The sequence below is a fragment of the Myzus persicae genome, unplaced genomic scaffold (assembly GCF_001856785.1).
Source record: "Myzus persicae strain clone G006 unplaced genomic scaffold, MPER_G0061.0, whole genome shotgun sequence".
NCBI classification, from domain to species: Eukaryota; Metazoa; Arthropoda; class Insecta; order Hemiptera; family Aphididae; genus Myzus; species Myzus persicae.
Genome location: NW_019103938.1, coordinates 76832 through 207213, shown reverse-complemented (window position 1 = coordinate 207213; position 130382 = coordinate 76832). Strand labels below are relative to the sequence as shown.

At 30.1% G+C, this 130382-nt stretch overlaps 6 protein-coding genes across 8 annotated transcripts; 2 read left to right on the top strand and 4 right to left on the bottom strand.

Annotated features, from left to right (window-relative positions):
- The first annotated feature begins 17705 nt into the window (after positions 1–17705).
- LOC111036666 (nuclear pore complex protein Nup107) lies at positions 17706–22545 on the top strand. The gene is made up of 16 exons (XM_022318784.1): positions 17706–17927; positions 18019–18162; positions 18246–18385; positions 18459–18611; positions 18698–18823; positions 19460–19558; positions 19894–20093; positions 20171–20410; positions 20482–20755; positions 20845–21041; positions 21216–21414; positions 21471–21608; positions 21689–21865; positions 21926–22048; positions 22146–22247; positions 22317–22545. The coding sequence occupies exons 1-16, from the start codon at positions 17882–17884 to the stop codon at positions 22425–22427; spliced, it is 2469 nt and encodes an 822-aa protein (XP_022174476.1). The 5' UTR covers positions 17706–17881; the 3' UTR covers positions 22428–22545.
- Positions 22546–22919: 374 nt separating this feature from the next.
- Positions 22920–26184, bottom strand: LOC111036668 (TAR DNA-binding protein 43-like). 2 transcript variants are annotated; one of them, XR_002604787.1, is made up of 7 exons: positions 25695–26184; positions 25429–25586; positions 25223–25360; positions 24700–24957; positions 24486–24639; positions 24001–24075; positions 22920–23113 (listed from the first exon to the last, which is right to left on the bottom strand). XR_002604787.1 is itself a non-coding variant. In XM_022318786.1 (6 exons), exons 1-6 carry the CDS (start codon positions 25939–25941, stop codon positions 23067–23069), a joined length of 1002 nt encoding a protein of 333 aa, XP_022174478.1. In that variant the 5' UTR covers positions 25942–26184; the 3' UTR covers positions 22923–23066. The 2 variants fall into 2 exon arrangements, 1 of the variants encoding a protein (XP_022174478.1); XM_022318786.1 differs by lacking the exon at positions 24001–24075 and having other exon boundaries at positions 22923–23113.
- Positions 26185–26350: 166 nt separating this feature from the next.
- Positions 26351–28568, top strand: LOC111036669 (proteasome subunit alpha type-1). The gene is made up of 5 exons (XM_022318787.1): positions 26351–26493; positions 27209–27459; positions 27566–27725; positions 27993–28202; positions 28264–28568. The coding sequence occupies exons 1-5, from the start codon at positions 26491–26493 to the stop codon at positions 28474–28476; spliced, it is 837 nt and encodes a 278-aa protein (XP_022174479.1). The 5' UTR covers positions 26351–26490; the 3' UTR covers positions 28477–28568.
- Positions 28569–28727: 159 nt separating this feature from the next.
- Positions 28728–59757, bottom strand: LOC111036667 (ATP-dependent RNA helicase dbp4). Its single transcript, XM_022318785.1, has 2 exons — positions 59367–59757; positions 28728–31598 (listed from the first exon to the last, which is right to left on the bottom strand). Exon 2 carries the CDS (start codon positions 31593–31595, stop codon positions 30426–30428), a length of 1170 nt encoding a protein of 389 aa, XP_022174477.1. The 5' UTR covers positions 31596–31598; positions 59367–59757; the 3' UTR covers positions 28728–30425.
- A 13390-nt stretch (positions 59758–73147) lies between these two features.
- On the bottom strand, positions 73148–74086 carry LOC111036665. Its single transcript, XM_022318783.1, has 2 exons — positions 73434–74086; positions 73148–73340 (listed from the first exon to the last, which is right to left on the bottom strand). The coding sequence occupies exons 1-2, from the start codon at positions 73641–73643 to the stop codon at positions 73239–73241; spliced, it is 312 nt and encodes a 103-aa protein (XP_022174475.1). The 5' UTR covers positions 73644–74086; the 3' UTR covers positions 73148–73238.
- Positions 74087–76040: 1954 nt separating this feature from the next.
- Positions 76041–114685, bottom strand: LOC111036673 (prothoracicostatic peptide). Of its 2 annotated transcripts, none has more exons than XM_022318790.1 (6): positions 114202–114685; positions 82462–82600; positions 81487–81744; positions 81116–81257; positions 78070–78162; positions 76041–76269 (listed from the first exon to the last, which is right to left on the bottom strand). In XM_022318790.1, the coding sequence occupies exons 2-6, from the start codon at positions 82579–82581 to the stop codon at positions 76223–76225; spliced, it is 660 nt and encodes a 219-aa protein (XP_022174482.1). In that variant the 5' UTR covers positions 82582–82600; positions 114202–114685; the 3' UTR covers positions 76041–76222. The 2 variants fall into 2 exon arrangements, 1 of the variants encoding a protein (XP_022174482.1); XR_002604788.1 differs by having other exon boundaries at positions 76117–76269; positions 81108–81257.
- Between the last annotated feature and the right edge of the window lie 15697 nt (positions 114686–130382).

Below are 130382 nucleotides of genomic sequence, written 5' to 3'. Positions count from 1 at the left end.
TATATAGATTTTTGATAAAAATATAAAATGTAATTAAACTATTTTATGTAAATGTAAATTGTGCTAGATTTTTATTTTTTAATCGTAAATATAAATCTTTATACAAATTTAAACTCTGGTTATATTTGAATTGTATTCGGATTAATATTCTCCCTCGACTATACTACATATATATACATATTATGTTCCTTCGCCGTTTATTAAAGTGTGTACAAATGCAATTATATCTGATGTATAGTAACGAGGGGATGCAGAACACTGTATGCTGTATAGTGTATATTATATTATATGCATTTATAAAATACGTTTAACCCTGACGAACTCGCCATCTGAGCTGACTGTCAAAAGATATAATCATTTTAAAACTCTAAAATAATCGTTTTACTATATTTACATTTTGTCTGGTATGTGATTACAGAACATACAAATAATGTACTAATCAATGCAGCTAGCATTTAAAATTACTATTGGTATATATAGCTTCTATTATTTATTAATACTTTTTCGCTTTAAATTTGAAACAATAAATACGATTTTGCTTTTGTTGACTGCAGCCTATGCTATTTAAACTTATACATAACTATCAATATCACGTACATCGTTTATACGGTATATTTAATATATATATATATATATTATGTATATTTTTAAAAAATAGTTATTCATGACGGATTTGAAGTGATGTTGATCGCTATAATAGGTACCTACATGAAACATTACTTCTAATATTTGGACAAAACGTGCAATTTCAACTTAAAATTATAAATACATTTTTGGTTTATATTATTATATAAATTATAAGTGAAGTATTATATTATGCAGCCCCGGCCAGTTACCGAGTTCAACTAGATGGGTAGCGTAGAATTTGGGCTGGCTTAGAAATATACAATATGGCCGAAAATATTTGAATACCCTGAACTCTGAACGATGAAATATGAATAACAATAATAAAAAGTATATTATGTCTAATTGAAAAATGGACTGTTAACTTTTTTAGGACTAGTTAAAATCTTAAAACTCGGTAGACCTCGCCTATTCGGCTTCTAATTGTATGTACGCCTAATTGTAATATTTATTTAATTTTTTTCCAAGCCAATTCTTTAAAAATATTTTTATGCAGTAAAACGTATTGGTAATTGGTATTCCTACTCACTAGTGTCGGATTAAAAGATTTGTGCACCTATATAAAAAATAGAGCCCTTATTTTTGATGACTTGATGTTTTGTATATATGAACAAAACGAAGGGGTTTTGACCCCTCAGCATAACCAGAACACTCCTTCAAGGCCTTGTGTTCACGAATTTCGGTGATTACTAATTTCAATCGCACTAAAAAAATGTAAATTATTGTTTTGTATTAAGAGCATCTTATATGCGTCTTGCAATTTATACAAACGTACAACATAACACTATTCACGATGTAACTATGCATGAGTACCATATAAATATTTATTTTTATTTTTATTTATTCTTCGAGAAGATAATGGGCCCCACTGAAAATAAAAATAATAATAACTATAGAATTGGGGTTGTTTTGTGTAAATATATTTTTGAGCATAAATTTTTCTTAAAACAGTTAATTCGCTGCAGCAGCATAATACGTATTGAGATCAAAATATATATAATATGTATAAATACGTCTTAGCCATGTCGTCATTATATATATATATATATGTGATACGATTTGTATGATTGTATTATAATATATAGTAGGCCAGAGATTTAAGACTGTATATCATATAATGTACACTACTTAGGAACTCGACATAAAATACGACTGACATACGACAGAAACGTATATGTATCATATGCGCGTGTGTGTATTATTATACACCGTTGTAGTAGTATATATATAGGTACCTATATATTTTAATATGTAATTCTCCGGGAAACCATGTGCGTTTCGCCAAGCGAGAAAATAAACTCCCGAAGTCTCTGCAGCGACTCGAGGAGCCCGATGTCGCGCGCGCGTGTGTATATAATATATCTATATATATATACATTATACATAAGGCAATCTCGACTAATTCTTAGGGCACTGCATGCGTGAGTTTCTGCATTGTGTGTGTGGGCGGTGTACTACGAGGCTGTACATACGATGCGTGTTTTCTTAAAGCCGATTCGTTTGCATACGAAAGAGCGCACCTCGGTGCGATAATTATTTCGACACATGGAATACTATATACACAATATAATAATATAATACATGTACACCGGTATATACTTATGTGAGATGTATATTATACATATACGTTATGTGTGTGTATATATATACTAAAGCGTATATCACATATATGTGTATATGTCTCTATTATAATATACATATATACACATACACACGACGCATATACGAACGAAAACGGCGAAACAAAACGCGCGAGCACACACGCACACACTTGTCGTCTATTTTTTACGCGCGCGCGTGTGTGTGTGTGTGTGTGTATGTTATAAGTTTAGAGTGACGGAAAGAGCACATATTATTGGCTTAATGTTTTCCGATCGGCCGAGCGGAAGCGCGAGGGAGTCTTAACGTTTTGACGTTGTACCCACGGCGGCGCGGCGGTGTGGCGGCAGTATAGTTCCTCATCTCTTGACACACAATTATACTACGTATTCTGCACCCTTAACATATATACATACGCTCACGCGTATTATTTACACACACACATGTCCAATAAATAATATGTGTGTGTGTGTGTGTGTGTGTGTGTGTGTGTGTGTGTGTGTGTGTGTGTGTGTGTGTGTGTCAGATGCACACACACGCGCCCACGTCGCACTTGTTATTCGAATTTGGCAAATGTGATTAAAACTCTACGCTATATGTCTGTATACATTGTGTGTGTGTGTGTGTGTGTGTGTGTGTGTGTGTATTTATGTATGTGTTTACTATATACGTACATAATATGCAAACTGTCGTGATTTCGGTGTACACGCTTTTATGATTAGCCAATTATTGTTGATACACTTATTATGAATTATTATCAAATATACACGTGCTAGTCGCGTCAATACCCGCCGTGCGTACATTTGCAGTGTTATAATTTCACACAATTAATCTCAGAGACGAGAATTTTCTATTCTCGTGAAAAAAGTACAACGACACTCGTATCTAACTGTGTATAATATATTACATTATGTTTATAAATATAATATTTGAATTGTAAATAATTATAAAACGTGATTGCTGAAAATTCGTTGGTATATGCACGGATAGCTTTTAGTTAGATGCTTACGTAAAGCCTTTATTATGTAATACTATAAGCCTTTTATAGTTTTATATATATGTGATACAGAAAACCATCTATTTAACCGATTCATTAACAATTGTTAAAGACTTAAAGTATAAATGAAACGAAGTTTTTTACAGTTTTCATGTATAAATAATACATCTAATATTGGGGAAATTTCAATGGATGGGGGGGGGGGGTTAACATCCAAAACCCCCTGGCTAAGCGGTAAGATACTGGCCCTAAATAATATATGTATAAGTATAAAAAACTATAGGTAACTTATCGAAGTATTTAATAATTTATTAGATGTTTTTAACTTCTATGTACAACCATTGTCCATTGATTATAAATACTAATGGTGGGTATAATGTATACAGGCATTCTCTATCAGATCTCCCTAAATTTTTAGTCGAGTTGCAACTTGCGATAAGTGTTCAGTGTACGGATAAAAATCGGGCGCTCTTAAAATTCGTAATTAAATCCTGTTGGAGAGAGTATATTATTATTGTTGTAATGCAATACATATACAAAACATAATACACTATACAACGCACTATACACTAATACCTTACTCTACCGTAAAGCTTAAATCGAGCATCAGCGTTTTATGAAAATTCTGTATTATTTAATTATTTGTCGATGGGCGCGTATTCACTAAAATAGTTACACTTTGTTTAAATATATAATTTTGTCTAAATTTAAACTCAAAATGTCTAAAAAAAACTATGCTTATATGTCTTTATGATTTATTAGTAACAGTATGAGCTACTAATGGGGAACCACCTAGTATTGAATTTTCAAGTACAAACATTTTTTATCCATATTCATACCCATGGGAATAACACATTTAAAATATCAAATGTCTCTAAAAATGTTAAAAATATTTTAAATATTTTGATAATTTTATCATATTGTATAGAAAATTGTGTAATACAAATCTAGTGAAAATATTCAATAAGTATCTACGATTATGCGGTTTTTGGTTACACAAAAAACAATATTGATTTGGTATGACTACGTTTTTTTTTCTTTCGGTTTTCCCGACTATTTTTAAAATACTGGGAATTTTTACTTTTAACCCATTAAAGTATTAACTAGATCCAATTTTGTACCTGTAACCATTCTCAAAGTTGAAAATCTAAGCATATTCATCTTTATAAGACGCAAAAAAAGTAAAAACCATCACTGTGAAATCAATACATAATATCATAATCTCAAGCCACTAATCAGAATCCAAGATAAAAAATGAAAAATATTTCAGCTAAGAAATGTAAGAATATATAATTATTAGATATGTACGTACCTACCTAAAATATTATATTATTTGATGTTCTAAAATAGTATCAATTTTCAATTACATGTTAGTCTTTAGGTATTATATATTTATATGTACTATTTTAAAACTGTAGGACGGTCAAAAGTACAGATAACAGTTTACAAATATAACAGAATTAAATATACAAAACAAGAGTGCTTCTAGAGTTAATATAACAGAGGATATGTATATAAAACAAAGTACTGAATTATAAAAGTTGGATCCTCGTTGGCAATACACTCCATCTTACAAATTGGACGATTACCGACGTTTGTCGTACAAAAGTTGTACAGAGAAGGGATAATCAGATCGTGACTGAAAGCAAGGAGTTTTGGAATCAACCTGGTAAAGTAACTCCGGATATCTCGGACAACCAGACATATTATATTATAAAGTGAATGAGACTAATTGATAATTTAGGTATCTAATATAATAATAATATTTAGTTTATTTATAATATCTCAGGATTAACTTTATTGTCTATACCCTGCAGACATCACATTTCATGGCAGTATATACGCGTGGTATGATGATATTAAAATAGACAGTGTATCCAAATCTGAAAGTTTACACTAAATATACTTGCGGAGTGACCATCAATAATTTATTGAATTTGCTATGATTCGGGAATCGGGATTGATGTGCAAACTGCAAAATCATAAAATAATTTGTACATAATCGTATATGGCACTATTCTCTATGTACACATTTTCTCACGTCAAAAAATTATTTGTTAAAATAAAAGTAATTTTCAATAACGTTTACAATTTTGAAATCTGATAAACATATGGATTACGCTCATCAAAGTTGAAAATTATTTCTCGCAGTGGGGACAATTTAAAGTTACCATATATTATTATATTATGTATAACACTCGATAATAATTAATAATATATAGTCTGTATGTAATTGTCAAGCTATCATAGTTTTACTAGTGGCTTTTATAATAATAAAAAAAAAAAATATGTATAGTCTGCTCGAGGTTTGTAAAAATAAAATATATATTTTTTATATATTATTATATGCATCCATTATCCAATCACTCAAAACTTGAGTAATTGGTATTTAAGAAGTAATTTAAAAATGTTCGTTGATATGTAAATGTTTTGGTATTTTTTTAGTGCATATACGCCTAAGCAAAAATGCTACAAATTCTAAAAAATTCTCGAAAACGTGTACCAGTCCAATTGCAATTTTATCAATATTCTCTATTATACTTCCAATCCTGAACACATGCACTGCTCTAGTATTCCGTATATAATACATAAATATAAGAAGATAATTTAGATTCCGAATATATTATAAGTGAACATCTATATTATAATTGTACACTCGTTTATCATATACACAATGTTTTGTTCATACTTATATACATTTTTTTCGCGTTTTAGACCTATATTTAATTTATTTCCGAGCGTAAATAGGTATATAATATGAATATGGGATCTTTACGTGGCAACAGTAGGTACAAGCGACGTTTTTCGGATGACTACTCCGTGTGATTTGTGAGCAGGTGTTATCGTCGCGGTTGCGGTGAGTAAATACATATGTATATATAAATATAATATATAAATATTAAATATATATATGACCATATGCACATAGGTATATAGTATGTAAATATATATAAATATATGTACACGAGCCGCTGTGAAATACAAATATGATTTCCATATACGATGTATATTTCCGTTTCCTCGCTCCGTCGCCGAGGAATATAGCCTTATTTGATTTGGCTGCGATATTTACCGTTCGTTAGAGTCTACGGCACAATGAATAATATTATATTTTAATGCCGAAACAGATTTCATTTGTACCTACCTCATCGAGCGCCGCCGGAACCGGTAAACAGACCTTTTTTTCTTTTCTTTTCTTTTCTTTTTCTTTTTACTTCCCCTTATAGCTTATATTCATCTCGCGCTACAGAATTATACATCTATAATATAATAATGATATACATGCAACTGCCCCCCCCCCACCCTATCTCACCCGATGCCCTTCTGGAACACGCACCGTATAACGACGCTGCAGCAGTGTACACCGTCGAGGAATATTATTATATAGGCACCTTAGGATATAATAATATAATATAACATTATGTGTGTGTATTATAATATTTCGTATGGCCGAACGACGGTGGGTGGACGGACGAGTGGTAGGGGTGTATGGGGGTGGTAGGTGGCAGCAGGAAGGAAAGCGCCGTGTCTGTTTTTACGGCGGATTACACACGGAAATAATGGTCCAGTGAGCACACACGTCGCGGGCGGCGAGCGAAAGGGGGACTTTATAATTTCGTATTAGCTCTGAATTTTTTTTTTATCGTATTATTATTATTATTATTATCAGCAAAGAAAGGGCCGAACAATTGAGCAAATACAATTTTTTTTTTCATTCCCCATCTTCCGGTCGGGTTTTTGTTCGGAAGCGACGAAAAAAATAAAATAAATAATCGACGAAGATTTTCCAAAAAATACTTTTCTCTGTTCATACTTTTTAACGTTGTAAAAACATTACAATGTATAATTTAAAAATTGGGATTCAACCATTTTATTTTAAATTCAACGTCTCTCTCTCTCTCTCTCTATATGTGTATAATAGGTATATTGTGTGTTTTCAGTCAAGTGTTTTATTACGTTTGTCAAAAAAATAATGCAAAATCGAAGAGAAGAAAATACTATATATATACTTATATACAATATATAGGTATAATATAACAAGTTCTTTTGGACTATGCGCATAACAGTGCAGTTTCCAACTTTCCTCCGTAGTCGACCACTGTCCACTGAACCTACCACCTATCAGGGGCGGATCCAGAAATTTATCAAGAGGAAGGGGGGATGGTTAAAATGTATCCAACATATACTATTCATGCTTAATAACATACTTTACGTAACGCTAAATATAACTAGTATTTCTCACAAGTCACAATGTAATAAATGGGGGGGGGGTATTTACCCTATTCCCCCTCCCTTGGATCCGGCACTGCTACCCACTGCTATACAAAAGTGATCAGCACTTTGCATAATACTCGTATTATATAAATAGATTTGAAAGAAAACCCAAACTGCAGTTTTACTGTATAATGGGGTATCTATAGTGGGTGGGACGAGTGTATATGTCGATAAAAAAATATTATACGCTTATTATACTTACATACAAGTATGTGTAAATATAATAGCTGTATTCAAAACGTGCAGAGTGTGGAATGTGCTGGAGTATAGGTGAAAACATTTTTAAAAAATGTACATGGTGGACAAAATACAAAGGCACACCTGCATAGTGCATACTGCACATTATATGCACCGTTATATGTTGTATTCTGAAAAAAGTGACTGTATAATAATAATATATTATGTTACAGCGATAACTGCAGCTTCAGCAACAGAAGTGACGCAGACGTCGTTTAACACATAATTATTGTAGTATACACACTGTGCGTGTAGACGTGAGGGCGACGAATGAAGACATTATATTATTATGATGTAAAAAACGAATAACGACAATATATCTGCAAATACGCGTATAATGTATAAATGTACATATATATATTTTAAGACTCGTGTCATATTGACATATATACTACCTGCCTGCCTATTATAGGTTAGGTTAGGTTAGGGGTGGCCGCCATTCAGTCCTAGGGTTTTTACATTTTCACTAATAACTTTATTATAATTCCTCTCCTAAATATTTAAATACTATAAAACCTTACACTATACGACGAGTTCAGAGAAGATCCAAAAATACAAGATAAACATATATGATAATATATATGATAAATATCATATCATAGATCGTCGGACGTTGGTCGCGATGCAATTGAACCCGCTGATGATGGACAAGTAGTTCTGTAGCACTCATCGGTGTGGAACAATTGCATCGAGACCAACGCCTGACGATCCGTGACATGATATTTTTCTGCGATCTCGTATTTTTTTATCTTCTCTGAACTCATCGTATAGTGTAAGGTTTTAAAGTATTCAAATATTTATAAGAGGAATTATAATAATGTTAATAGTGAAAATGTAAAAATTCTAGGACTGAATGACGGCCACAAACACGAGATGCCATCGCGGGGACTAGACATCCTACCTCCTCGGCGTGCGGACGGACGTCTTAGTTTTCGTCGTACGTGCGGACGTCTTAGTTTTCGTCGTACGGACGGACGTCTGCGTTTGCGTATCCGTTTGCATCTCGGGTTTGCGGCCGTCGTGCAACATGTCGAACACTCGGTGCGGACCTATGTCTTCGTCGATCATCAGCGTGTCGTCCAGCAGCATCGCGACCAACGTCCGGCGGTCGACCGCCGACGAGACGGCCAGCAAGCCCTCAAGGTACCGCTGCAAGTCGTCGGGTAGCCGTCCGTCGACCGCCGCCATGGGCGCGTCCTTCTGCACCGGCAGCCGGGCCGGGATTCCCAGACCCTGCGGTTGGGCGACAGCCAACACGGACCGCACGAACACTTCGATCTCTTCCAGTTCCTCCGACGACATTCCCGTGGAACAGCGGGCTGTGCGCCAACAAGTGCAGGCCAACGTCGCGACGATCAACAGAAACGACAACGTGTTAAGTGAGTCCATAATATCGAAAACAATAATGGTGAATGAGCCGTATATTTCGAATAGGTGTCGAACGCACCCAACACGTCTTCGGCCGAAGTGTGCTCGTTTGTTGAACAATGATGGTCAATATGGTTATAGGCACACGAAAGATTGTCACGAAATATATATATATTTACTAAAAACTTTTTTTTTTAGAATATTTATAAATTAAGTCAGCCAAAAAACGAACTTGGAGACGCGTATTGTTTATTATAAGTATGTTTCGAGAGGCGAAAAAATAAATTACTAACACTAAAAAAGCGCAAGACACATAATATACCTAATAATAGTATGTGAATGTCACATAGCAACATTATTCCCGATAAAACGTTCGAATAATACAAATCAGCTGATTACAGTTGGAAAAAAATCTTCTATTCTACCGTTGAGGCCAAACGGCTTTTCCGGCGGTAAAATTAAAACGATCAAGACCATGATTTATTATTAGGACTAGGATTCCAATGCGCTTTGCATATTGCTTATAAAAGCTATGTAGTCAGACGATGCGCGTACACGTTTATTGTGTTTTTAAATTAAAGTTAGACAATTTTAATTTTTAAATAGCGATTTAAAAATGAGAAAATGCCTATACACCGAGCATATATATACGAGCGAACGAGCAGCAATAATACGTTTTAACTTTGAGTTTTCGATCCTCGTGCGGATAAGAATATATATTATAATATGTTGTATACAATAACAATACGGCGATGACTACAGAAGCGCATATACGTATAAGTACATAACGTATATATAATGTTATATTATACACGGTCCTCGTCGTGGAACTGCTGTAGCTAGCACGCGCCCTCGGCGATCAACAGTTTCTCGCGATGATGTGCACTTTTTTTTTTTAATAACAATAATATCGTAACCGTGAAATCGTGACGGGAACCGAAAAAAAAAATTACGATATTATAACGCCGGCGAGGGTTAAAATACAACTATATGTATACGAGTGTTGGACACACGCTCGCGTGCTATATACGTATATTATATATATTTAAGTACGCGGTGGTCACGTGTCGTCCGTGTCTTCTAAACCGATGCAGCAATAATACATATAACTGCTGCGGAACCGTCGGACCCCCGGACGCAATATTAAAAGGGGTGAGGAGTGGGTGAGCCATCCGCCGCTCTACATTATTATCATTATTATTATTATTATTATTATTATTATTATATAGATCTTATCTGTCGTTTCTGCATGACGTGTTAATATATTGGCACGGCGGCGCACGCGCGCGATATGTATTGTGATGAAAATGTTGTGTTTGGGAAATCGCGTCGGCGGCGTGGCGAACGAGACACCGTTTTATGTCGCGAGGTCGCCACCGCCACTCGAAATCGGCACACGCCGCTCGCTGGTCGATTTGTATATACTTACATCGCATGTACATCGAAATGAATCTACTTCGGTTCAAAGGCATCCATTATCCCATGTACATCATACGAGTATAATATAATGTATACATAAAACACGCTCCATGTCTTATACTCTTATATATATATATTATGCATGTACCTACCTATATACTTCAAACAAACGTGTAGGGCCACGTGTTCTTTATAATACGGCGTTTAGTTAAAGCTCAGTTGACATTGGAAATGCGTCCTTTGTGTGCACCGCTGCAGAGTGCCGAGTATATTATTATATGTATGTGTTAGTGTGTTACAGCCTATATAGATGAGTTGTGTTTTTATCGTTCGGATACGATTTCTGTCGTCGTGTTTTTTCCTTCGTCCGCATGAATTACCATAGCTGAATGACTCGGCTTCGCCCTTGTCCTTTTTATTTTTCGTGTTGTTATTTTTTTATTTATCAGTTTTCATTATTGTCTTCTTATTTTTTTATTTTTTTATTATTACCTGTAGATCATTGCCATCATTAATATTATAATTATTAAGCATTATTCATTATTTATTAGATATTTAGATCGTCTTGATTCATTAAAAAACATTGTTTCTGGGTACTGTTCTAAAAATATAAGGTACGACATCAAATTTTACCTTGTCTTCCGAGTATAACCAATGGAAACCATTTACATACAAAAAAAAAAATACTTACTAATTTCTTCTATTACTATTATAATCTGAAACCAATGACAACCATTAAGTTTCATAATCCTTGTTTGTGGACCTCGTTAAAATGTGATGTTTGGGAAATCCTTTTTTAGTGGGTTATAGCTTATAAAATGACTATAAGATTATATATTACTGACCAAATTCTATACATTTGTTTTTAAATTCTATAAAAAAACTTCTACCTTACTAATTTATAATTGATGTCAAATTTAATTTATCAAATATTTATATACGATTAAACTATTTTATATTTGTCTATATTTTATAGCTAAGTATAAATTTTACGGAATTCACGTAAGTTAAAAATTACATTCTTATACAAATTACATTATGCCCAACACATCTATATCTACAACTGTATATTTAAATAAATGGATCATCATTTAATGTAGTCTGTAGATACTCTGTATCTTTCTTATGTTTTTAAAATTTTTTCTTTGATATTTTTTAGTATCTTTCCTGATTTCTTATTTGATTTCTTTTATTGCAAATTATGTAATAAAAATCCAGTTTTTTTGTTTTACAAAATATGTTAATATTGGCTTGTTTTATTTTCATCGCCTATACCCTAAAAGTCCAATATGTGCTTACAATATGTGCCCGTTTAATAGTTTAATGATATTATGTAGACATATTTTGTTTTTATCAAGTATCAATGATCTATACAATATAATAAATAATAATATATTCAGCGTTGCGGTACACTAGTATTAATGATTTAACTCTAATATTTTAATGTTTAATTTATTTCTATTACGCGTAAGCCTTAGCGCATAAGTAAAAACGTTACATAAACTTTTAAACAACTCAATTTTACAAAGACATATTTTCACCATCACAATGTCTCACGAATTAAGTCATTTTTAAAACTTTCGTTATTGGAAGTCAATTTAAATGTTGTTCTTATTTCGAATTAGATTTTTCGAAGTTGTCTTTTTTTGTTCAACACCAGAAATGCTTACAGGGATTTGTACATTTTTTTCCACATGTTATTATTTTATCAAAATGATTCCTTTTTCGGAGCAAAGGCGGGCATGCGGCAAACGATTGCACACATACGCGAAATCCGTGATAATATTTATTATTATTATTATATATACGACGGTGGAGAAAAATCTCTAAACTATTCGCACAGAATCCACGCGAGCATGCCGTATACCCTCGGGGTAGGTGTGTGTGTTCTGTGTATATGTGCACACTACGAGCAAAGAGCTACAACACTGCTTGTGTGTACTATATAGTATATATATATATTGACGGGCCCAGTAATTGAACTGGAACCCTCTGACAACCGAACTGTCAATGTTGTGGACGTTGTGGTATATTTTATCGGGAGAAAAAATCCTTTTCCCTCTCTCGCTACACACACACACACACCGTGTGGTCTCTGTGTGTATATAATATGACACTTCTCCGCCAACACTCTATCCTAAATCTCTATAATAAATCTAATGTACGATATCATATAATATAATGATGAGCGTGGAGGGTAACTTTGTGTAATTACTATATTATACACATTTATATATATTTTTTTTTTTGAGTACGTGGCACTGCTCTACGTGCAATTTATTATGTATACACATAATAACAATAATAATATATATGTGTGTAGCACTACTAGCAGCACTGTATATCCTTTATCATAAGCACGAGATCTGTAGAGGAGTATGCATAGTACATATATCCATGATGGACAGACGAAGCGCAAAAAAGATTATTATTATATTATAACTATGCAATATGCATACATTATAAAAATATAAAGTGGGGTTAGGTCAATTTTACAACCTTGAGCCACCAGTCACCACCACCAAATTTACGGTAATGCAGGTTCCGTGATTAAATTATTATTTAAAAACAACACGAGCTTGGATTTTATGGTCTCGATAAATCTAAAATAACCGCAGGTACTCGAAATAAAAGCACATACATACTAGATAAGTCTATATTATACTCTATTTAATGTCAGCCCACTCAGCCATCAAGTAGGTATTTATAGCAGTATTGTGCAGTGTACCTAAAGACTACTGACTAGTGCGCGAGAGGGATAATCATGTAAGGTAACTATATAATCTTATACGTATTATATAAATTTGTATACCATAATATATACCCAAGTCAGAGGGGAGATTTCAATGGTAAATAATTAATTTATTCACAATATATATATATTATGTAGTACATTCGGTTTATCATTGCAATTAAGATTCTTTAATTGATACAAATAAACAACCATTAACACATTTTTACTACGAGTTTTCCCCGATATATAGCTAATCATAGCGTCTTATTTCAAATGAAAACTCTATTATATTAGAAAAACAATGAAATGCAATTTTATATTACCTCTGTAAGATAAATGATGGTAGGTACTTACCATGGCCATGATACTAAAATATCGTGATAATACCTATCGGGTGACATTATTTATCTGGTGATTAATGATTATTGTCCCCGTTTTTGTACAACGATTTCTAAAATTAATGTTGAATATGTAAGCATATAAAAGCACAGAATATAACTATGATATAAGTAGGCATTTATCTACCTAATAATTTGTTTTATGCAATAAAGTGTTTTAGTGTTTCCTAATACGTATTATTGACTAATTTCAAGCTTTGCCCCCACACCCCCTGTTAAAATATATTTAAAATACATACATAACTTTATATATAATAAATTATAGTATATTTATCATTTTTTTTTCTCATGCACTTATACACATTATTTGATGTCTACATTTAATATTATTATAATACATATATCTATCATCATCATAATCTACCGATTACTAAAATGAAAAATATTTTTATTAAAACAAATTTCCTAAAAAATCTTTAACAAGATTCCAGATCGGACACACTCAATTACTCAAATCACTCACGGCTACTTAATGAATAAAATTAATACCCCGGGTCCCGGCCTCCATTCACATCTAAGCTCATCATGCGGCAACATCCTCTCGATCAAACTTTTAAATTATAATGACAGAATGTCATGCATAGGTTACCGAACTCGGAACAAATACAAAACTTCCCGAACATCTATCGGAATCTCTTGACCACAACATAATTATTATCCTCATTCACAGGCCACCGCCACCGTCGATTTCATCAAAACAGCGAATCTACAAAACAAACTGTAAATTATAAACATGTACACACATTTGTAACATAATGTACCTACTTATCGTTCCAATAATTGTAAACTAGCCAATATTTATACTTCTCAATCATTACAATTAAGTCTACAATGGAATATAACTTGTTCCCCAATGGCCTATGCAGCAAGTATTTTTATAATATTATGATATCTTAAATTTGTATTATTTCTCAGTCAAAATTTGTTTTTTTTTTTTTATTAGGGACAGCTAAATATTATTTGAGTGATGCTAAAAAGCAGAAATATAAAATTTAAGTGGAACAACAACGATTAAAAATATCTACCTGTAAAGAGTATTTTTTTTCTTCAAAAAAATCAATCAATTAATAGGTACTCCCAAAAAGTGTAACATACAAAAATATTGAAGAACTGATGTTGAAGAGTCAAAATTAAATTTATACTGAAATATCAAAATTAGAACTAGCCAAAATCAAGGGTATGTATCTACTACCATTGATTCTATTATAATGACATTTTAGAAACTATTAAATCTACTTTTTATCCCAACAGATATTCGTTATTTTAATAATATTAAATTTAATTAAAATATAAAAAAATTTGTAGTAGACATGGTTATTGTCAACTGAAAAGTAACTTTAACAAAGTTCAGTTGGGTGGTCTTTTTCAAATGCTTATCACACAAGTATTTCGAAATCGGGATGGACAACTGAAAGAGAGTATGGTTATTACTTTATGCTACTTTCCGACCTTAAAAATTGAACACTGCACTGTACCTTGTTGGCTGTTTACTGATCGAACTTCATTATTAAATCAACCGTTGGGTGGATTAAAAGGTTTTAAATTTTGATTTAAATTTATATGAATGTTAAGACCCGTAGAAATAAGTGTGTCAAAATTTGTAGTCTTATGATGGGTACTAATGTACTATATTATATTATGGGATTCACGTTGCATTGTTGCAAACTCTGGAATTCATTGTGCTAACTTAGCAGAATGACATTTTATGGAAATTTATAGCAAATATGCAACTTATTATGCAAGTTAAAGATTAATTTATAAATATAAAATAGTTGTACATGATGCCGATTATTTTTTGATTCAAATACGCCTCCTTAACGGCAGCGCTATCTACCTTTGTTGTTTGTAATATTCTCCAAATGATTGCGAAGAACAAAAGAATAGGTATGCAATACGATTATTGTTAACGAAATTAAATTATTTCAAATTACTTGCACCAACTTTTTTTTACTTCACTTCCTCTATGCGCGGCTCTATTATTACCGCAGATAAACCACTAACCTCAAAGAATGACGTTAGAAACAGCTATTGGCATAATATTATAATAATATATAAAACAATCTTTAAATCTATCCATGCCCCACGGGAACAGCTCATAAAGCCATTCAGTTGGTTCACATCTATACGACTATTATAGTCGGACTATACGTCGTCTGGTTTTCCATATTAAATCATACATAAATTATTACCTTGATCAGTCAAATCGCTTTATTCAACTTACGTGGGTCTCTAACCACATTGGCTTACATGGCAGCGATGTTGTGGGGGGGGGGGGCTAAGTTATAATTTTTAGAAAACTTTCGATATTATAACATGTTTTTTTTAATTTTGTTTTAAACAGTACACAATTTTTTAGAAATATGGGTTTGGGAGGGGGAGAGGGGCCCCTTCATAGGGGGGTGAAGCCATATCAGCTAAAAGTTCAATATCGCAACCACTCAAGAATTCATTTCACCTATTTCGTTTTTCAGACATTGAATCAAACTGTTTAAGCTTTAGCTGTGTGCTTAATTTGATCATTTGCAAATTTAAAGATTAAAAAATATTTTATAGATATTGGGTACAATAATTTGAAATGTGAAGAGTTTGAAAATGCAATTATTAGACCACTGAATGGAGTAAAAACATAATATTTAGGGTATTATAGGGATTGGTTGCCTTGTTGTGTAAGCCAGGAACACCACCATTTCAGACATAAATGAATAGTTTTTATATCTAGATTATGAAATGAAGGCATAGTATTGTATAACTAAATCATATTGTACAACTAAATACTATTTACAATATTGTTCAATGTACTTCAATTTTTTAGATTTAGTGAAAATATAAAATGCATACATTCATTACACTCCAAAAATATTTTAGATTCTGAGTGGAACGATGAATGTATTGATTTTATAATGATGTGTGTTTTTTTTAAAATTTTTTTTTGTGTCTGTCATCACCTTTTAGGACAGTAAAACTTCTTGGATTTTCTTCAACAGCAACTTTTCTGATTGGAAAGTGAATCTAGTTGGTACTTTGGGGGGTCAAAAGTAAACATTTCCCAGTAGTTTTCAAAAGCGACGTGAAAAATAAAAGAAAAATTAAGGAAAAACGGGAATTTTTACTCAAAATCGATTTTGGTTTTTGGTGTAACTCTAAAACAAATGGTCGTAGATATATGAAATTTTCACAGGTTGTTTATATTTGCATTTTCTATACACGGTAAAATATTGAAAATAATTTGACTCTTTTTGAACTGTTTACGGACATTGTCAGTTTTCAATTTTTTTATTTTTTTTTTCTTTAAATATCAATACAATTTTATTTGTTGGTTAAAAAAGCTTGATAATTTAATACAAGGCTCCTGATATATTTTTACAATAGCAATTGTAAAATATTTAAAATACATAGGCACAATTTTCTTTATAAGCATTTAAAATTCGAATTTTGACTCAGATATATTGGTATTAATATGTCTTAAACCAATACTGACATACCGTCTCCACTCAGAATCGTTTTTCTTATACAATGATATTGTATCATTGAATTCAAATTTAATTCCATCCATTATACAGTGACCCACTTGTAACCTACTGTACAGCAGAGCGACATCCACTTAACCGCTTTTTTTAATTTTACCTTTAGTTATAAAATCAGACGATAATGTGACTACGATACCAATTTCTTCCCTCGATTTGAGTAGATTATTTTATACATCTAACATTATCCGCAGTTCCGTAGTTCCGTACCTCTGCAATTTTATAACAAATAGATAGAAAATATAAACATACAATAATAATTTATAGTGTGTACTATTAACACCTTCAATCCTGCAGGGCATGGACAAAGAAATACGAATACGAAATATAATCATAGACCTAATTTACTATTCTATTATTGTCTTTAATCTTTATAATCGTTTACTTTAGGACTGAAAAGTACATACAATAATATTGTACCATAGTATTGTACCTGTACAATTATTTAGATAAGTGCATGTAGCTACACTGATTTTATCATGACCAATCAGAGACTCTTATTTCTTTTATCCCGATTCCCGGCTTCTTACCGTGTGGTGTGTGAGTTATCTATTCTGTTAAAAGTTAAAACGTTGGATGTGTAAACTGTTAAACTGTTTTCAATTTTTATATTTCATAGAGTTTTTGATTCTGTTCATCAACTTTCAACTCACGTTGTTTATAGAAAATAGTTAAATGACGTTCGTTTAATCAACCAAACTAAAATATGGACAATTCTATAATTGAGGCTATTTATGCTGATTTTGAGTCAATTAAATACTTTTATATATTGTACTCAAATGTTTAATATTTTTATTAGAACCATTCATTATCACCTTCATAATATATCTTGTATTATTACAGGTCAGAATGAATCTCAATTAGATTTTACTGATGATTTGACTAAATCGAAATTTAGAAAATCTCAATTCAATTTGTCTGTTTCATTAACACCTGGGGAACTTAGTGCTATATTTGATACAACTGTAGCTCAACCAAAACTAAATTGTAAGATTTAAAATTATTATTATTTGCTCTGAAAACTTATGCAAAACATAAATATTAATACTATGTATTATATATTTCATTAGCTGAAAATGGATTGTACAATCAGTTTCTAGATGTTCTTCAAGCGTTTCGCATTAATTCACCTCTACAACTTTTGGAAATTCTTCAATACTTTATTGACAACTGCCTAGACACCATATCCATTTTAAAAGATCAAAATCAAGTAAACAAAATTACATAATTTTATAAAACTACTTTATTTTAATTATTTACTATGTTACCTTGTATATTTGTAGCGTGTAGATTGGTTAGAACAAGAATTGAATACATGGCGTTTACTGTTAACACTATTTCAAGTACAGCATTTAGAACCTGAAAAAGTTGATAATATAGTTAGTGAACGAGATTTAGCAGATGCATTGTTCAAAGAAGATCAGAAATTAAAAGGGGTAATTTTAATTTGTATTATAAATAATAATAAAATGTTTATCAAAAGTTTATAGTTTTAATATGTTTAAAATTGATTCATATTCAGATACAAAGAATTGTCGATTGGTTAGAACATTGTGCTGCTGAAAGTATGGAAAATGAATTCATGAAAGATGCAAAACATTTCTCTGATGAAGAAGTTGCCTGGCCAAATACTTTGGGTCAACTATTGGTATATATCTGAGTACCGGGTGATGAATTCACCATAGGACACTTATTATTCAAAAAGTATTATATTAATGTTTTAGAAAATATTTATTTGATATAGTTTTTAGCCATTACAGAACAAGGTTTTTATTGAACAATTTTATTTTAAAAAGTTTTTAATTTTTTTTTTTAATTTATTAAATTTTTCTGTTTCAACATAATCTTCGTTTTTACAATTTTTTTCTTTTTATATAATATAGAGTAAAAGAGTGTTATAATAGTGTATAAGATATAAGGGGCAATTGAGTACAATTTCAATTTTCTCATCTAAATGTTAAATACTTAAAACTCTTAAACAACTCGTCCTAAATTCAATTTTTATGTAGACAAATATTCTTCTTTGGAAAATGAAATAAAAATTGTGTTGTAAGAATAAGTTTAAAAATTATTAAAGTTTAATCTTAATTTTGATTTTTAATAACACCAAACCCTTTAAAATATTTTTTTGTTCCAAAACATTTCTACTTTGAAATAATTAGTGTTCAATGATAAAGAATCACTCGGCAGAATATAATATTATCTGGTTCTATTTTAATAATTTGGATAGAACCCCTTATATTTTAAAGATTTTCTTACAAAGTTATGTATTTTATGATTTTAGAAAAAAGAATTAATATATCAAAGTTCTGGGGCTATGGTCACTCAATTAGATCCAGATGCACCTACCAGGCAATCGAGATCTATTCATGATCTAGATCAGGTATGTGCTTATTTATTATTACATAGCTTTTGTATAATGTTAAAAATATAACCAAAAATCATTCGCCAGTCGTATTTGCTAATTATCCTGTCGTATTCAATATCAGTGATGTTGCCAAACAATTGTTTAAATGTAAACTGAGCTGTCAAGTGTCTGGCCTATTTTTATTCTACTGATGTGTATGCAAAGACTGTGGTGTTTTTTTTTATAAGACATCCATGAAATTAATACAATTAGACTTATTAGACCTTAATAAAACTTCATAATTTGAAAATTAGCTTTAAAACAACCTAATACATTTTAGTTAATAGTTTCTAACATATGTAATTAAATAGGTTGACGATGATAGACTTCTAACCCAAGTGTTCACCGAGATTCGTTGTGGCCGATTAGAAAAGGCTGAACTGTTGTGTTGTCAGTATGGTCAGTTTTGGAGGTCTGCAATATTGGAAGGATGGCGTTTGTATCATGATCCATTTTATAAGCCTAAAGAAGAGCAGAAGCCTACAGACGAAGTACTTGGGAATCCAAATAGGTACTTAGCTTTTTTTGTCTATTAGTTTATTACAAAACTGTTTTCTCACATAATAATATTGTCATCATAAATTGTAGAGATGTTTGGAAAGTCTGCGCTTGGAAAATATCATCAGACCATAAAACTTCGCCTTATTGGAGAGCTACAATCGGCATATTATGTGGAAATATTGAAGCCGTCTTACCTGTATGTAACCGGTGGGAGGATATTTTATGGGCGCATCTTCATACTATAGTAAATGTAGCTGTTGAAAGCCACATACAAACCCACAAGTCCAACAACTTTATAAGTTTACCAGAAAAATATTGGGAGTACAAGTAATGGATATTTTTTTTTTTTCAATATTTTTCTGTAAACCAAACTTCATATTCTTGCTTTTATGTTATAGAATGACATTAGATGATATTGTAGCTGAATTAAAATCCAACCCTAAATTGGCAGTACGGCAAGAAGCACATAAACCTAAACGTCAAATTCAGCAGTATTTTATGACCAATCAATTTCGCGAATTGGTGAATATCATGGCGGATTGGGCTGAAAATAGTTTGGAAGCAGATCCTCAATTTTTGCGTTTTCTTGCACATTTAATCTTGGTCATACGTTGGGCTGGAATTGAACACGATGAGCTGGCTGCCAATTTAATAATACAGAAATATATTGAGGTATATTTGAATTTAAAAACATGAACAGATTTATGCCTAATAATATATTTATTATCCTGAAAATTTAATGTAATTATAATTGTTTGTAGGTCTTAATTCCCATGAATGATCCAATTTTAGTAGCTTATTATACGTCTCAATTGGAAGTAACTAGTCAAGTTACTATATACTCCAAGTTCCTGGAAAAAATGGTTTTGTCTGAACAACGAACTAGTGGACTGATGGCTGCTGAAAAGTTTTCACTTCCAGTTGAAGAAATAACTAAACGTATTGTTGAGACATATAGGTATATATTGTTATTTTTTTTATCAATAAAATTAAAGTTATATTCTTAAAAATCATAAAACTGATATAATAACTTGTGTGTTTCATTATAATCAACTATTTTGATGTTAAATAATAATAATTATTATTATTATGTAAAATAATGAAAATATATAATAATTTAAAAAAATTATAGAAACCGCTTTACCAATATGACCAATGGCCAAGATCTATTTTCGGAAATTACCAGCGATGACTATGAACTAATTTCTGCATTAGATTGGATAATTTATTATCCTCACCAAGTAGAAGAAGCATTTATACAAATCAATGCAGTTGTTCGTAATTTTGTCGCACAAGGGAAAATCCAAGCAGCCCGCTTAGCGTTTAATAAGGTATATTACTTTATTTGAGTAAAGTAGAACTTTAATACCATTAAGTAAAACTTTAGGTTCAGAAAGATTCAATCAATAGAATATTGAATAATGCTGATATTGATCTTGAAAAACTATTAGAGATGGATATGATATCAGTTTCTAAAAAAATACAATCACTCATCTTGGAATATTTAGCATATAAATGTTATTTGGTAAGTAATTTTCCATTATTTTGAATGCCAAAGACAATTGGGAATTCTCAAATAAAATAATTCATGCATTTTTAATTTAGGATGCAGAAGAAGGGTTCGCTGAATGGTTTCATGAATATCATCAAACCAAACCAATTGAACCTATCAAACTGCACGGAAATGCAGATTATGCTAAAAAACTAATTTACGACCATAACATGGAACAATATCAAACTGCATTAACCAATTGGAAAAAAATTGTATCAAGTTCATCCCAAGTATGTGTAGCTATTTTGTCGTATTTAAAATGATGGTAAAGTGTTGATTTAAATTTTCAGATTGTTGTTGAACAACTCTTTAATTTGCTTTTTTTCCCCAATGGCTGGCTTGTTGACCACGAAAATGAGGATAAAAATCGTCATGAACACTTTGAACTTCTGCGAACTATATGTATTCCAAAGGTGAATATAATGGTGGTATTACCACGGAATTTTTTTTACAAGCCTAATAATTTTAAATTATTTATAACTAATTTGCACAATCTTATTTTTATTTCAGATTTTTATGCTGTTACATACTATATTGCATAGTGCTGAAAGATACACTGAATGTTTGAAGTTAGCTAGTTACATAACAGACAAGACCCATAAGTTCTACCAAGTAATTGCAATTAAAACAAATTTAAAAATATGTAAATAATTATTAATTATACGTGATTATTATTTTCAGTTATTCTCTCAAGCTGATCTAAAGAAGTTATTAGCAAAGATCGCAGAATCATCAGTCTGCATTATGGAATCACATAATCAACAGTTAGATCCTTGGGGATTTGAAAAATAAATGATGATTTTTTATACCTATTTTTATTTTATTCTATTTTTAAGAAAACTTGATGTTATATTTATTGTATCTGTCTTAAATATACATGGTATAGTAAATTTACTTTTTGCAAAATCAATAGTTTTATTATTTTTATATAATAGAATTAATTGATTCATTATGCTATTTAAGGTAAAGAGTTATATCATACTATTATTAGTTTAATGAAATTGATTAAAATTTATCAAATCTATATGTAAATAATATTAAAATACATTTAAAAGTTATAGGACAAAGCATATTTAGGTTTTTTTTTTTAATTTAAAGATATAATGTATAACATCATCAAAAGTAAAATAAAAAAATGATTTAATTGAAATTATTTTATGTCAAGAAAAACTTCAATAAATTGTGGAATTTGAATTCTTACAAGAATTTTTAAAAATAAAATATTTCAAATTCAATAAGTTAAAAATATAATTTTTTTAAGTTAGCCCTTATTCTTCAAAACAATTATGACAATATACATTTTGTTTTTATTAAATGTCAACATAAAACTATAGATTACAGAAAATGCAGTGGTACAACAGTTGTATAATCAATATAATATTTATTTTGATTTTATAAAATAGGATATATTTTTTTAGTAACTAATGTAACCTAAATATATAGAGAAATTGCATTCGAGGTTTCAGAATTTGTATGATCTGTAAAACAAAACAAAATAAATATTAAAAATGTAATTAAGTACACTAAAAATAGTGCGACCAAGTCAAGAAGATCACCAGTTAACATGGGGCAAAACCACCAGTTTAAGATTGCTAATCGATCATTTTCATAACTTGGTTGTACTATAAATAATGAAAAATTTAATTAACATAAAGTTAAAAAAATTATTTTCAAAGTACCTAATATGTGTAGAGTATAAGACGTATCAATAACTTTAAAAAAAAACAGACAACGATTTTATATTTTCACTAACTACTGTATATATATTTATATATTGTATTGAGTATTAAATACATTAATGATATAATATTTCATGAATATTCATTATATTTTCAAATGAATATTAGTGGAAAGAAGCAAGACTAGATTTAAGTGCTTTAATGAAATCCAGGTATAAGAGTATTATATTTTAGAATTACCAGTGGTAAACTTAATAAATATTGGCATGAATAAATGAGGTACTTCGCTTTAGATTCGGTACGTCTATTGTAGGTGTAAGTAAGACAACCACTGTTCTAATTTTCAACTAATAATTTACCTTCAAGAACCCAATTTTACCTTAACATATCTTAAAAACATTAAATGTTTGAAAGTATTGTTCGCCCCAATAAATTTTAAAAAAAGTATTAAAATCAACAAAATTGAATTTAACTAACTAATCTGTTCTAACCTTTTCTATATGTATTTTTATTATTTTAAATAAATTAATGAAAATATTCTAAATTGATTCACTAACGTCTGTTCTTTTTTAAATATTTTTATAAAGACAGTAATGATATAAATTATTACCAAATTCTAAATAAGTAATAAGTTAAACATTATTTGGATGTAAGGAAAACATTTAAAAGGACCATGGAAATCTCACCTTTAATACTGATGACTAGGCTGATACATCCATCATTCATATTAATACCACACGCTCTCGCTCACATGTCGTAAACTGCTAGAAAATTCTCACATTACATCAAGTAGTATCGAATATTTTGGTAGAAAACTATTACTAATGCAATTATTTATATATTATAAATTATAACAACACTCAATGGAAAGATGAAAAAAAAAACCAAAACACACAATATTTATAATAACACTCACAAAATATAACAGTCATAAATTACAATTTATTTGTTTAAACACATAATACTATAAATGAATTGTAATGTGATTAAGTAATTAAATAGTTGAAAAGTATTTTATTTTATATTTAATTGGTTTGAATTATGAGAACTAGTTAATTATTATGACTAGGATAAATGAAAGGAAGGGAAGATGAGGACACACCTTTAGTCAATCATTAACCATCACAATTCACATTAATTTAGTCTAAAAATAGCAGATTACATTAATTACCCCGGCGTTTCCAGTCTTGTACTTTTCCATATGTTCGATGGGTTTGGTAAGGAATTGGTTGTGTTTGATATGCAACTTGGTTAAGTGCTGCAGCAAGCATTCCATTTGTTAGAACACTACTCATATATTGTTGTTGGTTACTAACTTGTTTATCCTATACAATATCAGCACCAGTATATAACAATTGAAAAAGATGAAAAGTTATTCAACTTACCCTGCTTTGGTCAGACTTAGGGTTTGCTTCAGATATATGAAGAGATACTCCTTTAACAATATGATCTTCATCACAAAGGCTTTGTGCTACAGAGGCATCGTTAAAGGTAATAAAACCAAATGCTCTAAATGGTTTAGGTATGAATACATCTGTGATTTCGCCATACTGAGAGAAATATTTACTTAAATCAGGTTCACTGATATCTTCAGTAAGGCGACCGACAAATATCTTATGCGGTACTTTAGAATAATATCCTTCCTAATAAAATATAACAATAAAAGTTTTGTTTTCAAATCTTTATATATAACCTGAAATTTCTTTATAGAAGAATAGGTATAGTGTTATTAAGTACAATATTCTAATCTACATTCTAACTGTTAAACAATAAATTTCAATTTATTTATTCGAAAATCAAAAAAATATGTGGAATCTAAGTATCCTGGTAGTGCTTATAGGTATAGTAAGTGTACACACAATTATTGTTAATGTATTCAAGCTAATATCTATATTTAAAAAATATTACTTTTGAGGCAGGTATTTTGACTTCAACCCATCGATTATTTACATAATGCCGCTGTCCGAGGGCTTTTGCTTGAGAACTATAATCTTCATATCGAATAAAACCAAATCCTTTAGAATTTCCAGATGCATCTCGCTTAATCTGAATATCAATCAAGTTGTAATATATTTTCAATTACTTAAATACTTAATGCAAACACTGTTTAATACCTGAACCATGACTAGTTTTCCGAATTGTACAAAATATTCTCGCATTTGAGTTTCTGACAGTTGATAAGGTAAACCCAAAACAATCAGATCTGTACAACTCATACTGTGGTTACCCTTAGACGGTTTGTAGTCAGTCTCTTCGAGTTTTCTTTTATCGCCTTTTAAGGAAAAATAATTGTAATAATTATTGAAAAACCCATCCCTATAACAGGCCCACTCAATTTGGACCATAATTGTATTAATAAGTAGCTATATTAGTTACACACCCTTGGGATGGACACAATAGAACTTGTGACCGGCCCAACTGCCTTCAGGAGCGTGGAATTTACCGTCGTACAGTCTAAGTGCTCTATACGGTGAATATGAATCGAGACGGAACTTGAGACCTGTGACTCCAGGAAAGTATGCACTCAGTGTAGCTGTTGAAAGAGTACCATCGCTCTCCAACGGTATCTCCATAAAATCTTCGCCTTCGCATTCACACACCGGAATATACTTTTCTATGTTTTCCATTGTTATTATATTTACAAAATATTACTACACACCAAAAGCGTCAAAATTAAGCTACCAGAACTACCGAATAATAGATATTAGAATACGATTTAATACAACAATATATTTATTGTGATATTTCGTGAGTATTGTGAATTCATGGAAGCGGTATAATAGTTAATAATAATAGTAAGTAATAAATAATATTGTAGTGTAAAAAAAATAAATTTAGATATTGCAAACTATGTAAAATAAAAACATAGAAACAATACAAATTACAAACTGTACGATGTAGTGATGTACCTACATCAGTGATTATGAAGTTCGGACATCAGTGTTTATGTCGGGAGTGCTCAGGTTGCCACCACTGTATCGTGTTAACCTCAAACAATTGTCCCGGTTCAATTCAGTTCGAGCAAAGCAAAATAACAAGTCACTTAAAAATAATATATTCTTCAAAAGATTACAATATCCGCGTATCATTGTTAGAGTTGTTCGACGATTTTTTGTTTTTTATTAACTTTTAAGTTACTTTGCGTGTTAAGTATATAAAAAGAAACCAATTCAAACATGGTAAGTTCAATAATTCATTATTGTTATTATTCGGTATTATTATTTCTTTTCTGAACTCTAATAACCAAAGAATCAGTGTAAAGATATTGCAATTGTATTGAATGTAATATAGGTAATCTTTATTATTTAGTATATTTATAAGTAAAAGAGAGTATACCCCTTTATGTTTATTTTATAGAAAGTTATTAAGAAAGTTATTTAGGAATTGGTTATATTTCATTTGGATATTGAGTTAAAATACTCAATGGTAACAATTATAATTTTCAGTGAAATGAATTCCAATTTAACATAATATTATGATAATGATTTATGTTGTATATTAGTTTCATATTTGATTGTTATATTGCTTTTCATCGTAGTTTAATCACTTAAATCGTTCACAGGATTGACTATTTACATGATTTTAGTGTCTAAAATTAGTATACTTATTTACCTTAGATAGTCCAAAACTTTAACCTAGTTTTTGTTTAAAAAAAGTTTATATTGTTAATTTTGGATTCAATAGTATATTCTTTTAAAGGTAGATTATCTTAAGTAAATATATTTATGTTATTATTTATTTATCTATATAATTATGAAATTAATAGATTACCTACATGAAAGATGGCATTATTGAAATATAATCAAATTATTCTGCTACTGTTTGTTCGTTTAGGGTTTTGGTATTTAGTTATCATCTGCCTCAATTGAGTTTTTATTTTATTTTTTATTTCAGTTTCGTAATCAGTATGATAGTGATGTAACAGTATGGAGCCCCCAGGGCCGCTTGCATCAAGTGGAATATGCCATGGAAGCTGTAAAATTAGGTTCAGCAGTAGTTGCATTAAAGAATAAAACACATGCTGCTATTGTTGCGCTCAAGCGTGCACCAAATGAGCTATCAGCTTATCAAAAAAAAATTATACTTGTAGATGATCATCTTGGATTTTCATTTTCTGGTTTGTTGGCTGATGCTCGCATTCTAAGGTAAGATTTAAATAATATTTATGTTTCCGAGGATAGGTATTTTATGAATTTATTGTAGTAATTTCTAAAATTTAATAAATAAAATATTATAATTTTTTGGTTGTAGCAAGTATATGCGATCGGAATGTTCTTCACATAAGTTTGCCCATGGAGATGATCTTCCAGTTAATAGATTGATGACCAAAGTTAGTAACAGAATGCAATTGTGCACACATCGGTATGATAAACGCCCATATGGGGTTGGTCTACTTGTAGCTGGTTATGATGTGAGTATTTACTTCATAAATATTATATATTAAATTTAGTTCTGTGACTTAGTGTAAAAGTGATCAATGTCAACTTAAATTATTACCCAATGTGTGCTAAATTTAAAGCTTTAACATTTCTTATTATAATATTAGTCTTGGTGAACTAAAATCCAAATTTTTTGTATATAATGTGATTGAAATTGTGTAATAACAATGGTCTTTCTCACTCCAAGCCACTGCGATTCATAAAATTAATAGTTTTAACATTGATACATGTTGTTATAGGATAATGGTCCTCATATTTACCAAACATGCCCTTCTGCAAACTACACAAGTTGTAAAGCTATGGCTATTGGCTCACGATCACAAAGTGCTCGTACATACTTGGAAAGAAATTTAGACGCATTTAAGGAAGCAAGTTTGGAGGAATTACTGAAACATGGTATGAGAGCTTTGAGGGACACTCTGCCCAATGATGTCAATCTAACTTCAAAGGTAATTACTTTTTATTTAAAGTTATCAGAACTATTATTAATTTGTATCGTTTATTTTATAGAATGTTTCAATTGCTGTTGTGGGCAAAAATCAGCTATTTGAGATTTATGATGAGGAAAAAACTCAGGCAAAATTATCATTAATTGAAGGCGAGGAAAGGAGAGCTCCAGCTCCAACAACCGATTCATCAAGTGGTGGATCTCAGCCACCACAAGACGGACCTGGTGCCCCTCCTAGTGATGCTATACCAGCAGTTGCAATGGAGACAGAATAAACATAATGGAACTTAAGTTAAGAATTAAGAATATTATACATTTTTTTTTACTAATATGCCTCAACTGATTAAATAAAACATTGGATATTGAATTTTTATTCTATTTATTTTAAAAACAAAATTATAAATTACTTAACAGTAATATTATGCTTTGGTAATTTGGTATACATTTGTTTATAATTATTTACAGTTTTTTTCACAATATATTAAAGAGTAAACCTTCATTGTTAAAGATTTACGCCCAACACTCCATTTCATTAACTTGGCAGTAATATGAATCTTATTCCAGTAGAACCTCGATTATTCATTTCCTGATTATTTGTTTTTCTTGGTTAAACATCAGAGAGCCTAATTTTGTTTGAGCCAGTATAACCTGGATCTTCTGGTAATATCTGCTAGATAAGCAATAATACAATTTATTGATGAAATAAAAACAGTCTTGTCTTTGTACAGTAATCCTTTGTTATCCACGGAGGTTGTGCGGATAACGAAACCACGGATAATGAAACCATAAATCAATATAAAGAAGGAGGTTAGGTTTTATTTTCTTAATTTTTATAAACCACTATAATAAGATGTATACATATTTTTACCATTTTTTAATTAATCTAATTTTCCAATTTATTAATTATTTATAAACAAACTGTACAAACATGTATTAGGAAGAATGGAAAAACTCTGTAGGTACCTTATGTGGTATTTATCTATAATAAATACAAAAGTACCTACATAGTTGTATTATCTTCAGTTGTTAAAAATAAAAATTATCGATAGTGTTCGAATAATAATGATAAAACGTTATCGTATTTAACATTTCATCGTGGACTCAACCGCAGACAATCGAAACCGCGGATAATGAGGGATTACTGTATTGATAGTCAGTTAGTTACTACTTGTTTAACATCTAAAAGTAATAGTTCGCATATAAATATGTCATAATTATTAAACAAATAAGTAAATACTGTGTATTATATAGGTATGTAATATGTTTAAAAAATATGTCATTTCTTGCTTAGCTTTCTTTTTCATTCTCCGTCAAGACTAGTCCTGAGACTGACTGTCTGTAAATCGACGTTCTACTGTAATAATATTCTCAACACTGGGGTGCAATGTGCAAACTCTTAAAATATAATATAATATTTATTTACATACATAAAGAATAATGTTATGGGAATGAAAAATAAGTATAGCTACCACAAGTCCACAAAATAAAAATGATCTTGATTATTGAAAATATACATAAGTACCTATGTTAACAGTTCCATTGAATTAAATATTTTTTTGACATGTTCACTTTTAATTGACGCGAATTGAGAGATGGTTTTGCGGTTATCTAACACATTTATAGTAACAAGTAAGTACTATAATTTTCCAGAAGAAGAAAAAATACATTACATGATTTAATTAACTAATACATTTATCTATAAGCTTAGGTGTTTATTTTATTATTTACGTTTCTGTATAAAATATAATGTTCTGCGTGTTTTATGTGCCCTGTGCAAAACGCTAAAATTCTGAAACTAGTCCTGTATAGTGTAGACTGTAGTCTGTAATAATATGTAAATATCAAAATATGTTTGGTGCGATTGTTAATTATTAGGAAATCACAGTACCAAAACAATTTTTTTTATAAATGTATAAATGTGTAATCATAGGTACATTAATCATAATATAAATTCCGTTAGTAGTAAAATTTTCTTTTTAAAAATTCCCCTTTTCGTATATAAACAATTGGTCAACCGCAATGCATCGGTCATTATAATAATATTTTAATAACGACAATAATATTTATTGAAATGTACATACAAAGTAATAATAACGTATAGTCGAATAACACACACTGTTTGCAATGTACAAGGTAAACAAAACAAACAAAAAAAGACATTTCAACATTTGGGGATTTTCACACCCTATTGTGGAAGTATACAGCGCTACAGCACTGAACCGTCCTAGACCAATGTGTCCAACACCCGACAAGCGGCCGCATGATGTTGGGGTTGGTAGTTTTCGACCTGGTTCTGTGGATTGTGGTGTCGACCTTGCAGGTGTTCGATGGACCCCATCAGGTACTCGTTCTCGCTGTCCACGATGGCCGCCTCGTACTGCAACTGTTCGATGTAACCCAGCCTGGCTCGCAGTTCGGTGTCGGTGTCGCGTATCAGCAGGGTGTTTTCGCGATATAACCGTTCGGTGTCGGCCATCTCGGTCTCGGCCCGTTTCAGCTCGTCCAGCAGTTGCTCCTGGTCCCGGCACCGTTCCACGTTCACGTACAACCGGATCAGACGTTCCTCGAATTCGTACAACTTCTTGTTGATCTTGACGATCCTCTCCAGGTAGGCGATGGCCTCTTGCGTCGACGACGGCGGCGGAGTCCCGGAGTCTGCGATTTCGCCGACAACTCCTCTACCCCCAACACCACAACCTCCGCGGTCGTCGTCGTCGTCTTCGTTTTCGTCGTCGTGGTCGTCGTTCTCCACACTGGCGCCTTCGGTGATGCCGCTGTCTTTTTCCTCCTTGTCGTCACCGCATCCGCCGCCGCCCCCTAGGTACGCGTCCAACAGGTAATTCGATCCCAACGCGTCCGCCCGGGTCCTGTGCGTCTCCGTCTCGATCTTCTCGATCTTCTTGTCGCGGTCCTGCAACTTTTTCAGCTGCGCTCGGATCGTGTCGCTCTGCTCGAGTATGAGTTTCAGCAGCTCCTCGGCCGCCTGCGTGTTGCTCAGCCGCTTCGGGTGCACCGTCCGCGAAGCGTACTTGACCACAACCTCCCGGCGGCGCTTCCTGTGAGCACCGCGGTAACCGCTCATCTCGGACGCTGCGTCGTCGTCGTCGCAGCCACCGCCGCTGTCAATGTTGTTGGCGCGGTGGTGGTAGCCGTTGCCGCCAACTTTTCGCAAGCAAAGCTTTTGGTCCGGCCGCAGGCTCTGCCAGATCTTCAGCACCCTGACTCCGGGATCTGCCACCATGGTGGCCGTGTGCGCGCCGTCGACGGCCACCGCGTAGTCACTGCCGTGGCCCGTCAACGTGGTCGCCACGTCGGCGCACGTGGTACGCCTGTCCGCGTCGTTGATCCAAAGTTTCTTGTCGTAAAGCCATATGGGAATTCTGTCGGTCGTCATCTCCTGCGACAAAAACATCTCATTAAGAATTAAGACAAAAACGTTTACAATTGCATGTTACGTAATACTATATAGGTATATGAACACAGGAAAGGGGCACCCCACAAACGAAATCAGAACAGCTTAATCCACTGGGCGACTGGGGGCATTGACCAAATCGCAGGTATTTTTGTAAAAAACGAATTGTTTGACTTCCTACTCTGGCACTGAAATTAAGTGTATAGGCATTTAAATACCCAGAACAAAAACAAAATATGACGAGCTATCTCATCTTGCGGACACATTTTTATGTAGTTTTGTAGTGCCATTTTGGTTTTTTTTTTATTCGTTTATTATTTAGACATAATTTTCGTGTGGGATTTTAAGCTGTCCCGACACTATGCGCATAATGATTATTTCCGGCGCTTTTGAACAACTACGGGAGTAAACCTATAGATAGCTTATTAATAGTTAATAAATTATATGTGTATATTTATTTTCAATTCACTTTAATGCCATTTGCCGAGGGAAACCTACAATAAACGCTAAACTTTAAGTATAGTTATACTGTAGTGAATACACAGTAAGTTCCCGAAAGATATGATACGACATATTCAAATACAATTCCAGTGTCAATTTATTCTTCCGCAGACGGGCATCACGTATAGTAAAATGTACATTTTTTTTTTTATGTTACATTTTAATCCGGTTTAAAACCGAGATTCGAGCGGTTCAATAAATTCTAGGAGATCGCTCTCGCAAAAAGCATGCGTGTATATTAATTACTTGAATATTGTAGTATAACTTTATCTGTCTTATTAGTTTCGTAGACGAATTGTAATAATGTATATTATATATGTGCACATAATATTATACATTATAAATACAAATATACGATAAGCATCAACTCAGCGTTTGATGCTGGCCGTGTAATGATAATAATTAGTTATAATTATTTAAATTGTTTTTTTTTAGAAATCAGATTTTTAAGTTGTTAAAAGTTTGAAATAAATATGCTGTTCATATGATATTTGTAATACATATAATTTATGCTTTGTTTATTTAGTCACTTTATAATTTATATTATATTTAAAAAAATGTATAAAATCAGTATACTATAATATGTACAATAATTCATTAAGATTTGTTAAATTTTTCTTAAACACAGTTAAATGTAAAATATTCCAACGGTCTATCGAGGATTATAAATATATAAAACCCTATATACACTATAATAGTATATTGTATATAATCATAATTCATAAATATGTTGCATTTCCCGATGTCCGACTCGCGTGGCACTGACTGTCGAAAATTATTGCATATTATAATAATTATTAAAGTCTCTACGCGGGTTCGAATCGAAAATACCAATTAATAAATTAACTACGACAGCCCGTAATACGTTTTCGGCAAACACTGTGCCACAAGTGAATTACCGACAAGTGATCTGATCACTGTGATCATACTCACCAATTTGACCCTGTCAACACAAATTTACCGATAAAAAGTGATGAACAAAAAAAATTCACCTTGTAGGCTCTTTGCAGTTATTTGTCAAAATTCGTATACACCATACTCTGCATGTATATGTACCTGGGTATAATGATACATTTTTACCCGCAAATGCGAATTTACAAACCTGTTCTCTCGGTGAACGGTTTCCTGCAATCCGTTGACTGCCTAATTTGGTATCAAGAAGGACGTCTCACCCGCATTCGTCGTCCCCGTCTTACGAGTGCTTAACATAATATTATGATATCAAAAAATGTACACGCTCACGCAGCAGTCGACTTTTAGCTTCGTTGGTTTTAAATATTTTAGAGCGAATGGAATTGGCCAAAATGGCTGTCATTGAACAAACCTAAAGCTAGGTGGTAACGCAACATTGTTTGTGGTTCTTTGGAAGCATTTTTTTTTTGATATTTTAAATTTTGAGGGGAGTAGAAAATGCAGAATGTACCTGCTATTTTAAGAACAATATTAAAATTTGAAAGTGCTCTGAACTCGCTAAAAATTAAAAAAATATCGAGGAAAAAATGTGTCGACCGTTTAAGTCTTGAATTTTATTCGGTGGGGGGAGTGGGGGTGTTGTTACCGTGGCCCAGATTAGAGTATCGAACAATATATGGCAAACTTTGAGGCCTATGTGGCTATGTCCCCTAGATTACTCACCCCTTTTTTATTTCTAGTTATGATAAGTTGACTCGGAGAACGAAGAAATCAAAACCACTATAGTAAAATATTACACGACTGGGATTTTCACCAAATGTAGGGCGCATGCCATTCAAATCAGTAGTTGGGCTACAGGTGTCTCAGTCTCGCGTGTACATATCTATCTATTTAAAACTACGATTCTATAGTAATAACAAAAATAATTGATATCGAGGATTAAAGTTAAATGTGTATATATTATACAGACTTTTAGACGTATTATACCTATGTTACAATAACGACAGTTTCTTATTCTCAACAAAACTGCCTTTATATTAAAATATATATGTATAGTACCTATAGGTACTAGTGTGTTGTGGAAAAACACAAAACACATTTTAACACCAATATTTGTGTTGTAGAAATAATAATATGGTACACTACACTGAAAACGTGAAATACGTATATTTTAGAAACGTGACTTAATACCTACCTACCGCTGCAGCGCCTTCAATTTCATACGTCTTATTGGTAATTATTTTTATTATTTCAAAGATATTTTGATTGCACGGTGGAAAGTCTGATCGATTTCACGATTTTGAATTATGGCGATTCTTTAAGGCTTTAATTTTTATACCTCCATCACAGAATATATTAATGTTTTTTTTCCTTTGTCATCATCATTTATACTGTCGGCACAACAGAGCTGCAGTGGCAGAGCCAACAGTGAAAGCCAAACGTTTTTTTACGGGCCGACGCGGCGTGGACAATAATAATAACAATTATTATTATATATTATTAGCTGGACGACCACGGACCACTGCGGGGTAAAAACGTGTCGGGATGTGAACACCTACCACAATATACCTATCTACGGGTTTTTTTTTTAAGATTTAAAAAGATAATTTTCGGTTTCGAATGAGATTCCTCTGTACTCGTACCTAGATTTTTTTTTTTTTAATAATAATTCAAACGTCGCACTCAGAGGCAATGAGGCGCGTCATGTAATATTTACAAAATATTTCGTTAAAAAGTTTTTTTTGTTTTTTTCACAGGAAACCACGTACCTCTCTATTCATTTGCGTTATTACATCTACTAAATGATTTACGCGAACCTGTGATGTGTGTGTGTGTGTGTATGGTTTTCCGGCGGATTTGGCGTGAACAAAAAACTTTTGTTATAATATAGATTTCTCCTGCAGCAGCATTGCACCCGGTTACAAGTTATATATATTTTATATACTTTATTTTTTTTTGTCGGTTTGTATTCGCACAACATATACCTATACATATATATAGTTGGGTACTATGTTTATAATTTATATAATATTATATACCTATAGGTGTACTACACGCTCACTAATGGACTTTCTACGAATAATAATAGGAATAAAAATGAATCGGACGATTGTACCGCGGACGACTTCGTATTAGCGATAATAATTAGCTGTGTGATACCGTGTTGAGAAGTAATTTATTTTGATTTTGATTTTCTGTTATTTACTGCCGAAAGATGTTTTCTCTTGGGCGTGAAACAATAGTTTCCGAAACTAAACCGGATATAATCATGTATCCATTATATATCATTATCGTGTATATGTATACTGCATAAGGTATATGTAAACAGTAAACGAACTACCGGTATGGGTATACGATATAGTAGGTGCATAGACTTGGTTTTCAAAACTCACAGTCTTCGGGCTCTGGACAAATAACTGCAGTCTTTCATTATATATATTAGATATTGAAGATACTAGTGGGCCGATGCACTCGCGCTGTGTACCATTATATGTTATGAAATCAATCGTCGTAACCGTGAAATGGACTCGAGACGACAAAAAATAATAAAAACACATTTATAATATATTTTACGTATACCGCAGCTATAAAGGACCAGCCATCGGCTTCCGGTCCGGAGCGCAAACGTTTTCAAGTCAAAAAATCACATTCCGCGCAATATCAATGCGTATATTTGTACATTTGGTGCACGTTTGCGGCGCTAGGCGAATATTATTAAATTAATAAACAATAATTATATCGTCGGTTCACAATATTATTTTCCATATAGACTATATTATAATAACATGGAAGGTACCTCCTATTACTGTGTCGCGGTGGGGTAATAGATTATGATTATCATGCGATTGTGCATGGATTGTGCACCCGAATGCAGTTATATTGTTTTCCGCGGCGTCTCGAATTATATATTATTATATTCTCATAAAATTTATGTGTGATGTGTACAGCGTGCATGCCACCCGTATAATATAATAATATTATAATAACACCACATTGTAGTATTGTGTGGACCGTGGTGCCCATATTATAATATAATATTATTATGTTTTATACGCGCCACGATTTATAGAAGTCATAATAATAATAATATAATAGAACGAAACGTCGTGCGTATTTCTCATAGTGTAGTGTAGGTAGGTACATGTTATTATTATTATTATTATATTGGTCCATTATAATATATACATATATATATATGTATGTATGTAATATAATAATCTATCCCTGGCTGTCCATTGTTGTTTTCGTGGGTACGATAATTATTATACTTATATGTGTGTGTGTGTGTGTGTGTGTGTGTGTGTGTTATGCGTATTATTATAGCATAATAATACATATTATATTATTTATGATTTTATTCACGAATACGACGCGATAATATTGTTATACACTGCATCTGTGAGTATATTATATGATGTAGTGTTTCACCGCGCTGTGCTTGTCCCCCGTCGATTACTTTTTTCTATTTAATATGCATTTAAAATCTATTATTTCGGAAAATCGACTACCCTGCCTTTTAGTTGTAAAATATTACCGTAGAAACATTATTAAGACTTGTAATATTTTGTCAGGATGGAAAAAACTTTATAATCGTTTTTTCAAGTTTCTTAATACATCAGTGGTATGCAATTGGTTATCGATTTACAATAAATAATACATATTATATACCTGTTCCGGGCCGATTGCATGAAAAAATAATTGATTTAAAGGATCAATAAAATTTAATGGACCACTGATTCGTGTTTATAAGAGATCATTAGCTCACTATCGGTATTCAATAAATGTTTAGTGATTGTTCATGTGGCCCGGCATTACAGAGATAATGTGTGTATAAAATAGTGCATAATGCATACTCGTTTTAATGGTCGAACTACTAACTACTATTATTACTACCAACTCTAACTATACTACTAACATCAAGTGTTCAAATATAATTTCTTTTATTGACCTTAAGCCTGGCAACTAAACGCTTGTAGGGGGGTACGGTTGTTTCGGAACACTGGTACTTACGTGCGTCGATAATTCGCTCTAAAAGGTCACCCATCCGGAAACTATAGCGACACCGGCCGACGTTTGCACGCAGAACACGTTTTGTGACTGATGTCTGAGGACAACCCCAGCGCCACACCAGGCCACGAATATATAGGTTTATATATTATTTGTTTAATGTTTAAAGTTTAAACAGGAATACATACGGTGAAATCTTTCCAACGGACACTGTCAATTATAGCTATAATAATAATAATGGCTCGTGTTTTTGAGAACAAACTACTGTAACGAGCTTTCCGCAAACCGAAGCCTATCCGTCAATGGCGGACAACTCCGAAAATTTCGGGCTTAATTATTTCAGCGGCCGAGAGTGTCCGGTATTTAGAGGTTACACTGCGCAATACATTCCCGGGTGAGTTGGGGTGTGCTGCGTATGTCAAACACGACGTGACTGCACTTTGTATGTATTATCGCTTATACGCCTATATACTTATGCGTCCTATAATATGCATATACATGAGTATATATATATATTGTAGCCATGTAATTATAGCTATACATATACATATAATAATGACGTTTAAGTGCATAACTGTAAGACCAATACACGGTATATTGGGAGTATCTATGCGGTTTTTTTTTTTTTACGAAAAATCATTCTATTTTTTTTTTCTTTAACTAGATTCCTAGTATTTTGAAAATCAGTTGCCGTGTATAATATGTATATTATTATATTATAACTTCGCGTGCAATCGAAATCGCAGTAATTTTTAAACGGTATTCTCGTGCGCGTCCAACGCTTCAGTGTTTTATAGCGCTAAATTATGTGTGTACGTATACCTACTCGCAGCTACTTATATATATTATATTATTATTATTATAATATATTTATGTACGTATACGATGCGATATTATATTATCATTATCATCATCATCACCACTTTTCTACCATTTTATTATTTTATACTTACTGCTCTATCCAACTGGTCTTCAGAGGTAATTTCTTCCCTATATAAACCTACCTATACATAATAATAATATATTGATATTATACAATATAGCGCCTTTCGCAGTGAAATTTTGAATTCAAAGTGGTCGTTTTAAATGTAATTTTTAGTTTGTTTTCTATAAAAAAAACAATCATAACAATACGTTCGTTATACCATTGTATACGCGGCTCGTGTATACCTAATATATAACAATATACTTTAACCTATATATATATATAGCGTTGTTTCAGATGAACCTAATACACGAAGGAGGTGACTTCGTTTTGTTGCCATTTCGTTGTGTACCTACTAAATATACCACGGAGAGTCGGAGACGAATACCGGATATGCTATATATTTAACATTTAATGCTGGAGGATAAATGTCGTGTTATACGTTTATAACCAGTGCTTCAGTTGGTGGCAAGGAGAGGATACGGAAGATCGGAGTACCCCCTTTTTTAAAAAAAATATTTACATTCCCCTTCTATAATTTTTCCAATTCAATCACTGGTTACAACTTATACAATTTGGTGAATACTGCATACAATTTTAATGCTTATAGGTACCTATAATCCCCATCAGTCTTACAATGCAAAATCTGAATAACCTGCAGGTTTATATACTTAGTCCTACTATTAACATACAAACTTATACTTAGTATTATAGTCCATTTTCCATGTACTATTTTAACAACTTGAATATTATTGTAAGACATACAAACATGTTTTTATTTACATTATACGAGAGTATACCTACATATAATATTATACAATATTATAGTATAACATAATGATTACTGATTAGTAAATGTGACTCACCGTGTTTCAATATATATTTATATATCTACCTATCAACTATATGTACCCAACCATCGACTACATAATATAATATTGAATTTAACCTAGGTACCTTAGGTGCTTTAGTGCTTTACTACCTCGAAACCATAATATGGTTTATGATGCCTATACCACGAAACTTCCTTATAACTTATAACTTATTAGTTATTACTATATTTGAATAATTAATTAATGCTAATACTTAATAATTCATCTTTTAAAACATTGACGTAAATAGTTATAGTCATACCCTATACATTTTCCATCTCTAATACTTTCCATAATCTTAAGTCCAAACGCAAAATATACATGTAAACAAAAATAAAATTTTATTTTGAAAATTATTTCGAGTTTTGTCGAAATCGCATAAACTACTTTAAACACTTCAATAAACGTGATTTTATAGCTAGGTAATACAGTTGAGTTAAATGTTTCAAAAATATAATTTTCAAGCAACTAATGGACGAGAATAAAGGATAAACTTACAATGTGGTATGATTCCTCAACACTGTGCAATACACTATACGTCAGTCCTTTATATAAGATGATAAATAACAGGGGTGGCCAACTAGCAGCCAGAGAGCCTTTTTTTACCTGGCCCGAGCTACATTTTCAAATTACATAATACAATTTTAAAGTTTATCGTCTATACTCTATAATATCTATTGAACAACAATTAAAATGTATATACTTTTTTTTGCTTTCTATGCTCAGGCCATAAAAATAATAATTCTATAATACTATATCGAGTAGAATAAAATATCATTTCAAAACGTATACGATTTAGTGATTTACACTTATCTTAAGGCGAGAAATGAATGATTACGAGTTCTTGGAACCGGGCGATCACAATAGCGTACACTCGTGTATAATTTTTATGACTAGATTTTAATTTTCTAAAAATTGGTCCTCTAGTAACTTTGAATTGCCCATCTCTGATATATTATATTATATACGGATCGTTCATTGATAATCCCTTTAAGTTAAGACGAGCAATCGAATCACATTACAGCAGTAGCCATATATTGTATGTAATTTAAATTGTAATGCACTATGGATTTATTATACTATCTATGATAATTGACGTTTATAATTTTCACAATTTTCATTGATAAAAATATCACAATTGATAGAAAAGTGTTTGACAGAAGAGTGCGTCTATACTAATGTCGTTTACTCAGATAGTTAGATTTCTAATGGTAGTATCACCTACTGTGCCCATTAATAATGTGCATCGTGCAATGTATTTTCGTTATCAAACTTTGTGCGATTATCTACTGCGAATTATTTAACGAATATATTCTGTAATCTAGTCAAGAAGTATAGTCATTCCGTCATTCGCTGTATACTCGGTTTTCGAAAAATACGTATACCTAATATCAACATAAGTGTATACTTGTAATATTAATATTACATATTAAGTTTAAAAATGTCCGTCTGTATTTATTTTGTATGATTCTCAGGTAGTCTATAATCTTTTCATTATTTACAACAACAAATGGGGTAAAATAATATTTTTCCCATTTTGATATTACGGCGCTGCATTTAGGCGTCACAATAATAAGGTGCCAAGAAAGTTTGTTTTATACCTATCCAGACTAGATAGGATAGATCGCACTGACGAACCTGCCTAAATTTAGGTAGGTTTTATATGATCACCACTATACCAAACGGTTTATGAAAATTGTAGAAAACCGACGTAAATGGTATCGACCGCAGTCTGTTCTTAATGTATATTATATCGTTAAAAATACTATGGTGTTCTCGACGAGGCCAACGGAAGTGCATTTAAATTACCATAAGAAAGTTAGAGTAAAATCCAAATAAAAATATAGACGAACTGTTGTAGTACGCATTTACGGTTGAATGATTTTAACGGTTGTTCATATTATTGTGTTGTTTGCACAGGTTCTTGTTATTAATATATTGTCACTAATACCATAGCGTATCTGAGCATGTATTGTGTACTATTCATTACCTCTATCTTTCTATATATATATATATATTCAATGCTAACAGGTGTGTATTGCACCAATTGGAGGTTCTTGATAAGAAATTAAAAAACGTTTCTATTATTCTTTAGACTTAATATATATTTTGTCTCGGCCGGTGGCCAGTTATTAATTAATTAATTAACGGTATGAACATGCACGGCGACCGCACTGCAGGCATCTACCTATTTAATTGCACTGTAAAAAAACCTTGAACTTCGAAATAATAACCTGCACAGTAATATAGTTCCAGTACAGCAAACCTTAATGTGCATAATATATATTATATATAGATACCGATCGCAGGTGTTACGCGAACCGTGGTAATTATTTTCTAGCAATGCACCGTTCCTTATGGTTAAAAAAGATAGACATCTTAGAGATCTTAACTTTATTACAATGAAATATTCAAAAAATAATATGGTTTATCCAAATGCATGGAAAAATTGCGTCGCTGTATTTAAAAAAAAATTAAATAAAAATTTGTTTACGCGTACAGAGAGGGTTAAAAACTTGAAATGTTCTAGAAATGTATTTTAGTACTCTTTTTCCTATTTCTTATTGAAATACTCTATTTCAATCTAAGGTCATCCAACTGAAATATTTTGTGGTGTACCTTCTTCTTACACACTGCTGTATATATACTATGTACTGGGGACAGAGTGATTTGCCACAGCATGCTTCCCCATTTTTTAATTTAATGATGCATTTATTCAAATTCTGATTTTGGAATTCTTAAATATACTTAAGCTAATATAAATAATCGACAAAACTAACCTAACCTACTTAAAGAATATACTTATCATGGAGACATGGACCTATTGTTCTTAGTAAGTATAGTAAAAAAACTGAAAAACTATCGGTATCAATTTTAATTCTGATACATCAACATTTTTCAGAAAAATTATTGACTAAATAATTTACACTAGAAAAGAGGAGTTCTCATTTGAAAAATAAAAGTCACCACAAAACACTCTTTGAACAGTGTGAAAAATCTCAAAAATGTAAAATATATACTAAACAAGTGGTATATTTGAAAGTTTAGAATTTTAATAAATTCGTTTTCAAAGAAAAATGGTGATGAGCGTGATAGTAGGTAAAACATTCTGCAGTATAGACTGTTTATCGAATCAAACTTTTAGTATGTCAACGGTCAGCGAAAAAAGGAATTATAATAAACATGCCAATCTAATAATAATGTATAATAGCTTGTAATGTCAGATTATTGAAGGTTACCTAGGTTGTTTTAGGTATACGTATACGACCTAGCGGTATATAATTTTGAATTAATATCGGTTAATTTTTTATTAGATTTGCACTGACGTGATGAAAACGTGCACCGAGCGCAATATACCTACTGCACGGGTATAGTAATTATATTCGTAGGTATTGACATTTAATTTTTTTCTGTAATTGTTTCGCAAAAGAAATAAACAGACACGGGTAATCTACAGAAGAATAAAAAACGTACTCTTATTATTGAGTCATCGCGTTACACGCAATATCATAATAACATTAATATCGTACACTCTACATAACACTATATGGTTGTACCTCGTGTGCACAGTATATACCCACTCGTTTGCCGAGACACAGGCGAATCGTATGATGATAATATAATATTCGTAATAAGTAATGGTTGGTCCGATTGAGACGCCGCCGCCGCCGTATTCACGAGAGATGAATGTGCAGCAGACGGATTCGTTATTACACGGACAAATGAGCCATACTATAAGATCTATTGTCGTTTTCAATGTCATTTCTCGTATGCACAGTGTCTCTTACGTGTAATAACATAATATACAATTGGTGTGTGTGTGTGTGTGTGTGAGTGTATAGAAAGCCACCACGGCCCGGTTATTATTATTATTGTTGTTGTAGGTAGGTATATTATTATATGGGTATACATTACGCGGGTACACTGCAAAGCGAGACTCGAACGCGTTTTTACTTTTTTTTTTTTGTGGCGCGTCGACAGGCCGTTTGAAAGGAGCCAATTTCCACGGCTCGTTATATCGGACAATCGACGATGGTCGTGGTGCCCAAACTGCACCCTATTCAACGATTGGAAGTGTACAGAAAAAAAAAAAAAAAAACGAAAACAATTTAATAAAAATAGGATGTATATACATACGGTATAATATGCCTGCATGTCATACATTATATTATAATATACGTACACACTGATCGCGAGAAGAAACATCGAGATGTAACCCTTTAGTTATGGGGATCGTTCGGGTTTCGAAGTGTATTATTATATTAGATTTATACGTACTCGGACGCTCTGCTGCAGCATGTGCCTATAATCGTTTAGGTACGGACCACATGGCTTCCAACCCGTTTTAACCGCAACCAGAATACCGTCGTTGTTGAGAGATCGCACACAGGAATGATGCCGGAGTCAACGATTTTTAAATAATATTATAGTTTCCGGACCAATCGACGCACCGACGTCTCGTTACTGCCGAGAGTTGGATTTCGAATACCGGTAGTATAGTCAGGTACCGGGAGCTATACCACATTGGTACCTGCGGTAAGGCCAAATCACCTATAGATATTCAGATGCTCTAGCCAAAGTTATGTGCCTCGGGCGAACAATGATGATAACAACTTTTTTTTGTAAAATCGTATTTTTTTTTTTTTTTAATAATCTATAATAATTAATGTCCATGTATTTACTGCGAACAACAGCTGTATGGCACGTTGATTGTTTTAAATAAATACATTTATTACGATAATAATATTCCAGAACCCAAAAGCGAGTATATATATAAGCACTGCGGAGCGATGTGGTTTGACACCAGCTGGTGTTTCCCCTGTATCCCACGCCACCGGAGATACGCGTGTAACAGTTTTCCGGCTCTTATATACTATCGTCTTCCGAATTTCCGATTGTTATTTTCACACGAAATAATATATTATTAAATCGTTATCGATGATACGCGCACCGTTAATTGGACACCGACGATCAAGTGCACGCGCGTCGCGTCAAGTGCAATTTTATTTTATTTTTATTATCGTTATAAAATCGTTATAAATATCGTCGTTATAATCGTTTTGAATATTTTAATTTTTTGTTTCAAGTTTTAGTTACGTCTTATTGAATACAATATTGTACCTATGGGTAATACCTAGGTATTAAATATTAATGTTGGTATATGTATTATATAATAGGTATTATTACAGTGATTATATACCTACTCTTCTTGTGTACCTATAGTGTGTGGTGTATTTTCAATTTGAAACCAAAAATATTATACGATTGATTCTTTACAGACTTTAACCATTTAAAAAATACATCGTTTTAAGTTGGACAGTACTTGCAGCAGCGTAAAAAGATTTAATGAGAATTATTGACAGAGGTATAAAATATACGATTTTTATTATTTAATTACATGAATTCTTGTACATGCGTCTTGTCCTCGGTATAAAACATGATGTGCAATACGGTTAATTAAACATTTTCCTAATAATTTAGTTTCTACCTTATTTTATAAATATAATATAGTTTACAAATAATTTTATATAATTATAACACAAAAATGTTTCCTTGACCCAAATTGTACTAAAAAAAATACGTTAATGCTTCTTCTTTGATCCTGAGATTCTTTGTTGTTACTTTTTTTTTTCTATACAATATAACGACTGTAACCAACGATGACCTATCGCGAGATTTACATTCTCACTAAAAAAAAATGTGTTAATAAAATAACTATATCATCAATATATCTATGTAGGTATATATGTTATTTTAAACGACGAAATAAGATAAAACGATTTTTTATATTTTGACTTAAGATAATTGTATTTACAATTGTATGACTTGAAATGATAAAGTTTATAATTTGAGAACATTTTGTTCAATTTATGATGTGGGAGAGGACAATTTTCAGAATGTAATACACCATTCTACATTCTATTTGTCAGAAAACCCACACTAGTTAATATTTTATTCCATAATGCAATCATTGCAAATATAATATTTGAGATTTATTTAGTTTTGTTTTTAGTAGCTATTAGGTACCTACCTCAGGTTTATTTTAAATGTGTTCATGATTATTTAATTATTTGTAATGTTTAAAACTTAATCAAAGTATTAAACATTGTTATTTGTTATAAAGTTATGATGACTCCTTATACACATAAACACATTGAACATGAGAGAAGTTCATAGCATTAAAAAAATGTGGATTTTCTGTGAAAACAATTTGTGTAGTCGTAGTATTATTTAATTTAAATTATTTTACTTATTGAATAGTTTCTAAATTGTTTATGGTATAATTTTCTATCACTTTATTTTATTGTGTTGAAAATTACTTGGACTTTTAAAATACCACACATGGTAAATAATATTTAATATAATAATACGAATTATTGAACCATTTTTTTTTTAACAATCATTAATTTTCATACTGTATTCAGTACAATTTGGTTATTTAACTACCATACGTCCGTTATATTACGTATATTTGGTACACGTAATCAATATTGTCATCTTAATTATATTATAATGTCATTATCGATTTCTGTGCAGCAATGATGTTTTATATGAGTCACGTGATCGTGGGACATAATTACATACGCGTCTATAACGCTAACACTATAATAATTCCATCTATAATACAACACACTTCAAACCACATTTTAGATTACTTTATGTATGTTTTGGATCATATGTCAGTTTTGTCGTGCGTTCTAAAATATATGCAAGTCATTATTTATAAATTATTGCCAGTATTGATTGACTTCAAATCGTGTGATCTATACACGAAAGCCTGTGACAGATAATAGTATAATATCAGGTTCGAGTTCGCGATAAAGTACAAACATTGCCACATTGGTACACGAAGAATCATTATAATATTATTTTTCTTGCCCTAAATAATAAATTATATATTTTTTCCATTATTATATAATATTATCGATAGAGCACGAAGCATATTTTGTGCTTATAGTCAGAGTATATATAGGCAAGAGTTCAGAGTTTGTTTCATCTCTTCGAGATCGCTTTTTAATAACAAAAATATAAATGTATAGTACGGAGTGAGTTGGAAAAACATAGTTTTGTGTAATATATCAATATATAGATAATATATACTGTATGACAGTATAGTATTATAAGTTATACCTAACTATTATTTATGTGCTGTCCGCTGAACCGATGTTACCAATATTGTGACACATTGATGTATCATCACATTTTTTTCTCACATAACATACACCTAGCCATGATCGGTTTTAAATAAATCTATTCTATAATTTCGATTTTAACAACAATACCAGTACCTTGTTAAGGGGAAGTAGAATTCAGTGATGCAAATCGGCAAAATTCTAGGGCAGGATGTTTTAGTGCAGTGCAGTTGCTATAGGTTGGCGACATGTGTGATTGCTGAGGGTGAAGATATATTTTGGGAGCAAAACTCACCCTCAATATATACTTGTATTTTTCTTTTATAGAACAAATTGAAGAGAACATATTTTTTGAAACATGAATTGGTAAACAATATTGAAAAACGTAATTTCACGGGGAGCTGGTATTGTATATAATATATATCATAATCGATGTGTTAAAATTAGTTTAACTGAAAACAATGTCCAAGAGTCAAGAACTCAAGACAACATTTTTATATAGAAGTGTATATACGAATGTGACCTACGAATATGTGCAAAATATAAGACAATAATTTTATCTTTCAATTATTAGTTCATTAAAATTCTGATTTTTTTAATTTTTAAGTTAATTTATAGTCTAAAAGTTATAGATCATATTTTAAATCACTTAGATTTCTTATGTGGTGATTTAAACATTTTTATTCAAATGAGGACTACCCTTTTTGACTTTAAAATGATAAGCAAATGGTTATTTTAAAAATGTTAATGTTAATTATTTTTTTTAATATTTGAAATAAATAACCAAATTTACGGTCTGTACAATAATAAAATGGCAATAAATAAATTGTATAAATTATAATAGATGAATTGTGCGAACAACATGGTGAGGAACTCACATATTCGTGACACCGATTTGATCTTCCTATCTGACTAAAAATCTCTAACCATCAATTTTTGAAAATATTCGATTTATGATGATTTAAAAATTAATCAGGTATAATTTATAAAAACTTGAGTCCTTATATTATAGATATACTAGACAAAATATTACATATATTTTATGCCTTACGTAAAACTATACCAAAGATATTTCTCGGTAATGCATACACATTGACTAGTTCAAAATTACTGTCGATTTAGATACATCAACATTTTCGAAAAAAATCAACAGTTTGGCAATAATTCAGGTAGGTTCAGTAAAAAATTGCAGGGCTCATATGAAATAGAGATTTTTAGATAGCCACAGCAAGCTTATCAAATGGCAGAAAAAAATGTTCCAAGTATTTTTAAATACGTTTCTGGAGGATATATATAAAACAATTATTTATATACCTACCTTCTTGGTAAAAATTCCAAAAATCAGAATTCGAATAAATGTAGAGGGTATTAAAGTGAATGAGCAATGAGCATACCCGAGGAGTGCTGCTGCTTGTAGATATACGTAAACTTAAATTGTACGAATTTAGATTTGTGTTTGACAGTTGTAATCGTCGTATATGATAATAATCTTTTCCACGCCGCAATCGCCAACATGCTAAGAGGAGTCGTGTGCGATATTTTCACACGGGACATAAGAAAAATGGCACATGCTCGGCGTGCGAAAGCTCCGAATAATAGGTGGCGATTTTCTCCTTGGAAAGTTTTCGAGATTTTCTGATCAGATATATAGGTACCGTGTACGGTATATAATGTATGGGTGGTTATAACGTTTCACGCGACCACCGAAATGGTAATGGTAACGACGACGAGAGAATTTTTAAATGTTATTGTTGAAAACGTTGTAGACATCTTCTATTAGTTGCTGACATTATTTGATTTTCAGTAAGGTTTGCTAGATTAACTGGTGGATCTGGGTAGACTATTGTTTTCAAATCTCTCCATAAAAAAAATCAAGTACAGTAATATCTGGAGATCTTGGTGGCCATTCAATGGGTCCGTAAGTGCCAAACCATTTTCCCGAATAATTTTATGATATTATGAAAATCTTGTTTATTGCACGTAAAAAAATGATTTATTCCAATATAACCCGGCCGAGAAATTCACTGTTTCTTAAATTGGCGAACACACTGGTGTACAGTTGAGTAGTTGACACTAATAATTTATCTTTATAAAAACTGCTGCATGCAAGTACCTCCGTTTTAGGGTTGTCTAGATAAGGATACAGCTGATTACACGAATAAACTATAAAGTAAGGACGTGTGCGGGTAGGGATTTGTTTGAGTACAGACTTGGTTAGAAATTGCTTCTTACTTAAATTTATGCTGCAGAGGACCGAACATTATATCTCACAATCAGTCCACCGTAAACGGCAGAGACCATACTCGAACATAACACGATATCTTATTAGCATAAAAAATTCAAATAATATTATTCGTAGTCATTGTTCAATTTTTTTTTGTTCGTCATAAAGTTTTTCTCGTACACATTATTGCATCCGACAAATTTCCAAATGCATATCCTCACTTAATTTATTAATAAATATAAATTTCACGTCTGCACCACATTAATATTATGGTGCGTATTCTACTCGAGAGACAATTACTTATACGAACGGCTATATAATATATGGTGCCATAAAATTGAATTTTATTCACATGATCGTTATTTACTGCACAGGCATATATAATAATATATTAATGGTGGCGCCTAGTCGACCGACAAATTTTAGTGTCTCTGTATATTATGTATATAAAATTACAGTAGATATCTGCATTCGGCGCTTATAGACATTCGTCTAATAGGTACTCTAACCGTTACACTCGCACTTAAATGTCGTGTCGATATGATATATGCTGTTTTTAGATAAAGCGTAGCTGCTTTACAAGGGCGACCGTTCGGTTTTTTTTCAATACCGACAGTACCGTGATAGTATAGTATTATAATATAGGTATTAATAGGTATTATTTAGAACCCGTCAAAGGAATGATTATAATCAGGGCTCGGGACTTAATGCATTTGCATATTTGTTTGGGAAGTGAATAGAATAAATCTGATCCGGTACAAATTTGTGTTGTGGTGTTTTGGAGGTAAAGTTTAAAAGTTTACTGTGCATATGTTTGCATATTTTGGAATTTTTTCCTTTTTCTTTAAGACTTATTGATTTTTATTGCATATTTTTAAATAATTTTTGATTATTTACTCTTATATCAATTTTTTAGTAAATTAATTGTATCTAAATGATATAAGGCGCCAATCAAAAACGTTACGGGGAACCCATTTTATTTTTAGCTCTGAGGACAATATTATTTTTATTTAATCTGTCTTTTATAGTATTATTTTGTTCGCCAGTACATAGTGATCGACGGACTACGACCGTTATCGTTTGCATGTATCGTCAGTCGTTGTCGTGTTCGTATTTGTATTCGTTATTTTTTGTATTTATTAGCGCTCGTATCTGTGGTATGCCAAAAGAAAAAAACACAAATTAGTCGGTTGAGAAGTTTCATTTTGGAATTTGGGGATGATGTATTTTCCGCAGATGGAAGAATTTTATATTGCAAAATATGTGAAATTAAAGTAGAATATGAACGGCGATCTTGTGTGCCTAATACAACATATTATACAAACAGACATATGAAAATGATTAAACGGAGGGAAATGTTCAATACAAGAACCCAGCAAATGATTAAACAAACTAATATAATTATAAAATGATTATTTTTTATTACATAAAAATTTTAATTGCTAGGTAAAGAAGATGCTGAGTGTTACAAAATCCAAATTTTTTTATAATTTATAATAATAGTGTTTTATAGGTAGGTATGTCGATTGTTGGTCACGTAATTTGGCGATTTAGAGATTTGTGCTACGGTCACCTCTGCAACAGGAGATTTCTTGTGCCACAGTACCTGACGTATTGGTTCGCTGCTAACTGTATAGGATATTTTTTTGCTACGAGCACACGTTAAAAAAAAGATCCTATGCTCTTGAAAATCGGTCTCATGCCCAATATAGATATTCGAATTGAAAACGTGTAAAAAGAAAACCACGGTTAAAGACCCAGTTAAATATATCATTCTGTATAAGGTATTCAATTATTTGGACCGTAATGTAAATGTCGAAATTATATTTTAACAACATTATCTTTATTTATGTGTACAATTTCGAAACGATAAAACAAATGTTCACGTCTCTTTATTGACGAATGACGGACGATGTGCGATGGTTGTAGTTCGTAGGTGATGGACGGATTACTATATGCTACAACCGTAAGTCTCTTTAAAATTGACCACCAGATGAGATGGTGCCCCTGGCCTCAAACAATAACGATGGAATATTTAAATAATTTAAATAAAATCATAATTTCATCAAATTGTTGCCCTCGGCAATCTTTAGTCTTCGTGGTATTATTTATTTTTTTAACAGGCTTATTGGAGCCCAATAGAACAATACAATTTATATTAATAAATAAATATGAACCATAAAACACATCATTAATGTAAATAAACAATGTAATGGATCAATTGTTAAATGGTAATTATAATTTAGAAGAAAAAAATGGAAAATAATAAAAACAGCAGTACTATCATATGAATGAAACCGTTTCAAGGTAATTATTGTAATATGATTAAGATGAAAATATTATTCGCAATCACCAAAAACGTAATACAGCAAAAGAAGTTAATGGTGTAATAATCAAATAATCAAAGAGTACTCAAAACTATATGAAAATTAATGAATGTCAAAAAAAATCTTCACAATTTAATAATTAAATACCTACAAAATTTACTATTATGTCTGTTCAGTAACTCAGAAAATGTTCTGTAGAATAAAACTAAGTAACGGCGAATTATAAAATTAACACTTTAGAAACTATTAATGATATGTAAAATAACTTAAACGGAATAATAATATGATTATACAAACTGTTTTCATACAAAAACATTTCATTAATTTTCTCGTGTTAAATGTGTAATCCCGACTTTACAACAATGTCAACCGTCAGGTGTAATTCTTTATTGAGATTAAACCATAATTACTATGAATAGTATACCTACTTAGCTACTTGTAAACTTATATTACACAATAAGTTTTCTACTAAAAAGAAGTTGGTATCAGGACCACAGGAGCAAATAGTTTTTTTTTGGGGGGGTGGGCGGGGGTGGGGAATGGGGTTTGTCCCCTAAAGCCCCCCGATTATCGTCCATGATCAGGACCCTTGTTAAATGGAATGCAAATCCAAAAAATAGAAAGTGTGGCTCTTAAGTATATACTTAAACATTTGAAGAGTCAGAATTTGAATACATGTATTATTAAAACTAATAAATAATTGTGGTGGCATGATTGATGAATCGCCCTGTATACTTCTATGTAATTATATCATATGGCATTTAAATGTATAGACATTCTCATTTCTAAGAGTTGGCGTGTAATACAGTTGAGAATCGAAATAATTACAAGTGCGCCAAATTACAATTTCACTTTGTAAACAATACATTAATAATTTATACTACGTATAAGTACATAGTGTATAAAAAGTATTATTATTATTTTTGTTGTTTTAAACACTATAAATTTAAAAAACGCCTAGCTGCTTCGTTTACAGTTTATCAGTTAAAACGTACTGTACACTTTAATTGATTTTAAATACGCACTTTTAAAAAAATATCAAACACAATAAAAATTGCTAAAAGGTTTGTTCAAAGATATGTTTTACGAGTGTAAATAATATTATGATATTTTATTATACTCGTTACGAACTAACAACCATAATATATAATATTCAAATTATATTGTGTACCTATTTATAATATTTATTTTATAAAATCAAGAATACCTACGGGTTTAATTATAGCCTCATCAAATCAAATGATCATAAATTATTCGATCTAATAAATGAATAACAATGTGTTTTTATACACACCTTTTATTTTCTACGTTTCATTTACATTACTACTTTTGTCATCACGCCCAGCAATTTGTAACGATATATTATCACAAACCAACATTTTAATAATATATTTAATAATCTGACGAGAAATGCACAGTTACCCGGCTCTATAGTGGGTACTCAAAAAAAACTAAATATTTTGTATACAACTATGATGTGGGTACTATAATAAGACGTGGCGTTAAAAAACGAATTTTCATTCGCAACATGTATGGGTTCGGAGAGATCTGTACACAATTCTTTCTCCGCTGCTGTATATGCGACCAACCGATTTACTGGTCGGCGCGTATTATATTGTTAATTATATAGCCGGCGTAGAACTGCAAAACGCGTTCAATTATATTGTTACAATAAACGCTTCGTCTTGGATTTTACGACTTCCTGTCGGCGCCGAATAAAAAAAAACAAAAACGAAAATATCGAGTCACACACAAGATTTGACCACTGCAGCAGTGCACGATGGATGCAAGTACATGTATGTACACCGATGCGTGTTATACGTATTGCCGTTTCGCTCGAAAACAAACAAATAATAATATAATAATATATATATAATACGTTGTGCGTTCCATCCGCATAAACGTTTAATAAGACGGGTACACATCCGGGTGTGCCGCGTGCGCGTATACTTGAAGCTATGTAGAATTATGTAAAAGGATGTTATATCGTCGCAGAGTGTACATATTATATGAGTCATATTGTGCAAAATACGATATTCGGCGTGCGGTTAATGGCGATTCACGCCAATCGAACATTATACGCCGTATTATCAATTATCATCATGGCCCATCCATGTATAATATAATATATTATATGTGGGTACGTTTTAAAGGAGCGATCGACAAAAAAAAAAAATGCAGGCAGATATACCTGTGCATACTATATTATATGCTATATGTGCTGTACATACTGCTGTGTATGCGTATGGGTATTGCCGAAATTAAAAATGTTTATGACGTGACCAATTCATTTGTTTTAGCGCGCGGCTAACTGTTTATGTAAGGTGAGTATATAATAATACGAAAATTACGATTCTATCGCGCTGTACATTTGGATACCTATATGTATAATACGCCTATGTATAATAACATCCTCTTCCCGTCACATTCTCACATCGTCGTCGTCGTCGGCGGCGGCGGCGTTATCATTGTCATCCCTACTTCTTCTTCGCGTTTGTCATTTTAATCACGTACACAATATAATAATGTATGTGCGATATACATCATGTGTATAATAATATTATATTTCACAATAATACCCACGGACACGGTATGTTGTTTTGAATTCCGGTGACAGCAAGACATAAGTTGAATTTTGACACTTCGCCAGCACGTTTATAATATAATATATTATTATTAATAATAATAATAATAATAATAATAACAAAAATGGAAAGTACCTAAATAAAAAATCGGTGGCTATAAGGTGTCGGTGATGTACTATTTGTAGGTAAAATAACGGCTATAGCCGAACACAAGGTGTCACGTTGAACAGTTTGGAATGTAAGAATGCATGTATATGCTGTAAATAAAACAAACTAAATAAATATAGCTGTATATTATCGAATAGTTCCTACGTATTTGTCACCATTTGTAAACTAAATTGTTTGAATACTCAATCAAAAAACAAAAAATGTATAGATGAATTATTTTCCAATATTAAGATTGGTAGGTACTGTATAAAACATAATTTTTAATTAGTAGATAATGGTTGCAATAGGATGCGAGTTCGAATACATCCCAATTGTATGATTCGACTTAACTTTCTTTTTACAAAGGTATAATCTATGATTCGTCAAGATTCGAAAATATTCAAATTGCATTATTACCTATAGAATGTGGGTACCTAATGAGTAATGACTAATGAAATTCAAATTATTCGCTTGCATGATGTCGCTGTTACAATAAAGGCAATCAAGACAAATGTATAATAATCATAATCAGTATAAATTTGTATTACTCACATAACTATGCATTGAAAATATTATACATTGCGTTATACATGTATTTTTTATAAAGCGATTCAAAAGTATTAAAATTATAATACCTACATGGCTACATATCCTTTTAAATAATCAAATACAACTTTGATTTGTGTCCAACGTTTTTGCACAAAATAAACACGTTTACAATAACATACATCTCGTTTAGATGTTTTGTATTCATTAATAATGGGATAATTTGTCAGAATATTATGGCCTTACATTGTTCGACTAGATTGTATTCTTGCAAATGATTATTAAACCCATATTATTGAAATAAACCATAATATTGTTGTTTGGAGTACAGTTTAACGTTATCCGTGAATAGTCTATATAAATTACAATATTCCTATTAAACGATGAATATTTACTAGAAACTAATTACCTGTGTACATATATACCTACTATCGTTATTGATTGACTGTCCAAAACGGTTAAACCTGAGTATGTAGACCACGTTATACGCATATTTAACCGATGTGACTAGAAGAATAATGGTTGTGGTTTTCATCAATAGAGAGATGCTTTATCGAAAATATCTGGAACGCAAGGGAATCGATTTTAATCAAACAACTCGGGTAATATTTTGATTTTTCGTGAAGAGGTAAATCGAGACCAATTCAACGCCATTGAAATATATTGTACTACTCTGACAGGATAATCATTGAGCATTGTGTGTTGTTACAAGTTAATGGATGCGAACGACTTTGCATATACCTATATAAGAGTGTGAAATATTCCAAAATGGTACCTATATAATATTATTATATGGTCGTTAATGATTTTATGAATAAATGGTTTATTTAAAGAGTGTATATATATATAAATATATATGTTTATTATATACTATACATCATACATCAAAGTAATCATACATGGTCTGTTTTCTGTGCATGATGCGCTCGACGAAAAAAACAAATTTTTATTGTTTATGAAATGAGTCTGGAGTACTGAAGCCGCTTCGAGTACAGTATTATTTATGTGTATTTCAAGTAGGTAGTCACGTGAAAAGTCGTAACTCGTAAGATATACTTGAGCACTAACCTACCTATTCGCGGCTGTTGGTTCTTTTCGGTTCATAAAAAAATAACGATAGTAATAATAATATGTCCGTGTGCCCGCAGCAGCTCAACGCACAAAAATAATACCTAGTTAATGATTTATCGATAAACGTCGTCAATAAGTTAGCTTCTTTGAATCGATAAAATATGTAACTATAACATGGTATACCTACCTATATCACAGTATTTTGTATACCAGCCCACCTTACCTGACTATTTATACCCATACCGGAACATCATACCTTTATTAATGGGTTGACTCATTAAACCAACTGTTGGTGGCGATTGGATTACAGAAGCCACTAGAAACCTTCTGGAAAATAATACGTTTTATTATACGTTGAAACTTTCATATAGTAAAACGAACTTCCATTTAGCAACCATTTTCTGTTTAACGAAATATTTTTGGGAACCATCATATACCAAATTAGAACCATATTTATTGAATTATTATTTTAACGAATTTCTCTGAAATACGATTTTTGTTTTGTTTTTGTTGCCCGCGAGAGTTTGTATTATGGCGAAATTTCACTGTTTTATAATATATTAACATGTATATAAATTGTGTACCACTAGACTTTATTTATGTTTAGGCCGTAAAATAGCATTTTAATAACGGTTAACATATATATTATTATATCCTGTTTTATCTATTCATATTTACGACGGATGTAGGTTTACTGCAGTTTTTCGCTTAACACGCATCTATCTGTAACTATAATTCCAGTACCAATACGTAGGTTTTTTTTAATAGCTCAGACATTTAGTTATTATATATGCGAACCATTCAAGACAATTTTATTTAGTCACACAAGTTTACAAATAAATTTACGAACAGTACCTAAGTATTCACACAGTATTCATTATAGGTTCGTTTTAACACTCATCACGAGAACATCTCTGTGCAATAATTATTCCCAAAGTTTGCCACGATAGTACTTATACCTAAAACTTATGAGAAATATTTCAATAGTTCATAGTACTTACACGAATGAGCATAAACATTAATGATTTTTTCTGCCATTAAAATAAGTAATAATGTTTTTTGAATATTAGTTTTATAGTCATATTATAAATTAAATAACGAAAACATTTTACATTTTCTCAGATCGTTGGGAAGATCTTTGATGTGTTCAAATAAAATATTTATAAGTATGACGAGTTATATTGTATGCATTAAGTAAAGCATAATATTATTCCAATACATAACTTACATTTTAAAAATAATGATATATAATATATATAATAAATTATTTTAATTCGTTTAAGACGTTTAAGTATACCTATGTATATAGATGTATTAGTATTATAACTATTTCACTTTTTTTTTGTCTGGTAAAACAAGACGGACGTGAGACACGTCGCTATTAAATCCCGGACAATCACTCATCTGGAATTCACACACAAGTTGAAACGTAAGCGCAAGACGATGACTAAAATATTCTTTACTCTGTGACCTGGGTTGATATTTAAAATTTAAATATCTTATAAGTACGGTAACACAAAAGAAGCGTCCAATAAATATAAAATAAAACATCATTAGCTGTACTTAATGAGACGTTTGTATTTCGAAATTCCTATAATTAATTATGAAGTTCAAAATTACGATTATTCGTTTATTATTCAGTTTGTAATTAATTTTAATAATACACTGATTGTAATTTGTCTTTTATATTAGTATTATATTTGCTATTTAATTGGACACTATGTTTAGGTCGAATATTTCGTTTATCATAAAACTAGTTGAAACTAAGTGCATGTTTATTAAATTGTAGTCCAACATTTTTACTTTTGAAATAATTGTAAGAAATCAATTACACAAAATATATAATATATAACTTCTACTGTGAGGAAATCGAATTTTTATTTACTAATACACTTTAAATCATAACAAAAATTAATCCTATTAACAACAAAATATGTTTTTGTAAAAATACTATTGTTAAAAAAACTATCTACGCTTTTGGGGCAGGGTCATAAATTGTACTTGCGTTTTTTATTTGATTTATTTTCTTATATTTAAACTTATTACTATATATCAACTATTTATAGACTATTATAATTTATAGAAATCTTTAGTATACCTATATTTTATTATATTTCGTTATTTAATTAAATATTTTAGATATAGAATAGATGTATATATAAATATATATATACGTATTTTGGTGAGTTATATTACTTATACAATATAATAAAAGATGTCTATTCTTTTTTTTAAACCTGTCATTCAATAGTATAACACTATAACTCTGTACAAGGTCGGAAATCAAACCATATTGTACTTAGGTTTACTACCTTTTGCAAAGTATCATATCACTCATGAAGATATTTTGTAATAAATAAAATGTGAAACTGTCAAGGTGGTATGGGACTATAGGTTAACAGATAATAGAAATCGCACTACAATACCGTGGAAAATATAACGATAATCAAGAAATCTTTTATCAATAAATATCTAGTTTAAAATTAAATTAATGTTTCTTTATAAATTATTATACTTAATTTTTAATATTATAACTACATTTTTACAGTAGCTAGTTAAGCAATTATTTTATTTCACTGGCTAAATAATAAAAAATACTCATTTGTACATAGTTTGATTTATTCGTATGCTTATACTATAGTATATACATAGTTTCCATACTTAAAATATGTGTTAACATACTTGTATACAATATTATTGACGTAAAACAACGTGTATAAACTGCACAACTATAGTAACGTTTAATAATAAATTAGGTAGGTAACACATAAACATTATGAACAGTTTATATTATGACGCATGTAACTGAGAACGTTTACCTATATATATTTACATAATATGTTTTATTGGTTGAAATATTATGCGTGTTTCGAGCATAATATTTTATCCGAGAGTTGAGATTTTTCAAAATTTGCGTATTGAATTTCAATGATGGATTGATTAGTCAAATTGAATAAATTCGGAAAAATAAAAATCATTTTTACCATGGACGTTTATGATAATGTTTCTCGTGCACCCTAAATAATGTAAGTGTATAAAAGCAGATATAGATTATAGACAAATAATAATCAACATTCAGCATTGTAAAATATGGTGTGCAATGCGTTTCTAGGTTTATTATAGGTACCTACTTATGCGTTTGTGATTATGTCCGTCAAGGTAACGTTACGTACAGTTTAATACAGTATACCTAGTATTATGTATACAAACATTACGATTTAAACGCAATAGGCAATAGGCAATATTATTATAGTTTCAGCGCACTTGATTGAATTTTAAATTTAAATGTAATGCGTAACAATAATATATCTATATGCAATAATATCTTGAAGTCGAGTGTCTTTTGTTTTGTTTTTATTTGTATTATATAACTCATTAGGTCTTCTTTATTAGTAAGAATCCATTTAATACATTACGCATAATTAAATAATTATCTCTTTTTGATAGTAAAACACGTTTTTCTTTCATAAAGAACCCTTATTCGGTATTAATAAAAAAATTCGAAGGTATAAACGTACTGATGCGTTATAAACTCTAATGATATTAATGTATATAGGTATTTAGGTATATATATTATACATTTTTTTAAATGTTTGTTTTTTGTAAGTAGAAGATACATATTAATTTATTATACATATATATTATATACACTACCTATATATGTACACGTATATTATATATATTATCATATTATTCTAATGTTTTATTTTAAAGTCGAATGTATATTATGATCGGGAACGTTATTACATACTATAAATATGTATTTTTCTTATGACTATAATACCTATACGTAACTGGATAAATTTGTATAGCATATGAATTATCTCTCAAATAATAAATTCATTAGGTACTGATCATTTTTCCAACGAATCTAATTACAATAATGTATAAACGTCTTCTCTTCAATTTGTGTACAATATATATACCTATATTTATTGTGTGTGTGTATTTCGTATATTATCATAATAATTTGTCGTGACCAGCTCAAGCTCTGCAGAACTCTCATTCGACCCTAACTCGACGCGGTACGACTTGAAAAGTTTACCTACCGGCGACGTTCGGTCGGAAGAAAATAATCATTATTATTATTATTATTATTATTATATCGTATTACCAGCTAACACTATCGCGTGTAGGCGGTATTAAACGATTCGTCGTTCCCATATCCGTGTACACACGTAATAATATTATCATCATTATAAGACGCGCGTGTGGTATCTTGTATACATAAATGTACAATACTATATCAAGTTGCACGGATATAATATGTATAAGTACTAAATATTTTGACGTAGGTACGCCAAGAGGCAAGAGACTTTAACGCAGACCCTCGTGTGCGCGCGAGCAAATTATATATGCATTGTACAACAATAGCGATACAATATCGGTATTTTATCACTTCGGCCGTGTGCAAAAAACAACTATGATAATATAACAACTCAGTCGGTATATATATATAGATACATTATACTTAAATAAGTGAATACAAAACATAGACTCACTGAGATTTCATTCGTACGATCATCTCAGACGGATCGCGATCGTTGTCGCTATAACTGCAAGTTCAATCGTATATATTCGCGATGTATATACGTACAGCACTCACTCGCGCAAGAACTCCGGCGGTGGATATAATTTCTATACGATTGCGATAAACGTATGTAATGGAACGTAGTATTTAAAAATTAAATTAACACTCGACGAGTCGCGAGTATATGATATATAATATAATATTATTATTATATATTACACCGTCGTCGTACGCCGATCTCGGCCGCGTGTCCCGGTCGAGACGAACAAGATTACGGAGTCATCGATGACTACAATATCACACACGGTGATGGCCAGGCCGCGGTTCGCGTCACACTGAACGCTGCTCATTCAAAAAAAAAAAGAACACAACAAAACGTAGGAACACACGAATCGGTCTGGTCGACGGCCGTATGCAAGCGGCGTGTCCGCAGTCAACTCCCACTACATTACAATAATGTTTATGCGTGTATATATTATAATGTATATATACGACTGCATCGCTATAATATAATATACATTCGTTCTGGTAGTGGAGGTGAGTATTGTTGTTACGTCATCACGGCGAGACCCACTTTTCTTGGGCGGCGTCGTCGTCGTCGTCGTCGTCGTCGGTGTACTTACCTATATATTTATACGATGTATATTATCATAATATATATACGCACCCATCGCAACCCGCGAGATCAGATCTCAAAATCCCGGAATACCTATGATTTACAATAAAACCAGGTACCCATACGATATTATGTGCAGGCCCGGATAGAGCCGGCGAGTTGCCGAGTTGAACTCGGTGGGCCGGCTTAGTTGTTATATTTATTATTAATCTATGTCAACATTACTGCTTAATATAATATGTATAATTTTTATTGTATGATATATGATGTTATTGTTAAAATATGGATACCTATTAATGACTTTATCTTATTGAAAAATGGGCCGTTAACTTTTTTAGGGCCGGTTAAAATCGTAAAACTCGGTGGGCCGATACCTTGCCTATCCGGCGCTGATTATGTGTATATATGGAGCTGTTATAGCTCTGAACTATGACGTCTCTATATATATTATATTATATCGAAACGACACATAATAATATTATACCCGCGGAACATCATACAATTATATTAAAACATTCGAAATTATATACTAAAATTTTTTACAATTATTATCGTGTATCGTATCATATACAATACATACGTATACCTAGTGTATATATGAACGTAATATAATTGGGTACCATTTTATTTTAAACTCTTACTGTATATCTTGAAGTGTATTTTATTAATACATTTTTAAGGACAATAAGGTATTACAGACATATACGCATGTATGGGCTTATGTTTTAAAATAATTGATTTTAATGATTATACTATTATTACAAATCATACACTAATATTTAATTTAATTCATCGTTAAATTTTTATTTACGATTACGACCGTTTACGATTGCTTTTCTGATGAGCAAAGCATACGAGTAAATGGACCATTTGTAGGAATCTCCAGGCACTAAAATGTTCAATTATTTGATGAGTTATGTGGCCATCGCCTAGCGCTGGCCGCTAAAATTTGAATTTTGATTTAATGGGAGGTATATTGTTTAACGCCTATAGATACTATTCTAATCATAATAATGTATACGGACATGTGGTTACAAAAAACTATATGGACATAGATATAATTATAGACGGCAATCCCTATTTTGTCTATATTTTTGCATAATAATGATGTGAACAAATATACTGCTTATTATACTTCGAGGGTTGTCTCGGTTTGGCCGGAACTGTATAAGTTTTAACAATATATAGCGTCTATATATCCGTACATAAATTCTCTATATATATGTTACGGGCAAAGTGGAAAATTCGGGCAATGTATACAATGTCCGGGCATTGTACACAGTGACCGGGCATTTTATACAATGTCCGAGGTATATTGGGCAATGTAAATTGTGAAGTATTTATACAAATAATCTGCATAATATATTTTGTTAGATGATAATGATAAACTAATATGAATTTATAATCGACATCTGATTGTGCTTGCATGTTGATCAAGTCAATTTCACAGCGAGAATTCATTTTAGAAGATATGATTGGTTTTACAACCAACCCTTTTTTTTAGCTGTACTTCCCTTCTTTTTACACGATTCGCAATTATTTAAGTATACCATTATTACATCTCTAGTTATATTTTTTTACTTTTTATTAATCTCGTGTTCCATTCTATTTCTACCTCCATGTCCAATTGACAAATGAACTTCATGTATAATATCATATAACTGAACATTATGCACATAATATTTTATTGCATTACCTTTAAATACATTTAAAATTTAATTGATTAAAAAAAAATTATAATACTCATATATAAATAACCATATAAACGAGTATAATAATTATTAGTATATAATATCATTGATTAGGTAAAATAATATTATGCAGATTATTTGTATAAATACTTCACAATTTACATTGCCCAATATACCTCGGACATTGTATACAATGCCCGGTCACTGTGTACAATGCCCGGACATTGTATACATTGCCCGAATTTTCCACTTTGCCCGTAACATATACACCGATAAAGCGTTCCCATTTATTTCGGAATTAATAACTTCATTAATTTATGTAAGTACGTTCTTGTATTAAACATTTATAGTGCAAAAATAATATTGTTTCATAAAATTATAATATAATAATATTTAAATTAACTGACAAAGTATATTTTCAAATAAATATACATTATAAACTTTTTACATTTTGTGGGCATTAATTTATGTATAAACATTTTCTATTTTATAATTTATACATTTAAATATTATAATATATGTACCTATTAAAAACAATTTAAATGTTTTGTTAATTAATTTATACTTTGTATGCCAACTGCCCGGAAGATGTGGCGCAGCTGATGGTGTAGAGGTGTCGTCAACTGGTGGTTGTCCGCGGAGGAGTGGTAAAATTCTTCCCACAAAAAATATACAACAGATGTTTGTGCCGGTCTAAGTAAAATATAATATAATATAGTAACCCAAAATACCTACTTATTGTCACTTGGAAAAAAGGACGTCTGGTGTTAAAAAAATTACTTTGTATAATAATATATTATAATATATAGGTAATTCATCACAGGTTTGTTGATATGTAATTTGTTTGTACTGCTTTTTCAGTGCCTACATAGGTAGGTATCATATATATACACACACAATATACCGTCAGATAATTTCCCTGAGAGCGCTCGCGATATTCGACTAGTGTGTCTCGAAATTAACCGAAATAACGCGATTTCGGTTCACTATTATTATCATCGTCACCATCATCAATCGTGATCACGATGATCATGATCACGATACGCGTATCACTATTATTATTTATATTTATGTGTGTGTGTGTGCTTCGAAAATCGTTTACAACACACGCCAACCGCCGATCGCCATATGTACACCGCGACGAGTGCGTACATGTAAATGCGTGTGCCGTGTGCGTCATCGATATAGTATAAAATATAATAGTGTGTTCGATTATGGTTCGACTGGACCATTTCTTGACTCTGGACCGCCAATTACTGTTATTCGCATAGGTTCCAACGAGTAAATGTAGGTATATACTATATAGGTACCTGCAGATACGTCATCATAGGAACACACAGTGTTTTTCGCATGTTCGCCGCAGCAGTCGATAACTGTTTTTAGCCATTTAATATGTTTTCGAAACATGATTTTGGAAAATCAGAAGGCACATCGATGGAGATACATATTGAGCAATATTTTATAAAAACCTAATTGATATTGGATCGGCTTACCGCCGCAATCAAAACTGTTGTTTTCGTTTTCATCATTATTTGAACCTAAATTGGGTATGTGTATGTCGGAACGCCGTACATATGACACCAGACAATCACGCGTAAACAGTGGGTGGTCGGAGGTTCTTTCACCTCCCCCCCCCTCAAAGCAATGGTTTACGGAAAAAAATTGTTTGATATTTTGACTTTTAATATTCAACTCGTATCGGTTCTAATTTATGTATAGCCCCTCCAAAAACCCATATAATAGGCATTTTAGGCACTGTGCCTATGGGGTCCATCCGACCCAGAATGGACACCCTATAGCTGTGTGGCCTGTATATGTAACGACATAATGTGTAACACATGAGCATACAGCGTGGCGGCACGGCGTTCTACTTTATACTTTATAGCTGTATTGTACATTTATAAATGTTTTATCGAATCGGTTTTTGGCGGGCCGCGCGCCTCGGGTGAAGAATAAAAAAAACCACTTCTGACGACGTTATAATATACGATTATTATTATTATTATTATAGGTTTATAATAATATTATATTATATATATATATATATATATATGTTATTAGATATCGCGCAATAATATCACGCGATCTTTATTCGATTATGATTACCTCCCGGGACACGGCGTTCAATTAATTATCCAATACACGACTGCACGCCGCTACCGGTCTTGAGTCGTTTGAATTGCGTTTAAATGGCTTTCCGACCGCTTAAATAATAAATGTGAACCTATAATTATTTTTTTTTTTTAATGCTCGTAATACTTATAATCGGGCGAGGAAAAAATATGCGTTTTTTTTTTCAAAATTTCGATATTTTTGAATACAACGCCGAACACTTTTCTCCGGATTAACCGCATTTAGTTAAGACTATACCTAGTAAATAATTCTAAATTTCATAGCTTAAGCAGTATTCATTTATTCAAATTTTATTTCCAATTGGATTTAAATGTATAATATACCTATATTTTAAACATATTTTTACCACATTCAACCGTTAGGAATTTCAGCTTTTCCTTATAATGAGAGTATTTATTTCCTGGTTTCAGTTCGACGTTTATTTTTTAAAATATATACTAAAAAAACTTCGGTACAAACTGGTTTTTATATTAATTGTCTGTCAACATAAATACTTGATGTCACCACTTCACCAGCTTTAACACATTATACGGTACCCTTCAAAATCATCATAATATATTCGTACACTTACAGAATGAAAAACAAAAGACGCTCATCCTCCTCTTCTATGGGCGATTAAGTGAAATAATTTTTAATTAAATGATTTATACTTATTAATAGATTTTCAGTTTTCTATATAGTAAAACCTAAACATTGAAAAAGGTTACACTTGTTTCGTTCCAATTAATTGCTTATAAAATATATCATATTATACTTCTTAATATGGAATTTATTAATTTAAGTAATTTATTTCGTTTAATATACATACACATTATTCATTTGATACAATAACAATATAATTATACTCGTATATATTTTTAAATTATATTCAGTGTACAGTTTTTCAATGACGATCGATGTATAAGCCGACCGTACGTTATTCTTTACAGTAAAATATTTAAGTAATGGTATATTAATAGAATAGGAACCAAATGATTACCAATATCTCCTGTCTGGATCATAACAAATTGATCACTGAATTAGAAATGTCACTGAAAGCGATGCGACCGCGCATACAATATTCAAATTTCCAAATTCAAATATAATATAATTAATTATACACTGTACGATTTCCTTTTTCGACAAAATATATGATATGAAATTATGTTTTGAATGATTCAGATAACATAACATTAAACAGGCCTTATAACTATATAAAAGTCATCTACGTACGTACGTGTGTGTGTGTGTGTGTGTGTGTGTGTGTGTGTGTGTGTGTGTGTGTGTNACGTACGTGTGTGTGTGTGTGTGTGTGTGTGTGTGTGTGTGTGTGTGTGTGTGTGTGTGTGTGCAGACATTGATGGATATATGCGTGTGTTTTCTTTTTTAAATTATTGTTTTTAAACATCGACGTCGGGGTCAGTTTGGGAAGCTAATTTTGGGTATTTTAAAGATTTTCTTTAATAGATACAAGATTCGAGCACATCACAGCTGATAACTTGATTATACCGCGAGCTTGATGTTGCTCACGTAGTTATACTGCCCAAAAAAAAAAACAAGTTGCCTGCAGTGATTGTTTACACAAGATAAAAAAATGCTTTCCACAGGTCTATAATAGGCTAGTTTTATATGAGCCTGTCACGAATTTTGTTTTCAATGTACAATATTGTTCCCAGGAATTATGCATATCCTGTACCTGCTTCTCAAATAACACGTTTTCCTATTTTATGCACGAACGAAATCTATTATACTGGCAATGTATAATGATATTATTATTATTTTCCGCGATTGAAATTAAGTTCATGTGATCTTCGGAGTTTTGGACTTAAAAGAAAAGAAGTTATTCGATGGATTTCGTATGACCGACTTTGAGGCTATTTTGGATTACTATACTTATTATACGCGAACGTAAATTTGTATATTAAAATTATAATATATAAAATAAAAAACGTATTACATCAAAAAAATATTTTAACCATTTCGCACAATATTATGAATTTTCTTGAGATTCAATATTTTATATTAGAACAAACGAAGATCAAACAGCCGGCTACAAGTTTTTCAATTATACATTTATACCTAAAACTCATACTCGCCTATACCTTTAATATAATATTCATTCGTGTCCATTTTAATCATCTCTGTATTTAACTTATGTCAACTTTCGATATAGCTCCATTTATCAGTGTCTCTTTCGCTCGTATTACGAGGAATTTATAGATTGACGAGAAATGCAATTAATTTCCACTATTTTACTTTTATTCATATTCTTTTTTTTTGCATAATAATTTTAATAAAATAGATCTTTGATTTATCTAGACTGCGATTCCTCATAAATTTAATCTAAAATGTAGAGCATTTAAAGAAGTACTGTATACCTATACATATTACTTATTCATTATTATTACAAATCGCAATATCATAAAGTCTAAATTCCAAGATGAAGAGCAAATAATGCGTAGGTATGCTAAAGAAAACCAGAAGACCACTGCTTTGATATAACTATAACTGTACAATGGCGGAAATGATACGTCATTAATTTTTTATTTTTTTTTTACAAAATCTTTATTTAATGACGTTAATCGCTTGTGTGCATAACTGAACTGCGTTTTAAAAATCGTTTTGTAAAGATTATTTTTTTCCGTTTACAGTTAATAGATATTTGTAGATTATACAGTGTTAGTAAACCAAACATATATTTACCCGAAATAAAAGCAATTTAAAATTATATGTAATTTACTAAATTTAGTAATGAAGTAACTTTTAATGGTAATTAGTATGTAACTTCTCAAAGAAACAGTGATTGTTCATAATATATTAATATAAATATATAATGATGCTACGAAGTGCATGGTAAATTAATTATAGGAGCAAATTTAGAATGATTTTAATGTTCTTAATCTCCAACCTCAGGATTATACCCAATTTTCAAAATCCCAATAAGTATTAAATCTCTCGACGAACTTTTTTTATTTTAATAAAATTAAACTGTATTATTCATGTGAAATATTTTATTTTGGATTATTCGTAGGGATAATAAGGAAGTTATTGTATTTTTTTTTTCAAATCGATCTAGATATTATATCGATCGAGAACTGATTTTTTTATAAAATACTTTATGAAAACTAATCTTGTAGAAAAAATAACAATGCTGTTGGGTTACCTATAAAGCTATTTAAATCTTGAAACACAGGTACAATAAACTATTAGGGAGATGAAAAAAAAAGTGGCATCCAGTACAAAATTACATTGGCACTGAAAATAATTTTCACTATTCTTTGTTGAAACTATGAAATGCTATTGGCTCATAAACTGTTTTTATTCATTTTTTTTTTTTATCACTTTTTTAAAAGTGGCTCAAGACTTTGAACATAAAATATTTATTATTTCTGATTAAAATACAAACAAATGCGGATCCTTTATTCCTTTCATATGAATTCGAAATCCTAAAGTGCAAATAATTATGTAATTAAGTTGTAAGTACACGTAAATGTATCTTTCTGCATGATGATGTTATTTATAGTTAAATTAAATAATAACATAATTCAATACTTTTTAGTAGTTACATTATTTGAGTAGCTGGTATATAATTATTAAAAACCATAATATCATTTAGTGCAAGTAAATTTTATTCTAATTATCTAAAGATAATTTTTGAACATTAAATATAATATTGTTTATTTAAATATACATAAAAAAATAAAAAATAAGTACCATATCGGGTACGACTATGATACTGCCTACGGATAGTTGTTACGAGCTTCATAATTTTAAGTTTGTTGATAATTTAGTGGGCGTTATCACAGCACACTTTAAGTGTAAGATATCATATTATTATTTGGATTTATCCGTACAGTTACAATTAAGCGTATAATACAATTAATAATAATAGAAACAAAGTGAATTAAAGAAGATGCGTATTTTAAAAATACTCACGCGAATTGTGAAATCGCGGAAAACTTTATCATGGCTCACGGAAAAAATCAAAAAAAAAAAAAAAATATTAATAATAAATAATGTTTATTTGTAAACAACATCGAATAGTGAAAGCTTAGATGAGAGTTTGTCGGTGTACATGGTCGGTAAGAATACACAAAGAAGAACAACAAGAAATAATGGACAGTACGAGATGAGACTATGCGTCTATAGGGAGTCTAATGTGGGTTGGATTTCAAGTATATATAGTATGTAATGAAAGCTGGTGGAAGCTGTGCGGTGATCGCATAGCACACGGCTTCTTGGATGAGCGGTGCAGGGTATGCATATTTGATACTATGATTTTATTATAGTTTTAAACAAGTTAATAATAAATTATTAATTTGATTTAGGTAGGTATAGTAGACTTTGTAATTCACTATACCTACCTCTACTTTAGAGTTTTCATGTTTCAAGACTATAATATTATACACAGTATAAAACGGTACTGTTGTCTTACAATACACTCAGGAGTTTGTAAACAACTACATAATTCCATATAATGTGCTGCGATTGTTAAAAAAAAAAAAAAAATACTAAAGAAATAATCAATTTTAAACAATCAACAGTTGTTTAACGCCCTACTGTTTATGACTATTTAATTATATTTCGCACGAAATATTTGATGACCATAATATTATTGTATGGATAAAGCAGTTTTATAGATATTCTGATTGTTAGAACTTTGAAGTTAAGTTTAGAGTGAAAAATTACATTATATACTTCGCAGATTATAAAAGATTATTATAATCGTACCATACATAGCGCGTGTACACTTTTTCTCTGTAAAAACACTTTGAGAGCTTAATGCGCACAAATTGTATCATAGTTCATAATTATTAATTATACCAACATATTAAATTAAGTCTAATGAAAGCTGCACTTACCTTTGCTTGAAATGAAATCTAATATTTGATTTACGCACCACCATGGGCCGAGGTTGTTGTTAACAATTTAGTAACGGCAGCTGCGCCTATACAGCACGGCTAAGCGACAATGAATAAGGTTGATAATTTAAATAAATGCAAGAGCGCCAAATTCAAATTTCAAAAAGATCGTGATAGTGCATGGATAATATCGTATAAATTTGAAATATATTATGTTATAGAAATATTTTAATTCTACGAATAAAAATGGTTGAAAACAGACGATCTAGGCGCTAGGGGAGGTAATAATTATTATTGCATTTTACCCACTGACCACTGCTGTGTTTTGGACATAATATAATATTATCGGCCCTTATGTGAATGTGATAATTATTTATGCGTTCCCCATATTATTATCTACAAATTACAATAGTACAATGAACACTATACATTGGGCTGTGGGTGAGTTGCGGTCCGACGTGTTGTTTACGACGTCCACGGAGACCGGTGAATACCGTCTCGATAACGATTTAGTTGTAGATAAGTGAGTTGCGACCCGAGTAACTATAACTATATCGCTGATTATCGATTACATAGTCATTACGTTCAAATAAGCCACTTAAAAACGCCAGGTTTATCTAACGGTGTAACCTACATAGGCGTAGACACAATGTTGACTTCTACTCCAGATAGTGAGTTAAATTCTTATAAAAAAAAAAAATTGGCCAGAAGAAAATATGGTCAAGAATAAAAATGGTCTGGAGAAAAAACCATTAAAATGATAGTGGAAAGTTACATAAAAAATATGCACTAAAAGTGTGCCAACATGCCAATATAGGACTAGTGAAAAAATATGTAATTATACCTATAGCTCTATAGGCTAAAAAGTACTATTAAAGTAACTCAGTAATTGCGCCAACTTAAAACAAGTAATTTGGTAGCAAAAGTTGCATAAATCGAACAATAACGCTTTGTTGAAACTTAAAAACAAATATGAATCACTGAGGTTTTTTTAATTTAAGATATATATATAAGACATCAGTAATAGACTTTATCACGACAACCATTAAGTATTGACCCGATTTGAGGGGCAACAGTGGTCTATGCAGCATCAAACAATCAACGATTAGGCATGATTAGAGGTTAATGGGTCATTGTTGCATCATCATGGAGCATAAAATGTATCAATTCAACAACATAATATACGAGTATATATACAAAGCTCCCATATCTAGTGTAAAAATAAAACAACAAAGATGCGCCACCAAATAATTGATGGGATATGCCATGGCACTGTTGTTGCTCGCAATCATGCATTTATCAAGTTACGATAAATATTGTATTGGTGGCAAATTTATAGTAAATACGTAGGTATGGGGTTCTGCGATACAGGCAGCATGCGACAATTAGAATACCTCGCAATTTTCTGATTTCCTAACGATACTGTTTGCATAGGTACTTAGTTGTTGGACGTTTTATTTCGTTAGTTAGGTAAAAGGTTTCGAAAAACAACGTGACTCCATATCCAGAGAGAGAGAGTGCGTGATATACCTTCATCGATTTGTGTATCGTCTTTGTCAATTATGTATAATATGTACCAAATCACCAACTCGCAATACTGAGCAGTCAGTAATGATATTGGTACATTCCAAATAATCGATAATATGGTTTTGTTCTATATATTGGCTGCAGTGTTGAGCAAAGAACTATACGATTAACCGGTGATTAAATATTATATCTATAATCTAAAATTCATAAATTTCAATAAATATTAATGTAGTAATGATTAATTTGAAAATATTATAAATAAATTAATATTATAATAATTATATATTAAACATATCCCTAAGTTTTGATCAATTAGTCAAGTCAATCAAAATCAATGGTGCTTGCAATGAATAATTTCACTAACTAGTCTTTTTTATGTCAACATTTAATTTATTTTGCATTGATAATACATCACCTTAATTCTTCATATTATCAACCAAATCAATGAATGCATATTTCATGTAAATATACATCAATTTTAAATCATAGCTACCAGCTACGTAATCTTTAAATTCTTTAGTAATCGGTTGATCATATTAATGTATAGTTGTTCAACCTAACAAAGTGTTAGAACTTTAGAAGTAATCAAAATATGCATAAATATTCTTAATGTATAAAATTAATACGAGTTCAGTTTTTTTTTCGCTGGGCTCCACCAGTACTTTAGAGGATATTGGAGTAAATGTATAATATGAATTCAAAAATATGATATCATTTGGCACCCTATAGAGGGTTTGTTTTTTGAAATAAACTTTATAGTAATTTTCTCCTTTTGAAACACGATAAATATTTATTACACTGACAGTTTTAACAAACAATAGCTAGTGCATTTAATACGGAGGCCAACTAGTTTTGTTCTGTATTTTTCGTAAAATTTTGTTTTAAATTATCTATGCAACGAAAATTAGTTAGGCTGCATGTATTTATATATCCACTCACCGCAGCTGATTAATCTACAGACGAGTCAGACGATATAGCCAGTTCGTGCAGTATACTAAATTTTAGGATTAAAAAGCAAATTAAATAATTACGACAAAATGGATGTTTAATGTTGGTTCAGTGTATTAAAGTTTTAAACGCTTAAGCTGATTCTATGTCGCGTGGAAAAAAAATATCATCCGACGATTTTTAAAGATTATTTATTAATAACGAAGGAAGTAATTATTCTTTTAAAAATCAGTAGTAGGCCAATTTTCCACACATCAGTCTACTCGGAGTTGGTGTATAGAGTGAGTGTACTCCTACAAAAAAATAATAAAATCATATTAGCTTGCATGTTTTGCTGACTCGCAGCAAATTAAATTGCAGTTTTAAAATGCATAATTTAACATTCAATTTCGTGCAGTCGAAATAAATATAAATTTAATTCTTAAATTGGTTTGTATCTTTTATCTGCGTGACAACATACAATAAACCCATGTATACGATAATAAGTGTAAAACATAATAATTTAACTATTTTGATTGGAAACAATTTATTTATGATTTAGTTAGTACCACGATTTAAGATAGTATGGTTGCCCAACGAATCATGATAAAGTGTTTACTGAAATCACTATTAAAAACAGCTGGAAAATTAACCACTAGCGCTTGAATGTAACAGCGGCTATAGTTTATAAGCTCAAATACCGTGCAGAGTGGCGACTGGCGAGTGGCGCACTGGCGCGCTGTTTGCCTGTTTAGTATTTCAAATTTTCTTCGTGATTTACGATTAAAATTATAACGAATGACTTAGAACTTAGAAGTATGTAAGTAATTAATAACAATTTTGATAAATATAAATTAAAATACTTTAATCTCTTTCTATGCTTTAGTATTTTGTAAATAATAAATCAAATAACTATTTAAAATTTATTCAGCAAAAAAAATTGTATACAAAATACAAATGTTATACCATTACATTATATGAAACACAAAAAAAAAAAAAATTAATAATACCATCCATCATGTACTAACCAACTTTGAAAGTTTTTTTTTAACTTTATTTTGTTTTTTATTGTTTTGGTTTAGTTGATAGCTGTATTGCCTCATTCTCATAATCAGATAGTATGTGCAGATATCTGTTATAATATCTGTTTGATGTTCAATGTATGGAAAATTAATATTGACATTTTTGCTAAAGAAATCTTCATATGTATCTTCAAAAACTGTAGGTGAGTCAGCAAATTTTTCAAAAGATATCTCCAATGACTTTAATAATTTAAATAAATTAGTGTTTGGATGTGTAAGGTAACCTCTACTTTTTACATTCACTAATTCTGCTGCTGGTACAGTTGAAGATGTATTCATATTCTTTAAATATATTTTACACGATTCACATTTAGTCCGTGCCACTAACTGTTTTGCTATATATCTATAAATGATTCAATTTATACATTAATATCTATTTTTATTATTTCAGAGAATACTTACCTAACTAATAACTAGGTACTTATATTAAAATGTCTTACCCGGCTAAATAATACACAATACAATCAAAAACAGTAGAATTTGAATAATTATGCTCAGTAAAAACATCATCAGCATCCCAGCATCCCTTGTCTACAATATAATTAATTTTTTCTTTTAGTTTTTCAATCTTATTAATTCTATCTGAAGAATTAGTTGGGTCATTAATGACATCTTTTAAATCTGTGATTGTAATGATTGGAATATTGTCTAAAAAAGATATTTAATATTACTTTAAGTAGGTACATCCTATTCAAAATAATGTTAGAATATACAAACATATTGACACATTAATGTTGATATACACTGTGTTTTTAATTTTATACTTATAACCTTTTTACGCTTGGGCAATGGAGATTTATTAAGTGTATCAGAATCTGAACCTTTTGATATATAACAATGATCTTTATTTATAGATATTATATCTTTGGTATCCACAGTATATTCAGAGTTTGGGCATTCTTGTATATTATTTATTTTTTCATTCTTTAATAAAATATTGTATAAATTAGTTAGGTTTAGGTACTAGGTACAAAAATGCTTAGAGTTTATGTTGTTATATTATTATTTAACTTATCATAACGTTATTTAGTTATAAATTCTTACCAAAATATTCGACTCATTATTGTTAACAATATATAAATTCACTGGAATAGCTCCATCTCTAAGTCTAGGTCTTTTTAGACACACCTACAAATATATTATATTGCTGTTATATTTTTACCTATAGTTGTATCAGTTCATAAATATACTATACATATATTTATAAGTAATGGTACTAACCGTGTATTTATTTATTCCATTTCCAGATTCCCATGTGTCTATTACATCATGTGTCTTAAAATGGTTACGACAAACACGAGAATTATTACTTAAAGGAATACCCAAGACATTTTCCCATTCAGACCGTAAGACAATATTCAATGGAACTTTGAAGGAACTAATCTTTGCATATTTGTCATGTGAAGGACAATTAGGTATACAACACGACATTACAACACGACAAACAATTAAATAATTTCAACAAAATTAAGCATAATATATTAAAACTTTATGAATAATAACATTTTTGTTATATCTTGTCAAGATGTAAATTTGTATTTATCATGGACGATAAATCTATTTACTAAGATAATAGATAGTTATTATAATTGTATAGTGGAATATTTATCATTATTTAAATCGTGGTTTTTATAGGGATCTATGAGAATTGAGAATAATATCACATAATAGATTTATTCTGTATTACTGTGGTAATAGGTACATATTTGATATTAGTAAAGCGCGGGAAAAAATAATAAGCTCGTAAATTCTGCTTCTATATTGGCACACATCATGTCGCAAGCGCTAGTGGTCAATTTTCCAGCTGTTCTGGTTATTTAATTTGGTTTCCAGTTTAAAACGATCTTATCATAGGTCGTCGGGCAACCATACTATCTTAAATCGTGGTTAGTACACTGTAGTACAGGGATCACCAAATGGCGGCCCCGTGGATGAATTTTAACCGGCCCGCAGACAGGGAGAAAAGAAGCCGATAATTTCTTATCTTTGTACATTAGTTTTGGCCAATCGGCATATCATAATAAATATTATGTACTTCGCATTTTTATGGCCCGCGAGAATTTTCCGAATTCTTAATGTGGCCCACGCGGAAAGTATTAATTGGTTACCCCTGCTGTAGTAGGTACTACAGATATAATATGGCATTGTAGTGTTTCGAGTATATATTATGAGAAAAGACGCGTAGGTGTTGGACGTATTATTGTTTTGCTTTGCGAACTCGAAATATAAGTATATTTTTAGGTCGTTATTAATGTTATACTTGATAATAAGTTCTAAAGGACTGTTTTCTAATTGTTTTCTTATTTTAAAGTCTAAATATTACGTATAAGTATGCATAGTGTAAATATTATACTTACTCGGTTAGGTCGTGTAGATAGGTGCCATCATAGTTGCAAGTGAATATATTATATTATAATATTATATTTTGTGTTTGTGCACAGATAATAATAATACATGTTACGCATTTCTTCGAGTCGTACGCTACACCGTGTTTTTTTACTAAAACATCTTAAATTTATTATTGTTATATACAATGGTTAAGGTTAAACAGATGTTTTATTCCGGTTGAAGTTGATACCGAGAAATTCAACGATGTATGAACGGAAATCTTACGGATACGCTACAGTGAACAATTATAACATTGTTTTTGTACATGGGGGACGAAGTTGAGCGTTTGAATGTGCATGTACGACCCGATGTACCGACAAGTTTTTTTTTTTTTTTGATAATGTGTATATTCTTCCATTGTTGACATTTAAGAATTGAAAACCAGCGCGGGGTTATGAATTCCACCTGAACTTAGCCAATTTTACCGCGTTTTGACATGTTGTTTTTCACGGATTTGAAAACAAGTTTTACCTGGTTAGTGAGTTAATTGATTTTTAAGTATAAATTATTTTAATTTTATACACAATATAATGGGAATTCTAGTTGAAAACAAAAACCTAAAACGTCGTATTAGCTGCCTTAGTCGTGGTTTTTGGTTTTTTTGTTTTCTATAATTTATGGTATATATTACATCCTAATGTTGTTGTATAATGATAATAATAAATAATTACATAGGTAGCAGGCTTTGGATGGGCTGGAATAATTAGACGTAATAAACCATTAATACAAGCGGAAATTAACATTAGTAAATGTAGCTGATGTTTAAATTTAACACGATTTACAAGGTGTCTACTTAACTGATATTAATTAGCCGCACGAGTTTGAACAAAATCTAAAAACAATTGTAATTTCATACTCAAACTACTAAAAGTGTTTAAATTTTTCGCAACCTCTTTTTTAATTATAATTAATTTTATTAATATTAAATATTCATCCTATACTTCATGTTTTCATGTTACCCAACTGCGCATACATTTTTTCGTTAAGTGTACGTAAAATGTTTTCGCAAGTTGATATTATTTGTTTAATTTAGAATTTGATTCGTATGTGATTTATTTTATTGAAACTAGATCCTGAACATATTTATAGTGTAACAAAATGGTTTTTATTGTACTGGTAGTTGAATGAAGATATTTGCATTTGCAATGTTCTATATAAGTTCATCGACATAATTTGTGGTAAATTCTTGGGGGGGGGGGGGGAGAAAGACAGTCTGTGGTAAAACTAAAAATGTATAAGGTAAAATTACACTATTACCCACTCAATAAAATATCTGAGGGGGCAGTTCCCCCCACAGATTAAGCCTATGGCTTTAAACCTTTACTTAGCTCATATTATGAGTGAGGAAACATAATTTTTGTTCCCAAGATAAAAAAAAAAGATTTATTTAATTTTGGTTATTAGTATTTAATATTTACCTGAACAAAAAAAAAGTATATATAAATGCACAAAAATATTTTTAATTGATTACTTGAATGTAATAATATTATTACGGAGGCATAGGTACATATATTAATTTTATTTCACAATCTGATATAAGTATAATATAGTCTGTAAGTTTAGGGCTAATAGTTAATATTTTTTTCGTGGTAGTATACTTTCAAAAATTGAGAATTGACGTCTCATTTTTCGTATTCCGTTTGGAAGTTGGGTAAATAACTATTGTAACCTGAAATGTAAAAAATATATTCATTAGTGCTTATGTTCAAAAAATATATTGTAGTATAGTTTTCATTATGTATGATATTCATAAAATTCAACAAAGACATTATTATAATTCGTATTACATATTATCCAGGAGAAAAAGGAGTAGTTGGGTGGCGTCAGATTCGGTGAGAAAGACGGTATATGTAGCAAGTAGATAAAAAAGTGATTTGCGCAGAAGTAAAATGCTAAAATCATCGCGTTATAGTTAGAAGTAGGGTTGACCAGATTATGGTAGGAATAATTGGTAAATATGAATAATTAGTATATAATACAGTTCATCTAGGTCACACTAATAGTGCGACTTATCACTCTTATGAGTAATCAAAAATGAGCAATGAAGGTCATGTTTTGGGTTCATGCAGGATCGCGAATGAGCGAGTTGGTCACGTCAAACACTATATATTATATATTTTCCAGAATATTGAAAGCGGAGATATTTGCAAATGGGAAACGAATAATGAAATTTTGGGAAGAAATTTACAGCAATGAGATTGTGGGTTCTGCAGATTACTTGCGATGAGATTTGAATCATCATAATATTATGGGTGTAACTTATATATTGTAAATACATGTGTGGATTAAGACCTTCGTTGTTGAGTCAATAGACTAAGGGTTTAATGATAAGCACTCAACCGTGGATACAGGCTGGGCTTAAAGAGGTTAGAGGAGACATGAGATATAGGTAGCGTTTGAGGCAATTACAATGATATTATAATATATATGACTGAAAAATAAAGAAAATCATAGACTGAAAAGACACAAGACTACATAGGGTTTTAAAAAAAAAATTAAAATTGATGAATCTAAACTTGAAAAGTTCGTAAATTAGATTACATTGTGAGTTAAATAACTGCGGATATGAATCATATACAGATACAAATAAAAATATTATATCGTTATAAAATTAAACAGTAATTTCGTTATTCGTAAAAACAGTGAAATATGTCTTCGTATTTAAAAAAAAAAATTCGTATGCCACATTTTCCAATATTTTTATAGGTATAAACATGCTATATGATTAAACTTTCTAAAGTATTTGGAATTAAAATTGAAAATGTCTGTACAAAGCCTAACATCGACGTTTCTGCATGTATGAAATAAAATGCAAAAAGTTTTGCTCCCAATAGGGAATCAAATCCAGATTTGCCAAACTATTTTCAGTCACAAGTTTTCGTATTTTCTAGAAAACTATTGGAAAATTCCATAAATAAGATTTTTAAAGTACCACTTGTCTTTACTAATTATTTTCCATGGTGGTTGAAAAATTAAATTTTTGCAGCAATTATACCCATAAATGATAATACATACATTTTTTTTGAAAACGTACAATTAGGTACTTGTAATTTTTGACAAATCGTTTTTCTAAGTTCAAATATAATGCAACGTACCTAAAAATATTTTTTTAATCGTTCAGATACATCATAAAACAAAATGATGCGACTGTTATCCCTCCCCCTCGCACAAAAAAAAACCTTTGATACTCAACAATACCTAATTATGCTGGACTTTTATTGTGCATTGTACACCCGATAACGTTTATCGAATAACTGTTTTGAAATGTTCGTTCGAAACCGTTAATATATATTACTTCGACTGTTAACAAAGTAATACATACACCTGTTGCGAATGACTATATAATACAGTGGCAGGTGCTCAGCACACATTTTCAATTCAAATCACAAGCGTAACAATCGTCTTTGAACCCATATTGTAAACGAATGGGTAGTAAGCGCATTAAGTATTCAATTTAAACGTAATTTACCTGGCGGAAAAATATAAGCTTTGTAATTATCGCTGTCTCCGTATCCTGAGTACTCGTTCATGTAGTCCACGGGATTTCTTTTCCCCCACGAACCTGTTTGCACACAAAGTATATTATAAGTAATATATATTTTTGCATTATTATTTATTCACTTTTTTTTTTTTAAATTACACGCTCATAATAAACTGCATCACAATGAGTGTATCAGTCTATTCGTTTTATATTTACAACACTTTAAACAGCACAGTGTTGATAAGTTGCCTGCCGATAGCAACTGCAGCAGTCACTGTGTTACAAGTATTACTTATATGATTTAAAATTGTAATATATTATACAAACTATAAATATAACACATTTTCTCGTCATCATGTTAAAGTATGGCATAATTACTAATTAATAAATATTAATAATTTGGATTTTTAAAATAAATTCTTTGGATTTTTTTTTTATTATTACATAGGTATACTTGCGCGCATATAGGCCATTTGTAAAATTGTACTATGCTTTAATAAAATAATAGTATTATGATAAATCTAATATGTTTAAATTAAATGGTTAAAATTTACTATAAGGTTAATTAATGAACATGAATATTAATTATTTTCCTTACATTATATAAGTTATATTATGTTAGATTCAGGGAAGAGAAATTAAAATATTGATTTTAGAATGGATTCTTATCTATATAATTCCAGATTTTTCACCATAGGTATATTTAAAATGATTTAACTAAAACATTGCAGGATATACTATATATATATCAGTTATCTTTGAACGAGTGACGTTGAATAGGGATATCGAGATTATTTTAGAACATGCTATTTTTTCAAAGAATATATTTGGATAAATTTGTATGATAAATTTAGATGTCCAGATTTTGTACGTTTATTTTGTAAACTATTTTATACTAAAATTCATTTAGAAGGAATTTTTTACTATCCTTTTTAAAATATTATAATTATTTATAAAATACAATTTAACAATTTATTTTAATTTTAAATCGTACAAGACTATATGCATTTACTATATAAGTATGTCTCAATAAAAATAAATGGTTTCAGTCAGACGGCGTTCGTTTAAAACTAAATTTGGTCAAGAGTAGGTACTTGTAGCTATATTTAAATATCCTGGTAAACGGGTTTTGTTAACATTAAAAGTCATGTCAAAATATAGATGCAACCCTCGTAACTAAAATGTCCACTTATACCCTAATCTCCGTGTTATTTTATGTAATAATGAATAATAACCAAAAGTATAATTTTGTTTAGCTATTACCACCTTATACATGCTATGCATATTTTTCTATCAAGAACAGCTACCCCTCTTATAGTCTTATGTGCATTAAAATATTACATTGTTGTGCCATAATATTGGTATACGTTATGACGTAGGTAAGGATAACGGTAAGGTAATGAGAACTAATTATGTTAAATAATACATTTTTTTTTTTAATGTTAAAACTACATAGGTAATGCACTTTATCAATAAAAATAATATCGTTTTCAATATACATATTTTAAAACTATTTTAATCGAGTTTATATTTATTGAACATTATTGAACTATATCAATAATATATTAATATCAAACATTCCAAACATTAATTGTTATTGGTTCATTCGATTGAAAATTTTTCCAAGTGGATAACACATTTTAACGTTAAATAAATCTTTTATTTCGAGTTGTATGTACTATTCTTGTATTGAAGTTGTTGACTGTTAAAAACCAACAATAGAATCATTAACCTGTTATATAACTTTCTTTTAGTACATTTTTTTTTTGAGAGAGGGGGATGTATCGTTCTTTCTTTAAAAAATATTACAAATAAAAGGTTTTGGCTCAGTAATTATATTATGGCAATAATATTATATTAATATGGTGAAATAACAATGTGTATTATAATTCATATTATTGTGTAATAATGCAATGCAGAATGTTTGATATAATAATTTATAAACACATTTCACATGGTTTTGCATAAGCACATGTTAATAGAATATAACCTAATATTTTAATGACTTTAATTTTAACGCGAAAGATTAAAACGCTGTACGATGCTTTTGTTGAAATGTAGGTTATGATAATCCTTTTAACTTGAAACATCCCTTAGTATATTTAAGTTTTAAACTCTCATAGCGAGGGTGCTTCCCGGAACACCTACTCACCTACAGGGTTCCAGCTGGAGCCTACAGACGGGAGCCACGAAATATATAAACACTTAACATAACTCAGAAACCATTTATCAAAATGATTGTTTAATATATTGTAGTGTATAAATAATTATTATATTAAATTTAAAAAAAACGAATGAATTACTATAATAATATATAACTTTACTATATTATAGTAGTTATATAGCTATATTTTGTCCATAATAACCGCGTCCATAATATAATAATTAACAGTTTTGTTATTTCATTATAATAACAAGGTATTTGGAATCTTCTCTCAATGAGCTCCCAGGAACCTCTTTGGGAAATATTTTAGCTATTAGGGAAACCTCTTCTATTGCCATGTACTCATGTGTTTAAACCATGCTGATTAGTGATTAAAAATTGCGAGTTAATTGGCTTATTTTAAATTTGATTTATATACAATATTTATAATAAATTGATAACGTAGGAACGTATTTTGCTTATATTTAAAAACAATTCTTAGTGGTTAGTAACAAATTAAAAAATTTAGATATTTGGGCGATTTCTAAAATAAAGGAATTTTCGAGCATCGTAGTGTTGTGTTTTATTAAAACCTATATATGGTGCTTAAAATATACTAAACAGGTGCATTTTAATAATATACACAATATGAAGTAATTAAAATCAAGAATACCAATCATTGCTTAAAATATAAAAAAACAATAATGGATTATGTATTTCAAAGAGCTTAATCCGTAGATTACATATAAAATAAATACCTAATTTTTTAAACATAAGCCTTGACAGATCAATTGTTATTTATTGTAAATTACAGAATTTGGCATTTAACATATCAACAATAATGACCAGGCTTATACTAAATTAGATCAAATGTTTGGCTTACCGGCTTACCTCTAAAGCTTGTCCAATCAGCTGCTCTTTTTCCCCAAGATCCCTGGAAATTGTCCCATGATCGTTTTTCTACATCATTAGGATTTTCATCTTCGTATTTGTCTAAGTACTCGTCAAACTGAGGCAATTGACCACTGGCGGGCTATAACAACAATATTATTGAACAATTCAATTAAAATAAACATGGTTGGAATATTGTATTATTATATAATTGCTGCACATAATACACGTTTCACATTTTACTAGCGTCAACAACAATAATGATAATAATAATAATTATATGCGAAAAGTGCAGTACCAGCCAAGCACACGTCATAAATCGTAAAACTCTATACAACGGCCTACGCGTGTGAATACCAGAATACACGTACCTGATCCTTAAACCTCTTTCCCCAGCCCCCGGACTGCATGTCCTTCCATCCGCGCTTTCCCCATCCGCCGTGTAACTTTTGCCAGCCCTGCCTCTTGCCCCACGACGAGTGCAAATTCTGCCAGTCCTGTGCCCGTTTGCCCCACGTGGTCTTTAAGTTTTGCCAACCACGTTTGCCCCAACCAGCCGTCTGCAAATCTCGCCATGCCCGTTTCTCCTCTTGATCTTCGTCGAAAGACCTGGTGTAGTCCGAGTTATCCTATGGTCATATTTAAAAGTATGTAGGTACCGTTAAAATAAAGAGCTGATAAATAACAATGGTTATGATTAAAATGTAGTACCTAATACAGTTAAAAATTATTTGAATATTATTAGCTCGCATAGTTGTACTCGCATATAAGACATAAGTACCTGTTGATGAACTATAATAAATAAATGTTTTTTAAAACATTATGATAGTGTGTGCAATCGTAACCATAGAGTATACTATTACGTTGAAACATAAAAATGTATTTTTCTTTTTCAATAAAAGTATAAACAATATGTTTAATAAAATTAACTTTTGTATTTTCTGAAAATTTAATGTATTCATGAAGTACTATTATACCTCAAAAATATAAAGTAAGCATACCTTCTTCTCTATTACTATAGGTAGCACTCACAAATTATACTCAAAGCATAAACATAATTTAGGCATACGATTTTGCTTGTCAGAACTCAATGTTTAATGAAATACGAGACACTTAGTCACTTAGACACTTAGACACTTATGTAAGATTTATTAGTTATTACACATTTACACGTGTTGTATTTATTCTGTAGGTAAGCTTAAAAGTAGTTACCTTGAATATATACATTTTAAATTGAATAATTTTAGTTAAATTGTTATTTAATAAGGTTTTCTTAGGTGCAGAAAGTTATAATTTTATGTTTATTAAGTATAAATAAGAATCGATTCAAAATAACGTTTATTTACTTGTTCAGTTTGACTGGATTTGATTGATGACGCTTGAATAGCAGACTCCGGTATTGAAAAGACAATAACTGGACATAAAATAACCAATGCGGCCGCTATCCTCCCTAAAACATTCTGCATTCCGCCACTTAGGTTAATCCTAAAACAAAGAAGAAAAATATTTTTTTCTCGCTGGTGATACTCATAAACATCATAATAATATGCAAACTAAAAGTAAATTATGATATGAAACCTACACAATTCTTTACATTTTTAATTTATTGAAATGATTTAATACTCAAAACATTATATTACAAGTATTATATATTTATACAAATTAATATCAAATAAAAACAAACTGTACTTTTATATTTTAACTATCACTACACAATGTCTATAAATTAATTTTCATTAATACAAACTAACACAAGAAATGTCTTATACATTCAATATGGAAAATTAATATTTTATTTTAGTAAAATGATTTACAATTAAATATATTTAGATAGCCAGTAGTAACATAATTATATTTGAAATTAAATTTAAAGTGCTTAAGTGTATGTTATTTCAAAATTATAAAAATGAAAGAAAAATTATAAGTTTGTTTTTTTTTTTTGTATTATGTAGGATATTTAATTTACTTAAATTTTTTTATAGCTAAAAATCAGACTTTTAAGTCTTCTGAATATTTATTGATTGAAATGAATCACGTTGAACATATTATAAAATAGCTGCTAAATATTATCATAATCAGGCAATCGGCAAATAAAAAACCTCATTAATATGATAATCACGATGTGTACATGTATAATATTCTTATCGTCTGTCTAATCTTCTCATTTGTTGATAACCGTGTTAATAATTTTTCCAGGCAGAAGTCTTCACTGAGTATTAAAATAGTTGTACCTATGTATAATATTACAATAATTTCAAATGTTGTCAAAGTTAATCATCGGTTAACTAAAAAATATCAGTATAAGTACGATTGCATTTAAAATCTAAAAAAATGTTTGCATTTAAATTAAATAGGCCATTTAAAATAAATAATATAGGAAGATACCCGTGTTTTGCATAAAGAAAACATAAAACTGGATTGTTTATTTTCATTACGTCTTATAACTACTCGGCTAACGATTATTATTACATGTATATTGTATATACACAGTTGTTGTTGAATAAACGTATATAAAATAATTAGAAATATTTAGAAATAACAATGTTTACGTATACATTACTATATTTATTTACAATCAAATGTGATTATGACTTTATAATATATAATACAGACATACAGTATATGTACAGGTCACACATTTTTTCAATATAGTCTAATGATATTATAAAGATAAACATCAACATAAAAGTTATTATATGTTTACGGTACTAGCTGAATATCACGGCTTTGCCAGTGTGCCGTTTTTTTTTTGTCGTAAATTCCAAATCATATGTATATATAGTATGATATACGCCATATAGGCTGCACTTCGCTTTGTGTATCTCAAAAAATTAGTTATAACTTATAAACGAAAAAATTCCATCGTGAATCTCAAAATCCCTGTCTGAGCACATCTTTAAAATGCCATTTTCGGATAATCCTTTCTTATTGCACATCTAGATCATTAGAAGAACCACTATTCCAAATTTCAAGTTCCTATGTAGGTATTGCAGTTTTTGAGATGTACCCATAAGTGAGTGAGTGAGCGTGTGAGTGGTATTCTACCAATATCTATATGTATACCTATAGTTATGAGTTTATGACTAAAAAAAAAAAAAGTAAAAGGATATATTATATTATACATTTTAAACATAATTTTACAAACTTGTAAAATGCTTAAACTGTTTGATGGTTATTACTTTTGTTTACTCGGGTAACATTTTAGTTCAATTTCTTAATGTCCGTTTTTTTATTTTTATTTTTATTTTTAATAAATGATTCACACCATAAAGAAATTCTCATTGTTGTTTAATGTTTATCTATGGTTTTTTTTGTTCCAAATATTTGATATTTGTATAAATAATGAGGGCTGTCCTGTCATACAGTGTCAATCATTGCAGAGGCGTATACACATGACTTCCTCTGCATGGCTGACGATTATGGAATTATTTACGGCCTTTAAAGCAAGGAACCGATGGCATATATAGTATAGTATTCGTAAACCACAATACGATATAATATTTATACAACGCAATCAAATTGTAAATTTTTACAAGTATCAAGTCCCTACACAAAACAGAACAAACATAGGTAATAGTCAACTCTGTAGTACCTATATGTATTTAATATTTATCATCATACGGCAACGCTTTTATACTGCAAACAGTAAAAAAAAAACCCTTATAACCGAAGTAATTGTGGTCAAACTTTTTACTGTCTTATTTATAGCAATAGCTTATTAATTTTTTATTTTCACTCAACCAATATTTCGTCTGAAGTCTTCAATATTATTATTGTTGTACTGCTATCATGGTCAGTCCAATAAGGTAGTTCTAATATACTTCTATATATTATACATATCACGACCACACAGTAACGCAATTTAAAATTTAAATACCTACTTAACAAACAGCTGATCACCATTAATCACTGTTATATAAAGTAGACTGCGCAGTAGTCTAAATAAAATTGAAATTATCTAGTAAACTTTTACTCGTTTAATTTTAAAAACAAGTATTTGCTTCCCCGTGGTATTTCTTAAATAGTTTTAAACTTTTTAACGCAAGGAAACATCCGTTCAGATGTATCCGTTGAAACAGGAAGTGTGCAAAATACTTTCAATAATTGCGTTGTGCCTAATTATTGGGAAATATATGTGTAATATATATTTTATATATTATATATTTTGTTTATGTTATATGTTGCAAAGTTGAATGGCATCTATTCTCGCATTTGGGGAAGTCTCTAGCCTTGAACATTTTGATTTTCATAAATGCATCACTGATTTTTACCTTTTACTTAGACATACATTTATCTCAACCTAGATTTTTACCTGGACGTCTTTCTGTTTTTAGTATAAATTATGTTTTCTTATGTTTTACTAAATAGATAGTAAATATACATAAATATATATAATATTAAACAGAGTTTCTTATAATTCGACAAATTTAATAGATAATAAATATTACATTTTGCATTTATGTAACATAAACTGTAAATGAAAAAATCAGATAGGCAGTTTTTTTAAAAAAAAAAAGGTCATGGAGTGAACCATTTCCCATATACCCTACCATGTGTCTACGATCTTACTGACAGATGAGCTTTAGTATTTTCGTCCGAGTGTATAATAAAATTAATATTAAATAATGGCTAATGGCGCTGGACCTGTTGCAGTAGCCCACCCATAACATTGAAATTATTCATGATTCCCTATGTCTTATGCAAAGAACATTATTTTGTATCGTTTTTTTTTTTTTTTAGTAATTATAAAACGGATTCAACAAAAATAAAAGATAATACCTACTCTGTATCTGTAGGTACGTAATAAAAATATACGATGGCAAAGAACTGACAACGAACTGTTATACCACACCACGATAATAATTATTCTATGGTATATTATAATATTATTTGGTCGGTTCGTCCCGATAATAAAACTAATACAAATGTATAAATATTATTAGGTAGGAATATAGCAATGATATTATTTCACATAAATTTATTATTATTATTTTGTGTGTGTGTTTTTTTTTCCGAGCATCGCATAGGCAAAAAATGAGAAAAACATGTTATAAAACGGAATTTATCTGGCAAAATTCACGGTTTAAATATATAAACATAGTTTAGCATAATTCAGCGGTAAACAGCAATTTAATAACATATTATATATTATTATGGTAAATTATACGGCGCGGAGCGTACGTAGTAGGGAAAGTGAAATGCATCGGTAAATTAGCTAACCTGTTTCCCGCGTTTGCCCACCATATGGGTCATCTGCGCGTATAGTGTACCTACGTTATATATTATAGAGAGAGAGAGAGAGAGAGAGAGAGAGAGAGAGAGAGAGAGAGACAGACAGACAGACAGACAGACAGACAGAGAGACAGAGTGAGAGAGAAACACTATCTCTTCTGCGGCCGACGAGAAAAAAATATATAATCATAATCGTAAAAAAAAAAAAGTAACATCTCGACGTGCATAATGCGTAAATTGATAATAATTATTAAACCTCCGGTATTGAGCAACGCGTGTGCGTGCGGGCTCGTTGCAAGTGTCGGCTACGGCGAATGGAGCGTAATGCGAAAATGATGCAAACCGCTTGCAGTGATGAATGCGCTTATTGGCTGACGGAAGCAGAAAAAAATACAAAAAGTTCACATGCGCTTGAGAACTTTTTCCACGTAACACATTACGCCTTAAAAATAATACGGCGTACACGCGTTCTGTATAATATTTTGCAACCATATACCTATTATAGTGACGTCGTGATTTTCCTGCTGTTTTTCCTGATGTATAATAATATTTTCTTCTGATGTATTATAATATATAGATTACGGCACGTCAGCCAATATCGTCGGCCGACGTACGTCTTGTGTTTTGTTAGCATACGCTGTTTGACGTGTGTATGTTATGTAATATATAAATTAGAAATATATATAGGTTTAGGCCGAAATCGAGGATCCGTTAAATACACCTCGCGCGGTGTATTATTTTTGTCGGATTTTCGTTTTAATTCAAATCATTTATAATATTGTGATATTAACTAGTGGTTTGCGTAATGAGAAGAAAAACCTCTATTTAATTTCGTAATTGTGCGCCGACGGGGTTTAAGCCGCAAGAATTAGGCATACGCCGGTTTCATGGGTATGTAGTTCCTCAATCACTTAGCAAATAATTAAACAAATTGCCGTCGTCTTTGCGGTTAATCGCCAACTCGCAACTACACTTAGCAAATTGTTCTAAATATCTCTCAATTATAGTTGTATATACTTAATAAAGGTACCTACTTTTAAATCGTTGGACCACCCCATTCGCCAATAAAATAATCAAAAACTAATCTAAAAAATAAAAATCGTAAAAATATAACGTCTGCTGGCTCCAGTGTGAAGCCGAGTTGTGCAGCAATCATCGGAATGTTTTTTCTTCGTTATTGTTTCCCTATTTTTTTATAGCATGAAATGCGTTATTAATTATTCAAATGATTTATCACGGTGGGAATTGTGCAACACTGCAACTGTAGGTACCTAATAACAAATAAATATTAGATTGAAAACAGTGGGTAGGTATGTACACAGATGTACAGTGACCGCTGTTTTAGTGATCAAGTCAGGTATTCGTATCTCCTGTTGCATTCAATTTATTCATACAACAGCAACAACTACAGAATAAGATTTAAGGCCTATTGTGACTATCAATGTATAACCCCTCAATGCCGCCTTATACGAATGTAATTACATAATAAATAATAGCGTTTCAAAATGTAATCAAGTTAATTATTATAAACTCAATTTGCGCGGCCTCGCATATTATAACGCAGACATGATGCCATGTATAATATGTATATGTAATGCAAATAAAATCCAAGATATTCGTAATATTATTTATAAATTACCAGTGCGTGATAGATTATGTAACGTGATTTTTAATTAGTTAATACGATTTATATGATATTAACCTTTCTAAAAAATATAAAAACGATAGTAGGTATTTATAGGTGTATCAACTGAGAATTACACCTTTGGATACACCTTCTAAAGCAATCGATTGTGTTTACGATTTATAGTCACTATTCGTAACGTTGGATGGGAGTTAATAAAGTAAATATTATGCACGATTTGGAGGTATATGGGTAGGCAGTACCTATATTGTTTGAATAAGTACTTTCTCATAGGCTACTGTGCTTTGTAAATAACACAAAACAATTTGATCTTTACAATATTGGTTTCACAATCGTGTGTCTGAAAATATAGAAAATATGGTAATGGTAATCGTATAACCTATGCATATAATAAAATAAAGTTATAATATTATGTTGATGTGAAGTTATAGTTATTCAGTTATTGTGGAACAAATATTTAAATATTATATACATACGTATCTATTGAAAAATCATTTGTATAAAAATATGTTAACATTTTATTTGATTTTAATCATCTAAGTTTTCTATTGAAATTGTATTTTTGTCAAACTATTAACTATGGCACACAGTTATAAATTAAAAGTTAAGTAAATATTAAGTTTAATGGTATACCCACACCATCACACCGAACGTATAGAAGTAAAAGTTTGGAAAAACGAGAAAAACCACTCAACCCGTCGACTTATAGAAGTTTGATCATTTACAGAAAGTCTATATGTGTATGTCCTCAGGATGTTAAGAAAATATATATGGGAAAACATACAAAGCAAAAAAAAGATAATACTAAGCAGGGGGCATAACATTTGAATATTTCCTAACATTGTCACATGTACTCGTGTACTTGAGTTGGTTTACGAAAAAACCAAAAAAAAACTATCACAAATAATGTTAGGTATTTAAAATGTTTAATGGATATCTGAAATAATAGGATAGGAACGCGAGTTGTGTCAGAGAAAATGTTTTAAAAAATATAACGTTTGCTAAAAAAAAAAGGTCATTCGTTTCATTACTTGGTAAAAAATAAAAAAGTAACCGAGAAAATCACTGGGCAATTTGGTAGGAAAACAAATAAAATAATGCTAAATTAATAACGATATTAGTGAGAGATGAATACATTTATAAATGTATCGAATACCTTCACTAAAATGACAGTAGTAGTAGGTACATTAATTTCTCTATTCTTTTTTTTTCGAAAATAAAAGAATAATAATAACGTACTTTGTAAATAGAAGGAGAGTTTGAAAAAGGTTTAACATTATTAACTGCTGTCCATGAATCACGCAATCTATCCCATAAATAAAAATGGTAATTTATATTTTTTAAATTTGGCCTTGGCATGTGAACCATTTGCTTACATTTTTTATCTTGCATCAAATTACAGCATGGTATAAAACTGTAGTGAAAAATTAAATGTAAAAGCTGTACCGCGGAGGATACTAATTACTAGAAAGCGATCTCAATAAAGACGACGATTAGCAAACCATAATTGATTTGGTTAAATTTGATTTGAAAGAGTATTTAAACAAATTTAGTCTCTTTCACACAGTATAAAATCTATTGAAAAATCCATAATGTTCTGTTCTGAATCAATTGATGATTTTGGGAGTAAGTTAGAAAGTGCAATAAATACAATTTCGGGATTGAAAAATAAAATAAAATTTTAAGAGTCACGATGTAATAAACTTGAAAAATAATTAAATATTCTAAAAACGACAATCAATAAAGCTATCAAGCTTTTCAGATAATATCGAAATTATTGGAACTTCTAAAACGCCCAACGAAAACACTACTGAAATTATAAATGCTATGGCTCAAAAGTTAAATTGTCAGTTCAATAATAATGACGGTATTGATTATTTTAGGGTTAAATCACGATAAAATCATTATAAAAAAATAGTTGTACAATTTAATTCAAACCCAACTACAGATTCACTCATTAATAATATGAAATTTCGTTTCTAAGATAAAAATCCACTTATGGCAAAAGATATACCTATAAACACAACAAAAAACTACTATGGCTGGCTAAAGACGTTGCAAAATATTATTATTTATACTCATGAATACATACGTTAGGAGTATTTATTAGAAAACAAGAAGGGGGACGAATTTTCAAAATTCAAAACTTAGAAGCATTATAGAAGATTTATGTCAAAAAAAAGATACTGACAGTATGGGAATTCGATTCATAAGTTAACAAAGGTATTTCTCATTGTAATTCGTATCTGTTATAGTATGATACATTTTCAATATTTCGATTTTAATTTTTAAATATAAGTAGTCATTTAAAGTATAATACACAGAAAATTAATCGCTTAAATTAATTTTATAACCTAACAATATGAAAATGACCTTCGATAAATATCAAAATACAAAATATTGTTCCTGTATTATCATTTATTATTTAATTATTACCTACTTATTTGTTTGTTTAAATTTAATTTGAATCATTTGACAACGGTTATTAATGTATTTATCTCAAAATTGAAAGCTCGCCTTTAAAATAGAAACTGCTGTCTCCACCACAAGCCTAGGAGTTTGGAAATAATCATTTAAATAAATGTTTAATTCTATATAATGTGTATATTCTTTTTAAATACAATAAAGTTGTTATTATTATTATTTAAATAAAAACTGAGTTAGTTTAAGCTTAGGTAAGTCACTTCCTACTTGTTATATGCTGGTCTGTTCATCATAAAGTCTCGTAAAGTGCTTATTACTATTATTAAGTTAAATATCTAAGACATGAACAATTAATTTGTGTAAATATAAAAAAATTCTGAAATTATGGGTTCAACGAATAATGACAGTATATATTAATTACGATATAACATTTAATTACAAATTAAAATTGATTTGCGGTGTACCTGATAGTTTTGTTATCTACAAAAACCACAAATTTGAATTATATAATTTAATATTATAATTTCTAAAAAGTTATGATATTTTTTTTTACGAATTTTCATTAGCATTTTTAAACAATTGGTCGACGATTTTATTTTTATTTTTTATAGATAAACATTGATTTTTTTACAGTTGCGAAATTCACTTGAATCAAAAACTATCAAATGGACAAGTATACAGAATGATTTTTCAAATATGTTCGCCATATCTATTCAATTTTAACTATTCAGGAGATATTTTTTTTTTTAGTATGTTGATGTATCTAAATCCAAATTCAAGCCAGTAATTTTTATATAATATGTACTGTGGAAAATATGTGCATAGTAGGGGATTAAGCAAATTTCAGGGATTATTATTGATCTATCAATATAAATAATTTGTAAAAATGATCCAAGTAAAATAAACACTATAATTAATATTACGCTTAAATTATATTTTTAATATTTACAGAATTTGAATAAATGTACAAATTCAATGGAAAAATGAGGATGAGCATGCTTAAAAAATCACTATGTATAATATACTAATTAATTAGAGTTTTAAGTTTCGTGGCAACATATAGGTGAGTTAGAACTTCTGTATCTATATTTGTATATAATGCATAACTGTATCAGCCATTAGGCTGAGAAAACAGATAGGTACCTCTACCCGCACGTTTACATTTAATATGCTGAGAACATAATATTAACTAAAAAACATTATTTTGCCGATTCATTTTCACCGAAACTAATCATTGTCACATTAATTCGGTGTGGTTTATATTTTTTTCCACTTTATGATTTCAGTGATTCGGACAAAAATAAATACCAGAGGATTTTAATTTAAAAATGAGCATACTAGCTTAATTGAAAAATTTGTTGGACCCATCATCCAATTAGTGTTTGTGTGGAATTGTTTGGAAACTTTTTCATTATTCTCCGTACTTACTGCACAGGCTACTGTAGTTTACACCCTTCCGCCGTATAATTGTAATTATAACATTACACATAATTACAATGAAAATAACTCGTGGACAATTTTTTTGAAATATTCCTTCGTTTTCAATTCAGAGGTAAAAGTAGAATTAAAAAACTTTCTGCAATAAATTCAATAATTAATTTTAATTCGTCTCTTTTTTTTCAAAAACTTTTTTATCCGGTAGAATAGGAGGAGGATTCCGTGTTTACAACGTTTAGTTTTTTTTTATTGTAATCATTCCGTTTAGTCGGGTCGAAATAAATGGACATTTTTTCAAACCACAATAAATGATAATAATTAATGTTAATCGTTGTGCAGTTCATAATAAATTGTCTTGCATCTGTTATTCGTGATTCTAATCATTACATACTAAAATTATTTACATAAATCCAATATATAGTAGTAGTGAGTAAAAATTATAATTATTACCTACCTATTAATAATTTATTAAGCAATGAATGGATGTTTTGTTTCGCTTCGTTTAGCAAAATACCTATGTGAAATTTTTAATTTATACTCTCAAGCATGAGAGGTTTTTAATTTTGATGTAGTATATTATAATAACATTCCAATAACAAGCAGTATAAATTAGATTTTCGATCGTGTAAAAAAAAAAACGAAATAAATATATTATAATATATAAAAGACGCTAATTTACAGTATATTTTTCAATAATATATATTTTTTATGAAAACCAATAAACAAAAATACAATTTAGCATTTTAAACTTATGATATAGGAGGTACTCGTTCTCATTAATTGTGTATACATTTTAATTCAGTTTATAATTTTTATTGGCATTTTTCCAAGCATCGGTTACTATTTAATACAAGTTAAATGTATACGTTTATGCCGTACAGGTAATGATCGTCATAATTCATTAGTCATTAGAATATAATATTATAACCTACCAAACTGCACCGGCGCACCGCCTATATTAAAGGTACCTATGCGGCCAAACAAAATGCCACAGTGTATTATTTATTTTGATATCATGACATAAGTCAAGTAGGTACTTTTGTTGAATATTAATACATTTCATACTTTTGAGTTTTGATATTTAAATCTGTTAAATTTAAAGATAGGTAACAAATGTACTTACTAATATAGCATTGTTATACGTACATCTTCGAATCTTATGAATGACAATACTGTGATAAGACACTAATATTAATTTAATGATTTTTGGAACTATTCATTTTTTCCTTCTATAGCCTATAAGGATATGAAAAATGTAACTTGAAAAATATATTAGATGATAACGACAATGACCGCCAATAAGAATAAAGTAGTTTCGAATAATTACTTTAAAAACAACGTTGAACACATTTATTCCAAATTAAAGTGCACGGAATAATTATAATATCAATTATGAGTATTGAGTTATGACGTACAACAGTCATCTTATGGTCATATATAATATATTTGGTATTCCATCTTACCAATGCCGGTTGTGATAGTGTTTTTTTGTATGCGGGGGTGATTTACTAAGTGTTTTCTTTATATTTTTGAAAAATTAACTTTTAATTGAAAAATTAATACTAACAATAATAATGGCGTTTTTAATGAACATCGCAGTTCATAAGTGATGATTTTAAGAGCAGTCTGTATAATTAGCGACAGAGTTTTGAAACCATGCCTACAAGAAACAGTGTATATATCATATTAAGTTTTCAACAACAAAAAAAATCACAAGCAGTAGTTGGGGTCGAAGAGCGAAACATATAATTTGTGTAATGCGTTTTTTTCATCCTCTGTATCATCATCATCATCAAAACACACAGTCTACTTTCAGGATTTTCAATATTCATTGCCACCATTAAATCGTTTGTAACTGGTGACTGCAGCCGGGAAAAGAGGTCTATTTATTATATAGTACTATATTAGCACTCGTAAATAAAGTGTGTAATATATATACAATACACATATAATATATAATATGTATATACACCCGGTGCATTAAGGATCTATGACTGTTTACGATCATTTTATACTTGAGTTGTTCTTTTATTTTTTTCCGCTTCAAAAAACCCATCCGTGTAGTATCTTTCGTGTACAACGTATTTTTTTTCTTTTCTTTCCGCCCCCGCCCTTTCCCATAGTATACGGTTTGATAAAACTGTACAGCCACGAGAGTTCACTGAACGAATTATTAATTGTCATTGCGAACGATTAGTCGTTTACATTTCCTACTCCCAAAAACCCATTTCGAGTACAATAATATATAGCCCATACCCCATGTACATAGGTTGTTATACTGGGTTGTGACGGGAGTATTTTACTATTTTTTTCGTTTTCGGATTTTATCAATATTCTATTAAGCGCGTATAACACACTGTCATAGGGTATCGGCGATGATTCTGGTATATAGGTACCTAATAAGTAATAATAGTGGTAATAAATAAAGTATCGACATCGTCAATAATAGGTCGTAAGCGACTATATGAATTTCCTTGAATCGAAAATAAAATTAATGCGCTCAACTTAAAAGTTAAAATATTAATCTTCGAAAACTATATAATATTACTGTTGCGGTGTGGGCAGACAACACTACAACTACTTCAAAAAAAAATGTCTAACAAGACTTTATTTTTTCAGTTAACACTATATTGTTATTTTAATTACGCAAAGTTGAAGAAAAAACTCTATCAAAGTATGTCAATACTTTCAAATGGAATTAATAACGGTTTTATAGCAACCCAGTTGTCTCGTCCGTAATCGATTCGTTTCATCAGAAATATAATTATGTTTATTCGCATAAACTATAAAAAGTGTAAACCAAAAATCAATAAGACAATTCAACAGTCAACGATTGAAATACATTTATTTTTAATGACAGTTATTTATTATTATTATTATTATTATTATTAGTGGTAGTAGTAGTATTTGTTTTTTTTTGGAAAACACTAAAAAATAATTCTTCATTGACATTGTTTTTTTTTGCTACGCCAATCAACTATTACTGCCGCATTGTGAACAGTTTTTCAAACATCTTACTTATAACTTGTAAGTAACATCTAAGTAAATTCTGTTTTCAAGTGAACATTAGGATAGTTATTTTAATTTGGTTTGACTATAACTTTAAGTTAAATTTAAAAGTAAAGGTTAGGTAAAAAACATATTTTCAATTTTGAATTGTTCATTAATTGTATGAGCTTTAAGAAGTACAGAGCTTTATTTGCCTTTATTTTTTATCTTCGATGTAGATTATTGTAAGTAGGTTCTTATTGGTACAACTATTACTATTATTACTACCTATTACATGTTTTGAGGTTATATTACTATTCTCATATATTGATATGTTCTTCACGTGAATGTATGTACTGACGTGTAAGTTAATGAAGTTGTGATGTGCAACGAGTAAGATATCATGTGTTTATTAAACCACTCAATTATTGGAATATACAAAACTTAAAATCAAATTAAAAATATAACAAATCTATGTTTAAAGATAAATATCGAAAATAATTCAACTATAGAATTCTATAAAAAAAACTGTACCCACACACTTTTTTTCGAATACATTTTGAAATCAAACACTTCGGTAAGGGAACTGCGGTTCAGTATTCACAAATATATTTTTAAAACAGGTACCATATCATAATGATATAAGACAGGGATTGACAACTTAAATCTACTAGAGCATAGAGGGTGAATTTTTAGAACTTTAAAATCTAGTGGACCGAATCATGGTTATACAATTTTCAACTTAAAAATGAAAAATCAATAAAACATTATAAAAGTGGATATTTTTCAACAGGTAATTTTTTCCAAAAGCACACGGCATTACATCGATCTCTTTTGAGGATAAAAATGGGTTTTTTTGCAACCCACATAATTCTAATTAAGAAGAAGCTTCTTGCTTTTCAATTTCAACTGCCATAGGATTATTGTAGGAATTTATTATCTGCGAAAAACGTGATTTACAATTACGGATAAACGTTAAGATTGTATGAAGTAATTTGAAAATATAGCAAGGGCCAAATAAAAAAAGGACCACCAGTTTGTTCATCTCTGTTAGAAGGCTTATTGAAGCTTCTTATTTCAATCATAATATACAAAGAAGACTTGACGATTTCTTTTTCGAGAATGGACATAAACCAAATGTAAATGACAGATGAAATAAAAAATCATATCTTTTTAACGGATTATACTCTTACGACTTACTATAAATAAAAGTGTCAAACGAAAATCACTAGATGACGCATGAGAAAATCTTAAAATTGATTTTGTAATACTTATAATGGAATGTTGCATACATTAATATTTCCTTACCATAATTGTCCGATGCACATAATAACAATCTTCTTAAGTAGGTACCTATAGTGCTTTTAACTTCGTGTTTTTGATCGATAACGACCTTTTATATTGACAGCGGCGAGTACGCAATATAATATTATTCTCTCTACTATTGTATGCTTACAATTCGCAAGTTACTTTCATAATAAATTTGTTTAAGAGGACGTCGTACCACGCGTACGATACAGTGAACTTATGATTATTGTAAAATGTACAGTTTCGAAAAGGTCAAAACTTGCTCAAAAATAATAATATCAATAAAAGCCTACCTGGGGCCCTAGATAATAATCTCACCTTTAAACTGTATAATAGATCAATTCACTCTAATATCAAAACTAATATTGTGATATTACACACTATTGAATCTGACGAACGAAAATATGGTATGTCATACTTGTGTAAGACGGAGACAACACACGCGAGTGCGACGTCCTCTTAATTAAAAAATGAGGATTGATTAATTTATTATAGAAATGTTTTTTTATATGTTTTACACTAATAATAACATCAGAGTACAAAATGCTTGTTATATAATATTCTAAGCCAACAGATAATATTATTTTATTACTTTGATATTAATATTGATATAATTAATTGCAATTATGATGTTATGGTGATAATTTATATTGGTTTTCTATGATAACAATTTTATAAATTATAATGTGCAATCATATTTTCCATTCAAATGGATATATATGGACATTTACCACGGTGACCATGGTGATGATTATTTTGGTAACTGTTGGACGAATGATTGTGAAATATTTAAATATATAATATAATAAATAACTAAGCATTAATTTGTCAACATATTTTATTAAAAATGATTTATTATTATGTAATGACAATCTAATTTTATACTATAATACTAACAATAATGGTATAATAATATATATAATAACTATATAATATGATATTGGTAGGTACTTATAATGTAATACAGTACCCACCTGTACACATTATACAATAATACTGTATGTTTGTAAATACATTTATAATAAAAGTCGTGCAATTTTATATAGGTTGTGCATTATATATTATTTTACAAACTCGTGTACCTATATTACAGTCTATATAACATCAACTTTGTTAACATAGGATCACTATTAGATTACATTATTGTAAATCCGTGACGTAGAACCCTCCGAGTCTATATTATAATGCAAACAATTACGGAGCCTGCACAATATATTTTTATGGGGTCTTAAAAATTATAATGGCTCCGTCCCATATTGAATATTGATAACGAAAACAAATGAAAAAAATTATTGTAATTCGTAAGGGTGTTGTTTACCGTGAGCTTAAATTTTTAAAACTATCTCATAATAATATATAGTACACGATACAATGGAGTGTATTTGATGATCGATCCATTAGATTTCGAGCCTTGGTTTCTTTGTTAGTAGGTACAATTAGTCATAATAATTGTATAGGTAATAATTGTAAGTTGTAACAATATAATAATTGTGTATCGAATTACTGTTGAACAAGATAAAAAAAATAATGTGACAGGACGGTAAAAGCAAATTGAAAAAGTTGCCTAATGTCGGCCGTCAATATCCCTACCCACATTATCATCATGGGTACACAATTATAAGATTGTATCCACCCTCCCTCCACCCGTCGGTGGATTCTTAGATACTCCACTGATATCAGCTATAGGTATGAAACATGAATATATTTTATTGTATACTCGCGCGTATGACTGTTTTTGTTTATTACATTATAAAATAACTTTATAAAAAATATTTTTTTCTAGGCATAAGTATTGGACTATAACTTTTAGTACCTACCAAAGCTTAGTCTGAAGGCTTTTTGGACATCTTTATTCTAAGGGTGCATAATATAATAGAAGAATGTTTAGGATTATCAACATATTTGTCATTTTCGGTTTAATTGTCCGAAATCCTGGTCCAAAGTTGTACGTCTCGAAATAACACATTCTCCCCAGCCCCCCCGGGACTCGGAGTCCGAATCTGTGGTAACCAAATAATAATATATTAAATCCGAACATATTATAGTATGCGTATTGTCTATATATAGTATTCCCCGGCGCCGGGTAGGTGGCCATCCAATTACGGATGGTGGGTGTACGCTGGCCGATCCCTGGAATTATTTCACGTTCGAATTCTTTACGCATCTACATACATAATGTGTGTGTACGACTTCTTTATCCGTACAGCATATTATACAGTAATTCGCGGCACGCTGAACTCAAGATATTGTTTTCAACGTCAGTTATGGTCTGAGTATTTGCTCAAACGTGTATCATTATATACTAAACAACATATAATATATTTTGTCTTCTCGGCGCAGCAAACCAGCATTTCTCGTTATTAAATCTTGCGCCTAGAATATTATTATCATAGCAGGACGATAGACACGACATCTGTCCAGTGTCCACGTGAGTATATATTACAAAATAAAATATTTGTGAGTATTGTCATTATAACTAGGTCAATACATAGTTCTTCGATTATTCTACAACATAAAACGGTTTTGATTTCATCCGGCGTCGAGGCATTCCTATATTTGTCTCTAATTACTATTTATAATTATTATACACCATATTGTATTCCATATTATTGTTCTTTCATTTATATTTTTAATAACTGCTCTTCCAGCACAACCCTTACTAACTAGGGGTGCTGCATTATTGTACACATATGTTGATGTTAAAAAATAGTTGATGTTGAATTAAACCTATTATTATTATGAGAATCGCAGCTGACATGGTAGGTGCCTACTATCTTTATGACTAACTCATACCTGACAACTACAGCGAAAAATAACAGAAGTAACTTTAAGGAGTAACCATTTCAATTTATATTATTATAGCTTATGGCTTGTTTCGTGTTTGAATGTAAAATTAACCGTATATGTTAGGTAGTTAAAAGTTAATTGTTAGTTAGGTGACCAATAACATGACACGGCTGACAAGGAGATGCCGTGTTGGACGTGTTGGACAAGGAGATGCCGGGGCTGGCAAAAAATGCCATGGCTATACCTGTATTATTAAAATTAAAATATTATGCGTAACCATTGACCTGCAGTTGTAATAAAGATTTTCTTAACCAATAATTAATAATTAAAAACTTTTTGTACAAATGTTAACATACTTGTTTAAATTGATAACCTTTATAATAGATATATTCTTTATACTAATAATCTATTAAGATTTGTACGGTTAAACGTAAATAATTAATATAAAACTCATGAGGGTTTACCAGTAAATAGTAATACATATAGTTTATGCCTACAAATTACATTTTGTCGGTTCAATGTTATTGCAAATACTGATTATCGACTTAAATCATCAGATTTTCAAATTTTTTTCCGCCTTGTTTTTTTTTATTCAGGCCATCTGTTGTTGGCGTTGAACAATACAGGTTACCAGCTTATTTGATAGATTAGATTCAATAATCTCAAGAAGTGCAGAGTGAAAATACTTTCTACTGGAAACCATTTGTCACGAAACGGTTTTTTTTTAAATATTAAGTATTATATTAACATACATTATTATATCTCAATAATCTTTAAATATGTAATATGTTAAATAATCAAACTAGGAAAAAGAAAATAATAGATGAAACGTAAATATCATATTATATTTCAAATTTTGAAACTCCTATTATGGAGAGTGTTATGAAAGGCATATTTTACAATAGTGACATTATTGGAAGAGAGGACATTAGATATTGAAATATCTACATGAACAACAATTTAGACCCGTGAGAGGAAAAAACATATTTTAAATTCAGTCAATGATGTAGAGAGAGACCAAGATAAATTAGTAAGTATTGAATGTTACATGCAGTCCTGCTAAATTTGTAAGGACGCAGTATGGATTGTGATTAACTCCTAGGTTGAATGAGCGAGGATGATAATCGGTGTGTAGTGTATTGTACAATAATTGCGTGAATTATATTTAAGGACTGAAATCACGGATGTTGCAATCAAAATTTTTTTTTTTTATTACAGATACAGAGAACTTCTGCAGGTTTTCTGTGAAAAAGTACACACATATTGTATTTTTATTACACTTATTACACATGTGTATACACATTTTTTTATCATTATGATGTATTTAGATAAGCAGGTCGCGACAAAGCTGTTTTTTTAATCTTATTTTTTGTCTGGGACATAGTTACTGATGAGAGTTGAGTAATGAGTGGGTTCATGAAGATAAAATATGGACTCTGTCTCATTCATTTTTATTTATCAATCTACCAGGTTCCAAAAACGTGGAGATGATCTTGGAAATAGAGAGTAACTATAGGTTAGGATCTGCACTGGTAGCCATCATAGCTTTTTCATTAGCAAAGTCATCAATTAGGGTATGATTTGAGTTTGACTGATCAGATATGAATAGGTTAAACATCTGACGTGATCCTGTGACCGCACCTTGAAGCACACTACCATTTATTCCTTTTAGAAAGGGGATACAGTGGAGTCCATACGCACTGAGGAGAAGTGGTATTCTAGGTAGGATTTTAGAATTAAATGGTATTGAGTAGGTAAGAGTCTTTAGGTTGAATAGTTTACCTGCATGGAAGACCTTATCAAAGGCTTGGAAGACAACAAAGAAAACCAGTACAGTCATGTTTTTCTTCCAAAGCAAATGAGATGTAGTAGATCAGTATTTATCATTGACCTATTATAATAGGTCAATGGTATTTATGTGCCTGGTGTATAGTAAAAAAGTTACTGTGAAAACTGAATTGAGAGTAAAGTAAGATATTCGTACCGTAAACTGAAGTATTTGCGCAACTCCTATAGATTTTTATAAGATCAATCATATTTATTTGTCATTATTCTAACAGCAGTAATATGAGCAAAACTAAATTTCTTAAACCTTACGAACAATATTGAGTTATTTATACGTCAGAGTTTACTTATAAGTTATATGCAACGTTTTTGACAAACGTGAGATAAAAGTAGGTACATCATACTTACTAAGAAAATACTAAAAAATAAACTATACCCTTAGAAATAGATTCATCTGTCTCCTCCGTTCAGAATTGTTTTTTATGCATACAGCTCGACTTAACATTGAACTCAAATTTAACACATCCATAACAGTGACCTACTCGAGGAAAACTCGAAACCACTTCACAGCTGTGTAACTCTCCAGTTTTTTAAACTCTTCAAAAATAATTAGAAAAGGCGGGATTGGCATTACAATTGCAATCCTTTATTATATTAGGTACTTATTATACGATAAAAATCAACAATAGATAAACAATAAATAATAACATTTATAAATGTATGTACTCTTTTTACATTATCTAAGTTCGTGAAAATGACAATAAAAGATATTACCCATAGTTATTCGTTTGATCTGAATTGTATAAAATGTTATTATAACGAACGAGATGAAAACAAAACCACAACCATAGGCTCAAATAGCGTTGAAGATTTGCGGAGAGACTGAAGCCCTACAATAATATTATTGAATAGGTATGCTTAAAAAAAATGTAGAACATTTTTGGGGGGTTAATGACACTTTTGAGGGGCTTAGCCCTTAAAGCGCTCCCTCCTATTAGCGTCCATGACCACAACTACAGTGTGGTAGGTTTTGCCAGTAGATAAGCAATCGGAATGCAGCATATGCATATCTTTTATTCTATTTGATTAAAGGTATATACTCAATAGGCGCTTTTATAGAAAATTATAGAACCTCCGCATTCGGCTTCTAGATTTTTGTATCAGTCCGTTCATGTCATTCACTATGTGTGCACATCCGATATATTTTATTCTACGTTTAGTTAAACAAAATTATCAAATACTGTCATTAAAAGTCGGAAAAAAACTGAGTTATGTCAACATTTCTCATGTACCAACAACCAGTTTTTTCAGCAGCTGTTAAACATACACAAATCATGTATGACTTTCTTTTACGGCTCCATAAAATAAATTTAAAAGAAGTTAAGAAAATCATAAATATTAATACTATAATGATTAATGAGTGAAGAAATTTGGCTGGAGTCATTCCTACTGTACTCTATAATCTTGGTAATTGGTATTAAATAAAAAAATAATTAATTCTACAAAAAATGGAACGGGTAATAGCAATTTGTACTTAAAAAAAATTGCTCTCGCTAATTAAATTGTCCATAGAAATCGATACATAATGTTAGTGATCATTCCGAAACCCTGCGAAATGTGCAAACGACAGTCTTGAATAATGTCTAATATAGCCTGATATATGTACCAATATATTCAAATTGTATGATGTATAACCATTTGATTGAATTCATATTCAATAGGTACAATATGTAAAATAAAGTAGGCTACATTATGTAGGGTAACGTATTATTAAAAATGTTTTATTGCCTTAGGACTAAAAGTAAAAATATTTACCAACATAATTGCGAATAATGCGTGTAGATAAGTGCGCGTAAATATGTGCCTGCGTATGGATGTATACCATTCACATTCTTGAATTTTGATTGTCTTATTACAATAATGTTCACTTCCGCGTGCATCGTAATACTACAAATACGATAAATTATCATAAAATAACCTTTTATAGTTGTTTATTACGATTTACGTGATTCGAATCGGGTAGCATTACACTATTACAGTATACCTACTATTGTACGCCTCTGGACATTTTTTTTTTCAATTCAAGAGTCTTGTTGCTTAAAATCAAGACTGATGGAATACACGTCATAAATAAGTCACTAGGACAGATTAAAAAAAAAAAATTGCTTTCGCTTTGATCACCCCGTTTAACAGGTTCTATATAACAGAAATCAAATTAAAATGTATAATAGGTATAATCTATAATATATTATATTCCAATGATTCCTCCTATCAACATAGATCGTATTACGGTATTTTTAGGGCGTAACTATAAATTAAATGTTATATTTTTTGCAAATATTTGAATGTCTTCTATCATCTATTGACTATTGAGTACAAGCAACACTAATATCGTAATTAAACGTAGATACTTTAATGCAGTGTTGTGCCAAAAATAAAGTCTATGTGATTAACAGATGATCACATTTCATAAAGATTGAAATTTATATTTAAAATTGATAAATTTCAATAAGTTAACAGTCATTGAATTTCTCTAATCTAAAGGATAAAGAATTTAATATTATGTATTGTTGATGTTTAATAAATACAATTTGACGATTAAACAAGATTTGTTGGAATTAATCGTTTTCCACAAGTGAAAATGCAATTATTATGTATTCATATTACTATTAATTTTGTTTAGGCAGTTAAGCTTTATTTGTAATGATTATAATATTTTTTTTAAATTATTATTATATTCTATACATCTAACAATATATCGATAGCGATCAAATCAATTATACTCAATCAAATATTATTATTGACATAATGTACAGTAGGTACATTTAATGATATTTATGAATTTTAAATTAGAAATAAATATATAATCCTTATTAACTTTAGTTATTTTACTTAACACTGCCTGCCTGTCTATTATTTAATTTTTATAATAATGTCTAACGGTAATTCTAGAAGTATACTTTTATTGTAATAAAATACTATTTATAATAAATGAGCCACATTCTATTATAATAAGTAAGTAGTACTTATGTACACGCCTATAATGTGCATTATTTCCAATAATAATTCAAAGGCATCTCAAACTAAAATACCTTAGATGTGAAAATAACAACAGATTCGAAGTGGGAAGATTGAAAACTTTACAAAAGCCAAGCATTGTAATAGCTAGGTATTTTATGTGGGAGATTCCTGGTTATAAAATTGAAAACTATAATGTTCAAATGTTATGTTTTTCGTTATTTTATTATACGAAATGGAAGATTGTATGAAACGTTATTATGACAACGGAAATTAGAAGTTTTTAATTAAGGCTTATATAAAAATGCATAAAACAAATTTCATAAATTCGCCATGTAAACTTTGTGAGCAATAAATAAATGCTCAAAAGGAAGACAATATGAAGAATGTATTTATATGAAAAAACATCGTTTAAAAAGAAAAGAACATTTATATTATATACAAAGCAATAAGCTTATGTCATAACATAGAGGAAGGTGTGTTATCCATATCATATCAAATAATATAATAGATATGCGTGTTTTGCTTTCATAAAATTTATTTTTAAAGCCAATCTTTTTATTTCATCATTTACATTTGTATATTCGTTCGGTATTTATAGCCAACTAATGAACTAAATCATTCGTTTAAAACTCTAAATGTAATTTTTATAAAAACGCACAAAAATTATCAAACAGTATAATATTTTGCAAAACTTTAATATTCTAACTTAATTCACATGGTTAATGTGAATTTTCCCTGGTAATATAGTATTATCAGGGCAAAAAAAATGAAAAATAAAGTTTACTCCGTTACAATCAGAATAATTCAAAACGCATATTATAACATATAACAATATTATCTTTCAATCACTCGCTCTCCGCCCAAAAAGCATTTTCTACGAAATCTGAGACCTGACCCACTTACCTATATATACATGAAAAAAATAGATAAAGGTATCATCCCAGTTTTTTGATACTCGTTCGCCGCTCTTTACTTCGCGTATATCGGAGTTCTCCACTTCTTATATTGGCTTTCGATCATCTACATATTATATAATATGGACAAAAATCAACCAATCAGAAGTGAAGACCTACGGTAAGGCGAAGGAGATGCGTATTATACTGAAAAAAACGTTTACAACCATATTGTAGTGTGATGATACCTATCTATTAAGTATTGCCTATGAAATGATTAATCGGTTAACTAACTCACTGTTTGCTGAAAAACAACTAATTTAATTTTGTAACGGTCGAATGTTGACTTACACTGCACATGCCCAGCTGCATCGTTGCATGCACATATTAAACATATACCTGCAAGCGCTCTTTAGCAAAATATCGTAGGTAATATTATGTTAAGTGAACTTTCGCCGATTGCCGGTTACAATATAATAATGTATAATGGGCGCATATACGTATTATATTATACCTACGGGTCAGTATTATTAAACTGTTGCATTTAACATAATATACTGCTATATAATCGGTGTACACATATAATATCAATTAAAAAATCAATGACATAACTACAGCGGTCGTAATTTATAATCATGATATTGCAACAGCTACAACAGTTTGAAATGCATTTTTATTTTTTTATTCACCTGCAGCTGCAGCGCCTGCATCGCTATATAGTGGGGGTGGGGAGGGGGGAGCAATCCGTCTGGAAAAGTCTCCGGGGGACGAATCCCCGTATGTATCTTATTCCATTTCTTGTATTATACACGGTGGTAACAATATTATTATTATATTATACGCACGGTGTCGTCTTTGGTATTCTGAAACTTCGTTAAATCGTGTATACACGGCGTCCGACAAAATATCGTCGTCGAGACCATACGATGATATATCTGCACGGCCGCCGCTGACGAGCGCGATGGAAAAATACGAATGTCCCTTGAAATAACCACAGCGGCGTCATAAAATAATATATTTTACGTGTATGGTGCGTGTGCGATCGATATGTAATTTTATTATATTATGGCCGGCCTGTGACCAAAAATATAGATATGACGGTTCTGTGTTTGCACACCGCCGAAACGTACAATATTTAATATTACATAGATCAGTGTAAGTATGGGCACTAAAGTGTTGACGGAAAAATGATTGCGGTGTGTCTATTTATACACAAATTTCACTTCGAAAACGCAGCTCCAAGGATTTCGCCAGGGTTTCTTACACCTGCGAGTATGAGGGATTTTTTGATGCAAGGACTCCATCGACGAAGGTCTCTACTCCGAGAGGAAATTAGTGTTTTGGAGTAATGCTCAAAATTAGGAGCACGAGTCTGTCGCCTCGGAGACCTCTGATATTTTCACTTTTTCGCTGGAACACGCTCGTTTTTGAAAAAAAAAATGTTATAAATAGAACCAAACAATTTTGAAAATTAATCTCCAGAAAAGTGGATTTCATTTTATTTTACAGCACTATCGTATCGAGAGTTTTTTTCCGCCTCAATTACCTATAAACTTTTGCAACCGTAAAACTTTTAATACCCATCATAATGTAATGTACTCCTAATTGTTATGTTTAATTTTTTGATTGTTTAAGTTTAACAACGAAATCATAATTTTGAGTCTTAACAGTAACAAAACAATTATATATTTGTTAAAAACCGAACTCGAGCCTAAGCTCGGTCACCCGGTACTACTATATATAGCCATGAGATATCGTATAAAATATACGTACCTATATATAAAAGTCGTCATCACTCATCATTTTGCGTTACGAAATTGTTGGCAAATGAATAAAATGTTATTATTTCGAGGAGGTCCGCTGAATATGGCTTAAAGTTTAAACCGATGCTTCTGCTAGTGCAAATTCCACAAACTGAAATTTACCGATCGCTACCCCTTGAACATGCGTTCCGTTCACTGTTATAGTAAGTACTCGTTATACATAACTTATAATGTACATATTTTGCACATAAATACTGTAATCGATCATGAATACATTGTCCGTACTTATTTTAACTTCAGATAATGACGACTAGGAATACTTAGCATCTTGTATAATATAGTTAATACCTATTACACTTTACGAGTGTACTATCAATAATCATGATATTATTAGTATTATCTATTCCAGTCGATATAGTGAAAATTATTATTACTGTAAATATAATACTCAAAGCTGAAAATAACTGTCATAATGTAATTGAAAATTATTTTTCACAAATGAATTTTGGAAAGGCAACCTTCTATTTACACGTCTGCACGTATATAACAATAACCAACGCCGTAGACATACATAAATATATACCTAGATCGATTGTTGTTTGAGTTTTGGAAAGTTGTTTTCACGACGATTTGAACTTTTTTTTTGAATTTTTCTGAACTTTGTCAATTATCATGAATAATAGTGCAGGGATAAATATTTTCAAGTAAAATATAAATGTCATTTTAAAAAAAAAGTAATCTAACCTACATCTAATAATATAATTTACAAAACTTTGTTGCACGTGTTGTTGTATGCGAGATCTTTTTGGGATAGGAGTGATACGACTTTATGTGGACTTGGTAGGTATACTCTAAAAGTTCAAAATAGGTATATAATAACTGAGATTTGTAATCGAGCACAGGAACAGGAGGTATACCATCATGATCACATGTATTTTCAACAAATGTAGAAGTCTAGGTTCCGATCAAGTAAGTTAAAATGATACAACAGAGTTTTTTGAAATATTACCAGAATTAAATGACTACAAATTAAAATTCCTGAATTGCTCAAAGTCTATAAGTGAATAAAAGCAGAAATTACTACAATATTATCATTATAAATATTGTAAGGTTATCATTGCTATGCATATAGCGCTATAATGGTAGTCGTGAGTTTCCATTATCATTATCAAAATTGTCATATGATACTTTCATAATATGACTCTGTCTGTAGATATAATAATACATGAACATAAAATAACATACAAAATCCGTCTTAATTCATTTAATGTTGTATATAATATTAACATTTCAACAAATTAAATAATACTTTTCAAAAATTTTAATTTTAATTGAAGTAATAACCAAAATATCAAAGCGAATTAAAAGATCAAAAAAAAAAATTAAAATCATAAAAATGTACTTTTTTAGTTTCTCTACTACTTTTGAGCTTTTAATAATTCTCAAATACGATTGATGATGTATATTTAAGATTTTTCTAATCATGTTGAATATTTAAAAAATGATCATTTTTACTTCAGGGTTCAACAAAAAACAGACATTTAGAAACCAATTTAAAAAAAAAAATTGCTTTTTGTATAATGTAGGATTATGGGTTATATGGGATCTATGGATTATGGGCCATGGGTTTCAATTTTGATTCCGAAATCGATAACTTTATGCTTATGTTAATATAATTTCAACATAACATTAGTTCAATATTTGTATTCATTACTAAATCATCTATTCTTACTGTGAGTACTTCACACTGAAGTACTCCAATCTAATATGATATTCATATAATCTGCAAAATATACAATTAATTGAAAATAAATATTGCTATAGATGATTTTTTTGTATTTATAAGGCGTGATAAATATTAAATACCTACAAAGTAGGCTATATTAGAGTAGACTAAAGACTAAAGATTGACAAACAAATTAACAAAAAATGCACTCATATTTGAAGTGTGAAAATATTAATTTTTAATCTAGAGAGTTTCCCAATACATAAAATGTTTCAGTAACTGGAAAAGTGTTTTCCAATACTGTGCATTGAGTACTCTTCTCACTAGTTAATGACTAATGTTTGCTACTATAATATACACTTAATGTGTATAACAAGTATGAATGAACACACCTATTTATACTTTATGCTTATACGCATTTAAAAATATTGATAATAAAAACGGCTCATAATTTAATATTTACTATTGAGTTAAGACTTTTGATAACTCAAAGAAAGTATAAATTAGTTGATCTGAAAAGTGAAATAAATATAAAATTGGTGTTTGGTATGCTACATAATAATATTAAATAATCATTATTCAAAGTATTGTGATTTTGTAAATAAAAAGAAGGTAAGTAATTTATTTCCTACAAATCTTCACCGATTTCTTGCAATTTACTTGAGAAATTACATATTTTAAAAACAATCTATGTTTATACATTTACAATCTATACAGGTATGGCATGTGACGCGTGTTACATTTTAAGCTTCTTCGTAAAGTCATAAAAAGTGTTATTCGAAGTAAAAAAAACCACATCAATGTAAAACTCATATCAGCCTTGTACCGATCAGAATCTATAACACCTGCATTATTTCCGAAAGCAATCAATTTCACATTAATTCAAACTTTAAACGCGTGTGAAAAAAAGATTGTTTAAGGTGTATTTTCCATTTTTTTTTCCCAATAATAATTATAGTTTGAATAAAATAGTTTAAAAATCAAAATTGATGAGAAAAAAAATTGCCAAAATTATATATTATACGACATAATAATGTCTTATATAAAACATTTACATTAAATACATATCTCAATAGATAGGCAGTAATCTTTGAAAACTATTTTAATAGCTTCGGAATTGTTGGGGTTATTGTTTTTCTCTGTAATAAAATGAATTTATATTTCGCTAAAAATAGGATTAATTCTTAAATATCATAATGTGATCAAGTTTTTTGATATTTTTTTGACAATAGGTAATTAATAATACTACTATAAAATACTAACAATGATTTTTCTAAACTACACTAATCGGCGGTGTCCTATTGCCGATATGTGAGGACTTTACATATTATGAAACCCTGTGAAGAGTATTGTTGTTTTTTTCAACCAGAATAAAAACATTATAAGACCAATAGGTACGTTTATCTCTCCTTTCAGAATCTAAACATAAATAGATTAGAAAACAAACCATTTATAAAAACTTATATATTTTTCATCTGTTCTTTCCCCTCTGGCGTGAAACAATATTAAAACGAAAACAAATATTTATAATACATATTATATAGGTACTGCACTATCATAAAAATACACACAAACAAGAATCGAATCTACAATCAGAATATTGTCTATCATTTTTTTTATAAAACTAATTGTCTATTGTATTTTTATTAGTTCCAAGTATACTCGGTACGCATAAAATAATCAAATAAATTATTTTAATTTACATTTTTTTAATTGTAAAATATTACAATATTTAAAAAGAAATTCGATTGCAACGATCATAGAAAGACATATATATATATTAATATATTATAAACTGGTTAAAGAAGTGTTACCTCACTTCTTTATTGTTTGATAGGAACTTATGATAGTATTAACCATAGATAATATATACATGGATTGAACATACCACGTATTCTAGTGTGATTGAAGAGCATAGTTACGAAAGTGGTTACATGTAATTAAAGTATATCCTTACAAACTGTGATAAGTAACCATAAAACAAACATTTATATTCTATTTTAGTTTGTGCTTTTTAATAATAACATAAAAACACTGACAAAATAGAAGATAATTACCAGGGCTTGGGACTTTATGCATTTGCATATTTGTTCGGGAAGTAAATAGAATAAATCTGATCCGGTACAAATTTGTGTTGTGGTGTTTGGAGTTAAAGTTTAAAAGTTTATTTTGCATATTTTGGAATTTTTTTCTACAAATGCATATTTTTAAGATTTATTGATTTTTATTGCATATTTTAAAATAATTTTTGATTCTTTAGTAAATTAATTTTATCTACATGATTTTGTCGGCAATAATACCGATAAGGCGATAAGGTGATAATCAATAGCGTCACGGGGATCCCATTTTATTTTTAGCTCTCAGGACAATATTATTTTTATTTCATCTGTCTTTTACAGTATTATTTTGTTTGCCACTTGCCTGTACATAGTGGTCGGCGGACTACGATCGTCATCGTGTGCACTGTGCATGTATCGTCAATCGTTGTCGTGTTCGTTATTTTTTGTATTAATTAGTGCTCGTATTTGTGGTATCATATGCCAAAAGAAAAAAAACACAAATTAGTGTGTTGAGAAGTTTCATTTTAAAATTTGGGGAATTATTAATTACAATAATCAATATTAATAGAAAAAAAAAACCAGGTTGATTATAATTATTTAATTTAAAAAATTGGCTGAGATCAGAATGATACAAAATTATCTTTATCGAAAACCAGTATCTACTATCTAATACCACAAATAATTATTAAGGTAACCAGTAGACTTTACGCTCACAATATACAGTGTATAATATTATGTATGGGGATGTCCTATCCATGTTTATAATATTATCTATGGTATTAACCACTCACGCTCTGATAACTATCTAATCGTGTACAATATAAAATAGTAATTATATTTCTTTGTTTACCTACACTATAACATTATTGGCATTTATAAAAAAAAAGTAGTGTGAATAGTAAGTAGGTATGTGTGTATATTTTGGTTGACATACTGTGAAGTATATATTTCAAGTTTCAACGTTATTATACGGAAGTTTTGTAATATCAAAAAAACGATTTAAATTGTTTAACATTAATCTTTAAATAGTATTTCCGGTAACTTCTATTTCACTTATTTATTAGAATTTATAATTTTACGTGTATTTAAAAAAAATATATTATCATTAGGCAGTAGGCACTGTGTATTTATTATCTTCCATAAAATCCCTACACATATGTGATAATAGAAATGGATAAATATCGTTAGGTGTAACAACTTAAGCATTTATTGTTAAATCATCATTAATATATGTATAAAATTAGCTACCCGGAGCTGTATTATTTATTATTATATTTTACAAAACATTATAGACTTTTATTTCTATCTATACTAGTATGACCTGAATATATTGTGTACTTGTGTCATAGAATTAATTTAAGATGTACAAAATATAATACCCACTAGGCAGCTTAGAATAATTGACAACTAATAAGTAGTAACTATAGTCCAAATTTATATTCTCTTAAAACACCCAAAATACTATGCAAATATTCTCTAAAATCAAAATAAACCGACAATTAGTATTCTCCTTATATAAATATATTATATTAAAAATTATAAAAATATGCAAAAATAATCGATGAACCTCAATATGGTATGCTGTAATATGCAAATATTTTTTTTTTTATTATTTACACTATTACTTAAATAATTATTGAAGTGAATAACCATACACTTGCATAGTTGCATTATAGAATAATTGATCTATAATAACAGTTCAAATAGTGTGTTTTGTATTAAACGATTCTATACATTATTTTGATAGGTCTTTAAAACAAATGGATATTTTTGCTTTAGTATAAATAATTATTCGTTTTAAAAACTTCAAAACACGCAATCCCAAAACCAAATATTTGAATATTTGATAAACAAATACGTTGTTTTTATCAATGAAGGTTAGGAAAAGTAATATGTAACGACTCGATGACTAGTCAAAATTATACAAAACAAAAAGTAATGGTTGGTTCGAATGTTTAAAAAATATTTTTTTAGGTACCTTAATTTTAAAATTAATAATAATTTAAAATTTAAATAAATTATTATTTTTCACACATTTTACAAAAATATATTTAAAATATGCTAATAAGTTAAATATTCCCTAACCCGTGAAATATTCTCAAATATGCAAAAACACTTTTTCCCGTCAACTCGTGTTGAATGAACTGTCCACATTTTTTACTGGCGTAAGACTGCACATATTCAGTAACGATACGTAAAAACAGATAAATCCGGAATAAAGACTAATAACAATTTCAAGCCAAATAACCACCATTTTGAACAGAGACAACAAAATAGAATGAAATGGACACGATTGATGTTTGAGACTCATCATAAGTATATTCAACTCATATTGGCGAATAATAATTGTATGTTAGCTAATTCATTTGTTTATAATTATGATTTAATATGTTTAAAAAACAATCGTTTATGAATAAAGTAGTCTGCAGCTGATAAAATAGTGTTTGTAATTTTTCAAATGTTTAATATAAAATATCTTAGCTAAAATTGAAGTTTATTCCCATATATTAATAATAAACAATAATAATTTTGCTACAAACTGTTCTATTTATTCATAACCATACAATTTACTATTAAAATTTGAATAACAAATATACTTTATTTAGATTAATTTATTACACTCGACATTAATATTTCATTTGTTTTTTGAAACATAATTTTAAAATGTATATTAAATTATTCTCAAACTTAAAAAAAAAATGCTATTAATATTACCTATCAATAATAATTTATTCGCAACAATCTGTTGTTCTTATTTATATTTAATTCAGAAAAGGTAAATACTTTTTGTCCAAATTTATGAATATCGTATGTATAATGATTTTTCTTTTAAATAATTTATAAACGTTACATTAAATTAACATTTATTTTCACAGCGTGGTTTATGTTGTATTAAATCATAATATTGCAGGGATATATTTACTAGTATTACGACTGTAAAAGCTACATATATTATAAGGTGCATGAATTACAAAAGTTATAAGTGTCTCGATGTTAACAACTTAATCAGTGGATTACTATCACTTAGTTAAATTAATTAAACAACAAATTTGTGATCACGACAAACACAGTTAACTAGTTAAGACAAAATAGAATTTTTTTTAATCGTTTAAGTGGAAAGTACTAATTTGTTTAATTATTAAGTGACATTACGAAAATTTAACTGAAAAACTGCTTTCAAGATGAGAATTTATAATGCACCTGATTCCTTTTTACAAATTATTAATTCATTCTTCGCAGATATTATCCAATAAATTAGAGAATCCCAATAAATATATTTTATTTATTTTTAATTTGTTATGATTAAATCATAACAGTAGACAGAAATACTATACATTATATGTCAGTAGTAGATTTAAAACCTTCAGCAGTGTGAGTAAGTATTACAATTTCAATTACTATTACATAAGTACATAAAACTATATATTTCCATATTTTTTCAGAATTCTAAATTAGAGGATACTCAAAGCCTAGTAAAAACCATTTTTAAAGGTCTCTACAGAAATACGAGAAGTATATAAAAATTAATTTAGTGAGTAGACATATTTAATTATGTACATGTTGAAATAAAATAAGTAAATAATATTAAAGTTTTGATATTTCAAAAACTAAGCCATTTTATTGAATATGTTTGTGGGTATATAGTGATGCTGATTGTAGCACAATATTGTATGGTATTAATATAATTCATACCGAGCGTATAAAAAAATCAAAATCAAAATTTTTTTCCTGCCTTCACCATTACACATACGTATTAAGTGTACCTATTATTTGGATAATAATTCATTACTGCAGATTATATATCTTATAAAAACAATTAAAAAAAAAAAAAAACATTATATCGTATAGGACGACAGTAAAAATACACCAATAACAAAATTATAGAAACATAGAATACCGGCTGTTATATTATATTATTGTGCTACTCGTTACCTATATCACGGAGGGGGCGAATGTTAAAAAATAGACGAATACTATTATTATTATTATTATTATTATTATTGATGTGGTACAAACCTTTTTCGCGGTTATCCGGTAGTCAGACGGACGGTGTTAAATGTACACGCGTGTACGCCGTTTGCGTGCCGTTGGTGTATTAAGGCGGCGGCGGCGGAGGATCAAAAGCCTGTTGCGTACAACACCGGTGTGTGTGCGGACGACGACGGCGACGACTCGAAGTAGTTGTGAAAATCGCGGTACAAACGTGCGCGTGTGGCGTCGGTGAGCGAAAAGGGGTTGTAGTATCGTATGGAATAATGCGCGATTTTTGGGACGGAAAAAAAGCCCTGCTCCTCGATCGGCGGCTGTATAAATCGGGAACCGACGGCGACGGCCGCGTGCTGTGGGTTGGGTCAAGTCAGGTCGCCGACGACGACGACGAGATGTGCCGGAAACGGCGGATCCGAAATAAATAAGATCTGAATAATAAGAATATACAATATTATTGTATGATTTACTTTGGTCCGACGCGATATTTTTGTAAACGTCGTGTGCCGCTCGACACCCGGTTACAACACGTTATATATACGCGAAACTCCTCGTCGGACCCGCCCCCGCAGTATTTTACACCCCCTTACGTGCGCCCGCGCGAACGAAATCCCCCCCACCCCCACCAACGAGACACCCCCCGCAACGATCACATATACATTTTGTACTTACGGCGTATGGTTACATGTATAGGTGCTTGCTGCAGCTATAACGCTGCTTTAGAGTGTCTGTCCGCGAAGAGCATGTGTGTGCGTGTGTGTGTCACAGAGGCCGCGGTCGGTCGCCAAACTCTGTTGCTGCTGCTGACTGTTCGTATACTTACCTGCGGTGTTGCGACCAGCGAGAATGGTGTTTCTGAGACCGGACCTAAAGCGGGCCATGGGCTGCTTGCAAAAAAAAAACTAATTTGATAAATATAAAAGAGCAGTTAAACCAATAATATATTCCGCCGATTAGATTCAAAATTCAAAATACATAAACATTAATACCGTCGAGTTCATATATTTGCAGGAATTCGGAAGAGTAGAGAATTGTGATGGATACATATAGGTAGTATGTTATTGGTGGCTTAAGGTGAAACTTAAAGTATAATATCCCAACTAGAATTCTCTATAGCTTTATCAAAAACGCATTATACTAATCTTCACCCAAATATGTATGTTTATAGATTATATATTTTGGGAGATTTTTTCTTGTCCCTAAGGAATATTATAAATGGCATTTATTCCTTTATAGGAAATTCAAAATATGATTTTTGTTTTCACTGTAAATTACACAATTGTTGACCTTATATGTGTAAAATTTAAATGCCACAAATTATTTATTAAACATAAATTGTGTACCGAGTGCAATAATTGATGTGTACACTTACTACTGCGAGATCGTTAAATAGTTCTTCCCTGCAGGTTCTATGAATATTTGTCTCTAAAAATATAACTAAAATCAATTTATTCATAATAATATATCGATATAGAAATGGGGGTCCAAAACAATTTCACTGGCGAAGAATTCATTGATTATAATAACGGTTGACGTGTTAAAATAGAAAATAATTCTCAGGTCTATAACATTGTTCGATGCGTGCTTTACTCCGACTTGATTCAACAATGACATTTTGAAGTCCATGCGATACACTGAGTAGATACCTATACATGTTATTATTATTAATCACAGTGGCCAAATAGTTGCTGTGATAATATTTAATGGTAGGATTAAATGTAAATCTGACGAATATTACTAGTTTATTCAAGTAGGTATATTAATACAATGATGTACAGTATGATGAAATATGAGTTTAGCCATTATGACTTCACAAAGCAATAGATTATCATCGTCTAATAAGACAGTGTTACCTTTACTTACATATTTCATTTTTTAATTATTTTTATTTTAGTTTTCTCGTGCAAAGATAAAACAATATACTTATTGACTTTATAATGACTTTTTTTTTGCCTGTCACCACGTCTTTGAACAGAAAAATGCTTCAATCTAACCTTGAGGGTAGTTTCTAGAAGCAAATTGAATCTAGTTCATACTTTAGGGGGGCAGTCAAAAGTAGAAAATTTCTCGTGCTTTTTAAAATAATTGGAAAATAATAAACTTTTATAACTATGAAGTATGAAGTAAAGCTATTCCCCGGTTTTTTATTTAGTCCTGGACACGGGACAATATTTTAAGCCCAAATACCGAATTTTCAATCTATGGTATTTGCAATCTCCCAACATTATAAATAAATTAGTAAATCTGTGGGGAACAATCCTATGGGAATAAAGGTACCTCAAGTATAATCGATATCTTAGTTTGAGAATATTAGACGGTGATACTCATAAGCATTTATTTTTAACATTTTCGTTCATATTTTAACATTTTACGAATTTGGTTTTTATCCAGCATCAAGACCAGCATTAGTAGGTACTATCACTAAATATTTTAAAAATGAGTTATAATAAAATATTTTAACATAAGAACCAAAAGTTGATTTTTATTTGAATCTATTTTCTGATCGAATATCTTTAATCTGCATAATTACTTTAATCCTACAGTACCTATGACATAATAATGACATTAATAACTGAGAAGACACCTAAGGAGAAGAAAATGTAAGAAAAATATAAATAAAATTACAATCATTGAGCGATGAGGTATATATATAAGTAACTAATAGATTAACTTCAACTGTCCTACCGGACAACACTCGTTTTATGTTGGCGTTGTTAGGTGTGTACAGATAAATGATGATGTCGCGCTGCTGCACCATTTAGTATTAAAAAATAGTATAAATTAGCAATGATTAATTTCACTTTAAACTGCAGGTCAATGTCAGTGACGTCGGGATTTATTTAAAATGTATTAGTATGATTATGAATAAAGACGTATATCTGTAATCTGTATAAGCAACATTCTAGACATCTCCCTTAGCAGCTCGTATATTCTTGACGAATAAATAAGAATTAAAACTTGTAAAAAATTTACTAAACATATTATGTAACTCGGTAGAATTTTCATATTCTCTCTTGCAAAAATCTAACACTATTTCCGTCTGATACTTAAAAGGGCGTTATGATGAACGCAATGTTCGCATTATCAAAAAGGTGTGTTTCCAAACAGGTCAAAATATCAGAAAAGATTTTTTTTTAAAAATGCTTAAAATCTAAAATTAATATTATTTCTTCATACACAACATTTAAAAAAAATCTGTTTTTAAATATTTTGGACTAAAATATTAAGTATAAAATCGAAATACATTCTGAGTTAACATAAAAAAGTTTAACGGTATTTCATTCTGATTATACCTAAATCAAACTATCAAAATGTTTAAAATGCACTAAGACATACTATAATATAGGCAATATTAAATAATATCAATTAATTATTCGATTAATACAAACCCACAACATAATATTTCCAAATAGTTGTATTTTAGACTTTGTTCTCTGGAGCGATGAATTATTGATTTTATAATGGTATAAGTTTTCAAAAAAAATGTTTGTGTTATCTCCTTTTTAAGCAGTAAAAATGCTTATGTATTCGACTTCAATATCTTCCCTAGTAGTAGTAAAATGACGTAAATAGAGCATTGGATTTAAAGGGAGGGAGGTCAAAAGTAAAAATGCCCAGTAACTTATTTTTATAATGTTTGGGAGGAATAGGAATTTTTAGGCAAAACCAGTTTTTGTCATTATTGATTTTTTTATTATATTGTGATTAAAAAATAAATAACCGTAGATACTTTAAATTGTCTTCAATTGTTTATATTATAATGTCCTACACATGGTATAATTTTCATAATATTGTTGACATTTTTTAAGCTATTTATACAAATTTTAAATCTTTGTTTTTTTTTTTCTATAAATATCGATCAATAATTTTCCATTGGTCGAAAAGCTTGAAAATCTAATACCTACGAGGTTCCTCATAAATATTTTATTCTGAAACCAAAAAAATCTAATAAATATATTATTACTATTTTTCTTAGAGACATTTGAAGTACGAATTTTGACAAAAATAGATGTTTGAACAAAAAATATTGAAAATTATTCAATTAAAATAATAACAATAAAAAATTTAAATATTTTTATGATTACATCATTTCTAAAAAATGAGATTTTAAAACATTTAAATATTATGACAATTTACAGTCAATAAAAATGTATTATACTTATACTTATTATTGTTTATAAGCTGTTTTATATTGTATAATATTATACAATAATTACTCTCCATGTAGGTGTATCAGACTAAAATTATTGTGAAATGTCTTACTTTCAAACTGAATGAAGAGAACGTACTAATTTAAAACTTACCAACGAACTAATTTATTTCATGAATTTATATAGGTACTTTAAAATATGTATTATAAGCTGTCCATTTTCCAAGAGGAAAGTTTTAAATTTTTGCTCGAGAGAAACACTTAACAATTGTATACATCTCGATAGTTATTGGACCGGAAACGTGTAAATACATAACATTGTTATTATATATACTTAACTGAATAATAAATAAAATATATAAATATGATATATAATGGTAACGTAAAGCTTTCAGAGTGGATGGAATTAATCACAGGGCTAATGGAAGAAACTTCGAAACAATAGAGAATAAAAAAAAAAAAAACATGCCGACGAATAAGAATCAGACGAGGGGAATCTCATGATTTAAGGAGGACATCGTCGCGATAACGTGGTTATGGGAAGAAGAATATAGCTGTCGGGGGTCAAATAATAAGAATCATATCATATGACAAAAACGATGTTGTCCGAAACGCGGAGACACGAGAGAGACATGTGGGTGCCTACTACAAAAAATCACGTACAACCCCGCGAGATACGTATAACATAAGGTATGACGTTAGCGCTGAGGGGGGAGAGACGTTAAAATATATTATTACATTCTGCGCTAACACAATATTGTTTCTGCCAAAATAGTGTTGTTTCTTTGTATAGGTACAATCGTACGTTATTGTTATATTTGCTTAGCAACATTTCCATTACACTACAGTGAAACCTGCACTCGCCGCTATGCACGTGCGTGTGTGTGTTTTCTATAAATACACGAGTGTTGAGCATTAGCATGAAACTGTTTTCGTTTCGAATACGCTAAAAGTCTTTGGATTTAAAGAAAGGACTAAGTCTATACAACACTACGCGCGCGCGCGCTCGCCCATACACACACGCACACACACGCACACACACACGCACACACGCACCCATGTAAATTATTGGACAAAGGACAACACGCGTGACGGTTAGCTCGTTTCGAAGCTTTACAGGGGTACGACATGAGATGAGGTGCACCGTACTTTTCGAATATTACACTCTGTACAGATGCGCTCGTATATATTTATACATGCGATAGATACGAGTCACGATAATAATTTCATTCCGTAAACGTTGTTTTCATAGATTTGAGATTAATCAGTATATTATAATATGTTTGCATTCCTCGTTCGCGACTTGTGATAAATATGTAAGAATGATCGTGCATACATAAAGTCTAAATATCAAGCGTGTAGTGCTCGGCAAGATTAATGGACCGTTATTAAAACTATATAGGTAGTTCAGAAACTTCAGCTAATTGGGTTTATAAATAATAATAACATATATCTAAGCTAATATAATAATATAATATCGTATGTAATTTCAGTGTTATATTATACCTAGTATAATATATAGGTGTATAAAATCGTGTGATAAGTATACCTATAATTAGTAGTGTGAAACCCTCCCCTAACGGACACTTCCGAAAAGCTGACGTTTTTTTTTTTTTTTTTGTGGAAACAATAACTACAAGCATTATCCGCTGAATATCGCGAACAACTCCAAATACCGGACAACATTTCAGCGGCTTAGTGAGTGTTTGGTATTATTCAATGTTTCACCTCCGTTGTTTTGAAAAATAAATCTGTATATTATGCTCGCAATATAACTGCGTGTATTAAGTCTATACTTGCATTATTTGTATATTTCCATCGTAACATGCATATAACGGGCAACCGAGTCTTTGGATTTTCCATCAAGTTTAAACCGGAAAACGGTATGGGTACACACCATTCTGGTTAGACGCGCTGGAATGTAAGTGCGAATTGTTAAGCCTAGTATTGTCAAAAGTTTATAACTAAATCTTATTTTTTCTATTACGCAATAAGCAGTACAAGTTAATATAGCATATTGTAACAAGTAAAAACATTTGTAACAAGAAAAAGTGAGGCTTAAAAAGTATTTTTAGCTCCGCTCAGAATCATAGCCTATTCAAATTTAAGAACAGCTGCGGCCGATTATTTATCACAGTTATGTATATGAAACAAATGTATGTATCTTTTGAGCTCGATGCAGAATTGTAAATGTTTTTTTGTTCTTCTGCAGGTTTTTTATTTTCACAATTTTCAATTTTTATCTCGAATAATTAATATAATATAAGATTATTCATGCTGATTTGTTATACATGATAATAGTAGTTAATATTTGTCTTTTGGCTTTTTAGCAAATTTACAATTTTGTCTAGTGAACCAATAACGTGCAAAATATTTTAATAACTTTACTGTGATTGGAAATCACACAATCTTAGTTGCACGCATCAAACAAGTACCTACTTCAGTGCAGTGGTTACCCTCAATCTTCGTGAGACATTAATAATAATATTCGACTATTGGTAGACACTGGACTGACCCATGGGGGTGATATAAACCAAGATCACCCCGGGCCCCCATCCGTATTTATGATCCAGGCCACGATCACCACTGTCGAGCTCTTTTTTAAATTTAACTCTCATTGTAATGTACATAATAGACTTAAAATAAACCTAATTTCAATAGGTTATCAAAAAAAAAAAATACTGGCCCCCTCCTTAATTTTACACCCAGGACTAAAAATAGACAGTTCACCTTTGGACTCGGCATAATGACGTGACATTTTGTAAAGAACGCTTAAGATATTTTTTTTAATTTGTCATTTAAAAGTATTTGATTTAACAGAGAAACGGACTATCTAGTCTGCAAATTAGTTCTTAGATAAATCCGAAGTGTTTTATTTTAAAATATTAATGTTTCGTTTATTATACATTAGTTCTATATACATTATCTACTTGCAGTAATACAGGGTGATTGGTGGTCCATCGTGTATGCAATTCAACAATTTACGCGATTAACAAGTATTTATAGGCACAAAAAGTATTTAATGCAATATTCATTAGGTACAAAAAAAATGTGTTTTACCCTCCCCCTTTACTACCATTCCCTGTAAAAACGCCATTTATCTCAAAACGAAACGAAAAAAATTTTTAATTAAAACGCTTCAATACGCGTAGATATGTTTTCATTTTAAATTCCATGGTATCTTTACGTCGATAAAGTTACTCGGATAGTCATCTTAAATCTACTCGTGGATATATAGACAGCATATAAGCTAATACGGAATATAGATATTAATAATTTGCGCCGAACGCGTAATATTTTCAATTCAGTAAAAACGTCAAAACGTTATTAAAAATCTGAATTATTTATTTTAAGAATACATCTTACAATACTCTGGTACATACCAACTTAGATGTGGATAACAATTGAGTCGGATGAAGCAGTTTTGTGAGAAACAATTCTTACCGGGTATTATACTGCATTTTTAATATTCTTGCGTAAAGTAGACTTAGGTCAACTTTGGTATATATTTTACTGTTGTATCACAGTTTTTCGACATTGACTAACAAATCACTTTATAATATGTTAAATACTTAAAGACAAATATTATACATTAATTTGTAACTGTAATATATACTAATCAGCAATCATGCTCGACCCTCCCTTTTATCCTTTAATAATGCGTTTATCCAAATTCTGATTTTTAAGTATATACCATTTTATAGTTAATGGTATAAGTACTTAAAAAATACGATTGTTTCAAATGCTTAGAGTTATTATATCATTTAAGGAAAAAAATGAGGGTAAGAATGCTTGACGAATATATAATTATACACACATTGGTTGTATAATATATAAAAAAAACCATAAACTGTGCATTATATAACAATAAAAGTTTTATAAACAAACTTTAAATTTAAAAGTTTTATTAAAAGTTTTATTTTTATTTGAACTATATTAAATCAGAAAAAAAGGTTTTTAAATTTAGATAGCTTATAGATTTATAATCTAAATATTCATAATAGGTACAGGGTAATTTTTTTAACATTCAACATTCTTTTTGTCTATCAATTGTGCAAAAAACACTTGCAGTGGCCCACCTTGTAGTTAAAGTCTGATATCACTTTATTTTTTTTATAATTGCCTATTTTAATATTCAAATTTAAAATATTGTTTGTATAATTGAACGAGTGTGAACTGATAGTAATATTTTTCAATATAAAATACTTAAATAATATGATTGATTGATTAGCAGACTATAAAAACCTTTTTTGTAAATTCAATCATAAATTCATATAATTTAATACGTATTATTGTCAGTAACAATGATTTAAACATATAGGTGTGACCGAAAAATAATTATACATTTTATATAACAGTACTATTATAGATATAAAAAAATTTATTTTGTTTATTAAGCCATTACACTGTAAAATATAACAACAACTTTAACCAAAATTACGATCGTTGATTATCGCTATCAACATATAAGTGAATAGTTATTGTATGTAAGTATGAATTTAGATAGATATGTAGATATGTAAAACATATTTTTAGATTCTGGGATGAGATTAATAAATTGGTTAGAATGTTGTTATTTTTATTTGTGTTTTTATTTTTTTATCGGAAATCACCTTTTGGAACAGTAAAAATATAGATAAAAGCATCTTAAACTTTGTGGGTTGTATATTTCAGCAGATTTGGTCTAGTTGAAACTTTGAGGGATCAAAAGTATTCGCAGAAATTCCGATTTCCATGTATGCAATTAAAATAATCGAAAATAACAAACAAATGTACGATTTTATTCAAAAATAAATAACCGTAGGGACTGAATCAAATATTATTAATTATAATTAATAAGTCTGATATAAATTTTAACATATTGTAACTCTTTTTGGGTTATTTATAGACATTTGAACAAATTCAGATTTTTTGATTTATTTTGATACCGGTTTTGCTTCTTAAGCCTTAACAATTTAGTTTTATCCCATTTGTAATGATAAAAACCATAGTCATAATTATTTTATAATCGTTTGATGTTAGAATTCCGTTCAAGAAACAATTTGTAAATTATTTTGTTGTGAAGAATTTGCAAGATTTACAACAATTTTTAATCATAATGTATATTTTTTTTTGATTTTTAATTCAGAATAATATTAGTTGATCAGAAATATAAAAATTGCAAAATGCAAAATTGTAATATTTCAAGGCAACTGAAATGAATAAATTTGATATTTGTTTAAATTATTATGATGTTTACCTCATCCTAGAAACCTGGCTATTGAGATGCAAGAGATAAACATCCCTAACAGTTGATCGATTTAGAATTACTCCGTCTCATTGTATGTTGTAAAAAAGAGTTAGTGTTCTCCCAGAGGTATCTCTTTATCTTTTTATTTTGAATACATAAACTGTCCCAAATAGTATAAAGAAAAGGAGTCAGTAAACAATTTAAAATGATGAATAAATGTTTTAGAGTTCCAGATGGACGTCTATTTACTTAAGTCGGTTATTTTTTTTTTCAATTTAAAAACTGACATAATAAACAACCTTGTGGTACAATCGTTCATTTTACGAAAAAGTAAAAACATTAAATGGTGGTAATAGTAATAATAATATTTCATGACTATTTTAATTTATTAAACATATATTTTTTTATACGTAGCACTAAAACCCCTTTGAAAACGTGGTTGAAGGTTATTGTCTTGGATCTGTTCAATCTTGGTTTTTCCTGCCAATATAAAATCCTTATGTATAAGTATTATGCAGCACTCGCGTCATCAACGGCAGCAGGAGGTAGTGGTTTTTTTCCATTTTTGGTTAATTTTTCATTCAAACAAACGCCGGCACACAAGGATGTAGTAATTGAAGGACGCAAACACGTACACGAAATCGGACTGAATATATATTTACATATAGCCGTGTGGTTTAATCTTGAAACGTTTTAGTAGCTCACTATCGGACATCGGCGTCAGATACGGTGATTTACCACGGTTCACGAATATTCGAGTCCGATCACTATGCAATTGGCTCGGTACAGATTTTACGTGCAACGTATATAACATCTCAAACGTAGATAATATTTTTTTTTAAATGTGTTGATCGTCCGAAATCGTCAATTAATTGTGATTTACATCAATTTAGTGTGGACAGTTCGATGAAACGTTCGATCTCCGTTGTATCTGAACTGCACGTCACAGTTTAATGACAAAAATTGTAAAATATTCAATACCTATATTATACACTATTTTCGGCTGTCCATCGCCTTGTAGACGAGCCCACATGTTTTTAACGTGATCTCAGTGCCTTATTCCTTGTCTGATTTAAGGCATTTATATTCATATACCACGTGACCATCTGATTTTGAAATTTAGATACCTATTAAATTTGATTTAACAATAAATTTAAAAAACAATAATTATTGAGCTTTATTTATAAATTATTATCACTTATTTATAATATTTTAAATACAAAAAAACGAAAAAACGTAAACATCTAAACCCAACTCAAGAGGATTATCGACGATAAGATCTTCATCTATATAAAATAATAAATTAATACGCTACTACCTCGATCCGCGACTGTAATATAATATGTTTAGGTTAGGTCGTGTACTCGTGTCGTGCAATAAAGAATTATATTTTGATGTGTCGCAAAGTTATCATGTCCAAAGTTAGGTTCTGCAATGTTAAGTATACGTGTCATATTTTTTAAACCCTTGTCAATATTATTGAATTGAATAAATTAACATGATGGTTTTTTACATTATTTTTCTTACCATATACATCAGTACTTACCACAGCGCAGCTTATTCTATATTTTATATTTTCGTAGAACGTCTAGTCAAAACGAATATTTCATAAATCCCTGTTTTATCACCGTCGTTTATCACGTTTTAAAAAAACGTTATATTGTATGAATAAAAATGATAATAAAAATGGTTAGGTTACAATGAAAACATGAAAACATTTAAGTAAAACAAAACTGGGAGATACAACAATAACAACTATAGACCATTTTGTATCTTTCGCATTTGTTATTACTGATATTAACTTACTAATAATGGTGAATCCTTTGTGTGAAAGGTGAACACATTTGAGATAGGTACTTACAGTATAAGTATGTGAATGCGTATTGCTGATCTATGAACTATTAGACAGACTACCTTGTTTACAAAACATAATATTGCGTGATAAATATTGATGAATTCGTTGATCATGCGAAAATAATTAAATATTTCACTTCAATACCATATTTTCAATTAAAATCTGTAATAACTGTTTAATAAAATATAAATTAAATAAACCAAATAATAAATATTGTATGAGTTTAGATATAACATGATCACAAAATGCACAATGTTATATCAAACTTGGAATTATAATTATTTTAAATACTTATCAATACGCGCAGGTAAAACCAAACCAAAAAATATAAAATTCCAGTATTTTGACAAGAAATCTAATCATGATAGTTGGTATATTAATTATTTTACAAATACCGACACGATTTGGTCAAAACTTAAAAGATAACATTAAATGTGGGAAAAATAAATTGAAAATCTTAATTCATAAAATGTTGCTTGGACTTTGTTTTTATTTTAGATTACGATAAAATTGGAAAAATTATTTGTTTCGCAGTTATGTACATTTTTCAGATAAATAAAAAGCCCCACAATATTTTTAGAATCATCTGAGAATATTGCATTTATCATCAGTTTTAAATTGACTCTCGTCTCTCGTTGGTCCGTTCAAAACAATTATTCTTGTAGTCTATTCAAAACATTGAGCTGCACATTAAATGCACAAAACACCCACGGATTCTGTGGGTATCTTAGTAACTTTTTTAAATTTATGTTATAAACTCATTGGTGTAGGTGTGTGTTTATTAAACCTAAGCTAAAAATATAAAATATAAGACGATGTGACAATTTTTTAATATTTACTTTTCGAAACTTTTAACAACTTCCTACCGGGCTTGAATTAATTTTATTCTATTACAAATAAATAATAACATTATACACATCTCACTTTTAACATGGAAGTACAAACTAAGTTGTTTTTATACAAGACAATGTAATTTAATTGTTGTTGTTGTTTAAAAAATACATAAATATTTTTAACTGTTCACTAAACTCAAATGTTTTATCTCTCCAGTTATCGGGACCAAGTAAACTGTAGTTTTAAAACAGCGTAATTAATTTTTTTTTAAATAAATGCATACACATTTTCACTCAACATTCTTTTTGATTTAAAAACTATCAACATAACGTTATTAGTTTAAAATATAAATTTAATTGATTCTAAACAATATTGTGTTTCATTAGGAGGAAGATGGGGTAAATTCAGCCTCGTTGACGAAAATTCGTTATAAACTGTACCGAGAAAAAAGGTTGAAAAAACAATTAAAATTTTCTTGAAGATGGGTTTCTGCTTAATATAATAGTAATAACACTACTATGTAATACATTGGACATTTTATGATTTCAATGCATTCCAGATATAAAAAAATAACGAGTTTCTGATGGATATTAGGCACTGGGAATTTATGATAATAATAATATGAGAGAGGGAAAATCTCGTTGGGAAAACAACAAAAATATAATGGTTGAATACTTGAATATGATATAATAGTGTTTACATTTTTATTATATAGAACTATGGAACCTTTATGATATCTATAAAATGTAGGGAAAAATCCTCACAATGACAATAATAATAAATAATAATGTTGTCTATATAGTTGGCAAATCGTAACAATCAAAGTGTCGGTTTCGAGTTAAATATCGCGAATTGTCTTAGGTACGATATTATGGATCCATCACGATGCGCTTAACTTTACTAACAGTGACGTCACTGACATGATACTGGCGTGGAAATTCAATACTTCGTGAAAAGAAATTTCTTCGTCCTTGTTGACTTGATTTTCTCTACTGCCTAATCTATAATTATATAAACGTATGTTTGCAAGTATAATCTGAAATGATTATTTCAGATCATTGCCTGGCCATATCGGTACCTTTTTTGTGTGTGATTGCAGGGAGCTAGGAGGGGTAAAGCGAGAACAAAACCTGTAGAATATTTATATCATTTATTTAATACAATTTCACTTATATTTGAACGAAAATATCATAATATTTGTTACTATTTTAGTCTAAACATGTGTACTTGTTCATAATTTAGAAAATGCACTCATAAAATATCAACTAACTTGTAGTAATTAATAAAAATTAATCTCAATTGAATAAATATTTATAAAAATAAAAAATATAACATTTATAATATATTTATAAATTATAAAATCTGAAAGTACTAATATATTGACGGCTGTTTGATATTATAATACGAATATATGAATAAACGATTCCGCTTCCTTCTCGATGTAATAAAATTTGCCATAGGACGTAAGTGACAAGTTGTAAAATGTAATCAACTATAGATGCTATTTTCTACAGATGCTTTTTGATGGGAGTTATCAATTTCATTGCTTTCCGATTATCACAATATAATGAGTAACCAATAATGTCCCAACGACCTATGTGCGATGGTTGTGTATTTTGGAGGGAGCCTTTCGGGCCCCGGAGTATATAATAACATGCACAAAAACAGCGGGTTTTCTAGCTGGACTAGAATAAGCATTATATATTGTATAAACTAAGTAGCTATTTACCAAGTGCCTGGGCCAACATTTTTAATATTGCATTATTGCGCAGACAGTCAACATATGCACTCATTCTTGTGGATAATATTAAAATAGATCTATTTTGTGGATAATATTATGTTTGTGTTATCATTTTTCTTTTGGTTTTCGGCATATAGTAAATTACTATATTATTATTTATTACTCTATTGTTTTCGGTCAATTATAATATTGTCGGATACATCGAACATTTTTTTTGAAAAAAAACACCTTAGCACCAGACAATTTTTTTTAAATACTGAAAAAATATAAAATATATGTTATATAAAACACTTAGGTATATCGCCGTTTATATTTATTGTTGACCGGTCAAAGAAAGCGTTTTTAAAAAAAAAGGTTAGTGCAAATGTACACCCTGCAGGCCCCCAATCCAAAATATGGCGCCCTATGACACGAAATTAGGAACAAAAATGGAAATAAAAAAGTTTTCAATCCCGGCCTAAAAACGAATTTTATTCAGCGCTCAAAATGTATTACGTTAATTTTTTACTAATGTAATTGATATATTTAAAATACTAGGTAATCATGTTTGATGTCATAATTCACTATGATTGGGACTTTTATGTTATAATTACATTAAAAACTCATACTATAATATTTATAATAATATAAAACTTTATTTTGCATATTATACTGTTTTTACTTATAAGAGCAAAAAAATGTCATCAAAATATAGTTAAAAAATTAAATTGCTAACACTAATGTAATGCCTGTTTCACCAATGTTGTGTAAATATTGTGTGACTTCCATATAATGATGACTTTGCGCCCCATGCCACAGATGACAATCTCTCCTATCGACGTATCGTTTTTTTTTCAAAGGCATTGAAGCGATAAGTATAATACAAATAATAATAAAATAAATTTTTCAATAAATTCAGTCAAAATTGTCTTGTTTTAATGCATAAATATTTGCTCATATTTGTATATGTATTTGTCTGTGTTTAGAGCTTTTAAGACTAAGTCTAGTTATATCTCATAACCTCTTTACTAACTTTTAATTAATATAACAACATCTGAGTCCTAGGGGCTAGTTATAATAATTCAATATTAGCTTGATGGTTGATCATATCTTCTTGTTGTGAAAAGGTGATGTTCTTTCAAAATCTGTTCGATTTTATATGCATCATTTTACATTATGTTAAATGCGAAGTTTAATCATGCAAGTTTTTGAATTCAATGTTGTCATTTCGCAGTTTTCAGAAATGGTACATCTAATATTAAGTTGATTCAAACAAAATTTGAAAGTATATATTTGCTATTATTTATTATTAAAATCAAAAACTATATTTAGGTTCCTAGGTATAAAAAAGGTACCTTATTTGTATACATTTTAAATAATTGTATACTGTACAGCATAATTTATACAACGATTGGGTAAAATTTGCTATTACCTATTTATCTATTGTATGATCTATGTTAATAATTTTATTTTATAAATAATAAATATTATGTACAATTATTGAGGATACAAAAACCGTTCTAATGATAGCATTGACTATAAATAGTGCAGTATGCAATATAGAAAATATAGGTACACATTATAGCATAAAACCGATTACAGGTACCCAGGGCCACAAATTTATATAGTAACATAATAATAATAATAATAATAATAATAAAAATAATATTATTATAATATACATCTGTTAGGTACCTAGTTATATTATCTAATGCGTTGTTTTTATTACCAATACAATCATGTGATATGACCTATGTAGTATACAATTTAATTAAATACCGACACAGGTATATAGAATAAAAATAAATACATAAAAAAAATAACAATAATATAATGTATGTAATATTCTATACATCTATGGATACCAAACACACTTTTTATTACTACAACAAATTTGTAGTTAGATAGCGTACAGATTATTATGGTTTAAAGTTTATTATTAGTCTAGGGCTAGGGACTTCTAGGAGTTTGCATGTTTTTCAATAATCATTAAAAACATAGCTAAGTAATATAGAAATTTATTTCATGGTAATACGAGTTCATATTTAAAATTTATAGTTGCATATTTTGCATATTTGACCATTTTTTAATTATAAGTGCATATTTGAGCATTTTTAATATGAAAATGGTAGTTTTATAATTAAATAAATATTTTATACAAAAAATTTTTAATTTAGATCGATTTCCTAGACCAGAAATATTAATTTTATGGTTTTATATATATATATATAAAATTAGTATTGTTGTTTTTCTCGCCGAACGCTCCCATTGTTATTTATGGACTATGGCCTTAATGGTATACTTCACAAGTGATTCCGATAGGCGATAGCCGATAATATTACCAAAATAACATTCTATGAAATTATGACATATATTTATAATCCCGTAGACAGGACGTTCTGTGATATTTTTATTTTTGATT

Excerpts from the sequence above, each read along its gene's own strand:
- LOC111036666 (XM_022318784.1), top strand. The coding sequence starts at position 17,882 with ATGGACAATTCTATAATTGAGGCTATTTATGCTGATTTTGAGTCAA. Across the intron at positions 21,042-21,215 it reads CGTATTGTTGAGACATATAG|AAACCGCTTTACCAATATGA; the intron begins GTATATATTGTT and ends AAAAAATTATAG. Across the intron at positions 22,248-22,316 it reads AGACCCATAAGTTCTACCAA|TTATTCTCTCAAGCTGATCT; the intron begins GTAATTGCAATT and ends TATTATTTTCAG.
- LOC111036668 (XM_022318786.1), bottom strand. The coding sequence starts at position 25,941 with ATGGAAAACATAGAAAAGTATATTCCGGTGTGTGAATGCGAAGGCGAA. Across the intron at positions 25,361-25,428 it reads GAAAACTAGTCATGGTTCAG|ATTAAGCGAGATGCATCTGG; the intron begins GTATTAAACAGT and ends ATTGATATTCAG. Across the intron at positions 23,114-24,485 it reads ACAAGACTGGAAACGCCGGG|ATCATACAAATTCTGAAACC; the intron begins GTAATTAATGTA and ends TTTGTTTTACAG.
- LOC111036669 (XM_022318787.1), top strand. Across the intron at positions 27,460-27,565 it reads GCTGATGCTCGCATTCTAAG|CAAGTATATGCGATCGGAAT; the intron begins GTAAGATTTAAA and ends TTTTGGTTGTAG. Across the intron at positions 27,726-27,992 it reads TACTTGTAGCTGGTTATGAT|GATAATGGTCCTCATATTTA; the intron begins GTGAGTATTTAC and ends ATGTTGTTATAG.
- LOC111036667 (XM_022318785.1), bottom strand. The coding sequence starts at position 31,595 with ATGACGACCGACAGAATTCCCATATGGCTTTACGACAAGAAACTTTGG.
- LOC111036665 (XM_022318783.1), bottom strand. The coding sequence starts at position 73,643 with ATGTCGTGTTGTATACCTAATTGTCCTTCACATGACAAATATGCAAAG. Across the intron at positions 73,341-73,433 it reads ATGGAATAAATAAATACACG|GTGTGTCTAAAAAGACCTAG; the intron begins GTTAGTACCATT and ends ATATATTTGTAG.
- LOC111036673 (XM_022318790.1), bottom strand. The coding sequence starts at position 82,581 with ATGCAGAATGTTTTAGGGAGGATAGCGGCCGCATTGGTTATTTTATGT. Across the intron at positions 78,163-81,115 it reads TGATTGGACAAGCTTTAGAG|GTTCGTGGGGGAAAAGAAAT; the intron begins GTAAGCCGGTAA and ends GTGTGCAAACAG. Across the intron at positions 76,270-78,069 it reads AGCTTATATTTTTCCGCCAG|GTTACAATAGTTATTTACCC; the intron begins GTAAATTACGTT and ends TTTACATTTCAG.